The sequence below is a fragment of the Chanodichthys erythropterus genome, chromosome 5, assembly GCF_024489055.1.
Source record: "Chanodichthys erythropterus isolate Z2021 chromosome 5, ASM2448905v1, whole genome shotgun sequence".
Classification (NCBI taxonomy): Eukaryota; Metazoa; Chordata; class Actinopteri; order Cypriniformes; family Xenocyprididae; genus Chanodichthys; species Chanodichthys erythropterus.
The window spans coordinates 18,401,448-18,545,626 of NC_090225.1; the positions used below are offsets into that span (position 1 = coordinate 18,401,448).

At 36.5% G+C, this 144,179-nt stretch overlaps 8 protein-coding genes across 12 annotated transcripts in view; 4 read left to right on the forward strand and 4 right to left on the reverse strand.

The window, feature by feature from the left end:
• The first annotated feature begins 1,508 nt into the window (after positions 1–1,508).
• myofl (myoferlin like) lies at positions 1,509–28,359 on the forward strand. 2 transcript variants are annotated; one of them, XM_067386394.1, is made up of 53 exons: positions 1,509–1,720; positions 2,301–2,356; positions 2,468–2,559; positions 5,330–5,438; positions 5,523–5,622; positions 6,294–6,463; positions 6,548–6,676; positions 7,047–7,109; positions 7,432–7,482; positions 7,649–7,679; positions 7,828–7,943; positions 8,136–8,262; positions 8,357–8,460; positions 8,553–8,621; positions 8,823–8,866; positions 10,193–10,275; positions 10,433–10,471; positions 10,753–10,877; positions 11,150–11,263; positions 11,406–11,583; positions 11,689–11,813; positions 11,906–12,015; positions 12,287–12,479; positions 12,810–12,965; positions 14,016–14,147; positions 14,273–14,436; positions 15,345–15,459; positions 16,413–16,515; positions 17,843–17,979; positions 18,115–18,279; positions 18,514–18,601; positions 19,141–19,218; positions 19,316–19,497; positions 19,611–19,769; positions 19,897–19,998; positions 20,079–20,240; positions 20,844–21,009; positions 22,902–22,975; positions 23,201–23,299; positions 23,413–23,541; positions 24,008–24,163; positions 24,290–24,381; positions 24,458–24,628; positions 24,747–24,895; positions 25,266–25,405; positions 25,508–25,596; positions 25,674–25,769; positions 26,718–26,859; positions 26,964–27,063; positions 27,232–27,410; positions 27,516–27,625; positions 27,709–27,856; positions 27,970–28,359. In XM_067386394.1, the coding sequence occupies exons 1-53, from the start codon at positions 1,633–1,635 to the stop codon at positions 28,003–28,005; spliced, it is 6,135 nt and encodes a 2,044-aa protein (XP_067242495.1). In that variant the 5' UTR covers positions 1,509–1,632; the 3' UTR covers positions 28,006–28,359. The 2 variants fall into 2 exon arrangements, with proteins under 2 accessions (XP_067242495.1, XP_067242497.1); XM_067386396.1 differs by having other exon boundaries at positions 10,756–10,877.
• Positions 28,360–28,976: 617 nt separating this feature from the next.
• On the forward strand, positions 28,977–65,192 carry parga (poly (ADP-ribose) glycohydrolase a). The gene is made up of 18 exons (XM_067386397.1): positions 28,977–29,157; positions 30,056–30,110; positions 30,188–30,856; positions 31,905–32,037; positions 32,475–32,591; positions 33,261–33,341; positions 33,708–33,782; positions 41,318–41,410; positions 42,110–42,264; positions 48,274–48,353; positions 48,454–48,514; positions 50,081–50,156; positions 53,354–53,501; positions 61,471–61,549; positions 61,712–61,820; positions 62,055–62,160; positions 63,433–63,561; positions 64,213–65,192. Exons 2-18 carry the CDS (start codon positions 30,091–30,093, stop codon positions 64,398–64,400), a joined length of 2,319 nt encoding a protein of 772 aa, XP_067242498.1. The 5' UTR covers positions 28,977–29,157; positions 30,056–30,090; the 3' UTR covers positions 64,401–65,192.
• Positions 65,193–75,740: 10,548 nt separating this feature from the next.
• On the forward strand, positions 75,741–98,768 carry ogdhl (oxoglutarate dehydrogenase L). Of its 4 annotated transcripts, none has more exons than XM_067385295.1 (22): positions 75,741–75,944; positions 77,462–77,629; positions 79,465–79,567; positions 83,994–84,109; positions 84,358–84,512; positions 84,878–85,024; positions 85,111–85,201; positions 85,296–85,475; positions 85,627–85,755; positions 85,869–86,048; positions 87,311–87,469; positions 88,121–88,217; positions 89,270–89,398; positions 90,530–90,680; positions 92,715–92,842; positions 93,079–93,257; positions 96,487–96,558; positions 97,081–97,206; positions 97,719–97,791; positions 97,882–98,045; positions 98,132–98,283; positions 98,367–98,768. In XM_067385295.1, the coding sequence occupies exons 1-22, from the start codon at positions 75,741–75,743 to the stop codon at positions 98,488–98,490; spliced, it is 3,027 nt and encodes a 1,008-aa protein (XP_067241396.1). In that variant the 3' UTR covers positions 98,491–98,768. The 4 variants fall into 4 exon arrangements, with proteins under 4 accessions (XP_067241396.1, XP_067241394.1, XP_067241395.1 ...); XM_067385293.1 differs by having other exon boundaries at positions 87,311–87,463; positions 88,115–88,217; positions 96,487–96,574; positions 97,094–97,206; XM_067385294.1 differs by having other exon boundaries at positions 87,311–87,463; positions 88,115–88,217.
• A 521-nt stretch (positions 98,769–99,289) lies between these two features.
• c5h10orf53 (chromosome 5 C10orf53 homolog) lies at positions 99,290–100,280 on the reverse strand. The gene is made up of 3 exons (XM_067385297.1): positions 100,147–100,280; positions 99,925–100,044; positions 99,290–99,837 (listed from the first exon to the last, which is right to left on the reverse strand). Exons 1-3 carry the CDS (start codon positions 100,238–100,240, stop codon positions 99,773–99,775), a joined length of 279 nt encoding a protein of 92 aa, XP_067241398.1. The 5' UTR covers positions 100,241–100,280; the 3' UTR covers positions 99,290–99,772.
• Positions 100,281–104,949: 4,669 nt separating this feature from the next.
• Positions 104,950–111,516, reverse strand: chata (choline O-acetyltransferase a). The gene is made up of 15 exons (XM_067385298.1): positions 111,377–111,516; positions 110,991–111,105; positions 110,383–110,574; positions 110,161–110,279; positions 109,456–109,509; positions 109,196–109,376; positions 108,565–108,742; positions 108,186–108,355; positions 108,007–108,107; positions 107,593–107,721; positions 106,264–106,386; positions 106,045–106,183; positions 105,838–105,900; positions 105,566–105,703; positions 104,950–105,424 (listed from the first exon to the last, which is right to left on the reverse strand). Exons 2-15 carry the CDS (start codon positions 111,036–111,038, stop codon positions 105,152–105,154), a joined length of 1,908 nt encoding a protein of 635 aa, XP_067241399.1. The 5' UTR covers positions 111,039–111,105; positions 111,377–111,516; the 3' UTR covers positions 104,950–105,151.
• A 1,310-nt stretch (positions 111,517–112,826) lies between these two features.
• On the reverse strand, positions 112,827–114,737 carry slc18a3a (solute carrier family 18 member 3a). Its single transcript, XM_067385299.1, has one exon. It carries the CDS (start codon positions 114,366–114,368, stop codon positions 112,827–112,829), a length of 1,542 nt encoding a protein of 513 aa, XP_067241400.1. The 5' UTR covers positions 114,369–114,737.
• A 17,411-nt stretch (positions 114,738–132,148) lies between these two features.
• On the reverse strand, positions 132,149–138,582 carry rgra (retinal G protein coupled receptor a). The gene is made up of 7 exons (XM_067385301.1): positions 138,363–138,582; positions 137,934–138,090; positions 137,375–137,496; positions 135,832–135,985; positions 135,475–135,592; positions 133,750–133,863; positions 132,149–132,871 (listed from the first exon to the last, which is right to left on the reverse strand). Exons 1-7 carry the CDS (start codon positions 138,439–138,441, stop codon positions 132,728–132,730), a joined length of 888 nt encoding a protein of 295 aa, XP_067241402.1. The 5' UTR covers positions 138,442–138,582; the 3' UTR covers positions 132,149–132,727.
• A 5,318-nt stretch (positions 138,583–143,900) lies between these two features.
• The window catches only part of lrit1a (leucine-rich repeat, immunoglobulin-like and transmembrane domains 1a), a 3,161-nt gene continuing 2,882 nt past the window's right edge, over positions 143,901–144,179 (forward strand). Inside the window, exon 1 of the mRNA XM_067385302.1 lies at positions 143,901–144,022. Within this exon, the coding sequence (XP_067241403.1) occupies positions 143,901–144,022 (122 nt within the window). The remainder of the gene's footprint in view (positions 144,023–144,179) is intronic.

Consider the following 144,179-nt stretch of genomic DNA (forward strand, 5'->3'; position numbering starts at 1 on the left):
TCATAATGCCCTGGAGAGGAAGCAACAGCAATTGAGAGAGAGTGAAAGGTTTTTAGTGTCTGGATATTGCCCTCAGCAGCTGCACTGGGCTTTTTGGTTTGGGCAAGAGACCTGTTTCATCATTTGGTTAAAATGGTTGAATAGACATGTAATCATATATTGCTTTCTGCTCTCAGTATCTATTCCATCTATCCCTGGAGCAATTCACATGCTTTTGTAGCACTTAACAATACACCAAATAAATTGCCAGACATGCATTCAGTCCAGCTCGATTATGAATCTGTTCCGCACAAGAAGTTATGTCATGGACATTTAGAAGATAAATGAAAAATAAATGCTTTAAAACTCACACACTTTGAATATTTGGCTTACTGAAACAACAACAACAAAAAATCCCTTCAATACTCAGTTTTGTCATGGTTATCGTTTCTATTAATTTATTATTTAAGTTGTAATTTACCACCATCGTCTGGTAGTTAAAAGAACTACACACAAACGTTGGTTGGGTTTTCATGTTTTATGGGAACATGATTTTTATAATGTACAAACTATATTCTATCCCCTAAACCTGCCCATCACAGAAAACTTTCTGCATTGTTACATTTCCAAACAAACGAAGAAAAAAAAACATCACTTAGTATAGTTCATAAACTGTTTTTTTCATGGGGACCCAAAAAATGTTCCAAGGATTATCCTAAATATTTTCCATTGCTATCTGTGTGAAGACACACACACACACATTAGCTATAGCTTATAGGTTATTTATAATTATCTTAACAGGACAGTAAAGAGATTTCTCAAAGTAGTAGTATCTTATTTTATGTTTTACAAAAGAAAGTACTGGTTTGGAACGACATGAGGGTAAGTAAATGATATTTAATTTTAGGGTAAGTATCCATTTAAACGATTTCTGTTCGTCTGTTAAGGTAAATATTGGCGCCCTGACAAACTTTGTACTGTATCTTTTGTGGTTAGTGAAACATTTGAAAACACATATGAGACCTATATGAAAGTATTGTCTTTTTCTCCACTTTTAAATCGCTTTTTAAAAACGCGTCTTCAAGTGAATAGATGTAAATAAAAGCCACCACGTGGTGGAGCCTGAGCACAGGTAAATTATTCAAATAATTGCCTGTGTATTTGTGTATTGTGTAAATATAAATATAGAGAATGATTCGGCGCAGTAGCCTATATGAACGTTTGTTTACATTTCGCGCTTGTGTGGATTTGGATCTTCGCTGTTCGCATCTGCTAAATTATTATTTTTTTTCCTGTTGGATTTTCGCCCCTAAAGCCACATCACCACGATCTACCCTGACTTTGACTTACCATATATATTCAGTCTCGCTTCTCAGTGCAAACAAGCTTATAACATATATATATATATATATATATATAAATTCTAACGACCCAAATAAAATTATAATCAATATGCGTTTTAACGTTCAGGAAGTTATCTGAGGTTCCTACTGCACTACAGACTCATTGTCCCTCCTCTCATTCAGAGTTTCTCATCTCTCTGCCTGGCACTTCCTCCTCTAATGGTCAGCTTTTCCAAGTTTCTGCTCTTGATGAAGTTTATCTATTAGGTCGATGTCTTGTGTGCAACCGTAATTCACAACATTTGGCAACATGTTGAAGGTGGTTGTTGAATCCGCCAAAGGAATTCCTAAAAAGACTCTTGGAATTCCAGATCCTATAGCAGCAATCATCTTCAAGGGTAAGTCCTCTCTGTTTTTCCTCTCAAGAGGTTTATAATTATTTTTATTTTATTTTATTTAGGCTAATTTATTAAATGGTATGTTTAAAATATAAACTTAATCATTGTTAACTGAGTTAAACTGACAAGTTTAGCTGATGAAGTCGATGCCTTTTTAAAAGTATTTACAAGATGAGGTTTTCTAAAGCAATTTAACATTTTATCGTCGTTTTAAATTTGTGTTATGTTTGTTTACATGTAAAAGAACAGCACATTTCCTTATAAGGGATTGGAATGACCCAACGTGAGGGAAAACTCCCTCCCTACACTGTAAAAAGTGAAAACGTGCAGTTGTTATTTCAACCTAAAATATCTAATGTGCCCATTAAAAATTACTTTCAATTGTACAAATCTAATGTGTATTACTGCAGAGAGCATATTTTTCATTGAAGTCCTATTAAAGTAGCATAAATAGCAATGTGATGATGTTCTGAATAACTGTGGGACTAATATTATAACTAATGTAGTTTGGATGGTCATAAAAATAGTTTTAGAGACTTGACAGTTTTCTCATCAGCCTTTTCATTTTTTTAAATCTCAGGTGAAAAAAAGAAAACGAAAACAATTGACAAAGAATTAAATCCTGTGTGGAATGAGGTCAGTACAAGTCATAGTTTTTTCTCTTTTATTTGTTGGACACTAAAGTTGTGTCATTTAAATCAATGCATCTTAAATAAGGATAACCGAGACCTGATTTTGCCATTTCAGATCATTGAGTTTGATTTGAAAGGTTCTCCATTGGATTCCTCGTCATTCATTGATGTGGTTGTGAAAGACTACGAAACTATTGGAAAAGACAAGTATGTGTGCATCCACCAATGATTTACTGCGTGAGCCTTTTAGGATTCTAATAAGTCATAATATGGCAAGTGTGGTCAAAGAAAATATTATTTCTCTACATTGTTGTTGGTGAATGTGGTTTAGAGATGGTATTTTACATTTGCTGAGTGGGTGTGATTGGTTACTCTGCCTATCATTTTACACATGCTCATTACAGTATGAAAATATGACTGTAGTTGAAATCACTGCAGTGTAAATGATAAAGCTAAGGGAGTCTCTGTGAATAAACATTTATAGGAGCATTGGTAATGGGATTGCGAGATTAGTTAGTGCAGAGCTAGACATGAAATCCTTTAAAAGCTCACTGCCACACCCAACAACCATGTCTATACTTGCAGTTATGCAGGTGAGAGACTCATATTAGACTCATGTGTTAGATACACATAGTCAAACCTAGCTCAGTTTTAAACTAGTGAACATTTGGTTTGGTTCAGAAGGCAGTTTTTCTTCCATGTGGCAAGTTTTACTGTGCAAAGTCTGCCACGATAATGAACTTTCCATGAGTCATGCAGCTGACTTCTCCATGGCGCTTTTTTCCCTTTTTTTAGTTTGCAGACTCTCTTACACATCATACTTACTGGAGTTTGTCTTATTTGTTGCCACAGGCTAGAGAGTAACCTAGCAACAAATTTGGGAAAAAGTAAACTTGTAGTTGGCAGACTACCTGAATCACCAATGTATTTACAGGCATTTAAGAATGATGAAATCTGCTTTTTAAATTCACAGTTGCCTTTAGCCTTATTTGGGAATTTAAAATAGCTTTTGTAGGGGAATTAATTTGGAGGAAATTTAGGAAGTATCATGTATTTATCATAATTTATGACTCATAGATAAATCATGTGCATAGTTTCCCATCTCACTTTGACTTATTCTCTGGGCCTGCGTCAAGTCCGTTTTTGGAGATCGCAATGTTTAACAAAGGAAATGCCAGCAGATATTTTTGGTATGAAAAAAAAAATATAGAAAGAGTTAAGATTGCATTTGCTGAATATTTACAGAAAGTGTTTAAAATTCCAGAATTGTGTTCCAGAACAGACAATCTAATGCAAGCAGCCTTCTGAAGTATTTTTAAGGGATATTTTAAAGAATGTTGGTAACCAGACAGTTGACGATAGCCATTGACTTCTATAGAATTTTTTTTCTCTACTATGGAAGTCTATGGGTTCCATCAACTCTTGGGTTACCAACATTCTTAAAAGGGATAGTTCATCCAAAAATGAAAATTCTGTCATCATTTACACCCTCTCAAGTTGTTTAAAATCTGTATAAATGGATTTGTTCTCCTGTACACATAGGAAGATATTTAGAAGAATGTTTGCAACCAAGCCTCCCATTGACTACCATAGTAAGAAAACAAATACTGATGGCAAATAAAGATGGCGAGATCTGCTTGGTTACAAACATTCTTCCAAATATCTTCCTATGTGTTTAGCAGAACAAAGAAATTCATACAGCAACTTGAGGGGGAGTAAATGATGACAGAATTTTCATTTTTGATCAACTATCCCTTTAATGCGAAAAGCCAGTGATAAGGTACGGTCATCAAATTAACCCTAACAAGGCTGTCAGGACCCTAATGCAAAGTAGTATTGTTTATTTTGTGATTATGACAGATGACTGTACATATTCCATGTATTACACAACATGCAGGTTAATCTCCGTATGATGTTGAGTCCTGTCCACATGGTGAATGTATCAGCTGTGATGGTGCTGTGCAAACAGGTTGCGCCTATTACTAATGTGTATGCTTGTGATGTAAATTATTTATATTACACTATTATTCACTTAACATTGTGTGTGTCTTCACTGAAGTCAGGCAATACAGAAGAGTTGTGCAAGTGTTCGCATGCATCCCCCCTCTGAAGTTGCTGTTTTTATCCCCTCTGCCTGGCACATAAGTCACTGGCCTAGTCTAATTGCTTCCAGCTGTTTTTCCCTCTGCTTCCTTCTCAGTGCTTTCCAGCATTATGTATAAGCTTTTGGATATTCTGTACAGCAACCACAAGTTAAAGGGTACATGGGAAATCTGTATCATTTTCTTTGTTCTGTTGAACACAAAGGAAAATATTTTGAAGAATGTGTTGAACTGAACAGTTTTGGGGTACCATTGACTTCCATCATTAACTAATGTTAACTAATGAATCTTATTGTAAAGTGTTAACAATCTAACTATGAATCCTAGTCAAAGACAAAAAACAGCAACTGCAAGTTTTGAATTGTTCTTGAATGAATTTTAGATTCAGACATGTTTTCTAAATGTTGTGGAATAATTAGAATAGGGATGTATAAATAGGGAATAGGGATGTATATGCTGTTTCATTCTTGACACCCACATTTCCCTCATGTTGAAATTGGGTGGTTGAGCCCACCCAACCCAAGTCCTGTTGCTGTGTCACCCTGATTCACCAGCCATTGCAAAACTACAAATGGTCTCTTTCAGGTGTCTTTGTGATCTCTGAGTCAGAGGTTTTTGACTGAACTTGTCCAGGGTGAGAAAAGCTGAAGTGAAACAGAATAATGCAATCTATATTTCAAAAATCTCATCAGAGTTTCCCTCTTATTTTTGATTTTAAGTAGTGAAACAATGTCAAAGGAAGTTTCATAATGTAATTATATATACAATAGTAGCAACAAAAGCATAGAGTTGCATAAAAACCTTTTCCAATTTGCCAATTTGTGTAAAAATGAAGTTTGCTTCCCTGTTTAGTATTATTTTCTTCTGCTTTCTAGATTTATTGGTTCTGCAAAGATCTCTCTTAAAGAATTGGCTGCAGGTCAGACCAGATCACTTCCTTCCAAGAACATTCCCCTCATCAATGAGAAGAAACAGGAAATTGGGGTAATTCTTTTGTACAGTATAGAATACAAATAATGATGCGGAATAACTTAAAATAACTGTATTTCTCTGTATTTACTACTTTAGGCAACTATTAACTTAACAATTGGTTATGAGCCTCCTGCAAGTACCGTCCCAAACCCAAATGATCAGAACATCGGAGATGCCCTCACTGGAGATACTGCAGGTTATTATTACTGCTGGAGATATCTTACATCTTACTGGCCCACATAAGCTGTTCTTCTTTTGGTAACCAGTTGGGATAGACTGCCCTGCAGAGCTGCAGGAAGATTGTAAGCGACTGTAGGCGTTTGTGTTTACATACAGTATGGAAATGATTGATGCAAATGAGAGACCGAAAATGCATCACCTAAAACGAAAAGGACGCTGTACCAGAGTCTGCTACATTGTCTCTGTGTGCCTAACAATAATAATGATTCATATCATAACTAAACTGAAAAACTATGTCATTCAGAAATTGCCCACAATTACATATCAACACTTATACAGTATTCAGCAATTTGACAGGGCTTTGCTATTTGAAGTCAGCAAAAGTCATTTATATCTACAGGTCTTAAAGGTACAGTAGCAAAAACTGTATATTATATTATATTATATTATATTATATTATATTATATTATATTATATTATATTATATTATATTATATTATATTATATTATATTATATTATATTATATTATATTAATACATTTATTTATCTGTATTATTAATAATTAATATTAATATTTATTGTTTATTTATATATATATATATATATATATATATATATATATATATATATATATATATATATATATATATATATATATATATATATAATCTTGGCTTTGCTTTTAGTTGGTGAAGAGGAGAAAGGTGTTGATAGTGATGAAGATGCAGATGCGGCCGAACCAGGGGCACCTGGAGTTTCTCCCTCTGGACAGCCTGGAAAAAAAGACTCAAAAAAATTGGTTCGTACAACTCGGAAGCGGACAAAAGCTCTCGCCAACAAACCCCAAGATTTCCAGGTATGCGTTCTTATTGCTAAATGTCATATTTGTAAGGTTGGTGAGCTTTTAGGGCTTTAATCCATTAACATTATTTTCACTTAGATTCGTGTTCGAGTAATTGAGGGTCGACAGTTACCTGGCAATAACATAAAGCCAGTCACCAAAGTAAGTGTGTGCGGACAGACACACAGAACAAGGATTCGAAGAGGAAACAATCCATTCTTTGATGAGGTATTTGGGTTTTCATTGTGTCCATCTGACTTCCTATTAAAAAGAATACATATTGCCTTGTTTTTGGCCACTACATTTTTTTTCCTAGACTAGAGAGAATCCTTTCTTTCTTGACTTTGGCCTGCTTCGCTTTACACTGCACTGCACCTGTTTTGGCTAAAAACCACTTCCCACTTCCTTTTTGACCTGATATTTCTGTCCCTCTCACATTTGCTCAGTGAGTCTACAATGTATTACTTTCACATAATTGTTTGGCTGAGGCTTCTTTAACCAAAAGTGCTGTTTCAGTTCACATTTCATGGCTAATGAGATTTACTTTTTTGTCCACAGTGTTGTGAATATGATTTAATTTATATGGCTGTTTCCGCAGATTTTCTTCTATAATGTCAACATGCTGCCTTCTGAGCTTTTTGATGAGAGCATCGTGATCCGGGTAAGATGGGTCTTGAGATGGTCCTGGCACAACACAGTCTCCACAAGAAGGACATGTTCCTTGAGTAGCATTCAATCAACCAACCAACTCTATACCTAATGGTAAAATCTAAGGAATCTGATTGGTTGAAAACAATGTTGTTTCTGGATTAGCATGAGGAACATGTCTGCTTGTGCAAATCACATTAAATAAAGTATCTTAAAATCATTTTATATTTACTGTTGAGTTTGCACTTTCATCTCTAGTTCATTTTATGTGTAGACTATGGTTGCAGCTTTTTATTGTATGTCTTATAATAGATATATTTCTCTCTTAAATCTAGGTGTATAATGCCTACTCCCTGAGAGCAGATAGTCTTATGGGGGAGTTTAAGGTACACTTTCATATAATCCATACAATCCTAATGTCATCTGAATATATTTACTATGTATTTATGGCTTGGTTAGAATCCCAATATCTAATTCATATCAAGCATTTGTGAAGAGTACTTCGATGTTTGAGTATATGTCCTTACAAACTCTTTCAAACACTTTTAACAGCTGGATGTTGGCTATGTCTACGATGAGCCTGGTATGTGAAGAGTTTGGCTTGTTGGATTACAAACTGTTATATTTTGCAACACAGTGAAAATTTGTGTAATGGTTAAACAGTTTAAGCTTTTTCACACCATTACATATACGTATAATGTTTTTTTCTATCTGTGGTTTGTCCCAAACAGGTCATGCAATTATGAGGAAGTGGCTGCTGTTAAGTGACCCAGATGACTCCATTTCTGGAGCCAGAGGTTACCTGAAAGTCAGCATGTTCATAGTAGGCACCGGAGACGAACTTCCAGTGAGTTCCTAAGTACATGTCACTCTGAAAGTTTAAAAGAATTGTCAGGCAATTTCAGGAAAAGTTCACTTTTACAACTGGCAGTTACACCAGAGAGTGTAACTGTCAGAGAGTCAAGAGTCCGACATATAGCGCAGTTGCACATCAGGCGACCCGAGTTTGAGTTAACTTTTTGATAAACTTGTTGGTCAGGTGGAAAAGAGAGAAGCCAATGAGGAACTGGATGACATTGAAAGTAACTTGCTTCTGCCAGCTGGTGTTGCTTTACGGTGGGCTACGCTGAGTCTGAAAATCTACCGTGCTGAGGACATGCCACAGAGTAATCAAGACAGCAACACACCACTGAAATTCTAAATACTGCCATTTCTATTTGCATAGTCAGTAACATGCTACTATTGTCACTTCATGTTCAGTGGATGATGCATTTGCCCAGACGGTAAAGCACATATTTGGCGGAACAGGTGACAAGAAAAATTTGGTGGATCCTTTTCTAGAAGTCAGTTTTGCTGGCAAAAAGGTAAAAACAAAAAAGAATAGATGTTTATTGTTGAAGAATTGGACTGATTGGTAAAGGATTGTAATGAAATGCTTCTGTTTGTTTTTTTTAAGGTATGTACAAAGATTGTAGAGAAGAATGCCAATCCAGAGTGGAATCAGCTGATTCACCTGCAGGTTAAGGTAGGAAGGGTGATAACCTTGTACTATGTTAAAAGGTTAATAAAAATGAATACATATAAAATTCAAGCAATTAAATTGTGACAGTTTCCATGTAAAATGGCTCTAATGCTTTTTAGAACAGTGATAGTTGAAGTCTAACATACAATACACAATCAATACAATGATTGAATAGCACAATATCTCTTTGATCTTTCCTTTTAGTTCCCATCAATGTGTGAACGCATCAAGCTCACTGCTTTTGACTGGTAAGTTCTTTATACTGTATAACTTATAATTTTACAGAGCTGACACATATTTACACTAACCTTTAAAAGTTTGGGGCCTGAAAGATTTTTAATGTTTTTGAAAGAAGTCTCTTATGCTCACCACTACTGTATTTATTTGATCAAACATGCAGTGCAAACAGTAATATTGTGAAATATCATTAAAAATATTTCTTTGATGACAAATATATATGTATATGTATATATGTAATATAAGTCGAAGGTGTCCACTGAATGTGTCTGTGAAGTTTCAGCTCAAAATACCCCATAGATTTTTTTTAAATTAATTTTTGTAACTGCCTATTTTGGGGCATCATTAAATATGCGCCGATTCAGGCTTTAAATCCTTGCGCTCCCCACTTCCGAGCTTGCGACTCTATAATACCTTGCATAAACAAAGTTCACACAGCTAATATAACCCTCAAAATGGATCTTTATAAAATGTTCGTCATGCATGCTGCATGCATGCATCAGATCATGTGAGTATTGTATTTATTTGGATGTTTACATTTGATTCTGAATGAGTTTGAGGATATGCTCCGTGGCTAAAGATGACATTACACACTGTTGGAGAGATTTATAAAGAATGAAATTGTGTTTATGAATTATACAGACTGCAAGTGTTTAAAAATGAAAATAGCGACGGCTCTTGTCTCTGTGAATACAGTAAGAAATGATGATAACTTTAACCACATTTAACAGTACATTAGCAACATGCTAAAGAAACATTTAGAAAGAAAATTTACAAATATCACTAAAAATATGGATCATGTCAGTTATTATTGCTCCATCTGCCATTTTTCGCTATTGTCTGGCATATGCAACTATTGGGGGCGTACATATTAATGATCCCAACTGTTAAGTAACAGTCGTGTTATGTTGAGATTCGCCTGTTCTTCGGAGGTCTTTTAAACAAATGAGATTTACATAAGAAGGATGAAACAATGGTGTTTGAGACTCACTGTATGTCATTTCCATGTACTGAACTCTTGATATTCAAGAGGTAAATTCAATTTTCAATTCTATGGCACCTTTAATAGAATGTCTGTTGAGGGGACCATTAAAATAAAGTATTACCTGATGTAAAAGTGTTTACAGTCATAAACATTTTGAACAGTAGTGTATAATCATAAATATATGTTGGTGCTGTGACCTACCAGTCGGCTAACATGCACATTGAGCTGTGTTGCTCATGTCAAATCTGTATTGTGTCATTTCCCAATCCTTCTGCTTCTCTCCATCATTTCCTGTCCTCTCTCTTCAAAATACTATTTCCTTCATATCCTATTTGACTCTTGCCTTTGACAGGGATCGATTGTCGAGGAACGATGTTATTGGGACCACCTACCTAAATCTGACTAAAATAGCATCATCTGGGGGAGAAATTGAGGGTACAGTAAGATTCTTTGTTTGCCTCTTGTGAGGTGCAGGTATGAATTAAAATAGATTTTACTGTAGAATATTAATGAAGTGTCATTTATTTTTCCTTTACACTACAAACTTTATTTTGTACATATGTCTAAAACTAAAACTTGATTTCTTCATCAGAATCACACACAGAAAATGGAATGCCTCCTTCCTTTAATGGTATTGTGAATCTTATGGCTTTTAATGTTATTTAACTTTTAATTTATTTAATTTTTGAATTGTATTATTTTTGATGTTAAAATACTTAAAAAGTAAAATAATCCAATTTAATGTTCAACATTTGACATGTCAACTTCAGGCTCCAAAGATGTGAATTTGACATGTCAGTTTTTATTCATATTTCTAATATAATGGAATATCTATATTTGTGTAGTTTTTAAATTTCAGTTGTCTTGATTTATTAGTCATCCCCAAAGCATCTTTAACCGATTCTTTTTCAGTAGACACTACAGAAGCTGAGCTTGGATTTCTTCCAGCTTTTGGGCCTTGTTATATTAACCTTTATGGAAGTCCAAGAGAATTTACTGGCTTACCTGACCCATATGAGGATCTGAATTACGGCAAGGTGAGTGCTCTAAAGAAAAATAGTGTGCTGGGGAATTGGTGAGAGCTACGATATAGAACATAATAAATACTGGCCAAACCCAGCAACAATCTTAGAAGGAAAATATCTCTGCGACACCTTGACTTTGAAGATAATATTGTTATGCAGTGTTTGCTTTGCATAAAAAAATGAGCAAACAGTACATGCAGCCATTCTACATTCACACCGTCAATTGTCTTTTGCACAATCTGTGGTAGTTGTCAGAGCTGTTATTCTAGCTCTGTTTGTTTCAGGGTGAAGGGGTGGCCTATCGGGGAAGGGTTCTGATTGAGCTTTCCACTCAGCTGGATGACAAAACTGACAAAAAAGTGGAAGACATTTCAAACGATGACATTTTGGTGGCACAGGTAACAGCAAGCATTTCCACTCTGTTGCATCCTGGAATAAACATTTATCTAAAACTAGGGAATTTCTATTAATATGATATCACAATCATTATTTTTCAGAATAGAATTAAAAATTCTTGTTTTATGTACCCTTACTGTGCAGAAGTACCAGCGGAGAAGGAAGTATTCCTTATGTGCCGTGTTCCACAGTGCCTGTATGCTTCAAGAAACTGGAGAACCTATTCAGTTTGAGGTCAGCATTGGAAACTATGGAAATAAACTGGACTCTACATGCAAACCACTGGCCTCCACTACTCAGTATAGCTGTGCTGTTTTTGATGGTGAGTTTCTCATAATGCCAGTAGCTATAATAGACACAAATAGTCCAAACATGAGAGCCTGGGACCTGAATTATTTTGTTAGTAATTTTTGTATTTTTCCCACAGGAAATCACTACTATTACTTGCCCTGGGCTGATTCTAAGCCAGTTGTTATCATCACATCTTTCTGGGAGGACATAAGCCATCGTTTGGATGCAGTGAACATCATTGTCTTTATTTCTGACCGACTGGTACGAGTTTAATGCATCTTCATGTCATGCAGTGATTTAGCAAACAGATAAAGGATTCAGAGCAATAACATATTTTATGCCTCTTGCTTTAGCAATCCAACATCATCTCTCTGAAGACGGCCATCCTGGCTAAAGTGTCTGACTCTCGTCTAGCTGAGATTTGGCTGAAACTTATCACCCAACTCATCGATGACCTTTCCAGGTAAATTCCAGAGGGTAAACTTTCTTATCTGCCTCTTTTTATTATTACTTACAACTGCCCTTGGAGCAGTGTGAACTATTGTCATAAACTATATGCCATATCAGAGTAAAATGGACTAAAATTAATGAATATGACATAAAAAAGAACTATGACTATAAATAAAAATGAACAGTGCCTTGTGACTAACTTTATTTGCCTACCATGTTAGACATGTGATTTACTTGATGCTGAGCCTGATGACATGTGATTAACTTGAAGCTGTTACAATTAGTTACCAGGTACCAGATTTGGAGGGTAAGCCGAATCTGACAGCGCTTGATATTCAGATCAAAAATCTGCGTGATAAAACCATGTCCAGTGTCAAAGAGGCAGCCATTCGCATGAGGGAAGAGGCTGTTGAAGTTAAAGCCACAATGGCTGATATAGAGGACTGGCTGGAGCGACTACAGCAGATCACAGAGGAGGTTTGACACTTCCTCATTAGACACTAATGTTATGCTGCCTTCACGTGCTATCTGAAATTTGATAATTCCCACTTCTGAAGTCATAATTACGAGCTCATCGCATTCGAAATGGGAGGGCGTTCGTGTGCAATTTTTACCTGGGAAACTCGTATTTACGATAATTCCGAGAGCATGTGAAGGCAGCGTAATTCTACTGAATGCTTTTTAGAGTTTGTAAGTAGAAGAGAATGTTGTATATCCATGTGCAAAGCATCAAATTAATTTTATAGTCAAATGTACATAATCACAAGCCCTGGAACATTAACATGATTATTTAAATTCATAACACAGCCTCAGAACAGTATGCCTGATGTCATCATATGGATGCTGAGAGGAGAGAAACGTGTGGCCTACGCCCGTGTCCCAGCCAATCAGGTGCTCTACTCCACCCACAGCGACCAGGCCATCGGCAAGTACTGCGGCAGGACGCAAACCATCTTCATGCAGGTAGAAAGGATCATTTTGGAATTGAAATTTAGATTTGTGGCACAACATAAGTGTAGTTGACACATGCCCATGATTTCAGGTATATATATATATATATATATATATATATATATATATATATATATATATATATATATATATATATATATATATATATCATCACAAGCTTTTTTTCACATCTTCTTGCACTTGAACTGACAAATTCACACAAAATGATGTAAAAAAAAAAAAAAAAAAAAAGCGTGTCTCAGCGAGCATCCTAGTAAACATAATCGGTTATGTCTTAAATGAGAAATAAGAAACTAAAAAAAAAAAACATGTGTTCATAATGTACCAGTATATTGGATATGTGCATTCAGTCTTAAAGTGACAGCAGCCTAATATACCTGCTGCTGTCTGGATTTTTTAAGGTAAAAATCACTCACTTTCATAACTGCCTGTTTTTGCACAAACAGTTTCATCACCATTAAAAAATGTTTATGGCTGGTAAATTTGAAAAAGTCACTGACCATTGGCAGCTGTGGCAAAAAGTTAGTTTTAGGCCCTATATAGGAAGATGTATATATTAGGTGCTTTTGCTGGTAAACAGTTTTTTTGTTTTTTACTTGTTTTTCATAATTTTCAATCACAATTTTACAAAAATAATTATATTTAATCAGTAAATAATATTATATATTATAATAATTATTATTAATTATTAATTAAAATGTAAATTATTATTAAGTATAATATTAAAGTATAATTACAGAACATTTTTTATAATTTTTGATGAAAGCAAAGACCTGCCAGATCTTCTGACTTGTATAAATTTTCCTTTTTTTTTTTTTTTTTGGGGTAGACGTACTATAAGAATAAATGTGTAGCTTGATTGTGAATTATATTATATTTGTAATTATAAGCTTAGAAGCCCTCAAAAATACTGAGAAAAAAATGCAAATTTTGATTAAATCAAGAGAGTAATGTGTACGAGATAGCAGTTAACGCACATGCAGGCAATGCCAGGTTGAGTCCAACTCACATTTCCCAAACCTGTTCTTCCAATGTTTTTAGTACCCAATGGACAAAAACAAAGGTCTTAAGATTCCTGTGCAGCTGCGTGTGAACATGTGGTTGGGTCTGTCTGCACATGAGAAAAAGTTCAACACCTTCGCAGAGGGGACATTCAGTGTGTATGCAGAGATGGTTAGTAAAAGTGGACACTGAAGTGAAACCTATATACAGTAATACTGTAATGTCTGTATTGTGGTCTGTTGTGTGCAACTTCCCTTAGCAATGCTATATGGTTCCTCTCTGTTCTCCTGTGTTAGTACGAGAACCAGGCTCAGGTTTTTGGGAAGTGGGGGACCACGGGTCTAGTTGGCCGGCACAAGTTTTCAGATGTGACAGGAAAGGTGAAACTGAAGCAGGAACGTTTCATGCCGCCCCGGAGCTGGGAGTGGGAAGGAGACTGGTTCATTGACCCTGAGCGCTGGTGAGCTGATGATAACTGCAAAATATACAATGCAATATATGAATGCATATTTTGAATAGAATTATTTCTGTTGGTATGATAAGCGTGATTATTGAGTTTTACTTTTTAGCACCCATTTAGCTTAAACTACACTGCAAAAAGTATTTTATCGCTATTTTGTCTTTTTTAAATGATTTATTTTCAATTAAACAAAATTATGTAATTAATACTGTGAAATATTGTTGCAATTCAAAATAAAAGTTTTCTGATTTAATATATTTTAAAATATAATTTATTCATGTGATGGCAAAGCTGAATTTTCAGCATCATTACTCCAGTCTTCAGTCTTTATGATCCTTCAGAAATCATTCTAATATGCTGATTTGCTGCTCAAAAAACATTCTTCTTATTATCAATGTTGAAAAAAAGTTGTGCTGCTTAATAAGTCAAAAAGAGCATTTATTTGTAATATTGGGTAACATTGTAAATGTCTGTAATGTCGTGTTTAGTTTAATGCATACTTGCTGAATAAAAATATATTATTTTTTTATACTACTACTACTACTACTAATAATAATAATAATAAAAACATACTGACCTTTGAACAGTAGTCTATGTAATTAGTGACTCTGTGGCATAAGTAAAGTGGGTTAGAAACAATCAGAGGAAACTGTAGCTTGGCATACAGCTGTAGTTGGCCCTGCTGTAACATAAACATAGTCTCTCTGCCAAGCTCTCTCTGCTCTGTGTTTATGTAGTCAGCTCATTTTTCATTCTCCAGGGGCTCTTATACTGACCCCACTCCCTACCCTGTACTGTGTCATGGCCTTGGCTTAGTGTTTGTTTGTTCGACTGTTGTTTTGTGTGTGTTGAAATAAACTTGTCAGTAAAGCCCCACAGTAAAGCACAGTGTTATGTGCTTGACTAAGTCTGCTTACAGAGGCTGACGCAGGGCACTCTGAATTTACTGATGAGGTCTACCAAAACGAAACTCGCTTCCCTGGTGGAGATTGGAAACCTGCCGCCGAACCTTTCACTGATGTGGTGAGAGAATAAGCACTGCACAGTGAAGAAAAAAGAGCAACACTTATTTAAGACATGCACATTTTAGTTTTAAATCTGAATTTTGAATATAGTATTGAATTTTGAAGCAGCTTACCTTTTCCCAACTTCCTGTGGCCACATAGAAAGTTCACATCTACAGTACAGTACCTCTCTCTTAGATCACTAGGTGGTCACTATTGATGTTGCAGGTTTTTAAAGGAGTAATTCAGCCAGAAATTAAAATTCTGTCATTGACTCATTCTCATGTTTCAAACCCAATTTATGGTTTTAAAACCCAATTTAAAAAAGGAATTTTTTAGGTCACCCTATTTAATTTAAAAAAAATGAATGACTGGGACTGTAAGCTCAAAAATGACGAAAAAGCAAATAAAATGTTTTCCATACAACCATATGCCTTATGATAGCTTTATATGATGAACATCTGCTTAACTCTTCTTGGTAAGTTCATGAGATAAGAAGTGATGTATGATTCATGAATGAATCGTTCATTTTAGTCAGATCTTTTCAATAAACCAGTTGATCCAATCAGAATGATTTGGTTTTCAAGTTCAATTCGCTTATTCAATGATCTGTTTGCAGCGGTTATTGAGTTAACAGCTCAAAGAGTGGAAGATTATTTAGCAAACAACAATTTAAATTTCAGTTTGTTCATCACACAAAGCTACTGACTATTTTTGAAACTTTTATGGTCTTTGTGTACTCTTGAAATTATACAAAATATCAAAAAAGTTAGTTATTTGTTCATCACACAAATCTACTGTATGACTAGACTATTTATGAAACTTTTATGGTCTCTTGAAATTATACAAAATATCAAGAAAGTTAGTTATTCATGTTTGGAGAAACATGAGGGTTTATAAATGGAGATAGAATTATCATTTTTGGGTAAACGACCACTTTAAGTATTGAATGATGGGATTTATTCTGTGCAGAATGGAGAGAAGGCCCAGAATCCTGCAGAGATTGAGTGTCCCCCAGGATGGATTTGGGAAGATGACTGGAATTTTGACAGCAACAGGGCAGTTGATGAGAAAGGTCAGGAATTGTAACTCCTGGGATTAAACCCATTGCACAATACACATAGTGATGAGGTTTGACCAAAAAGATGCAGTTTGTGTGTAATGCAAACTACCGTTTAAAAGTTTGGGTCATTAAGGTTTTTTTGGTAACACTTTACAATAAGGTTCATTAGTTAAACATTAGTAAATGTGTTAACTAAAATGAACCAACCATGAGCAATACATTTGTTACTGTATTTACTAATCTTCGTTAACGTTAGTGAAAATTAATGAAAATACAGTTGTTATATTACTAATGTTGCATTAACTAATGTTATCAAGATTTTAATAATGTATTAGTAAATGCTGAAATTAACATTAACAAAGATTAATAAATGCTGCATAAGTGCAGTTCATTATTAGTTCATGTTAACTAATGTAGTTAACTAATGTTAACTAATGAACCTTATTGTAAAGTGCTATGGGTTTTTATTTAATAAATTTATACTGTTCATACTGCTTTGGCAAGGACTCATTAAATTGATCAAAAGTGTCAGTAAAGGTATCTATGATGTTAGAAAAGATTTCTGTCAAATTAATGCTGTTCTTTTGAACTTTCTGTTCAAAGGATCCTTAAAAAAATCTATCACTGTTTCCACAAAAATATTAAAGGGATAGTTCACCCAAAAAATGAAAATTTTGTCATCACTTGTCATCATTTGTTCCAAACCTGTATGAATTTCTTTCTTCTGCAAAACACAAAAGAAGATATTTTGAAGAATGTCAGTAACCAAATGGGCTACATTTACTTCCGTAGTATTTTTTTGTCCATACAGAAGAAAGAAATTCATACAGGTTTGGAAGAACTTGAGGGTGGGTAAATGATGACAAAATTCTTTCTATGATGACTATCCCTTTAAGCAGCAAAACTGTTTTCAACATTAATAATAAGAAGAAATGTTTCTTGAGCACCAAATCAGCATATTAAAATTATTTCTGAAGGATCGTGTGACACTGAAGAATGGAGTAATGGCTGCTGAAAATTCAGCTTTGAAAATTACATTTTCAAATATATTAAAATAGAAAATAGTTATTTTAAATTTTAACAATATTTTACAATATTACTTTTTTTACTGTAGTATCGGTCAAATAAATGCAGGATTGATGAGCATAAGAGATGTCTTTCAAAAGCATAAAAAAAAATCTAACCGACCCTAAACTTTTAAATGGTAATGTACATCAGCCAAATATCATATGCCACGCATTATCATGAGTATGCATCAGGTCATGAAGCATCCCTTTGATGTGGGAGCTGATTCCAGAACTTTAAGATCTGTTTTTCCATTGTTTTCATTGGATGTTAGGATGGGAATATGGTGTCACCATTCCTCCTGATGATAAGCCCAGGTCCTGGGTTGCTGCTGAGAAAATGTACCACATCCATCGCAGGAAAAGACTAGTCCGACCTCGCAGGAAGATATCAGACATGCCCACTGTAGAGGTGAGAACGCCTCACTACCGTTACTTTCTGATTTGCACTGTTGTCTTGTACTGCAACTGAATTCTGATTTATGATTAGTGAAAATCATTAGTCAAATATTGTCCGTAATATGTATAATCACTCTTTTGTCAACAGAAGAAAGACTTGGGTGATGGCTGGGAATACTCGTCTCTGATTGGGTGGAAGTTCCACAGGAAGGAGCGTTCCTCAGACACATTCCGCCGCAGACGCTGGAGGAGGAAAATGGCACCATCTGAACGTGTGGGCGCATCGGCTATCTTTAACCTGGAAGGGGCTTTGGTTAGTCTTGAATGACTGTCTGACTGAAAAACAAAAGTAGATGTTTCAAATACATTTTATTTTGGCTAGGGGACAACATTTATTTGTCTCTGACACAGGATTAAAAAGATTATTGTGTTTTTGACTGTTCCTGTGGTTGCAGTTTGATGTTTGCGAAATATTACAATTGACTTATTTTATTTAGAACGTAATTTTAAAGGATATTGAACTTTTTTTATTTTTCTTTGCTATTAGGGAATAGATGACGACGAGAAAGGCAGCAAAAAGGACACGGCTAAACTCTTTGGTGCCAACACACCCACTGTGTCTTGCAGATTCGACAGTGAGTAATGTTTATTCATGCCTGCTGATTAAAGGACTCCATCTAAATTCCTTACACTGATTATATCTCTGAGACTAACACACCCCTTCTCTTCCCGACAATCTGTGCAAAACAAAACAACAACAAGAAAAGATAGGGAGCCAATAGAAATCCTGAATGGTGCTGATTAATAGAATTTTTATACAAATTTCAATAGAAAAAAGGAAGCGCCAAAAACCGAGCTGTGCTGCATGGCAGGATTTCTATGGAAAATATTTCAAAGTATTTTTGAAAGGTTGTGTGTGTCAAATAGTTTTGATTAGACTTAGACTTACTTTATTGATCCCCGAGGGGAAATTAAGGAGACGTCACATTCTGATAAAGACTTAATTGGTAAACAAACATCCTTTTCCCTCTGTTAATTATATAGAATGGAATAAAAAATGTTTTATTTCACAACCTTTCATTTTTCCCCCATTATTTATCATAAATGCTGACTTTATAAACTGTTTCACCCAAATAAGCTGATTTTTCACCCAAATCTCCATGTGTCTCAACAGAGTCATTCACCTACCATCTCAGAGTCTATGTCTATCAAGCCAAGAACCTTCTTCCTATGGACAAAGACAGCTTTTCTGGTGAGGGTTTTTTCATCTAATATGAATGCAATCCATCACCTCACTGATAATGAAATGAAATGATATATGACTGATCCTTTGCATGGTGTTTTCACAGATCCCTACGTGCATGTGTCTTTCTTGCATGTAAGCAAGACAACAGAGATCATTAAGTCCAGCCTAAACCCCACATGGGACCAAACCCTCATTTTTGATGACATTGAAATCTACGGAGATCCTCAGACCATCGCTCATAACCCACCCAGTATCGTTCTGGAGGTTTATGATAGCGACCAAGTGGTATGACTCTCTTTTTAATCCAATCTCAGATGTACATGGAATCTGCAAAAAGCACTGTTGACCCTTGAATGATTTCAATGATTTTTTGATTTTGATCTGTGGATGTGTTGCAGGGGAAGGATGAGGCTATGGGCAGGTGCACGTGCCCTCCAATAGTGAAGCTAAATCCTGCCACTCCATTAATACCTAAACTCCTTTGGTTCCCCGTCACCATGAAGGGACGAAATGCAGGAGAAGTGCTGGTAGCAGCTGAGCTCTTGCTTAAAGATAAGGTTGTTTTAATTCTTATTTGTCATGTGTCATTATATTTGTTTGTATCATTGTATTGTTGGCATGTCATCTTAACCACACCACAGTTATCATTTGCTTATCCACTATGCTGTCCATTGTTGACCTCAGGCAAATGACGTTAACCTGCCCTTGGTCCCACCTCGTAGAAGTGAGAATCTGTACATGGTTCCTCAGGGGATCAGGCCTGTGGTGCAGCTCACTGCAGTTGAGGTAATGCAGTCATCCTTATGAATAATGTGTTTAAACCAAACAAAATTGCTGCCAGTGTCTCATACTGTGTGTTTTGACAGATCCTGGCCTGGGGTTTAAGAAACATGAAGACATATCAGCTGGCTGCAGTGTCCTCCCCCAGCCTTATAGTTGAATGTGGAGGGCAGATTGTTCAGACTGCCATCATCAAGAACATTAAGAAAAACCCCAACTTCCCTGGATCTGTCCTGTTCCTCAGAGTGGTACAGCACCTACTAAAATTAAAGAAAACATACAAAATTGAAACTGTACTGCTGAAATCATCTCTCATGAACAAGCTAAGGCATTGCTATTGCTCATAATAATGGTCAGAGATTTGAATAAACCCTAGTACTGAACTTTGATGCGTAATTCATCCCACGCTCTTTGTGCTGAGGACATAAAAGTAAACATAAATTATGAGGCTTGTTGAGTCCAGATCTCTACATTTCAGATTATATTTACAAATTAAATAAATGAAGTAAATTTAGAATACCACTTGAGGGACACTTTAGAGTGGGTTCATTGAACATAGGTCAGTACGCAACCACCCAGAACAACCACATAGCAACTTGCAATGAGTTTTGCATGAGCAAGCACCACCTAAATTTAATGCTACAATCTTGTTTTTAAACCATGTGCCCCAAGAGTCTAGACTCTAGATTATAGATTAAATCTGCACTGCTTCCAGATTTAAGCATGTTTTTGATCTTAATACATACAGTGAAAATTATAATACAAAAAACATCACTAAGTAGTTGTGTTTGTAAATGAAGCTTTGTTGGTTTTGGACAAGCAGAATCCTAACAATGTCTCTCTCTTTTCAGCTTCTTCCTAAAGATGAGATATACACTCCACCCATTGTGCTCAAAGTTATTGACCACAGGCCTTTTGGTCGAAAACCAGTCGTTGGACAGTGTACTATAAACTCCCTAGAGGAGTTCAGATGTGATCCTTACATAGGCACCACCGAGGTGGCTATGTCTGCCAAGGGTAACATTTTACTTGAATTCATTTTTTATTCTTTTAAATAATAAATTCATATAAGTATAAATCAACATACATCATATAATACATTTTTATAAGTACATAAAATAAAGTAAATATATGAAAAAATTATATATATGATAAAGGTGCTGGTCATATATCATGAAAAAGTTAATTTTTTTTATTGTAAATTATTTTTAAAAATGAAACTTTCATTTATACTAGATTGTAAAGTAAAACATTTCAAAAGTTTTTTTAATTATTTTTTTTTTAATTTGTTGATTAGAGTGTACAGCTAATGAAAGTCCAAAATCCAGTATCTCAAAATATTAGAATATTTACATTTGAGTTTCATTAAATGACCATCCCTACAGTATAAATTCCTGGTATCTCTTGTTCTTTGAAACCATACTAATGGGGAAGATTGCTGACTTGGCAATGGTCCAGGAGACAATCATTGACACCCTCCACAAAGAGAGTAAGTCACAGATGGTCATTACTGAATGTGTTGGCTGTTTACAGAGTGATGTATCAAAGCATATTAAATGCAAAGTTGACTAGAAGGAAGAAATTGGGTAGGCAAAGGTGCACAAGCAACAGGGATGACCACAAGCTTGAGAATACTGTCAAGTAAAGCTGATTCAAACACTTGGGAGAGCTTCACAATGAGTCAAATGAAGCCTGAGTCAGCGCATCAAGAGTCACCACACTCAGACACTCAGATCTTCAGGAAAAGGACTACCAAGCCACTTCTGAAACAGAAACAACGTCAGAAGCATCTTACCTGGGCTAAGGAGAAAAAGAACTGGACAGTGAACAGTGGTTGAAAGTCCTCTTTTCAGATAAAAGTAAATTTTGCATTTCATGTTGAAATCATGGTCCCAGAGTCTGAAGGAAGACTGGAAAGGCACAGAATCCAAGCTGCTTGAAGTCTAGTGAGAAGTTTCTGAAGTTTCTGAATGATTTGGGGGGGCCGTGACGTCTGCTGGTGTTGGTCCATTGTGTTTTATCAAGTGCAAAGTTAATGCAGCCATCTTCCAGGAGATTTTGGAGCACTTTATGCTTCCATCTGCTGACAAGCTTTATGGAGATGCTGATTTCCTTTACAGCAGGACTTTAGCACCTGCCCACAGTGCAAAAACCACTTCCAAGTGGTTTGCTGACCATGATATTACTGTGTTTTATTGGCCAGCCAACATGCCTGACCCCTGAATCTATGGGATATTTTCAAGAGAAAGATTAGAAACAGTCGATCCAACAATATACAGATGATCTGAAGGCTCAATAGTGCCTCAGCAGTGCCACAGGCTGATCACTTCCATGCCACACTTCACTGATGCTGTAATTTGTGCTAGGAGCAAGTAATTTGCTGTAATATGTGATGCCGACCAAGTATTGAGTGTACAAACATACGTTAAAGAACTTGAACTTTTCTGTTTTGAAAATCCATTTTTTGATTGATCTTAGGAAATATTCTAATATTTTGAGATACTGGATTTTGGATTTTCATGAGCTGTACGCTCTAATCAACAAAATAAAAAAAATAAAAACTTTTGAAATGTTTTACTTTACATGTAGGGAATCTAGAATATATGAAAGTTTCATTTTTATGAACTTTTTCACGATATTCTAATTATATGACCAGCACCTGTGTGTGTGTATATATATATATATATATATATATATATATATATATATATATATATAATATATAGGATGTATTTCAATTACATTTTACTGTACTCAGCAAAATGTCAATACATTTGTAATCTCTATCAATCTAATCTAATCAAGGGTAGTGTATAAATCTAATATTTGTTTTTGTTAATGTTCTTTATGTCAGTTGGTTTTCAGTCTCAGTTAGACTGTAATTATCTTGTGTATAATTTCTGTCTCAGTGGCCATGATGACAGCAGCTCCCAGAGATGTCATCATTGATATGGGAGACAGAGTGCCCAGCCCTTCAAAACAGGTACAGTGAACAGATATAAAAGACCAATTTTTTCTTCAGAATAAATTTATTTTTTACACCTCCTTTCCTATTGTTACCCATTTGTGGTTTTCCCACTGGAAAATACTGTAAGTAGCCTTCTGTCATTAAATAATGGTCTGGAAATGGTGCGAAATAGCTGCAGACAGATTGTTACAGCATCTTAAACAGGCAAACTCACATCTATTATACCCCGATCTATTGTAGGAGGAGGACACAGTGGACTGGTGGAGTAAATTCTATGCCTCCATTAACGAGCATGAAAAGTGTGGCCCTTATCTCCAGAAGGGATATGACACCTTAACTGTGAGTAAACTTTCCATCCTGTGTGGATGTTTGCATCCTGCTTATGTTTCAAAGATAAGGTATGACTATTGTTATGTGATTGAACAGCATTAACAGTAATGTGTCTGTTTCAGGTCTATGACAATGAGCTTGAGGCTGTCCCAGAATTCAGAGGCCTAACAGACTTCTGCAATACATTTAAATTGCAGAGGGGTAAAATAGAGGATGAGGAGGAAGACCCCTCTGTAGTGGGAGAGTTCAAGGCAAGTCGGCGCCAGTCAGCTATTCACAGAGCCTCTTTTACTTTTGAATTGATCAGCTTTTCATAAGGGGTGGCGGTTTCCTTGTCATTAAATATCTAGGCTGGTAACACAAAGGTTGTTGGTTCAGTCCAAGTAGGGGAGACCTTTTACGTCTATTCCAAACCTGGCCTATCACTATTGTGACATTGTGTAAGGCATTTAATCTCAAATTGTTGAGAAAGAACTGTTCCCCTACTGGTGTAAAGTATCATGTAGTAATGAAAACATTTTGAAAGCATTTGCAAGTTTCCAAATTCTGGGATTCTGGACAACTCTAAACACTGAGAAAAATGGTAAAAGAATTTGACCAAAAAACAGCAACTACAGAGTAAGAGTAGTTGTAAGTGTATAAATTATATTATGCTGCCATCTAGTGGTAGACATCTAACTTACCAAGCTACTTTTACTTGATGATCTGCATTTGCAGGGGTCCTTTCGAGTATATCCCTTGTCAGATGACCCAAATGTCTCAGACCCACCTCGGCAGTTTAGGGAGCTGCCTGAGAGCTGTCCTCAGGAGTGCCTGGTCAGAATCTACATCATACGCTGCCTTGACCTGCAGCCCAAAGACAACAATGGCATGGTGAATAATGTAGCTGATTCACAACTAAAACGAAAAGATTTTGATGGATCACAAAGCATCACATTTTACATCTCTTGATTGGTGAATTTTTGATGTGTTTCATGTACATATCCTTTCTTTTTGAAGTGTGATCCTTACATAAAGATTTCTCTGGGGAAGAAGATTGTTGATGACAGAGATCACTACAAACCAAATACTCTAAACCCGGATTTTGGAAGGTGAGAATATAAATAGTGAAGCATTTACATACATCTGATTTTTCCTTTTTATAACTATTTTAATATATGTCCACAGAGTATTTGAACTGAACTGCTACATTCCACAAGACAAGGACTTGAAGATTTCCGTCTATGATTATGACCTGCTCAGCTCTGATGAGAAGGTTGGGGAAACCATCATAGACCTTGAGAATCGACTTCTTTCTCGGTTTGGCTCACATTGTGGAATCCCAAAATCTTACTGTGTGTAAGTGGTTATTTTACTAGCGGACACTTTTTTTCATAACAGTTTTAAAGTCCCATAACCTATTATTAGACATATTCATGTACTCAGTGCTATTTGAAATACAATATGTTTGGAAAAGATCCGGGGTGAACCAGTGGAGGGACCAGCTCAAACCATCTCAGATCCTGCAGAATCTGGCCAGGATGAGAGGAATTCCTGCTCCTCATATTGCAGATGATGGCAGTTTCGTGTCTTTTGGAGGACGAGAATACAGGCTAGATGAACTGGGTATGCTCATTCAAACCATTAGACCTTTTCTGGACCTCAACATTATATACATGAACTACTGTTCAAAAGTTTAGGGTCAAGTAAGATTTGTATTTTTTTAAAGAAATTAATACTTTTATTCAGCAAGGATTCATTAAGTGTGACGTGTGAATGTGACACTATCTGAATATGAACTTAAGAAACCCTTTATGGTAGTAAATAACGGTGCAATTGTTGTTACTACAGTTTAACCTGATTCAGCACAAATGTACATGATGTATATTGCATTTTTACTTTGGTCTGGAACTTGTAGCACCATATTGCTAAATAAGCATTGCATAATGCAGTAAATAAGTGATGACAAGACAAACTGATATTACTTCGCTTATAGAGGCCAATAAAAGCATCCACCAACACCTGGGCCCACCTAAGGAGCGAATCTGCTTGCATGTTTTGAGGAGACAAGGCCTCGTCCCAGAGCATGTGGAGACCAGGACCCTGTACAGCAGCTACCAGCCCACTCTCTCTCAAGTCAGTCCCCACATCCTTAGCTTTTCTAATACATACTCAACTTTGCAGTGATTTTATCCAGAAGTACCGTCTGTGTCACTCATGTTTATTTTGTCTTTGCAGGGCAAAATCCAGATGTGGGTTGAAATATTCCCCAAAAACATTGGTATTCCAGGACCCCTTTGTGACATCACTCCTCGCAAACCTAAAAAGTACAATCTATTCCTCCTCACATCTAGTAAAACTGCTATGTTTGTTTGCTGTTCTAATGTGTCTCCTTACACTGAAGGTATTTCCTGCGTGCCATCATTTGGAATACAACTGATGTCATCCTGGATGAAACCAGTATCACAGGAGAAAACATGAGTGACATCTATGTGAAAGGGTAATAGGTTAATAATAATATTAGCATAATAATTTTGGAGTATGTATTTTGTACTGTGTAATCACCGCGACATGCATTAATTAATACACTGCCATTCAAAAGAAGTTCATACTTTTTTTCAGCTATGCACTTTCAGCCTTGTGGACTTACAATGGCTGCTGCGTGTGCATGTCCGTTAAGTCCACGAGACCTTAGGGTGTCCCATTCATCATTTTAGGTTTCAGAAGAGTGCTCGCTAGCGCCCCCTTTGCGGCCTCTGTGCGTCCTCGGTGCACACTTCAGCTGAACCCTCAAGTCTGCGAGCTATGCAGAGGACTTTACCCGACAGTCAAAGCGGCATTACGTCACAAAAGTGCGACTCGGAGGAAGATCTGTAAGCTGTGGGGGTTTAGGGTGCAATTTGGGAGTCAGCCTTACTTGGTGGAATTTGCAAGCGGAAAAACTGAACGTTTCTCTAGCAAGGAAATGGATCTGCTCGTGCGCAAGGTTAAAGCGTACGAGCAGACCATCTACGGGACAAGCCGGATTCCACCAAAGCATTTTTATCTTCATGCACACAATAATAATCTTTTACATTGTAATCCTTTTATTTTTAATATTTGGCATGTTTGTGTGCTGCTGCGCGTCCCTGTGTGTTTAATAAGCAGAGCGTACGCGCGTTGTGCACCTTCATATAGGCACATATTACTAACGCGCTCTTTAAATAACAAAACAAATATTGCGCCATTGACTTTAGACCAGCTTTCAGTTGGACAGTGGCACAGTCTATTTCAGTTGCCTCAAAATAGCAACACGCCAACAATGCACCTAAACACACCTCGTTTTCAGACCAGCATGCCCATGGGCACACAAATAGGCGCAAATGCATTTGCTATTTAAACAACGTGGCGCAGGACGTGGAAATTATTACTGCTTCATTTATTTATATTTATTATATGTATTTAATAGGTGGATGCCAGGTATGGAGGATGACAAGCAGAAAACTGACGTCCATTACAGGTCGCTAGATGGAGATGGAAATTTCAACTGGAGATTTGTCTTTGGCTTTGATTATTTGCCAGCAGAACAGTTGTGTCTTGTGTCTACAAAGGTCAGTGGTTTGGAAAAGTGTAACTAAATTTTATATTAAGTGTTTTCATTCTTTGATAGTCACAATGAACCCTAAATATTTTTATTTATTTTTTTCATTTCCAGGAACACTTCTGGAGTCTTGATAAAACCGAGTTCAGGATCCCTCCTAAACTGATCATTCAAATCTGGGACAATGACAAATTCTCCCTGGATGATTACTTAGGTGAATGCTCTAGTTCAAATCTACATATGTACCCACCAGATGTTTAATCTTTCTCTTTTGGGGGTTTATGCATTATTTTGAGTTTCTTTAGAAATGTTTGTGGTAAGTTTGATGATTTTGAGAATTGGTATAATCTGCTGGATCAGATTTCTGATATTTCTTAAACAGGCACAGTGGAGCTGGATATGCTTCACCTCATCCCTCCAGCCAAGACCCCTGAAAAGTGCTCTCTAAGCATGTTAACACAAACAGGAAAGAGCCTCGCACCTACATCTCTCTTCTCCCAGAAGTCAGTGAGAGGCTGGTGGCCTTGTGCCATGGAGGAAGATGGCAAAAAAATCCTGGCTGTGAGTGTAGCTTGCAAGCATATGGATAAAAATAGGACATGTAACATGATGCATATTGTATATGTACAGTAAAAATAGTAAAGACTGATGTCTTTGTGGCATTAGGGTAAAGTGGAGATGACTCTGGAAGTGGTGGAAGAGAATGAGGCAGACGAGAGGCCAGCTGGCAAAGGAAGAGATGAGCCCAACATGAACCCCAAACTAGATCCTCCAAAGTATGAGAATATCTATGTTTGGTCATTTTCATGTTTGATTATATGATGTGAGTAATACTGTATGTTTTAATATATGTAAACAGCCGTCCAGATACATCCTTCCTTTGGTTCACAAATCCATGCAAGACCATGAAGTTCATCATATGGCGCAGATACAAATGGCTCTTTATTGGACTCATTATTCTAATATTGGTGATCCTGTTTATTGGAGTCCTCTTGTATTCCTTCCCTGTAAGTCTTTATCAAATATTATTATTTGTAAATGAGCAAAGAAGTTTTAAAAAATTCTAAAAGTAACTAAGTATATGATTTGCATTTCGTAATTTGCCCTTTTATTCTTCCAGAACTACATTTCCATGAGAATCGTGAAGCCGTTTTAAATGGAAAATTTTTAGATACTGGCACAGCAACCTGCAGTGGGACACAGTCAATGGAGAACCAGCAGAAATGTTATTTTTATGTATTTTCCTCTATTTTTTTAATCTCTAAAAATACTTGAATGTATAACATATTCCAAGTGCTATTCTTTTATTTGTAGACAACACTGGTTTGGCAGATTACAATGCTGCTAGAAGTTGCACTATATTTGTTTGACTTCTGTACTTTATATATATATATATATATATATATATATATATATATATATATATATATATATATATATATATATATATATGCATAAAGGTTGATTATAGTAATAATGGGATGTATACAGTGCATTGTAGAAGGTGGCACTTACAGTCAGATTTTAAGCACTAAATTCAGATGTATCTGCTGCTTTGTTGTTCATTACTCATTAAACAATTATTTCTTGTATTCTTTTATCTTGTGTTCAGATACCAAACATAATATTAGAAATATTAATTGCATTGATGATATATGATTAATAATAATTAATTGGCATTAATAATTCCCCCTCACAATTAATTAGTTAAGTTGGTGCTTAGAAAATATTGATTGTCAACTTCAGGAGGATAAACTAAATATTATGAACTGATCTATTTTCCATTAAGTTTTATACATAGACTGGTTTTATACGAGTGTTGCCGTTTGAAAAGTAGCTACTTGTGACAAAAGGGGGCGCGCTACGGCCTGAAGAAACAGTGATGGACTGTTTCACCCACCAATGACCTTTAAATAAAATACAGCTTACAGTACATTAATTCACCCACTAAATGTATATATAATATATAATGAACTTAAAAATATAAATATAGCTTACAGTACATCAATTCAACAGATACAGTGAGAGACTAGGAAACAGGCTCCTGTTGAACTTGAAAAAAAGAAAACGGTTTTCAATCACGTGACAAGAATCTACCCAATCAGTAGCAAGCTTTACGACCCGGAACTGAACTGATGCCTCCTTCTCCAGTCCGTGTTTAATTCTATTTCACTGTGTCTTTCTGTCTTGGATAGTGTGGTAAAAGCAGTAAACCTTTGCATAAATAGGTGCAGTTTTCCCGTCTGGTGAAACAGAGCTCGAATATGTGTGCGCAGCGATACGAAGACAAAGCAGAAAAAGAGTGCAAGTATGATTGTTGATGCGTGATCAAAGCGAACAGTCTGACAGTAAAGCAGCCTGTATAATATACAAATATTAACATGAAGTACTGAAGCAGTATTGTTGTTTTTTTCTATCAATAGTGATGGCGGCTACCTATAATGTATTAAAAATTTGTGCTGTTGATTTGAAGGCTTCAGCTGTCTGATAGACGGGTGTGTGTTTTAGCTTTAATTACAGTTATTGGTGTTATTATGAAATCGTATAATATATGGATACAATGGATGCTTAATAAGATTTTTCAGGCTGATATATTAGCCTAGGAATCCATGCAAACATTGATCTGCCTTTTGTTATCACTTAGCTAGCTTAGCCATTTATAACAACAGAATAAACCTGATGAAAATATTAATATGATGATATATTAAAACTTAATATACCTTGTATAAAACAGCCCAGTATGTCATCTGCACTAATCTAGAAGTTAATAGTATATAATGTTAAACATAATAGCAATTGTTTATTTGAGGCTTTTTCAACTAGGGCTGATTTTATAAAAAATTCATATAATCACGTATTCACGATTATGTAACACAATTAGGAGTGGGCAATATTTGGCTGGATATGCTATATTTCTGTGAAATCAAAATGTTAGATACCAGTGAGATTATTGATGTCAACTTTCAAAACCACAGCATATACTAAAAAACTTTACATAAACAAATGGGAAGCAGACTGTCATTTAGCCTGCTTCACTTTTTACAGTAAATCTAGTAAACTGCCTTTGAAATGTCAGCTTTATTGTTTTGCAGCAATACTTTGGTTAATCTGGCTTATCAGTTGTAGATGTTTTGTGTTTTGTTTTTCAGTAAAGATGTGTTCTAAGACTTAAGTTTCAGTTCTAAGTTTCAGTTTTCTTTTTACAGCAAGTAGTCTGGCTGGAAGTGTGCTTACGGTGAATATGGATGCAGATTTGAACCGGTGAGTTGGTTTTACTTTTGTGTTTTTTAATGGGTAAAAAAACTGTCTAAAGCATTTTTGTCTGTTTCCTTTGACAGCCATGAGGATGGCGATGTGTCTGAGGGTGCAGGAAGTGATCTTCATGAGGCCATTGAAAAAGAGGAAAGTAGTCAGGCAGATGCGGGGAATAGCGAAAATTTGTGTGAATTAGCAAGAAAATGTGAGGACCAGAATGATGATCTGATGGAACACATACAGTCCTCTGCACCAAACTGTGGCATGGACTCAAAGACCATTGATTATGCCACCAGTAGTAATGATGCAAGCAGTCAGACGAAGCCAAGCAATGGAGAACAGGCATTTGAATCAAACCCACCAGATGCCAGCCTGGGCAAGGAGACTTGCACGTCTACAGAGAGGTCAGAGACAAACCTGAACTTATCCATAAATGACACAAGTGACACATCTAGCAAAGATATGGAGATGAGTCCAGCATGCAAAGTGCCTCTGCCCAGCAAATCTGAGGAAAACGCTCCTGCCTGCTCTGAATTGCAGGAGTCCCATTCAGGAGTTGGCTCAGTAGTGGAGACCAAACCCCCAATCCACAGTCCAGAAGCTGTAGAGAATGTCACAAATGAATCTGAAGTGACACCCATGGAAACGGATGATGCAGAGGGGCAAAGCTCTGGTGCTGGAGCTTTTGTTCTTGGAATTGGTGATAAGGTTGAGCCTGAAAGTAACCAGACACAGATGTCTTTTCCAGAAAGGTATTGTGATTTTGGGAATATAGCTCTGTATTTCCTTAATTGGAAAATGGTTTTGAAATTAAATATCGCTACTAGGGCACCAAGTCTGGCTGAAAATTATTATAAAATTATTTTTGTATACTGGCCAATATTGAAGTTTTATACATTTTTTTTTTTTTTTTTTTGACATGTATCATTTTCATTTTTCGTACTTTTAATAAACTAAGTGAATTTACACATCACAGTATGATTTTTTTGAGATTTGCTAAAGATTATACCATTCAAAAGTTTGTTGTTGTTAAGATTTTTTTTTATTATTATTGTTTTAATGTTTTTAACCCTCTGGCGCTATTTGCGTGTCAATCAAAAATGACAGAATTTTTTTTTATTTCAATGAAATGATTGTACTATATTTTAGTTTGATAATGTTTTTTTTAATTTAATATTTAGAATTTTTGGTTACTAAATTATATTTATGCAGTAGTTATCCATTCACGTTTTGAGCATGGACCTGAAAATGAAATTTCCAACTTAAACTGTCATAAATCTTAAATGCTTTGAAACACAGGCTTAAGTTTGGTCTCTTTTTAACGATGACTCTTGGCAGATTATTGCTAAAAATGCACAAAAATACCATTAAATCAAAGCCATAAATTTAAACAAACTGTTCCAAATTTGGGGTTGATATCTCAAAAACTGAGCTTTCAGTAAGAATTTTTTGTGAACAGTATGAAACGTTTCCATTGGATAAAATTCGTCTCCAATAAATTTCCAATGTGGTCATTTTTGAATGGTAGCATACATTTGTTAATGTTTTTAAATTATTAGTGTTTTTAAAGTGGTGACATAGGTAATCTCAATGTAGAAATAGGCAAAATTACATTGCACAATTAAATATCCAATATCTGCTAATATAAATCCAATAATCGATATGATGCAGATATCACTGAAATCATATGACAATATGAAATAAACAGGATGACAATAATAATGCAATTTTTTTTTATAATAATTATTATAATGCTGTAAATTATAACGATGCAAGTAACACCATTTGTTGGTTGTCTAGTGAGCAAGTGTCAGCAGAGCAGAAAGAGCCGGAATGGCGCGGGACCCCAGTAGAGGAGCTTAGAAGAATGCCTTGGTGTGGACAGTCCCTGCCACACCTCAGGGCAACATACAATCACAAAATACTCATCAGGGTAAGCCACGCTGCTCTTCACAGCACTCTGCAGCGACACTGTGATGGTCTTGGCCAGCGCCTAAGGGCTTCCTGTCAGTTTGAGTCTATTGCCACTGTGGATGGCCAAGCAGCTCTACGCTTTTCCCGCACAACATAGAACTGTTTTGATGTTTCATTGAAAGGATTTGAAGTGGGTGGATAGTACTTAAATTGTCCTTACAGAAGCTAGTTATTACTTTTATATTTTACGTCACAAGTATTTGAGTCTGTAGCAGACTTTTTCATTTTTTAAACTGATTCGTTTTTAGAGGCAACCAATGAAAGCAAAAAAAAAAAAAAAAAAAAGTTTTAAAGTATCATGACATACTGACCTGATTAAATAACTGTTTGTTAAAGTGATTAAAAGGTCAAATTAATTAGTAAATACCTAGTCTCTCACTCTGCTCTGCTTTATAGACAGACCTGCTCAAAGAAGGACAAGTCCCCGTTCCATATCCAGGCAAATACAGTGATGTCTGGGATGAGGTGACTGTAAAAATGCCTTGTTCAGACAACAACCTGTTTCCTAATGAGGTAATGTCTTTTTTTTTTTAATAGTGCCATTAAGAAAATTCATTGTGGTTTAAATTGAGAAGTTATATAGACTTTGTCCACTTCTATAAAAGTGGACTTGTTCAATAGCTAATACTGTTTATTAACCGTAATGTAAAGTGATTGTTTAACATAATTATCATACATCAACAGTTTGGGGTTGGTAAGATTTTTAAATGTTTTTAAAGAAGTCCCTTATAACAGTAGTATTGTGAAATATTATTGTAATTTAAGTAACTTTTTATTTTAAAATGTAAGTTATTCCTGTCATGCAAAGCTGAATTTTCAGTGTCATTACTCCAGTCTTCAGTGTCACATGATCTTTCAGAAATCCTTTTAATGTGGGGATTCGGTGCAGAAGTAACATTTATTATCAGTGTCAAAAACAGTTGTGCTGCTTTCTCTTTGTGAAAACTGTATTACATTTTCGTTCAGGATTTGATTAATAGAAAGTTCAAAAGAACAGCTTTTATTTGAAATAGAAATCTCTTGTGAAATTAAATGTCTTCACTGTCACTTTTGATCCATTTAATGACTCATTGCTGAATAAAATTAATTTCTTTCAAAAACAAAACAAAAAAACTTACTGACCACAAACTTTTGAGCAATAGTGTATACATTGTATATGTGATGTGTATGTCTTGTTTTCAGGATGGAAGTGCAGTGCAAAGTCGATGGGATTTGATTCGCAGTGCTTTGAGAGGAGAATTTAAACGTTCACATGACATTAGGGTAGGTTTTAGTTTATGTCTTGCAAACTTTATGACCATGAACTGTCAAATGTCAACATGTGTAGGTATAATGCCTAAATATAAGAGTTGTGTTAAATGAGTAAGTTATGAATCCCACCAGAGGGTGGCAGGATTGCTCCAAATGTGAAGCATCCTTTTTTTTTTTTTTTGCTGGTCTCTAGTTGTCTTGTAAATGTTATAGTTTGACCAAAATTGTATTATTAACTTATTTTAATGTGATTCAGTGGCTTCCCTTTTCTTAGAAATGTAAACAAATATAAATTTGAGGTTTGCATTTTTTTTTTAATGGTTAATATTTAAAAAAAATAAATAAAATGAAATGTTTTTAACTGTTTTAATCTTACAGGATGCAATATTGAGTTACAACACAGTGCATGCTAAAAGATGGGACTTCACAGCTTTGAACCTACTCTGCGATAAGGTAAGGAATGCATTTTGTATGTGTGTGTGTACATGTAAAATAGAGATGACCAAAATATTGTTGTTAGTGTCCATTTGTCCATTGGATTTATGCCAATATTTCATCATGTGTTAATGTACGAAGCATTTGACTTACCCCATCTGGATGTAGTTCAAAGCATCCCAAATAATGTGCATGCAGATGGTTGATTTGCATTTGATAGTGTCATTAGTGGAAATGAAATCAGAAAATAATAAATTAAATCTACAACTTGCACAAACCACTAATGAGTTTAAACAATATGTACATGCACAAATAATGAGTAATTTAGTTTTACATTATGCTTGTACAGTAAAACAGAATTCAGCGATAAAGTCAGATTAATTGGGTTCTCTGCCAGTGCTAGAAAAAAAAAACATTATACATTAGTTTATGTCAAGTGGCCCCAGTTGGTTACATTTCATTTCATGATGCTTTTTTGATTATCTGTAACTGCACCTGCCATAAAATAAAAGTTCTAATGTTGTGGCGTTAATGAAGTAAGCATCCTAAAGTCTGATTTCTTATGGTGTGTCACATTTGGGACCAGAAGGCCCCATGATACTAAAAATGTTCCATCATTGTTTAGTCTGACTGGTTTGAATTTACTGGCACACTAAAGGCATTACGCTCTTCAGTCAAAGAGAAGAAGCAGGTTAGCCTCCAAGTGGATACGCACCAAGCAGTCCGCGTCTGCCCCTTCTGCTACCTCGTCCCTGGGGATCTCTTTGCATCCAGCAGTAGTCAATTAAGACAGAGGTGGGCACTCAGCATAACGAGCAGCAGCTGGCAGAGGAAGGCCAGGGAGATGAGGGTCCTGTTTACTGCAAATAAACACACTCAACAGATGGACCACAGTCTTCCACATAGCCAGAAGGTCTTGATGGTGGCTCTAATAGGGAGGTGACTTAAGAACGCTTGAGGTTGACTTCTCTTGTTCCACAAAGAGCTTGACTTGAAACTTTTGGTTGTTTTCTGCCACAGTGTTCTTTGCAGTCTTGGCTAACTTGGTACGTCAGTTTGCATGTTTTTTAAATTGTGTAGCTACAGAAGAAAAATTCAACATCAGTTTTTGTTTTTGCTTGAGTTGTAACTAGTGGAAAAAATTGGCACCGGTTTTCTGAAAGCCCTGCTGCCCACACAGCTTAAAAAAAACTATTAAACTATTAAAACTATTAAAATATTATCTGAAATATTACTATTACTATTTTTCACAGTAAATAAAATTTGTCATGATTTCTGACTTTAGGCAGCGTGAAGAAAGCAGGATGAAAATAATATTATAATATTACTCTATACTTTATGTAAAAATCATTGCATTGCACATTTTTAAATATAATTACTATCTTAAAGGGTTAGTTCACCTAAAAATGAAAATTCTGTCATTTATTACTCACCCTCATGTCGTTTCACACCCGTAAGACCTTCGTTAATCTTCAGAACACAAATTAAGATATTTTATTTGAAATCCGATGGCTCCGTGAGGCCTCCATAGGGAGCAATGTCACTTCCTCTGTCAAGATCCATAAAGGTACTAAAAACATATTTAAATCGGTTCATGTGAGTACAGTGGCTCAGTATTAATATTATAAAGTGTCGAGAATATTTATATAAAAACAAAATAACGACTTATTTAGTGATGGCCGATTTCAAAACAATGCTTCAGGAAGCATCGGAGCATTGTGAATCTGTGTGTCAAATCTGCAGTTCGGAGCGCCAAAGTCACGTGATTTCAGCAGTTTGGCTGTTTGACCCGCGATCCGATTCAGCAGTGTTTTGAAATCGGCCATCACTAAATAAGTCGTTATTTTGTTTTTTTGGCGCTCCAAAAATATTCTCGACACTTTATAATATTATTATTGAACCACTGTACTCACATGAACTGATTTAAATATGTTTTTAGTACCTTTATGGATCATGACAGAGGAAATGTCATTGCTCCCTATGGAGGCCTCACGGAGCCATCGGATTTCAACTAAAATATCTTAATTTGTGTTCCAAAGATTAACGAAGGTCTTACGGGTGTGAAATGACATGAGGGTAAGTAATAAATGACAGAAATTTCATTTTTGGGTGAACTAACCCTTTAAAAAGAAGTTAAGCATGGATCAGATTTTCAGAACATCAGTTTGAACTGACAGTACGCAAGATTAAAGGTGTGTTTACATTTGCCGTTGTTCAGTGGATTCACCGAGTTGACCAACAGAAAGCTGCTTGCAGTATTAAGTTCATAAACTTAATACAAAAATTCAAACATCTTTGAATCTTGATCAATTTTCTTGATGCAAATGTAAATTGAAGTCTTAAAAAATGGAAAAGTCTTGTTTTTTGTGAAATGGATGAAAATGAAGCAAGTTTATGCTTGAAACAAGAACAAATATCTGTCATTGAGTTATGAGAACTTCTCTTTGTATTAAGGTGAATTTTTTTTCTCAGCCTATTGGCAGATGTTTGTTCTTTTTTTTAATCATAAACTCACTTCATTTTAATCCATTTCACAGAAAACAAGACTTTATATTTCATATACTGGATATCTGTTTGAAGTTGCATTTTCAAACTCTGAAGTGTTGCTAAAACAACTTATTGGCCCTGTCCCAAATAGCACCCTAAACAGTCCGCACTTTCGTGACATAATTCCACTTTGGCTGTAGGGAATAAGTCTGCTGCAAAGCTCGCTTCATTGCGGGCTCTGCAAAGGTGCGCATTGAGCCCGAATATCGACTGCAAAGGGGGCCCTCGTGAGCACCTTTCTGAAACCTAAAATGACAAATGGGACACCTGGACGCAGTAGCCATTATATGTCCACAAGACCGTAAGTGCATATGGAGTGTCTCTCTAGACATTTACATTTAGAGAACATATTGACATTTTTTCCCCTCAGTTTATTCCTTAAATTTTCTATTGTCTTAAAGTCTTAAATTTACCCTCATAAAACCTACAGAAACCCTGTGCTTGGTTTGTGAGTGACTTCTATGTGAGCTGTGCTTCATATATTTTTACACTATTGACCATTGGCGAACCTTTTTTTTGACCGTGAAATTTTGCTTATGTGATCGCACCTTAATTTCTTGTACTGGTGATTACCGGCCTGATTCGATCACTGGGTGTAACTTTAGTAGGTGGAGCAAAATTTTCAGACAGTGGCCTGACAATACTTGTTGCCCACCAGGCACCAGTTTGATTATACTATATTATTGTTACATGACTGAGGATGTTTTTGAAGCATAGGATTATATGGATCTTTTAGCAGACACTTTCTTATCCACAATGACAACACATTTCGTACTTGTACAGTTGCTAGTTTGGTAATGGTAATAATTTTTGCTTTCCGTAGTTTTAACTCACATTCACTGCGGTTACAAGCACATCTTTAACCACCTTAGTGCTGTGTATGCAGTCTTTAATGGTGCTATAAATAGTAGACTTTGTTTTATAGTCAAAAGCCATTTCTTAATTACAGTAGTATTCTTATAGTTATGGCTTCAGCCAAGAAGTCAGAGTGTCCCCTCCATGCTTAAGATGATTTGATAGAATAATCTCAGACCTGTGTAAATCAATAGCTGTCTGTGACTTTTATGGCTGAATCAAATTTAATTAACCAGAGCCATTAAATCTATAAGGGAGCCAATCAAAGCCATTAGCAAAGTGCACAACGTTCTAATGAAGCATGCTTGAGTGGACCAGCTCCTTAAACTGCCCACTTAAGAGCTTGAGCTGTGCCTTTGCTCTTTGGCTCAAGCACCATGCATCTTCATGTTCCTTAGTGTTTTTCCATCTCTCTGTTTTTGTCATAATAATTTTATTACTGTACTCTTTTGGTGAGCAAGCATCAACCCTTTAGGGCCGTCCCCAGTAATGAGATGCATAAATGTGAGAACAATCGCTCTTGTTATCTATACATTTGGATGTGAATAAAGTCGTTCTCACCACTTGCAGCTGTAGTTAAGTATGCTGGTGCCCATACATGCATACTTTCCCCTGTGTAATGGTTATTTGTGCTTTTGTACTAGTGCGGTTCTCTAAATTGTCTGGGGTATTATTGAATATTATGCATTTATATACAGTATATCATTGCATTTTAATTAAATGCATATTTATTTAGATGCTTTCTAACAGTTCTGCTTGAGCCTGCTCTCTTATTTCCCTGTATCATCAACAGAGGGCACTGGTATGTCAGCCTGGAGAGCTGGCAATTGATTTTCAATTTAAGAGATTAAATGAAACATCACTGAACAGCAGTCAGTTAATAACTGTAAGAGAGTTCTGAATTGTGCATGTCAAATGTGTGCTTGTGCTAGACTGTCAATTAAAACATTTTTACAGCACAATATAAAGCAACAAGACCACATCAGAGTGTAAAGGTGTCCTCCAGCATTACAGTGGTATTTATCAGCTTTTCAGTGATGACACAGTCTAGCAATTTGTGGTGAAACAAAGATGTTAAAGTAATAATATTTTGCACGTAAGCATCAAATATTACTCCCATTATTTCACAATTTCAATTAAAGCTCAAGAGCAACAGAATAATTTACAGTATAGTACTATACATCACATCGTCCTTACAAGATGTGCAAATAGAAAGGCTTTCTGATGTCTTAAAATTGTGTCTGTTACCGCAGGACTCAAATAATTGTCTCAGAGTTGAGCAGCTGCTGGGATTTTGATTGACAACAGAGGTGTAATGGCTATGGAAAGCAGCAAAATACAAATTAGGAACTGTCTTGTCATAAATTGTAGTTGAGCCTCAGCCCTACCCTGAAATGAAAGTGTCAGAGCAGTGGGCTCTGATAAATTCACTCTGCTGGCTCAGTGCACAGAACTCCACTTCAAGCCTCTAGCCCTCCGCAAATGCCTTCGCCTACACAACCATCTTATTTCAGTGTCTCAGAACTGTGGGATTCCCTGCAGCATTCACACAGTGTGTTTGTGTAAGCATACTGACATGCAAAAACAACGCTTATGTAAATCTTGCTATGAATGAAACTTCAAACTGAGAAATTCAGGTTGGTTTGCAAAGGATATTAATCACCCTATTATTTTGTTTTACAGTTCAGTTTTTTTTTTTTTTTTTTTTTTTTTTTTTTTTGGAGATGGTTCACCCAAAATAGAAAAAGCCCCCTTTGATTGAAAATCTAATCAAAGAGGGCATTTGTTGTGTACCTCACCGACTCTCATTGTATGGACCAAAACATTTTCAATAATCTTGAAAATGTATGTTCTAGAAAGAAAGAGAAAGGCTAAACAAAGAATCATACAAGTCTAGAGCAACATGAGGGGTGAGCCAATTTTAATTTTTGTGTTAACTATCCCTTTAATGCCCAAACAACTCTGTAAAATACCAAGCATAATGTCATGTACGCATAATGTAACATCACCAAAAAAAAAATCTGCTATTCATTCTCCTTTTATACGCTCACAAATCAAAAAATAAATAAATAATAATCCCTCCCTCAGAATTCTTATTGGTTGTATTTTGATGGAGACTGTAGTATGTTATCTAACAGGTTCTGGTTGGGCAGAATAAGGGGGAATGAAGGAGGTCATTTGATTTAGTGAGGTCTAACTCCTGCAACCTCAGCTCAGGCCTATCCGGGCTGTCAGCTCTCCTCACTTATTAGACCCAGAGGAGCACTTTACGATGTCAAGCAGGTCATTACTTATGACAGCATTTAGTCAGGCCTCCTTTGCGGGCGTATAAATGCTCCTTGGTTAAATTGTCAGACGAGGCTTCCCGTCCAGAAGAGCCCTGCGCCGCCTCTCCTTCCTCAACCCATTTGCATCTGTTCCAGGAATCCCATTTAATCAGCTGAGCACGGCCAGTAACCTTGATGAAATGGGCCCATGACTGAGCACGCTGCCAATCGCAGCCAATATATTTATAAATAAGTGTGTTGTAAATCTGTGTGATGATAAAACAGTAGCGTATTTATTTTTGCTGAAATCATACAAGGTTGCTGAGCCAGCGTGCGCTGTTCAGACTGAATATCACGAAGCGATGCTGTTTGTCTGACCGGAGATCTATGGTGGCATTGGTTAGCTGTATTTTAACCAAGATGAAAAGTGCAGTGAGGGCTTTATTTCCACCTCAGTGATGTCATTGACCAATGGGAGCTCTGCAAAATCACGTTTTTGTAACCTTTGTGCTATAGATCAAGCTTTGTTACTACCTCTTCGGATATGAGTGAGATTTTTTTTTTTTTCTTGCACTGACTACACTGACAAACCAAGGGATTTTATTTATTAAACTCCCTGAATTCAGCTGTTTGGATGCTCCAGGCAGTAGAGAGATAAAATGATTGGTGGGATTGCCCATAGGAACTCCACTAATAAGGTTATTATTACGTTTATTGTGTTTTATATAAGGCACTCTCAGGTTCTATGTGTTTTCTTTGCTACAATTGAAAGCAAGTTTTTTTTTGTTTTTGTTTTTGTTTTTTTTTTGCCGAATGCCAGCAGCCCAGGATGCAAATAATTTTTGTTCACCTATTGATGCCATTCTGACACCATGGCGTCCTATCGTATTCTTTCCTGACAACTGAATAATACTGTCTATGACAAGTCGACAGCTGGGTTCAAGTGTCTTATTCAACAATATGGCTCTTTTTTTCTGACAGTTGTTTTCCATTAAATGGTGTTTTAGGAAAAATGCCCCAGGAGCAGAGAAACCCATGCAGAAAAGGCTTCATTATTTATTCTGTTTTGTACCAGACAGTTGACATTTGATTTTTTTTTTTTTTTTCTTTCTTATTACTTTGAGGACATAACATGGTAATGTTGTCAATCTTTAATTGGTAATAGTTAATGGTATAATTCGTTCTCTAAGCAAGAGGTATCACTGCAATGAAGGCATTCATAAGATTGTGTTTAGTCACAATTTAATAGACAAATATACACTACCATTCCGTACACTACACTATAGAAATTAATACTTTTATTCACCAAGGTTGCATTAAAGTTATCAAAAATGACAGTAAAGACTTTTACATTGTTACAAATATTTCTATTTTATATATTTTTAACTTTCTGACACTATTAATGAATCCTGGAAAAAAAAAATGTCACTATTTCCACTAACAATATTAAGCAGCACAACTGTTTTCAACATTAATATATAATAAGAGATGATTCTTGAGCACCTAATCAACATATTTGAATGATTTCTGAAGGATCATGTGACTGGAGTAAAGACTGCTGAAAATTTAGGTTTGCCATCCATCACAGGAATAAATTACATTTCAAAATCTATTGAAATTAAAAAGTTATTTAAATTGTAATATTTCACAATATTAGTGTTTTTACTTTCTTTGATTAAATAAATGCTGCCTTGGTGAGTATACGAGACTTATTTAAAAAAAAAAAAATCTTTCAGACCCTAAATTTTTAAACGGTGGTGTACATTTAAAGTATGAACAAACCTGTTTCTTTATTTGTTTTTGTTTTGTTTTCTTCAAGTTAAATGAATGACCTCTATCAGTTGTATGAAAACACATGAAACACATTTAAGTTTTCTCTTGCAGGGTTTGGATAGTTATGAAGTAAAGCGTCTATTTAACGTCATATTGCCAAAGATGGTGAAACTGGTTTTGGATACACCCAAGATTTGCACCCAGGTAAGGCTACACATTATAATCATGTCTGGCTGTTAAAGGTCGATGGGCCTATCGTTCTGCGGTGTAAAACCAGTGGCTAGTGAAGGACACTTCCACATGAGCAAAACGGCCTTATTAGGAGCTAAACGAATAGAAGCCACTATTAGACATTCCATCAGCATAATTTCTGACATTAGAACAACACTATTTTCTTAAATATGTCCTGATGTATTTATTCTCGATTTGTAAGATTTCAAAGTACAATTTAGAAAAAAATGTTTGATAGAGTTACAGGTTGCTTATTAAGCTTGAATAGATTAAAGTATTTTTAACCTAAAAAAATACACTAATAAATTTAGGCAAGTCAAGTCTGTTTACCCTTGAACAAGCTAGTTCTTACTCAACCAATGAAACAGTGTTTATGTAAGATCCTGCACAGGCCTTTTCCCCTTAAAAAGGAATCTCTCCTTGCTCAGCTGCACTCTTTTATTTATATACATTTTTATTAACGTTTGCATTGATTATTCATCTATACTGCCCTTAAGAGTCTTTAAGTCCAATCAGTAGAGATAGATGACACTCTCTGTAAATGCTGCTGGCTGATGGTGGGTTACAGCAGGGCGCCTTAATTACTCCTGGCCATTTGCTTAATGTAATTCTGTCTCCCTGTTTGGTCAGTTGCTAAACTAATTATCTTTTCCTCTCTCTCCTCTTCCTCAGCCAATACCGCTGCTTAAGACAAGGATGAATCAGTCCTTGACCATGTCACAGGAACAAATTGCCTGCCTTCTTGCCAATGCCTTCTTCTGTACATTTCCCAGACGCAACTCACGCAAGTCCGAGTATGGCAACTACCCTGAGATCAATTTTTACAGGTACTGCCTCCTCTTCAGTGGGGTCACTCTGGAGACCTGTATTTTGCAGGTCCAGTTATTGATTGTCTGAGGTTTTAGATTTCCATCCAAATTAGGGTTTATGTGTAGGCTGTGAGGTTACTCACGACATGATTTAATTTCGCTTCCCATTATCTAGTAGTCTGTTTCTATTACATTTACAATGGATTTTTTTGCCCTGTTAATGTGGTATGTATAGGCCTCAAAATTCAAATTCAGTGAAGGCTCCACTTTATCAAAATTACACTCCTAAACATTCACAAATCCACACTGTGTTTTTCATTTACAATGAACATTTGCACTGTTCTCACTTTTCCATCATTAAATGTGACCCGTGCTGGTAAAATGAGTCGGAATGCGCACAGGCTAATTTCGAGCTACAGGCAAAACGAGTGAAAAAAGTCAATTTTGGTCGAAATTGAGGTTTTCACAAAAATGAGTTCATTAAGCCCTCGTCTAGCAATCCCAATGGTCCAAATAGCAATTAAACATCTAAAAGTATCTTTATTTGTACATTTTCTGAGAGGAGTACCTTTCCTTTGACCATGAAAAATGCTTTTCTCTGCTCGCTTCTTGGTATCGTTGTAAAGTGCAGTATTCCAACTTTATGCATTTTCATAGTGAATTCTCGATGGCATTAGTCTGTCTGTAACAATGAAATGTGATTATCAAACTCATTCTAATGTAAACAAAACAATCTTCCTTGCGCTGACTGACAGATCCAAAGCATGCGCACAAAGACTCCTCTCTCCTGATATAAACATATACACAGAATTACAGAAAAAAGATTTTTCAAAAAAATCTGTCTTGGCGAGTATTCACACAAACATTATCTGTTATGTCTTAAGTGAAACTTAAACTTGTTGGGGAAAAACATCTCATGTGTAACATATTAGATACGTGTGGTACAGTAGGTCTTAATATGTAGGCTGTCTGTTTCTCTAATGTTAATCAAACAATTGTGGAATCATGGAAAAAAAAGTTGAAAGTGTATGTGTGTGTGTGTGTGTGTGTGTGTGTGTGTGTGTGTGTGTGTGTGTGTGTGTGTGTGTGTGTGTGTGTGTGTGTGTGTGTGTGTGTGTGTGTGTGTGTGCGTGTGTGCGTGTGTGTAATATATTGCCAAAAGCATTGAATTCAGGTGTTCCAATCATTTCCATGGCCAAATCAAGCACCTAGGCTTGCAGACTGCTTCTACAAACATTTGTGAAAGAATGGTAGGCCACATAAAACATCACAGAGCGGGGTCAGCACATGCTGAGGCTCACAGTGTGCAAAAGTCGGCAACTTTGTGCAGAGTCAATAGCTACAGACCTTCAAACTTTGTGTGGCCTTCAGATTAGCTCAAGAACAATGTGTAGAGAGCTTCATGGAATGGGTTTCCATGGCCGAGCAGCTGCATCCAAGCCTTACATCACCAAGTGTAAAGCACACCACCACTGGACTCTAGAGCAGTGGAGACGTGTTCTCTAGAGTGACGAATCACGCTTCTCTGTCTGGCAATCCGATGGACGAGTCTGGGTTTGGCGGTTGCCAGAAGAATGGTACTTGCCTGACTGCATTGTGCCAAGTGTAAAGTTTGGTGGAGCGGAGATTATGGTGTGGGGATGTTTTTCAGGGCTTGGGCTTGGACCCTTAGTTCCAGTGAAAGGAACTCTTAATGCTTCAGCATACCAAGACATTTTAGACAATTTCATGCTCCCAACTTTGTGGGAACAGTTTGGGGATGGCCCCTTCCTGTTCCAACATGACTGCACACCAGTGCACAAAGCAAGGTCCATAAAGACATGGATGAGCGAGTTTGGTGTGGAGGAACTGGACTGGCCTGCACAGAGTCCTGACCTCGACCCTGATAGAACACCTTTGGGATGAATTAGAGCGGAGACTGCGAACCAGGCCTTCTTGCCAACATCACTGCCTGACCTCACAAATGCACTTCTAGAAGAATGGTCAAAAATACCCATAAACACACTCCTAAACCTTGTGGAAAGCCTTCCCAGAAGAGTTGAGGCTGTTATAGCTGCAAAGGTCAGGCCAACTCCATATTAAACCCTACAGATTAAGAATGGGATGTCATTAAAGTTCATGTGCATATAAAGGCAGGCGTACCAAAACCTTTGGCAATATAGTGTATATATTGCTATAGATATGGGTTTTGACTTGGGTTTGTGCCAAATTTGGTGGTATTACCATGGATTTTAAGGTATGGTTGTGAGGTGATTTTGTTTTAGAACCTTCAGAAAACTTTAACTTGATTTTTCTCAAAATTGACTCTATCAAACAGGTATAGCTCAGTTATTTTTTGTTGGATTCCAACAAATAAAAAATCATTCTGAAGGAATAATTTTCATGAATTGAAAATTTGCTCATTGCAACTCATTTTGCCAGCACAGGTCACAGATGTTTTAATATTGAATCATCCATAAGGGAGTGATGATCCTTCAGACCGCAGTTATACTTGTAAGTGTGTTGTAAACAGTCTTTGTCATATTAACTATTTTAGAGTTTCAAGACTTCAGCTATATGGCTGTTGTTAAAAATAAGACTTCTTCTTATGGTCTTGGTTGACTTTCCAACTCCTCATTCACTGTTGTTTGGTTTGATGGATTTTGTCTTGGCTTTTTACAACGTGAAGAGAAGACAACGTGTAGGAGTTTCTCTCCCTTCTTAAATTGCAGCTCTACAACAAAGCCACTCATGTGGTACAGTACTTAAATCAAGCCTTTACGGGCTGATTAAAACAAATGAATGAGATGCTAGAGAGACTGATGTGAAATGCTTGGCCATCCATCTCTTGTCTGTCATCATGCCTACTCGGATGTCTTCCTCTGATGAGCAGGATCCCCCTGCTGCCAGTGCTCATCTCACTGCATGGAGATGTTTTTGGTATTCAACAACAGTATATCGAAGTGTACATATCTGTGACAGCGGGGGTAAGATGTGTCTTAAACTAGGTAGCTGTGCTGTCATATGGCCAGTCCTATAGTTTTTGTCATATGATCAGATATTTTGAAGAGCTCATAATATACAGCTCCCTGTCACAAAGGATTCAAATGATAAAGGTAATATTTATTTATGCTGTAGCAGGTAAAATTAGTTTTATGTTAAATATGTACAGGTTTACAAAAGATAGTGTTCTTAAAAAACTATACATGCACAACAATAAATAATTTCTACACATTTGTAGCTGTGGGTAAAAAAAAAATACTTTTACCAAATGTAATATAAATATTCTGAATATTAAACCTTGACCTGGCCAGTATTTAAAAGTGAATAATGTGCTGAAAATATGACTTCAGAATTTTTTTTTTTTTTTTTTTTTTTTTTTTCGCAGTTATGTTCATTTTTCAATGAATATGTTCAAATCTTTCACGTATTTCCCAATTATTAAACTTACTCCATGGCCTGACACAGTTTACCACTAATGTGGGTCGAGTTGTCTATGGAGCACTTTTTCTACATAGCAAAACATTTATAGAAAAAGTTGTAATACTTTGGCGCTGTGTTTGTAAAGTAATGACATGAGTTTTGCCCTGTACTATCTGTTTGTTCCACCAATGGAGTTCAGGAAACCTGTTTGAAAACAGTAATTATTTTAAGTTTGTGATGATAGTGGTGCAGAAATTAGACACTTCATCTTTAATATGGCAAAAATGTCTTCTTGTAAAAATTCCAGTCAAATATTGTTTCTGCTGTAATGAAGTTGTTTTCATGCAAGCCAGAGTAACAAAACCATCCTTTAAAAGCTCTTTGGGAAAACTGTCAGTGGTTCATCATGCCGCACACTTGCAGAAGAACGCAGCCCTCTGTTTTACTCAGTCATGCTGAGATGGCTATTGATTCCCTAGGCACTTCAAGTACTTATACAATCTCCTAGACTTACAGAGGATATAAATATAATACATTTGGCTTACATTTGCAGCCATTACCTTGTTTCTGCCTTTATTTTCCCTGCTGGACATACTTAAAGTGCTCTAGATAATGAAGGTCTGAGCGATATCAGCATTAAACCTAATTGGTCATTCAGGTGAACACAGTGATACAAACTGTGTACCAGCATTCTACACTAACAAACAAGTTAGTGTATGTTGCTATGTTTTGTTTTGTTTTTTTAAACATTGCATTATTTAGGACAGTGTGGGCCGTGGCTACAGCCATGCCACAGAAAACAAGTTTCAGCAAGACCGCAGAGCATCCAGACGTGCAGATCGTTATGGTGCGGCCCACTTTAATTGAGTGACTGTCCATCAGTTTACTCATTGGCTTGAGTACTGCCGCTATCAAGCACCAGGCAATTTAGAGATTGCTTGTTTGGCAGAGCTGTCAAAGTCTGCCCTCTGGGAAATGACATATAGGCTGGCTGAAGATATATTTACTTTAGTTTCAAAATGTGCACATCAAAGCAAGCTTTCCTGCGCTGCGGTACACCTGCAAAACTATGAATACAGATCCACCATTGAGTTCTGAACAACTGACTTGGTTTCTTGAAAGATTCAGATTAATTATAGTCTGGTTGGGAGCTAACAAATTGACTTCTACTTGCCATGTGTGTCGGTTATGTCAGACTTGCATTGTGTTGTTGTACATCGATTGCATTCATAGAATAATATTTAGGAGTGAATAGGATGAATTGTGTCAGTTTTACTTAACTCTGCTTTTGTAAAGAAGTAATGGTTGTTATATTGGATGTCTGTTATCATCAACTCAAATTTGACTGCTTCAATATCTTTGACTTACAATAGATAACTTTCTGGGAGTAAATCATTGATCATATTTTTTCCACAAATTAGGCAGCACAAATGTTTTCAACATTGATAATAATAAGAAATGTTACTTGTGTACAAAATCAGCATATCAGCATTAAAATATTCATCAAAAAACCTACTCTTTAGCCAAATAATTATGGATTTTATACATTGGCAATTCAACAACATGTTTGTAGATTTTTAAACCTGGTCACAAAACTCATTTCGCCTGCCATGCTCTTTTCCCTTGTGCATTTCATATTCGCAGTAATCAACACTGTGTACCCACCGACACATCTTACCCTACTCTCCTCTACTTTTTTCCTCTTTTTTTTTTTTTTTGTTTTTTGTTTTTTGTTTTTTCATTTTGGCACAAGAAATTACCAGCTTGTCATGTTATTGAAATCAGGTTTATAAAATACTTTAATAGGTACTTGTCCTATTGAATCAATCATATTTTCTCATATTAAAGGTCAACAATCAGTTTAACTAAAAAGCAGCTATTTTCAGTCAACAACAGGTTGCCTTCCGGGCTACATTACATAAAATCAGCTCCACCATCAAGAAGAATATATATAGGAAGTTTCAATAACTCCGTCTTCCTTCCCAAAGGGCTTTTAGTGCATCAGCTTTTCCTCTGTCATTTTATTTGTTCCACCCTTTTTTTCCTGCTTATTACATTGGCATCAAGTAAAGAGGATGGATGAATGCAAGTGGAAGATGGTTAGCTTGAAGACTGCAGTATTCTAAATGGAGAAAGCCATTTGTTGGGGTAGGGGAGGCATCACTGCTGATCACTTTAAGGGCTTTTGCTATTTGGGACTTTTAAAAGCAAGCCTGCAGTTCCTTAATGTCTTTAAAAGAATGAGAAAGTGTTCCTCTCTCCATCCTTTGTAAAATGGGACATGAGCGCAGCGCTGAGCCCGCAGGCGCGGGTCCGTATCATTGTTGTCCTGACAGAGAGCCCATCACAGGCAGGCTTGCTGAGCAAACAGGACTTGTGAGATGAAGCGGCAAAGTCCGATCACACGGAAGGCCTATTTCTCCTCACGTGTTCCCAAGAATGAGGCACTAACCTGCAGAAGTTAGCGATGAAGCTCACATACGTCACAGTGACTTTGGGAACTAAAACATCTCCCTCTAATAGTCGTTTATGCCTGTGTGATAATTGCCCTCTGAAATTAAACATGGATGGTTTTTGCTAGTGTATGTACCTAATCAACACTTGTGTATCTTTATCTTTCTATAGACTGTTTGAAGGTTCCAATTTTCGCAAGATTGAGAAGCTCAAAACTCTGCTGTGCTATTTCAGAAGAGTCACTGAATCAAGTAAGTCTGCCAAACTGTACAAAATATATGCTCTGACTTTAATGTGGTACAATTGATGTTTATTATATTCCTGTTTGTTTTTTTTTTTCTACATTTTCAGTGCCCACTGGCCTTGTCACATTCACAAGACAGTGCTTGAGCGTTACTCCAAAATGGGAAAGGTACACAAGTTTAAATACATATTTATAGTGCTTGGTGTTAGGGGTGTAACGGTACATAAACATGATGGTTCGGTATGTAACTCGGTATTGAAGTCATGGTTCGGTACAGCAGGAGGAAGAAAACTAAACATAAAATTGCTTCTTTTTTTTCTTTTTTTTAAACTGTTTAATTGAACAGATTATGTCTCTCTCTCTTTAAATAAATTCAATTATAATTAATATTTTCATAAGGATAAAAAAACCTATCTTAGCTAATACTTAACAATATACAGGGAGCCCTTTCTTGCACATTACTATAATATTAAAGGTTACAATTAACAACAGAGCCCAAACTCTTAAATTCAGTTAATATTTATTTTTAGATATAATAACAATCAAATAATAAAAAAAAAAATTGTTTTCCATTACCTTCTAAATCTAATTATAAAATTATTTTGCAATTATTTTTCTACTCCAACACATTTTTAAAATATAACCATTTGCACAGTTACTGTCATAGCTTTTCATGATAAATTTATTGAAACGTACATTAAATAATTAAGACATTACTAACATAAAGTAAATATGATGATGAATATATAAGCTAATATAGTGCATATATTTAGTGAAATGCTCCCTTCTAGAGTTAATTTCTCTGGTGAACTAACATGCTGTAGATACTAAATGACTTGCCTGAGGTAAATGTAATGCTATGAGATATTATTTTCAAGCTGTTTTATTGATGCATTTCCACAGTTGAAACACTGGTTGAGGGATTACACGTAAACATCTATGCATAGATTGTCTGTTCTTCTTCTGCTCTTTTTCCTGTTGTGGCGATTAGCAAACAGCATTGCATTACCGCGCATGCCCCCTTCTGGATTGGAGTGTCGCCTTTGACTGACTGTATTCGTCGTCTCACTGTATGCACTGAACCATGACGTCCGTACCATGATGAATACATGTACCGTTACACCCGTTATACTTGTCTGTACAACACCGTTATACTTGGTGTACAATGTTGTTGTTGGGTTTATTCATTACTACTTATACTTATGATAGATATATGTATACAATTTTATGTATAATTTTATTTTTCTCGTTTTAATTAACATGTGATTTGTCCCTTTGAGGGATCAATAAAGCTTATTTTATTTATCTTTATAGTTCACAAGGTAGAAGCATAAAAAGAGTATAGTGATTAAAAAAAAAAGTATTAGTTTCACATTTTTTTGAATGTGCTACAGCTAGAAGGCTCTCTGACATTTAAAGTAGTTCACAGAGATCACTCCTTTGTGCTTGATAAATGAACTTTGGCAATATGTAGTCACTTTGGCCAATTGCTTCCTCTGGCAGTGCAAAACCACCTCTTTGTTTTGCTTATTAGAGAAATCTCACTGCTGAGATGGTTGTATTTTAAATTGTCTTAATGTCATGATTGTAACCTTCCACTCCTACTTCACTATAGCATTTCTAACCTGCCTCTATTTATAATGCAGTTGTTTAACAGTACAAGTAAATGAATGTTTTAGGAAGTGGTTATTTTGCCTGTAGTGTTTTGATGGAATTTTATTTTTGACCTTTTAGCTCAAAGACACAGCTCACCCGTCTTCATATCACCTGTAAGGGCACTATAGAGAAGGAGGGCAATGGGATGCTTCAGGTGAGAATATCATGCATGGGTTGTTTAGTTTTAACTGTGATATCTGTCAAGCGTGAGATTACTTTGACTGACACAGAATACCTTTTCTATCATCTTTCCTCTCTCCTCAAGACATGCCTGCATAGTTGTTAATTATACTTTTTTTTTCCATGTTAAATGTGCTCTTTCTGTTCCATCTGTAAGTGATTCAGGTGGTTTATCCTGAACAAAAACACACTCAAATGCGTGCACACAAAATAGTATTTCCCCAAACTATCATTGGGACATTCTATGTAATTGGGACCTCCTACAGTTTGTCTTACATTTTTCATTATTTCAGTTTTTTAAAGGTGCCCTCGAATTAAAAATTTAATTTATCTTGGCATAGTTAAATAACAAGAGTTCTGTACATAGAAATGACATACAGTCAGTGAGTCTCAAACTCCATTGTTTCCTCCTTCTTATACAAATCTCATTTTTTTAAAAGACCTCCGAAGAACAGGTGAATCTCAACATAACACCGACTGTTACGTAACAGTCGGGATCATTAATATGTACGCCCCCAATATTTGCATATGCCAGCCCATGATCAAGGCAGTACACAAGGGCAGGCAGTATTAACGTCTGGAGCAACGCAGCCGAATCATCAGACTAGGTAAACAAGCAAGAACAATAGTGAAAAAATGGCAGATGGAGCAATAATAACTGACATGATTCATGATAACATGATCCATATTTTTAGTGATATTTGTAAACTGTCTTTCTAAATGTTTTGTTAGCATGTTGCTAATGTACTGTTAAATGTGGTTGAAGTTACCATCGTTTCTTACTGTATTCACGGAGACAAGAGCTGTCGCTATTTTCATTTTTAAACACTTGCAGTCTGTATAGTGCATAAACACAACTTCATTCTTTATAAATCTCTCCAACAGTGTAGCATTAGCCGTTAGCCACGGATAGCACAGCCTCAAATTCATTCAGAATCAAATGTAAACAATATAAAAGTATACAATACTCACATAATCCGACGCATGGATGCAGTATGCATGACGAACACTTTATAAAGATCCATTTGAGGGTTATATTAGCTGTGTGAACTTTGTTTATGCACTGTTTAAGGCAAGCGCAAACTCCGTGGGCATAGAGCACGAGAATTAAAGGGGCAGCAGCATAAATCGCCTCATATTTAATGATGCCCCAAAATAGGCAGTTAAAAAAAATAATTAAAAAAAATCTATGGGGTATTTTGAGCTGAAACTTCACAGACACATTCAGGGGACACCTTAGACTTATATTACATCTTGTAAAAAAAAAACGTTCGATGGCACCTTTTAAGACAAATACATTTTTGTTGGTATATCTTTATATATCCATTTTGTTTTTAGTGGGTTTTTTTAAGGAGCACAAATTGCACTTTCTTGTCGAATATCATATTCATATTGGGTATGAGTGCCATGCAGTGAAAGCAAAAAAAAAAAAAAAACATCTCAGTTTTGACCCAGCTGACTGAGGTTCTGGAGATCCGTCGGACTCGATCACGTCCCTCCCTTCACCTCTCGAGTTCATCGCAGAGTCTGTATGCTGGGGTCCTCTGCCCTGCTCTCCTTTTCCCATCTCTCCCAAGTTGGGGCAGGGCACACCCTGACAGCTGATGGGCACACATGAACAGCCCTGGGAGGTCCCAGGAGCCCGGGGTCCTGCCGGCCAGATTGACGGATGTTTCCGGAAGGGTGGGACGGTCTGACAGGTTGTCAGTAGTGCTGAGGAGAGGCGGGGCAGTCGGAGCTGGAGTTGAGTGACCTGATCAGCGAGATCATCTGGCAGCCTGCCAACCTCCCTCCCCTTTTCTCCTCCATCTCACTGAGGAGGCTGTGGCCCAGTGAGTCCGTCCTGACAGCCTGCAAAACACAGCCTCAAAGGGGTCCTGCACTTCCCTTGTTTACCTTTTCAAAGCTGTCCTAGGCCAATATTAGCACTGCTACCCACACTCCCAGTCTTTGAAATATAAAAATGCATAACAATAGGAGACAGCTCTGAAGGAATGTCCTTCACAACAGAATTTAGCTGTGCCACAAAAACAAGCACTCATGCATTATCTTCCTTACTTACTTCTCCTGCTCTTTATGTTCATGGCCTTTTTTTTTTTTTTATATAATGCAATATGATGTGCAGAAGTATGACAAATACAATATTATTACATGCGACAGTAGCTTTAAACCGTCTGCCTGGAAGCTGTGAACACATGTGTTTGCGTTAAATGACCTAGCTAATGGCCAATGGTTAATAGATCCATTATTCAGAATAGAGGGAGTCTTGGCAACAACCTGCAGGGTCACAATGGATAGATATATATATTATTATTATTTATTTTTTTTTTTTTCATTTAATCATGTGTTCTTTTTTATTTATTTCTGTTTTACATCAGTCAGAATGAAATGATTTAATCAGACCTTTGTAATAATGTTTATTTTTATTATTTTTAAAATTATTATAATAAAATTATTTTTATTACTCCTTTTGTTTGACATTATTAGAAAAATAAGTTATGTTAATTTTATTTATTTATTTTTTTGTGTTTTACATGTGTGAAAATGTTTTCATCAGATATTTATTATAATGTTTAATTATTTTTATTTTCTTATATATATATATAATTTTTTTTTTTTTTTTTTTTTTTTTTTTTTTTACCTCAGTGAAAATGTTTTAATGAGACTTTTATCAAAAGATGATTTTTTTTTTTTCTCTCCAATTATAATTACAATTTCATGGCTTCCAAGAAATCTTATATCCAGTACATTTTCACAATTTTTTCACCACCAGCAGGACTAGCAAAAAGTTAATTTTGTATTTGTACATGCACCAAAAATTGTGCACAAATTTAAGGTCTCCTGAACTGTGCAGAAAATTCTCTCCTTTTACTTTACCCATCTTTTGTAGTTTTACGCACAGCCGGGTACAGCACTCTATTTTCCACCCCTGTGCGTTTTAGCACCCTGTCTCTTACCAAAATGTATAATCTCTGGTGACATCCTGGACAAACAGCCTGGCTTGCAGTCTCACCATTTGAATGTTCAGACAAATATCATAGATCTCTGTACCATAACACAATTTCACACCATGTTCAAGGATGAAATTGTTTTTTTTTTTTTTTTTTTTACTCTCCAGGCCAGCTGAACAATTTTGCAGCTGATGAATATGTGTTTTTATTTGTGCTGCAGGTGGACTTTGCGAACAGGATGGTGGGTGGAGGGGTGACAGGTATGGGGTTGGTCCAGGAGGAGATACGCTTCCTCATCAACCCTGAGCTCATCGTATCACGCCTCTTCACTGAAGCCCTGGACCACGACGAGTGCCTCATCATCACAGGTCAGCTCACACACACACATGCACAGGAGTGGAAACCGTTCACTCCTCCCTCCCGTCTGTCCTGCACACCCTCACACATCCCTGTCTGATTGATGTCAGCCATCCTTGAAGTATCTTGTTCCTCCCTTCTGGCTGTTCAAACACCTGTTTTCTAAAAAGTGTAAAAATATTTTTGAACTTGGATGAACCTGTGGCTCATTATATAATAGGTTGGCATGGGAATCATGAGGAATTTAACGATTCTACTTCAATGGCACATGGGTTTTTAACTTTTTCGTTCCAAGGACCCCCCAAAATTATGATGATGTTTTTGCGAGGGACCTCTTTCAGAAAATATTGGCAGCTGCATTTATACTGTGTGATTTAAAAATATTATCATGATGATATTACACTTACATATAATCATTTAGCAGATGCTTTTGTCCAAAGCAACTTACAAATGAGAACAATGGAAGCAATTAAACCAACAACTAACCAACCAGGGCAACTATATGCAATTGCTATAAAGATAGCTTGAAGTTTACAGTGTATCTTGTAAAAACATGAAAATAAACATATTAAATTAAATTCAAATTGAGTTATATAGTACTTTTCACAAAATAATATAATTTTTTAGAAAGCATAATAACAATGATTGCAACAAAATTTCGGCCTTCAATACCAATACAATAATCCATTTAAATCACTGGTTGGAGATGACCACAAGTAATTCAATGGTGCATTGAGTGAGTCAAATTCATTCATTGAAAAGATTCATTCACAATGATGACGCCACTGTCTCAGTATTTTAAATACTTTGTTTGAAGGAAGATTGTAGACATTCAAAAATTAGGTATTTATATTTGATGCAGGCTTCGATTAAGGTGAGATCAGGTTTGTTTCCACTAATGAAGTCAGTTGTTGTAATCAGAGATCTCTAAAACTACATTTAGTGAGCTGAGTAGCACATTGCATGTTTTTGCCGCAAGTAATTTGCCATTGCCCACAGAAGCTTGTGTATACATTCAGCTCCATTCTTCCCTCCCCCCTGTCTTCCCTCCTCATCCAATTTGAACGTAAATCCATTACATTGATTCACGCTGGACTCAGGGCAGCCCTGTTATTCCTCATTTCTCTCTAGCTGAATTGCCCTATTCTTCACCCTCCAACTCACTGTGCTTGAGTCAACACGTTAAGTGACAACCCCCCTTTCCCTCTCACTTCATATCTCTCCCTCTTCTTCTGTGTCTCTCTCTGTCCCTACGCTGTTCTTCCATCACTCTGTTCCTCCTTTATGAACTGTGCTCTTTGACTGAGTTGCAGCATTGGAGAGGAGCCCAGGTCATGAGTAAGTGTCCTGTATCCGATACATTACAAAGAGTTTGTTTTTTCACTTCCTCACTGGTTGTTTGTAACATCTGAACCCTGCTTTTCCCTTCCTACATCTGGCCCTGTTTAAACCTGGTATTCAAATTCATTTTGGTCAATCGGAACAGAAGTAGATGAGGAAGACCCATACCTGTTTACATCTGGTATTTTAATTTTAATTTCTTTTTTCCACTTTCAACCACTTCTGTCCTGATTTCTTCTAGGGGAGGGACTATGGGTGGGTAAATGTACTATGTATTGTGTTTTTTTTTTGTTTTTTGTTTTTTCAGATCTTTAGATCTAATGGACAAAATAAGCTTGCGCAATTTACATTTGAACTCGACCAGAGACAACGGAAAAACATACGGAGAGCAGTAGGAGAGCTTTTGTTTTTGCTCTGATAGCCACAAGAGCATGGCGAATGCTGTGAGTGCGTGTTAGAAATCAGGGATGGTGAGAGAACATTGTGCTTGGTACATTTTTTTTTTGTCTTCAAACCAAACTTAGGTTTCCAGCCAACAAAATTTAACTCCCATCTGGGTAGCTCGCTTCCCATAATGTTTACTCATTAGGTCAGTAGACAGAGAGTAGGTGGTCTTTTGTTGCTGTTCAAAGGCATTTGACCACATGAGCATTTTCACTACAAAAGCAATCCAAATGCATTTTCGATTACCTCTGCAAGTGGTCGAAAGTGGACAAGTTCAAAACTTTTTAGACCCCGTTTACGACTGTATTTACTGTCGTCCAATTGTTATCCATTCAACCAAAACGCATCTTGATACCAGGTGTAAACAGGGCCTCTGTTTTTGCAGAACCATACGCACACATAAGGGAAATCAAAAGTACCTGTTCTAGTGCCAACAGTGGTGATCATTAATATGTATGACCCCAATATTTGCATATGCCAGCTCATGTTCAAGGCATTACACAAGGGCAGCCAGTATTAACGTATAGAGCTGTGCACAGCTGAATCATCAGACTAGGTAAGCAAGCAAGAACAATAGCGAAAAATGGCAGATGGAGCAATAATAACTGACATGATCCATGATAATATATTTTTAGTGATATTTGTAAAATTTATAAATGTTTTGTTAGCATGTTGCTAATGTACTGTTAAATATGGTTAAAGTTACCATCGTTTCTTACTGTATTCACGGAGACAAGAGAGCCGTCGCTATTTTCATTTTTAAACACTTGCGGTCTGTATAAAGGATTTAAAGGGGCCGCAGCCTGAATCGGTGCATAGTTAATGATTCCCCAAAATAGGCCGTTAGAAAAAATAAATTTAAAAAAAATCTATGGGGTATTTTGAGCTGAAACTTCAGACACATTGAGGGGACACCTTAGACTTATATTACATCTTGTAAAAACTGGTTCTAGGGCACCTTTTAAAGGGTTAGTTCACCCATAAATGAAAATTATCAAATGAATTACCCTCGAACCATCCTAGGTTTATATGACTTCTTATTTCAGTCAAACACAGAATTATATTAAAAAATGGCTCTTGCTCTTCCAAGCTTTATAATGGGATTGAATAGTAACCAAAAAAAGCACATCCAACTATTATAAAAGTAACCACATGACTCCATGGGGTTAATAAAGGCCTTCTGAAGCAAAGCAATGTGTTTTTGTAAGAAAAATATCCATATTTATAGCTTTATAGACTATAATCACTGGCTTCCGATAACGTCCGTCCACATGTTCACGAGAGAGTCGAGTTCCTCCGACACATGGCGTAGGATGTAGGAGTACCGTAAGCTTAGGTGAGAGTAGACGCCTCTCACGGATCAAACAAATAGGCCTGGGCAACAAACTCAAGCTCCTCCTCCACAAGTCCCTGTAAAGTCATTTTAAAGTATGTGTTTTGAGCTTGTCACACCACAGAAAAATGTGTTATTAACCACCCAGCCAAATTTGAATTATTAAAAAAATCTGCAAGTAAATGAAATAAGTTATCAAAATCTCGAAAAAATAGGCAGCGCTCTCTGCTCTCAAATGCTGGGGGCGTGTCCGCTGTCGGCGTTGAAACCACGCCCACTCGCGAGAGCTGCCGTCTCAACTGACTTTTCTAATGAGTCAAACTGATGCATACAAACAAAAGAACCACGTTAGAGGGTTGCACATTTTAGTAGAGTTACTGTGGAGTACCTATTATAACATAAGCACACACGACAACTTACACTCATTGGGCACGTACTGCCGGACTGTTGTCGAGTCGACAAATGACGGTGCCGCGAGACGGGAGGATGAAGGCCTGGACGGGAGAGACTCTGTCCGGCCACATATATCATTGGTTATCATCGGGACGGTAAGAAGGCCGAGGCGGGAGGGGTGGACGAGGTCTGTTCAGTCACATTCACCAAAAACAGCAGATTATCTGTGAATCCCAGCTGTCTGATGAAAGTTTGTAAAATATCCGGTTTACAACGATCACTTTAGAATCCTTCATATCGTTTTAGGAAATTTAAATAAGGAGACCGATATTGTATATTTTAACAACCATGTAATATGCATTTGCGTGACGAAGGCATTACTAAATGTACAAAGGGCTGTATAACTGTAATGACACTCGAGACACAGCGAGTGAACCGCTGTACAGTTAGAGGCGGCGCCACGCTCGGTGCGTCATCGACAGTTATATAGTGTCAGGGGCGGGGCTATGCTCGGGGGACGATGTGCGTCATTAGACCCCCGTTTTAGCTCCGCCCAAAAAATCCTTAGCAGAGACTTGGTAAAAAAATGTTTAATGCTCTAACTTCACAATTAAGCATTAATCAATTCACAGACTTTGTAATGTGTTTCAGCAATACATTTGTAACATTTATAAAGTGTTTAGAAAGAATTCTCAGAATTGACTTTACAGGGACTTTAAAAATTCTCATTTTAGACTTCTAACTCGTGACCGATGTTTTGTTTTGCTCTATGCTCTGCGCTTCTGCGTTTGTCAATATGTCATGCATCAGATCAAAGTTCACTCTTCCACAGGAATCAACTCATACGGAATCCAGGATCAACGTTCCCCACCCCTGATATAGATATATAAAAATAGTAAAAAATTATAGTATATATCTTTCACCTGTTCCAGAGAATCATTCACATAGTTGAACACTTTTCTCGTTTTTGAGTTCCAGGTGCAGTCACAGCCATGTAGAAATGTTGCCCTGTGATTGGCTGTTGCCTACTCTCACACCTGCTGTCATGCTCATTTCTCATCCACCCATCCCCTCTGACGTCTTCCAAACAAAGCACAGGACACAAACCATTGCGCAGATGCACAAACCATTGATCGATCAAAATCTTGTGCCTTTCAAACCTATGTGTCATTTTCTGGAACACTAGGAAACAGATTTGATAGTTATGGAGCAGAAGTGGCTATACACCATTGAGAAGTCATTTTCAGAGCTGTTCTAGTGAGTTAAAATTCTAGGAAATCAGCCTCAAAGTCACTGTGAACTTGGGAGCTTTCCACCCTGTCACAAAATACCCTCACTTGGAATCAAGCTCAGATATTAGTCATCTCTCTCTCTTTCACTTACGTCTTCTCTCTCTTACCCCTGCTGCCCTCTCCTTCCACTTAATGGTATTACCTCTGGCCACAATGAATGACTGCGGGAACAGCCTTCACTAATGGATTCAGCCATTCCATCACGGTTATTACAACAAACGAAATATTCATCGTCATCTCTGTTTCTATTGCACTGCAACTCGCCTTTGCAGCAAATCATATCCTGCCAGTAATGCATCATGACACAGGCTCCTTAATGCACACTTTCTGCATCAGTACAGTTGGCAGAAATGCTGAAGCGTCGATACAGAGACTGGATTTTAATCTTGTGATTGCTCTTTGTCAGAGTGCCACTGAAACTGGCCACAAACACACTAATTAGATCAAGGTGAGGGTGGAGGATTCTGGAGGTCTTCGTGATAGTAGGGATGTACAGTGTCTGGAATTTACAACATTTATTTATAGAGAACATTTAAATGCAATATAAATTGATCCAAAATGCTGTACAGTGTACAAAGTATGTCTACAAAAGCAAAAGAATAAAAATATAATTTAAGAGTAGATTTAAACATGTCCAGTGAAGGAGCAGACCTCACATGATAGGGGAGATCATTCCAAAGCTTGGGCCCATCCAAAAAAAAATGCCTGATCAACCTTTGATTTGTAGCGACACCGTGGCACAATTACGAGCAAGTAGCAGGATAGTATGGCCCTAGCATGACAGAATGGCACAAGATGATCACTAACATACATGGTGAACGGCCAGACAACGCCTTATATAAAAAGGATTTTAAAATCAACTCTGAATTTAACGGGAAGGCAGCGAAGAGATGCTAAAATAGGGGAGCTATGTTCCCTCTTTTTAAACCTAGTCAAAAGCCTTGCAGCTGCATTTTGAACCATTTGCAATCGTGATAATGAAGATTAAGGGAGACCAGAATAAAGAGTTACAATAATCTAATTCTGATGTTATAAGTGCATGGATCACTACCTCTAAATCTTTACTTAAAGATGCTTCAAATTTGCAATAGATCTCAAATAAAAAAGGCTTCCTCTAATAATAGCACTGATTTATCAAAAAATAGTGAAGAGTCAAAGATCACTCCAAGGTTTTTGATTTGTTTGCGTACATTGATTGAGAGAGGACCTAACTGGGCTTCCAGAGCAGGTGGGAATTTACAGAATTAAAACCTGTTTTATCCTTATTTAGCTGCAGAAATTTGTATGTATTTGTCATCCACCTCTTGATATCATTTACATATTTCAATAACACATCGAATGAAACAGTTGTGTCAAGCATTACTGGAAGGTAAAATGGAAAATTGTCCACAAAACAGTGAAATGAAATGTTGTATTTCTGCAAAATGTGAGCCAAGAGAAGCATACAGTATAAAGGGAAAACGATAAAGGTCCCAAAATGGATCCCTGGGGCACACCACACAAGACAGGCGCAGATGATGAGGAAAAATTTCCTTAATTTACAGAAAAAGTCCTATTCTCGAGGTAAGAAGCAAACAAATGTAATACAGTGCCTTGGATACCATACATTCTAGTCATTCAAGAAGAATGTTATGGTCAATGGTATCAAATGCCGTGGTCAGGTCCAACAAAACCAGAACTACACAAGAGCCTAAATCCAGAGCAAGATATCATTATTTTTTAATTTTTTTATATGGTTATGGTCTCTTAAGAAAGTGGTTTGATTTGAGTCTCCTGAAAAAAATCAAGAAGGAAAACTGTGCAGTATTTAGTCAGAAGCTTTCTAGCTAGTTATAATAAGTACAATACAACTCCAGAAACGTGTACATCAAGTGTCAAACCCCAGGGACACGAATGAACACATCCTCCTGGACGTTTGCAGATATAAAAGGCTTAGTAATTTCCTACCGGAGTTTGTGAAACAATGGCACGAACAAAACAGTCCCGAAAAGACGAGAAGATGTTGGCTGCTTCCTCAGGCGCTCCCTTTATACGTCATGGTTCGCGCCATTCGACGTCATAGGGTGTCGCCGGCCAATAGGATTGGAGTTGTGTGATTCTTGGCATTTCGAACACCTGTCACGAGTGACGGTTCCCCATAGCGCAGTCTAGCGCAGAGTTCCCTTTCAAAAAGGGAACTGTGCAGTATTTAGTCAGAGGCTTTCTAGCTAGTTATAATAAGTACAATATATTTAGTTTTTTCTCATAGAACTGGAAAACTATAGTTTTCTAGAATGAAATAAGCTATTATATAAGTGAATATATGTATACATACTCCTACTACTACTACTACTACTACTACTACTAGTAGTAGTAGTAGTAGTAGTAGTAATTATTGTTATTGTAATAACTGAAGATTTTAAAGAGGCCATATTATGCCCTTTTATAGTCTTGATTTGTTTTGGGGGTTTAAATATGTTGTTTGAACATTCATGAAAATCTATAAGTTTTCATATTTGAATGTAAAAAAAAAAAAAAAACTGTTGCTGCACATCTCTTCCTAGTCTGTCGGTAGCGCTCAGGGCTGCATTTCCCAAAAGCATCATGAGACCATGTTGATCCTAGAGACCATTGCCACCAGGGTTCTCTACGATTAGCTTAGCTCACAATGCTTTTGGGAAACTTAGCCCTGTTTAGTTCCTTTCTCTATGAAGCCCCTCCTTCCAAAAAAGACAATATGCTCTAATTGGTCGGCTGGACCAGTGTGTGTGATTGGTCAACTGCTTTGAGTGTGTTTCAGAAATGTCATGCCACTTGCCATAACCATGGCTTTCAATAGACTACTAACGCAGCTCATCCAGGCTTCTTTTTTTTTCTCCATATGCCTTGGGTGGGAGTTATTTAAATGAGGGACTGCATTTATTCCTGGAAGAAAAACTGAAGAATACAATTGACGCATTTCAGAGAGTTCAGACCTTCTTCATTCTTCATTACACACTAAAGAAAGTTGAAAATGTAAAAAAGCATAATAGCTCCTCTTTAAATCTCACCTATATGCTAATCACAATTTTTTATTTTGCGATTAACTGAAATTATTTCTGTCTATAATATGGTGGGGACAAGAAAATGTTATGCATACTGTTGTTGGAATTGACCCACTCCTTAGGTATACATTTTATTTATTTGCTCTTCTTTCAGGCACAGAGCAATACAGTGAGTACTCTGGCTATGCAGAGAGCTTCAAATGGAAAGCCAATCACAAAGATGAGATACCCAGGTAACATTATGGATTACTGATGATAATAGCTTTAGGAAATGCCTCTTAAATTGGTTCCTACACTTTTATAATGTAGTTAGCTATCCTAAATATAACCAAGCAACCAAGATAGTAAAAATGAGGAAAGCCCTGAATAAAATAAACATCTTTTCCCATGCTCAGAGACGGGTGGCAGCGGAGGTGCACAGAGATTGTGGCCATGGATGCACTGAAATACAGGAATTTCATGGAACAGTTTCAGCCTGAGAAAATGACCCGGGAGCTAAACAAGGTCAGCAAAGGCTTCAAGCAAATGTTGTGCCATGTTTTACACTGATGACATGAAATGGCAAATCCTTGACCTCTGTCAAGCTCTAATGGCCTTTGATTTTCTTAACCTTGCCAATCTGTGTTGCTTAGAGAGTTTAATGAGGCATGACATGAGTCGTCTTGTCAGTCTCTTGTATTCTGCAGTGATTAGCTTGTATATGTTTCACTATGATAAAAGGATGTCTTCTTTTTCCAGGCATACTGCGGTTTCATGCGGCCTGGTGCGAACCCTCAGAACCTCTCTGCTATTGCCACAGGGAACTGGGGATGCGGTGCGTTTGGAGGCGACACTAATCTCAAAGGTACATGCAGGTCCTCACAAAGTGAAGCTACAATTTTCAAGATTGGACAATTCATTCTGAAATTTCATGCACCAATGTTCATGCACCAAAAGCTCACCGTTACTGATATTCCAGCTGTTAATTATTGTCATGTTAAGGGTGATAACTCATAAATGGCTGATATTAAAAATCCATATAGTTTTGTCTAAATAAATAAAACCCATAATCAGAGCTTTATAAATGCTATTTTATGTAGGCATCACAACATTATAATGTAGAGTTTGTAATGTTGTATGTAATCATCATCCAATGTAATCATGCAATCATACAATCATACATCATTTCTGGTTTTGTTGTGTTTTGGCATTCAGACAAAACAGAGAAGCTCTCTCACTTTGTTTTTTGATCCAAGACATGTTTTTTCCACTTTCCTGTTATTGATCAGCTGACACACATTTATGTTTTCTATTACAAGTGCAACTGATTTTCCAGCCTCATCCATAAATTCATAGCAAGCTTGTGACTTTGCCCGCTGCTCATTTTCTGTTGTAAAGATGGAAGCCCATTTCATGAGATGATTCCATCTTTGATAGTTCATCATTGTTGAAACCATGTGGAGCTAGTTAGTTTCTCCCATTGACTTAACACGCAGTAAATTAATCTTGATGCTGGGTTATTTTGGGCCAGTCTGTTTAGTTTAGCGCTGGTTTGACTACAGATTACCCATTGTAATTGGTTGCTCTCATTTGAACAGCATTCATTCATCAGTGGGCTACATTCAACCTCTTTAAATATTTAAAATCGTTAGACTGAATTTGAAGCTGGGTGACTAAGATTGAGTCTCTTAATAGGGGTTGTTAGACATGGATTATTTACCTTTTAAAAACAAATTGGATGTGTCAGTCATTTTCTCTACAGCTAGGAACATGGAGCAAAACTAAAGAATCCCCACTATACCATCAATGATGTATTACACCATATTTTATTTATTTGGGTTGGGCAGCTATCAGTATTTACTGGGAACCCTCAGATAATATTAACAATATATCATAGAGCATACAGCGGTTGATTGACCCTTCATTGTGCTAATGCGGGGTGGGTGGGGTGCCCCCCCCCCCCCCCCCCCCTTCATATTCCATATTCCCATGCATGCGTAAATGTATGCATGTCATTTCTGTTTAGGGATGCGTGCAGTAAAGAGAAATGAATACAAAATATGAAAGGCTTCCTAAATGGTTTTTATGGCTTTAGAAACTTTTTCTCCCTGTCGACTGAATCTGTTTGTCCTTCCAGCTCTGTTGCAGTTGATGGCAGCTTCTGAGGCCGGGAGAGATGTGGCCTACTTCACATTTGGAGATGAAAGACTCATGAGGGACGTCCATGACTTGTACATCTTTCTTAAAGACAATTGCGTCACAGTTGGTAAGAGGCCTGCTACACGTATTATAAAAATGGATGTTTCTCCTGTTCTTATTGGAGGTGGATGTAATTTTAGATATTTTATTATGTATGAATAAATAATAGACAGACTGACGGATGTTTAAAAGTTTTGGGTTGGTAAGATCTCTTATGCTCACCAAGGCTACATTTACAATAGAAACAGTAACATTGTGAAATATTATTCAATATTTAAAGCTGAATATTATATATATATATAAAAAAAAATAAAATAAATTATATATATATATATAATTTATTTTATTTTTTTTAATATATATATATAATTGGCTAATTAAATATGACAATACATTTAACAATTCCTGCAATATTGAGCCATTTGTTTTACATAATTAAATGATACCATTAGTGCTCTTCAGTATTGTGAAGTTCTGCCTCAACTGACCCCGCTGTTTCTGTCCCATTTTTCCTTTCTGACGTTTATTGAAACCTTTTTGAGAAAACGCTGTCAGCCATCTATTGTACTAAAGTGGAGACGGCAGTAAACTCGTGCGCTCTGTGATTTATGAATGGCTCTGGACTTGGCTGACGCCATGATGCTCACCATCCCTCAAATCTTTTTTTTTTTTTTTTCCTCTTCCTCTTTCTCTTTCTCTCTCTCTCTCTGTCTCATAGGCGATCTGTACTTCCACTTAAAGCAGTACTCTAATGTGGTGTCTAAGCATGGCCAGTGGCCTAACATCAGTCTCTATGGGTACATCATGGATAAGGTCAGTACAAATACGGAAGCGGAGTCCAACCCTGGCCCCAGCGACAGCAACTTGACCACTGCGCCTTCCCCCTCTCCTGCAGACTGCCATTAATGCTGGTCAACGTCTAACTGAACCTGTCTAAATGCCTCAGTGCTTTCTTCTCCTTTAGATAGACTTTTTGGGTGATTGTCTAAGATATAGGAAAGTACATTATGCCTTTCTTTTCTACCAGTAAGTATAGGTTTCAAGTCACTATGAATAAGGCGACGGGAAGTATAGCAATAGTCACTCTGACTGTAAATGCTTATTTCTGGTGAACATCATCTAGGTTTGATCTCGGGGGAGTTCTTCCTAGAATGCCACACAGACTTACCTGGGATCAAATTTACTGCATGATCTTGTGGAATTAAATTATCCATTTAAGTTGGGTGACCAAGGTGTAGTCTTGTTTTTTTGTTTATATCCAGAAACTAACAGTGATTCAGAATAAAGTGTTTTGAGATGATTAACAAAATATGCATGAGAAACTCCACAAAATCCACAATAAGGTACCCCGTGACACTTGATTGCAAAATGTATTGCACAAGATTTTTTGCTGTAGAGGGAAAAGTATTGCTGAAATATGAAAAGGTTTGCTAATGAAAGATGTGAAAAAGTAATATTAACTGTCGAACAACAACTTGTATAATCACACTAATGGAACTGCTGCAAATTCAAAATGTGTGAAAACATATAGTCTCTGCATGACATTTTTAGCAATTTATTACACACAAGGTTTTTACTGTTTCATTTATTGTTTTGATTAAAGGCACCTTTAAGAAATAGGGTTGATATTTAAAGGTAGTGAATATTTTCATATGTTTTGCTCTTTATTTTATTATGATTTGATAATTAAAATTGTTGTTTCAGACACTTGTCGGCCATTTTTTTTCAAGGTGGAAGAAAACCTCAGCTTCAAACAGCTTCTTTCTTTCTTTCTTTCTTTCTTTCTTTCTTTCTTTCTTTCTTTCTTTCTTTCTTTCTTTCTTTCTTTCTTTCTTTCAAATATAATGAGGCAATAAGTTTTTCCACTTCTCGTTTCTTGATGCTGGCTATATACATGTTCAGGACTTCTTTGACATGCTAATCAAAACATGCTAATGCTTTTACCCAAGCTGACACATGGATCAGTGCAGAGCTGGTACACTACTTCTGCTTTAAGAAGCGTTCAATTATTTATGCTCAATTACAAAGGCAACTATACAAGTCATAACAATGAAAAAATATCTTAAAGGTGCCCTCTAATGAAAAATTGAATTTATCTTGGCATAGTTAAATAACAAGAGTTCAGTACATGGAAATGACATACAGTGAGTCTCAAACCCCATTGTTTCCTCCTCCTTATATAAATCTCATTTGTTTAAAAGACCTCCGGAAAACAGGCTAATCTCAACATAACACTGACTGTTACATAACAGTCGGGGTGTACGCCCCCAATATTTGCATATGCCAGCCCATGTTCCCAACATTATGAAAGGCATTAGACAGCCAGTATTAACGTCTGGAGCAGCATAGCCGAATCATCAGACTAGGTAAGCAAGAACAATAGCGAAAAATGGCAGATGGAGCGATAATAACTAACATGATCCATGATATCATGATATTTTTAGTGATATTTGTAAACTGTCTTTCTAAATGTTTTGTTAGCATGTTGCTAATGTACTGTTAAATGTGGTTAAAGTTACCATCGTTTCTCACTGTATTCACGGAGACAAGAGCCGTCACTATTTTCATTTTTAAACACTTGCAGTCTGTATAATTCATAAACACAATTTCATTCTTTATAAATCTCTCCAACAGTGTAGCATTAGCCGTTAGCCACAGAGCACAGAATCAAATGTAAACATCCAAATAAATACAATACTCGCATAATCCGACGCATGCATGCTGCATGCACGACGAACACTTTGTAAAGATCCATTTGAGGGTTATATTAGCTGTGTAAACTTTGTTTATGCACTGTTTAAGGCAAGTGCGAGCTCCGTGGGCGGAGAGCACGAGAATTAAAGGGGCATCAGCATAAATCGGCTCATATTTAAAGGGATAGTTCACCCAAAAATGAAAATTTTATGTTTATCTGCTTACCCCCAGCGTAGGTGAAATTTTTTCTTCAGTAGAACACAAGTTGTGATTTTTAACTGCAACCGCTGCCGTCTGTCAGTCAAATAAAAGGGGTGAATGGGAACTTCTACTAAAAGAGTAAATAAAACTTGCTTAGACAAATCCAAATTAAACCCTGCGGCTCGTGACGACACATTGATGTCCTAAGACACGAAACGATTGGTTTGTGCGAGAAACCGAACAGTATATCATTTTTTACCTCTAAAACACCACTATGTCCAATTGTGTCCAACATTCGCTTGGTGATGTCTGATCGCGCTCTGACAACGGCAGTGATGTCTCGCACTCATTGAAGTACATGCACGAGACATCACTGTTGTAATCATCCTTTAGATGCTTATGAACATTTTCATCAGTTCAACCTGGAGCACAAGTATTACTTGGTGACCAAAAGATGGTAATATTCACTATTGTTTCAAAATGGATACAGTATCCCTTGATTTCTCAGATACTGAGGTCATTAAAGGGTCAGACTTTAATAGAAATTTAAATGTCAATGAAAAGAGTTAAGAAGCATTACGTTCCTGTCAACATTTGTTTCATAAAGAATGCAATTGTGTGCATGGATGTATCAAATCATGTTTCTTTTTTTTATATTCTAAATGACGGCTGCCTTTAATAAGATCCCTGGTAAAGGAGGCTCTTGGCTTCGTCTGTTTCAAGAGCTAAAGTCAGAGAGCACCAAAATGACATTTTCACTTATAATTGCATGACCTTACTTGTGCTTCGTTACATGACACTTTTTGTTTGTTTCGATTATAGCACTGATCAAGAGCAGAGAGGGACAAATGTAGATGTATTATTATAATGACGTGTATAACAGCACCATAATATCTGACTCATATGGCACCTTGTACTGTTACGCAGCACTTTTTGTGGTCACAGCTTAAATAAGTGCTGCTCCATATAGTACAATTGTGCACTCTATCGCTAACTGTTTGCATGTAATTTAAAAATCTCTATTTAAGAGTCTGAATTGTTGTATATTTCTTCCACATATAAAAAGGTCACGCATGACTCCTAAAAATCATGCATTTGGCATTTTCTTAATGCTGAATTTTAATCATGTCTGCTTTACTTCTGAAACAACCATGATAGCAGCCCAGTGATGATTGATGACAATGCTTTCTTTTTTTCTGGTTGTTGGCCACTAAGAGTGATGAAAATAGTTTTGAGGTACTGAGGGGGAGGGAAGGCAATTAGCTCAGACTGTAAAATCCGCCAACATAAAGACCATCAATCTAGATGACTGAAACCACGTTCAAGTGAATTCTGCACAATCTCTACGAAAATTAGGAAAGCGTAATTGTCCAATGTGATTAAGGATCAGAGGTTACTGAAAATATCAATGTTCTCATTACACCCTGGCACAACTTAATTTGAAGTCATTTTTATAAATATTTAATTGAATTTTAAACAGTGGTTGCGAGTTATATATACGTGTGTGTTAATTACTGTTTAAGCTTTATTAAAAGGAAAGTGCATTGTAAGAAGTGGAAGAGCCAAGTCTCAGCATTTCCCTGTATCATAGAAGCATCAGGTACAGGCAGAGGTCGAATTGTAAAAGGGAAAAAAAAAAAAACTCAAGGGGGATGGTGTGGGCATCAGCGAGGGGGGATTGGGTTGGGGCTAATGTACCTCAAACATTTTTATTTATTGGTTTAAAGAGTAGTAAAATAGGCATTATTCATTAAATTATTGATATCATTGTAGTATTGGACTAACCACCAGACTCTCTCTCACATACACACAGAGCAGAGGTTGATTAAAAAAAATAGCTTTTCCAGCTTCACTTATTTATTTATAATTGAAAAAAAAAAAAGTCACCATTTTGGTGAACAGTGTTTCCTTTAGCTGTGCTCTTGATCTTTGAATTTTCAAATTAACTTCGGACTAAAAGTTAAAAGTTTACACATCGTTGTCATGTAAACGTGTTAGTTTTTCTCTTGCTGCTGAAATTGTGTTAGCTGTGGCAAAAATAGCAAGGGATGTGGTCAGGTAATGTTGACAACTTGTTGATGAAGAGGTTGTTGTCATCATCTAGTGGTCTAATATTACACAGAATGTTTTTTGTTGTTGTTGTTTGTTTGCTTTTTTATCATGTAGATGTAATTTTCAACTTAATAATGGTCTGTTATAGAATGTATTGCGGCATGAAGCATGTCACCAATGTTGGAATGATGCTTGTGAAGCCCAGCAGCGGTCAACCTGAAGCTTTCACTTGCATGCACTGAAGCTAAGCAGGGTTGAGCCCAGGCTATATCTGGATGGGAGATCTCCTGGGAGGCTGGGTAGCTGTGGGAAGAGGTGTTAGAGAGGCCAGTGGGTTCTAACGCCCCAGAATAGTCGTAATAAACTGTACTGTATAAAGGGTGTAACCCTGGTGTAAAATAGTCCATACAGCACATCACATATCGCCCAACACCCCAGTACAGTCATCATAAACTCTGCTGAATAAAGGGTTAAGATAAACTCCAGATAGGGTGTAACCCTGGGGCAAAAATAATCCCTACATTGCATCACATACCATGCAGATAGGTAGTTTCTTTGATGCAAAGCTGAATTTTAATCAGCCATTACTCCAGTCTTCAGTGTCACATGATACTTCAGAAATCACAGTATGCTGATTTATTATCAGTGTTGGAAACAGTTATGCTGCTTTATATTTTTTGGAACCTGTGATACTTTTTTCAGGATTCATTGATGTATAAAAAGGTTAAAAAGAACAGAAATTTATTCAAAATAGAAATCTTTTCTAACAATATAAGCCTTTATTATCACTTGTTATCAGTTTAACATATACTTACTGAATAAAATTATTAATTTTGCTTTCAAAAAGAAATAAAAAAAATGACTGACCCCAAACAGTAGTTAAACAGTAGTGTATATTGTTACAAAATATTTCTATTTTGGAAAGATTATATATTGTTACAAAATATTTCTAACCACAGAAAGATTTCAATACACACCATGTTTAAAATGTATGTATGTAACCTGTGCAGTCTGAACCACTCTATGTGGGACTTTTAAAATATATAAATAGATAAATAATAAAATATTAATCCATGCATAACCAGAAGTGTATATGTATATTTATTTAATTGTCAAAATATTTGGTATCTGAGCAAAATTTTATGGAAATACATATTCACATTTCATTTTCACAACAAAAATATGTTCGGAGATTAACATTTGCTCTGTTCTAAACCTTCTGGGTTGTACTAGCACCCAAATGACTGGGAGTTGAACCCAAGATTGAAATTTTGCAATGAAACAAAACCGACCATCTTTGAAATCTCGCAAAAGAACAAAACCGACCATCTCGTAAAAAAACTAAAATAACCATTGTTGAAATTTCATAATGGAGCAAAGCTGATTGTTATTGAAATCTTGTAGCGGAAAAAAATGAACTGTCATTGAAATCTTTTAACCAAATAAAACTGAAAACCAACTGTCATTAAAATTTTGTAATGAAACAAAACCATGGTCGGTTTTGTTTCATTACAAAATTTGAAATGTCGTAATGGAAAGAAACAGACAATCATTGAAATCTTGTAAAGGAATATAACCAACTGTCATTAAAATCTCTTAAAGGAGCAAAACTGACTGCCATTAAGATCTCGTAATGATACAAAACTATCTTTGAAATCTCATAACAGAACAAAACCAACTGTCATTGAGATCTTGTAACCGAACAAAACCGACCATAGAAATCTCGTAATGGAATAAAACCCACTGTCATTAAAATCTCATTAGGGAGCAAAACCAAGTAACATTGAAATCTAGTAATGTAAAAAATGGTTGTTATTGAAATCTCGTAGATGAAAAAAAAAAAAAAAAAAAACGACCGTCATTGAAATCTCATAACCCAGCAAAACCAACCGTCATTGAAATCTAATGACCGAATACAACTGACCGTCATTGAAATCTAATGACCGAATACAACTGACCGTCATTGAAATCTTGTAATAGAACAAAACCAACTGTCATTAAAATCTTGTAAAAGAACAATACCATATTGAGATCTCGTAACTAAACAAAACTGGCTGACAGTAATGAAAACCATCTGTCATTGAAATCTCGTAAAGGAACAAAACTGACCATCATTGAAATCTCATAACCGAACAAAACTGACCATCATTCAAATTTCTTAACGGAACAAAACCGACTGTCATTAAAATCTCATAAAAGAACAAAACATACCATATTGAGATCTCGTAACTGGAAAAAACTGGCTGACAGTAATGAAAACCATCTGCCATTGTTGAGATTCATACACTGATTGCTCATATCTGTGTTTGTCATTGCAGTTTACTGTTTTCTGCTTATAGTTTTTTTTTTTTTTTTTAATCTTCATTTCTGCAATACAATGTGATCTCATGTTGCAGTAAAACAGGGTATGTAATTCAAATGTATTAATGCATAACACAATCATTACATTCAAATGACATCAGAAATTCATACTATTTTGCAATGATTATAAAATCATCATCTGATCTCAGTTCAGCTTTATTTGCTGCAAACATGTTTAACAAACACACTGTCACAGCAGCCAGAGAAGACAAACATATTATAAGAGTTAAGAGCCCAACTAATGTAAATACCAGTCACCATTACAGTGACTTCAAATGAATCAAACATGAGCATTAAACTTCTGTTAATTCTCACTAAGAACTTCTGAAGATGAATGACAGAAATAAAGTCAATCTGGTTAGTAATATGTGGAGCTGGTTTATTTCTTTGACTTCGCTGACATTGTCAGATCTGGCAAACAGGAGCCGTTCGCCCAAGTGACATCATTCCACACCACGTGGCCCAGATCATCATACCACGTGTGGCAGATGTAGGCCGGATCTGGGCCGGCACAAAGGCTGCATTTACACTTAATGCACAGATCCAATCTCCAAAGGTCTAGCATTGGATAATTTGGATAAAAAAGAATAGAATTATTTCTGAATTAAATACAACTCATGATTTCTTGAGTTATTATAGCGAACACTTAGTCTTTGTTAGCTGTGTCTTGAATAGATGGTTCATGCAGTTTTAAAAAGCGGAGTATGAACAGAGCCCATAGTTTTTCATTAAATAAAATAAATAAACACATGTACATGTAGCTAACATAGCCTATACGCATGTGTGCAATATCACCTCAGTAATGACTTTGTCATAATTCCCTTTTACAACGATCCCTTGTGGCATCAATAGGCTTTAGCTACACTGTAAAAAAAAAATCCCAGTAAATTTACGGTAAAAAAACGGGAATTGTAGGAATGTCAATTTACGTTTTTTCACTGTAAATTTTACCATAATTTACCATGTATTTTACCGTAAAATTACATTAAATGCACCGCTAGATCTATTACAGTTATTCACCGTATATCGTACGGAAACTTTCTGTAAACCAATTGACAGTTTTTCACCGCAGCATTTTTACAGTCTTTTACTGTTAAAATCACGGTCATTGTTTACAGTGTATGTTCGTCATTCGTTCTAACTGCAGAACAGATCCAACTCCTCCCACTTTACATATCCCTTAATCTACCTGTCTCCGCCTCCTGGATCTCATGTGTTCTGCAGTGAGGGGCTACTGGAGCAATTGCACAACTGTACGTAAAATATTGCAATCCACACAACATAATGGGAGACAGAGGCAAGGGACAAAATCGGACAAAAGATGACGAATTGTTGGTGTGCATCTCACTGGCTCTGAGACCAGGACAACAAGTCTTTGTGGTGTATCGAGAGCCACGATATCCAGAGCAATGTCGGCATACAACCACCTAGAAAGAATCACATACGACTGGAGTAAGTGTCAAGAGGAAGCTGTCTGAAAGGGATGTTCAGGTACTAACCAGAATTGTATCAAAAAAACAAAAACCACAGCTGTCCAACTCAAAGCTGATTAAATGTGTAGACCTTACCTCAACTCTCCTGTTTCCACTAAAACTGTTTTTCGGGAGCTCAATATTCATGGTCGGGCTGCCATAGCCAATCATTTGGTCATTTGTGCCAATGCCAAATTTGGGTTTCATTGGTGCAAATCGTGCAAATCGTGCAAATCTGTGCTGTGGTCTGTGGACAATGTGAAACATGTATTGTTCTCTGATGAGTCCACCTTCGCTGTCTTTCCCACATCTGTAAAAGTTGCAGTGTGGAAAAGCCCCAAAAAGGCTTAATACCCAGACTGTTGCCTGCCCAGAGTAAAGCACAGGGGTTCATCAGTGTTGCTTTGGGCTGCAATATGGCATTCCCTACTGTGCTTGATGGGCACATCACTGCCAAGGACTATCAAGCCATTTTGGAGGACCATGTGCATCTAATGGTTCAAGCATTGTACCCTGAAGGGGGTGCAGTGTACAGTATTAGCATGATAATGCCCCATTACACAGCAAGACTTGTGACAGAATGGTTTGATGAACCTGAAAGTGAAGTTGAACATCTCCCGTGGCCTGCACAGTCACCAGATCTAAATATTTTTGAACCACTTTGGGGTATTTTGGAGGAGCAAGTCAAAAAACATTTCCTTCCCAAGCATCACATAGTGACCTGGCCACTGTTCTGGATGAGGAATGGCTCAAAATCCCTCTGGCCACTGTGAGGGACTTGTATCTGTCATTCCCAAGACAAATTGATGCTGTATTGGCTGCAAAAGGAGGCCCTACACCATAAATTATTGTGGTCTAAAACCAGGTTTCAGTTTCATTGTCAAACATGTGTCTTCAGCATGAATTTGATTTGAGCTGAGTGAATGAGTCACCCAGCCCTATAGCCTAATTGTGACAGTTTTTAATTTGTCAACTATAAAAATACATTGTATAAAATATAATTGTGTAATATACATAATTTCAAACATCAATCATCTAATGTGTCTGAAAATATCCCATGTGTTTATTGGAATATAATCTGCCATTCATATTCAGCAATTTCAAAGGCATTCTCAATTAAATTTTGATTTGTGCCAGGGGCGATTCTAGGATTTTGATTTTAGGGGGGCTCTGCCCCCAATAAGGGTATGATTAAAAAAATATTATTTGACTGACTGTTGCTCATTTGCAGACCTACTCCCGCATGACAAGAAAAAATGTCGTATATCCATCTACAATGAAATATAAATTATTTTAGTTTTTTTAGCTTTTTAGCTTTTATAATCAACAATACGGTTGGATATTCATAAAGTCACCCCATGAAAATTTATGTCATTTTAAGTATTTTAACTAACCAGCTAATATTCATTAAGAATATAGACAAACCATGTATTAATGTAATTGTCTATTGGCAATATGATTAATCTGTTCTATATTTATTTCTATTTATTAAAAATAACAACATGAATTATCAATTTGCCACTTCTATAAATCAAGTACAAATCTAGTATAAATGGTATAAATCAAGAAAATTAAAAATCCCTTTACTCCATGCTTACTCTTATTTATCATGACACTCCTCCTGATTCATTATTACTTAATACAAAACTATATTTAATAATACAAAACAAAATAACTCCACATTCTCTCTCTGGGCCATCTAGTGCTTTCAGACAATGATGCGTGTCATCTCTGTGTATGGCTGCATAATGTAATGTCAAAATACATTATAATATGTCTGTAATTGTAAAAAGTAAATTAAAATAAATCATGATCGTTTTCTGAATCTAAAGTATGTTTTCATGGGTGTTAATCACAATTACATTATGTAAACTGCAATGCATTTATGACAAAGAACTGCACCGATGCAGATATAATATCATAGCATTAGCAATCTATCAATAAATGCACGCACACACGACACACACCTTGTGCTCTCTGATGTTCGCTCTGCTCGGCGCCCCTGCAGATTGAAAAATGCGCTAAATCCAAGCAGACTCAGATAAGGGGAGGAGCCCAAACTTGACGCAGCTTGCCGCCGTTTCAAATGAGTTTTTTTAAAGGGGACTGAAGCGATCAAACATTTAGTATCAAATATTTTTTTAGGGGGGCTGGGCAGAAGTTTAGGGGGGCTGAAGCCCCACTAAAAAGGGCCTAGTGACGCCCCTGATTTGTGCCCAACTGACATGCAGGTAGGTTATATCTGATCCCTACCAGAGTCTTTTCATAGGCAGCGCAGCACAGCACACGTGCTTTATCATGCATTATTTACTGTGTCCATTAATGCAATTGTAGCGAGATGGATATTTGCCCATAGGTGTGAAGTAGTAGCCTTGTTTCCTGGCAACGTAATATACAGTATGATATCAAAACTGTACAAAGATAAAACCTAAAATAAATTATACATAAAGGTACTCTAAACCTGCTGTCATTTTAGATGTTGCAGTTTAGAGCTCAAAGTGACCAACTGCAGCGCCGCATTCAGCACGTGCATGCGGATTATGAGACGGATTTGACGTTGGAGAGATTATAGGACAGAAAAGAAACTCCAGCCTGAATCACGACAGACAGACTGCTTCTGAACTCAACCGGACCATCTTCATCTACACGCAGCTCAAGGTGAAATTTATTTGGTATGACGTAGAGATGAAGCTACGTGGACGCCGTCGCGTGTGTCGAGCAAATGGAAACATATAACCTAGATGGGTAACAGCTGTAACCAATCGCCCAATCGATGCGCCTTTACGACTGTTTGCTCATATATTTGCATCGCATAAACGTATTGGAAGTGATTTTGGCAGCGGGATTTTACGTCGTTCAAATCAATTTGTCATTGAATAGATGGAGATGAAGGACGTGCTCTATTTAAAAGCCCATTGAAGCTCTGATGTTTTATAACAGATATAATAGAGCGTTTTAACTGCGCAGTGTGGTTATGACAATCCACAAGAACACTTGCTGCATCAACGATAATATTTTTAAAGGTGCCCTTTTTAATAAATGAAGTTTTACTTGTAAAGTAGCTAATACACTGGACTTTTGGAAAATAGCCTATCATAAAAATACACTCAAATGAGATTTTTATTAGTCTACATTAAGCGAGTCACCCCACAACAACCACACAACTGGCACAACCAGAAAGATCACATTGTTTGACCATCTTTAATTGAGGGACCATACTTATCGACTGGCTTAACTAGCCAAAACACGTTGGTGAACATCATAACAGAGCGGTTAGATCAGCACCAACTAGATTGTTGGTAAAAGTAGGTGTTTTCAGTGTTAAATCACTCAAACATTAATTTTTCTAATTTAAAAAAAATGTTTAAAACATTCTCAGGAACTTCCAAGAACAGATAATCGTTGATTAATTCTGCCATAATATCTCTAATACCTTGCTGTTTCCTATTTATGAAGGTTTGCAGACATGAGTCAGCTAAGGTCCCTGGCTGGTGCTCTAAGAAGCAGTAGCCAATGGATGAGGGGGCACGTGGGGACAGGAAGGCGAGTTTTTGACCCACGTCGTAACTGTTCAAGCGGGGCTCCTGAGCCTTCATTGGCGGCCTGCAGCTCTAGCTATGTCGTGGAGATGTACTACGCTTGGCTGGAGGATCACAAAAATGTTCATGAGGTGCAGTGAACATCTACTAAAGACACTCGAACTCTGTCCCAGTTCAGAAACCCAGTGTGCTTTCTATTAATATAAGAGCACAGAGCACTGCAATATACTTGGTTACATTCCAAATCTGTACATTTTATACTTTCACATTTACATCAGTGTTATTATCACATTATGAGTTTAATATTTTGTAAATATTTTGTTGTTTTTGTCATATTTTGCAATATTTTGTCTATAATAACATTTTATTTTAATTTTAAAGTAATTTTGTTGTGTGTTTTTGTCTTTATTATTATTATTTTTTTTTTTGCATTCAAGGTATACGTTTGATCAGTCCATGCATTTTTTGAGAATCAAACCCATAATCTTGGTGATCATTTAAAGGATTAGTTCACTTTCAAATAAAATTTCCTGATAATTTACTCACCCCCATGTCATCCAAGATGTTCATGTCTTTCTTTCTTCAGTCGAAAAGAAATTAAGGTTTTTGATGAAAACATTCCAGGACTTCAATGGAGCCCAAACAGTTAAAGGTCAAAATTACAGTTTCATTGCAGCTTCAAAACGTTCTACACGATCCCAGATGAGTAATAAGGGTCTTATCTAGAGAAACCATCACTCATTTTCTAAAAAAATAAATAAAATTATATACGTTTTTATATCACCATAAATGCTGATCTTGAACTAGCTCTCTTCTTCTCTATTAGAATTCCGGCAGTGTAGACACTGCTAAGTGTTTTACTGCCCTCCACAGGTTAAAGTTTGAACTAATTGTTATATACTTTCACTAGCATATTGTATATGACAATTTAGTTAATTTTGACCTGTGGAGGGCAGTAATACACTTAGCAGTGTCTACACTGCTGGAATTCTAATAGAGAAGAAGAAGAGAGCTAGTTCAAGATGAGCATTTGTGGTTAAAACACATAATTTTTAAAAAAGATTTTTAGAAAATGAGCGATGGTTTCCTTAGATAAGACCCTTATTTCTCGTCTGGGATCGCTGTAAACTGTATATTTTGACCTTCAACCGTTTGGGCTCCATTGAAGTCCACTATATGGAGAAAAATCCTGGAATGTTTTCATCAAAAACCTTAATTTCTTTTTGACTGAGGAAAGAAAGACATGAACATCTTGGATGACATGGGGGTGAGTAAATTATCAGGAAATTTTAATTTGAAAGTGAACTAATCCTTTAATCACCCTCATGTAATTTTTCTTGCATGGAACACAAGTGCCTGGTTTCACAGACAAGTATTAAGCCTAGTCACTGACTAAAAAGCATGTTTGAGCTGTTTTAACTGAAAGCAACTTGCACTGACATCTCTTAAAATATGTCAGTGCCATTGTTTTGTCTCAAGGTGCACACCAGTAATGTTTTTTTTTTTCTTTCTAAGGCATGTTTATTAAAGATAAGGCCTACTTCTGGCTTATAGTCTAAGTTCTGTCTGTGAAAACCAGACCTACTAAATAAGAACTAATAAATAAGAATATTTGACCTTTTGAAATATGTTGTTATTTTTGCAACAGTCTTGGGATGCATACTTCCGTAATGCCCAAGCCAGCAGTTCAGAGGAGTCTGGAGAGAAGCGTCTGTCTACACTGCTCCAGGGAAGAGGCCAGTCTCAGACACCTGCTATGTCAGAGAAGGTGGTGGAGGATCATTTGGCAGTCCACACTCTTATCAGAGCCTATCAGGTAAGTAAGTAGCTCTGGTTTAAGGCCAGCTCACATCAAGAAAGAGAACTATAATGATAATTATAAATGTAATGTTTGAAAAAAAAGAGCTTGAACGTTTGTGTGGATGCTAATATAGTTATCATTATCTTCGTAGTTACCATTCTTGGTGTGAACGGGCCTTTAAAAGGTGCTAAAGAGGATGTTTTGTTTTATACATTTTTGCAATATTACTTGAAACTGTCTTTACTAACTTATAAAAGACTATTTATTAGGTGCACTGAAAGGAATAATATTAATATACATCATCTGTGCATGAGGTAGGGCCTTAAAAACGTCAGCCAATCGTTTACGCGATCATTGCGTAAACGATTGGCCCTCTGGCTTGTCAATCACTGCCGTGACGTTCCTTGTGAGAAACGAGCGCGGCTGCGCGCTCCAGTAACTTTCCACACTCCACAGGCGCTGCATGCGATGTTTTTGTCCGGACACAGGAATAACAACTACAGATTATGAGTTACCTGCGGTGAGTCCGACATAATGAATCCGCAAATGCCAGTGGTAAACACTAGTGTTCCAATACTCGTGCACGAGTTTTGGGAGGCGTTCCCTTGAAAGGAGGGGGGTTGTTCTTACGCATGCGCTCATTTCAAAAACTCAGTAACAGTCTTTGGTTTTCTCAGTCGACAAAAAGATCCTCTTTAGCACCTTTAACGACTAGCTGAAACATTCTAAGACTGAGCTCAACACACAAAGACTTTCCTTCGACCGAAGCAGATTTAAATACTAAAACGGAATTCAAACACCAACTGTAAACACCGACTGAACGCAGCTGGCTCTGACTCGGCACATTTGGGCACGATCAGTCGTAAGTATCAAATTACATTCATAATAGGTCTTACAATCGTTAAGTGTGTCCCTGGCTTTCACCGATAGCCAATTAAAGACCGTTGCAATCAAATTTTACCTCAGATGAAATTCTGGCAGTGTCAGAAGATTTGGCACACAGTCCTGCAGTGCGACTTCTACAAAGAATGTCAAATTGTCTTCGTTTTTCAAGACAAGCCTTTATCAAAATTAACGGTAGAGATGTCTTTGTTAGCCACCATTTCAGTCCATTCACAGTCACCGAATGTGTATGGGTTGATAATGTAAAACTCCGGACAAGTTTTCATGCGTGCGTCCGTTTTTAACACGTCTTACGCCGTACAGCCTGACATATATGACAGCTGAGATCCCACAGTGTGACATAAGGATCATGAACGTACAGTCTGACAAGCAACAATCGTAAAGGACTATTATAAATGCAGAATTTTAGGGGATATCAGTTGAGAGAATCCAATACACAATTAATTATTTTTATAAATTAATCCAATGATATTCACTGGCACTGGACTGCAACAAATCAAAGACGCGCCTGTACATCCATACATTTTAGAGTGTCCCTGTGTAGTTATGCAAATCACATGATTAATTCAAACCTAATTAGACTAGCTTTTTTTCCCTTTTGAAAATGAAAATATCAAAGAGATTGCTTGAATCAAAACAGGTGGTAACATTTTCCCTGTTTCCTCTAATTAATTAGATGAAGTATCATAGGGATTTATTAAATTCTGTCTTTTGGCAAATCCAGCATTTTCTTTCCATCTCCTGTTGCCAGCCTGTTGGGATTGTATGTTTAACTTATTGTGAATCCTTATGAGATTTGTTAGTCATGTGACACGCTGGTTCATATTTGTGTGGGTCACATATCCCCTAGTTACTTGCTGGCTCAGTCTTGCTTCTGGTTCTATCATGCTTTTTCTTTTGGTATGGAGAGAGCAAATCACATTCAATCATTGCGTTTTACTTTTTAGGTACGTGGTCACCATGTGGCCAGGCTGGACCCTCTTGGCATCCTTACTGCCGACCTGGATTCCTTTGTTCCCTCAGATTTGATCACGTCAATTGACAAGCTTGGTAAGATTATATACATTTAGCATATTTCCCACTAAAAATTTAACTTTATGATTCTTATAAACACTCACTTCCTTTCCCTGTCCTACTTAAAGAAGGATCTTTGTTCTGAAGACATTTGATAAATGCTGACTTAGTTCCTTGCTTGGGGCTCATCCTTATGAGTGTTTTTTTTGTTATTATTCTCTGTATCCTTAGCCTCCCCCTCACCATCATTTAATACTGCAGCTGCTGAGTAATACACTTCTCTTTGAATAGAAACTCATAATTACTGTTAAATACATTGTATTTTAGAGACTTAATGACATGACTGTCATTTTTTTGTCCAGTCATTAAAAATGCAATTTATATATATAGTGACTTGAATAGGCATTGTCATTGACATTTTATGTCTGTATAAAATGTAATTTATTTGTATTTATATTGTAAACTGTAGGCCTATTTTATTTTTGATGGGCATAAAGACCTGTCCTGATACTGTACTGATGAAGAAAAAGCCTCAAGAAAAATAAAAGTTGAAAAAATCAAGAATTTTGGAATAATCATTCATTATTATTTTTTAGAATTTTTTTCAAGCACATTTTACCAATTCCAAACCACATTCCCAGACTGTTGTATTATGCATAATTATTAAGCAGGTTTTCTTTTACATGTAAAATAGGCCAAAAAAGAGATTTAACTTGCACTGAAGAGTCAGAAATTATTGAATGCCCATGAGAAGAATGGACAAGAAACCCTCATTGCATGGTCACAAAAAACAGGTTGAGAAGACAAGATGCATGTTAACTGCAAAAGAAGTTTCTGGTGGTTTCACACTTAATTCCTCACCTTAATTCTCAGTCTCCAGTGCCACCATTTTCCAGAACTGCAAACTACCTGGGGTCTCTAGAAGTACAAGGTGTGGGGTTCTCAGAGACTTTGCTAAGGCAAGGAATCCTGAAACATTTTGAAAGTTTTATGGACAGATAGATTGAGAGTGACTCTTGAGGCACCAGCACCAGACAACAGTGGCGAGGAAGTCATGGTGTGAGCTGCTACTAACAATGACCAAGACAGACCTTTCAGGGTAGGAGATGGACTTAAAATGAACTCCCAAAATGTACTGCCAGATTCTGGAAGATAAATTCTTCTAACAGTGGTACAAAAGGAATTGGTGCTGGTCCCTCAAGAGTCACTCTCAACCAATCTGTCTATAAAGCCTTTTAAAGCCATCATGTATTTCACAACACTTGAGCTTGAGATTCTTATAAAGTGGGGGTCGTGTTTCAGGATTCTTAACCTTAGCAAAGTCTCTGAGAACCTGACACCTTTTACTTCTGAAGACTCTGGAAAATGGTGTTGCTGCGGACAAAGGGGTTCCTGGTTTTGCACCTAATTCTTCACCTTAATTTTTAAAGTCTTTTGCAGTTAATATCTTATCTTCTCAAACTTAATCTTAATGCTTAATAATTATGCACATCTGAAAATAAGTTTTTCACTTCCAGCCCTTGTTAACAATTATATATCACTTATAAATGATTATATACTAAATATAGAGGCAGACCCTCATTACTGCGTTTCAAGATCAATAAATTGATTTTAACAGTAAAAGACTGTAAAAATGCTGCGGTGAAAAACTGTCAATTGGTTTACAGAAAGTTTCCGTACTATACACGGTGAATAACTGTAATAGATCTAATGGTACATTTAATGTAATTTTACAGTAAAATACCATTAAATTCACAGTTTTTGGAAGTAAAAAATAACAATTCATTGTAAAATTTACAGTGAAAAAACGTAAATTGACATTCCCACATTTCCCTGCGTGACACTTCTCATTTGATATATTTTCGTTGAAATAACTCTGTTCTTAGTTTTTCTCATTTTTTTCTAATCAGTTATGTACATTAGGGTTTTATGTTACATCTAATGTTGTTAAATTAATGTTTATTGCATTTTTAAAATTTCATGCATGTTACCATGATGGCGTTTAGTGTGTGTGTGAATGACACTGTGTGCACCTTCTTTATATTAGTATTGTCCTTCTCAGCTTGTGGAAATCTGCTTGTGATGAACTTTGATTCATCATGTGACTCTTATCACCACTGTGTTTGGTGACTGTCAGTGTATTATAAAGGTACAAAACAGATATTAGTACTTCATTAGGTTGGTAAATTAACATTATATCAGTTAATTAAATACATTATTTTACCGTAAATTTAACAGAGATTTTTTTTTTTACGTTGCTACTGTGTTTTTTACGGTAAAGTTCTGGCAACCACAGCTGCCGTTTTTTTACCGTAAATTTTACTGGGATTTTTTTTACAGTGTAGTATTTGTTATAAAATATTTTAAATGACATTTGTAAATTACTTTAATTTATTGATACTTTAATAATTGAAAGTTCTCTTGAAAGTCTTTTCTTTTTTTTAATCATATAAAACCAACATAAATATACAAAGAGTTTATTTCTAAGAACTTGAACGTGTTTTAAACTAGATATTTTTTTTTTATCATGGACACTCTTACAGTATATGTCATTGACCCACAGACTTCAGGCTTTTGAAAAAGTATCTTTAAAATATCTTTTCACCTTTTATTTTATATAAACGTACTTTGAATCTTTATTGTTTATTTTGTCTAACGTCAGCGCTACAGTTCTTGCTTGCTTTACAAGCCAGCTCAAGCTACTGGAGCCGTGTAATGTAATTGGTGGCTGACCTTGCCAACCCCAGCCACTGTGTTTATACGTCACTGTAGCAACAAAGCTGCACCCATCCGCTGCATACATCTCCTTTTTAATTATGAAAGGAAAATTAGATTGTTGGAGCTGACTGAAAAAACTCTTTCATTGCAAAGTGAGGACTTCCAGTTATTAGACCATTCATCAAATGACAAATTGTGAGTCCCATATAATTAAAATGCAAAATATCAACCATTAAATATGTGCATTCTCAGCCAATAAAACCCATTGCCGTGCTGTTTCTGAGATGTTCCTGCATGTGTACAATCTTTTAGATCAGTCTTTTCATTTTAGCTCAGGGCTTCCGAAGACCATTGGAAGTTGCTTCCCCAACCTCATAATCAGAGCTGATAGCGCTTCATGTTATATAAGGATCAAGATTATTGTAATGAAGTTTAGTAACACTGCCAGTACCAGTGCTTGCGTTTTGGTTATTTGGTGACTCATAGTACCTGATTAATGGAAAGGGGGAGAGAGAGCGGGGATGTGTCTGCTTTTAGGCGCTGTAGTCGTGTAAGTGGTCAGCAAACAATTCCTCATTTGGCCATTACAGATTCCCCAGTCTCAGACAGCGACAGGGGCTGGAAGGCAGAGCTATGCCCCAGACTCAATCGCAAGCACAGGTTAATGTTATCTGAGATAAAGGCCCATAAATCTTCCCCTTTGCTCCTGTCGGGTCCTATTGCCTTTAGTGTCGCCAGAGTAGAAGGATGTAGCACATGTTCTCACAACAGATCGAAAAAGAGAGAGTAATAGCCAGTGAGAAGACCTCTCAAAACATGCCTCTTTTACCTCACTACTCTTTCAATGCGTCGGTCAGGTCAGGTTTTGTCATAGCTTTTTCTAAAGCCTTCGTGCAGCTAATGAGGGCGTGTATTGGACCAGAAGGCTCTTAATTTCGGTATGATGCATCTTTCCTCTTTATCTGTACTGTGGCTTTAATTACATTTGCACCTGTCTCCTCTTGTGTGTGTTCCTCTCTTGAGGAGACACAGTCTTACTGATAGACCCCAGTGTTATCTACAGGATGCATTTGCAAACTACTATGATTGCCTGCATTGCATGGTTTTCTTCCACCGTTTACGGGTGTAGCTAACCATGAAATTGGTAATGATGTTAGTTAGGTTTGACATATCAGGGCTCCAGGGCTGTGACTAAAATGGTTGAAAATGTGTCAAAAATAAAGATGTGCTTCAATAATTTAAAATCTAGAAAGCTTTTTGTCTGTCTTTATATGGTTGATCACGAAGGAGCTGTTTTTCTCTGCTTATTCAGTGTTAACATGAATACATGCACACAAAACAAATGATCACCAATGATGACTCTTTTGAGCCGGTTCTTTTTAATGAGTCATGAATGAAAAGATTCACGAAACAGTCCTGTTGTTTAAATCAGATTCACTCATTAGTTCACAACTGACTGCTGCACTCAACTGCAAGTCATTCTTATTCTTATAGTTATGTCAGATTCGAAACAAACCATTACTGTGATGTATACTTTAAGTTTGTTTTGTGTGTGTGTAATGAATAATGGTATTCTAAAATAAATGTTTTAAGTAAAGTAGTGAAGTATAGACACATCTTTACTTCACTATAAATCATAGTATTTGTTTTAAAAAGGAACATTGTGGGGGTCTTATTACATTTCATTACAGTATATTTATGTTGCCATTTTTGCTTTAATAAGCTTTTCCTCTTTAATCTTTAGGGTCGTACGGCTTGGAAGAATCTGATCTCGATAAATCATTTCAGTTGCCACTAACCACATTTATTGGGGGAAATGAAAGCACACTCCCACTGAGAGAAATCATACACAGACTTGAGGTGGGTAGATGCTGGATTACTGTGATATCACCCAGTATTTGAGAAGAAACACTCCTTCCTCATTTCTCATTAGCTGGTTTTGTGACTGGATTGATTCAGATATGACATTCACTAGCTATTCTGAAAGGATGTAATTTGGGTAAATATGACAAGCTCATCATTTATATTATGATGATGTTTAATTATACTTCAAAAATGAATGCGTTAATAAATGAAAGGGTAAACTAAATTTGCTTGGAATTTTCCAGACATCATACTGTGGACATACTGGAGTGGAATTCATGTTTATCAACAATATGGAGCAGTGCCAATGGATCCGGCAGAAGTTTGAAACTCCTGGAATCATGACATTTTCTGACAGACAGAAGAGGACCTTGCTGGCCAGGCTGGTTCGCTCAACACGGTGCATATCCTTAAAATAATGTACTGGGTGTTGTTTTCTTTGTTCTTTATTAGAGACTTATTTTTCCTTGCATAAACCACATTTTGGGAAGTCATGGTTGTCTGTGTGTGATATATATATATATATATATATAATTGCATTTTTATAATTGCAATGATATATATAATTATATATATACATATATACATATATATATATATATATATATATATATATATATATATATATATATATATATATATATATATATAATTTATACATATATATTATATATTACATATATAATTGCATTTTATTTCTTTTTAATTTAGCAAAATAAAGCTTACAGTGAAAGAATGTTCTATGGTAACGATTCAATGTTCCAGGTTTGAAGACTTTCTTGCTCGCAAATGGTCTTCAGAGAAACGCTTTGGTTTGGAAGGCTGTGAGGTCCTTATCCCTGCCCTGAAGATGATTATTGACAAGTCCAGCGAAGCTGGTATAGAGAGTGTAATTATGGGAATGCCTCACAGGTACCTTGAAAACTTGCTCCATTCAATCTCACACTGCTTTTATGAATCCACCCCAGCAATAACAACACAACCTTTCACTCACACAGGGGCCGACTGAACGTCCTGGCCAATGTAGTTCGCAAAGATTTGGATCAGATATTCTGTCAGTTTGATCCCAAACTTGAGGCTGCGGATGAGGTAATATGATTTCATATGATGAAAGATGCTTTTGTCATATTGGATCTTGTCTATTGTGCTTCTGATATACATTTCACACTTTAATCCACTCCAGGGTTCAGGAGACGTGAAGTATCACTTGGGGATGTACCATGAACGGATCAACAGAGAAACGGATAAGAATATCACATTGTCTCTGATGGCTAACCCCTCTCACTTAGAGGCGGTAGATCCTGTCGTCCAGGGCAAGACTAAGGCAGAGCAGTTCTACAGAGGAGACACTGAAGGAAGGAGGGTTGTACTTCTATCTTCAGATTATCTTTAAAGATGGACCAATGCAAGACATAACCATATATTCCGCTTTCTCCTGCTGTATAATGGCTCATCATTTGGCATGTTGGATGAATGTAAACCAATAACAGCATTTTTAATTCCTTTGTTTGCAGGTGATGTCCATTCTCATACATGGTGATGCTGCATTTGCGGGTCAGGGAGTCGTATATGAAACCTTCCATCTCAGTGAACTGCCTTCATATACTACTTATGGCACCATCCATGTTGTGGTCAATAATCAGGTTAACATCAGATTTTCCTATTACAATCGACTTGAGGTGTAGCCTCCTGCAAAACCTTAACCCCTGACCTTTCAGTATGTTGTAGATTTATGAGTGTTATCTGATGTTGCCAGATTGGATTTACCACAGATCCCCGAATGGCACGGTCCTCTCCCTACCCAACGGACGTGGCCCGTGTGGTCAATGCACCCATCTTCCATGTCAACGCTGATGACCCAGAGGCTGTGATGTATGTGTGCAAGGTTGCGGCAGAATGGAGAAGCACTTTCAACAAGGATGTGGTGATTGACCTGGTAAATACTGTGAAGACACGTCATAAATATCATTAAAATATCATTGAACTTTAAGATAAATCACTTGTTAGGACTGCTATAATGCTTGAATACACAAGATCCATTTTTCTTGTTTCAGAATCACAATCTTTTCTATTACACTTAGGGGTTTCAACCAGGGGACTGTGAAGGTATTGCAGGGGGGCTATGGACATATATTTAAAAAATGTATAATTAAAAAACACATCAGATTATGTCAATGTTTAAAAAGAAATCTGAATTTTTGGCAGGGGAAAAGGTTTTTGTGGTCACTTAAACTTTCATTAGAAAATATTGCCAGTTACTTTGTTTTGTAACTAATTTTGTTAGCAGAACAAAAATAGACTAAGCTAAAGCATGATCAACCGTTGCACATCCCGAGCAATACAGTAGTGTTGTTTCTTTTGTGAATGAATCAGTGTTTTTGAACAAATCGGTTGAGTGAACAAAACAATGACTCGCTCTTAATGAAACATTATTGAATGAATTGGAGTTTTTGAACAAAACGGTTGAATTAATGATTCAACCGTTACATTGTCTCTTATTGTAACAATGTAACCTGCTGAAAATCTTACTGAAATGTCCTCAGTACTAAAGACCAGTTCACACTACAAATAAACTATAACGATAACTTTAATGTTAACTACACTTTATGAGTATTCTAAGTAATTTTAAAATAGGAAGGATTTTTATTTTCTTTCAGTGTCTTTATCATTTGTCTGCTGGGAAAAAATTGCTCTGAAAGTGATTCCAATTTCCAATGATATCGTTGTGGTGTGGACTTAAAACTTAATGGTTGAAGTAATATTTCTTTGTGTTAATAGCTCTTAATAATCAGATTGACAGCCTGTCTGAAAAGTGTCAACACTGAGAAACTGCAATTTTTGTGCCGTTGAATGGCACTTCGGAAAGGGAAAGCTATGTGGCCATTAGCTAAGAATACATGAGATCCCGAGTGGCATAGCCTCACGACTTATTTTGAACACTGAGGAAATTTATTTGAATACTTACCTGAGAATTAAACCAATTGAAACTATATCTGAAATATATTAAATAACCTTTATATTTCTAACTGATAAAGATGTAGAAAAGAATGGCAAGATTTGAAAATGGGATAGACATCAGATCTGAAGTAGACACTGGTAATAGTGTGTTTTTTATACAACAGTAGAAGTTGTTTGGATTAATGAGACTGAACTTGTGTCTTTTCACATGTAAATTGACATTGGTGATGTGTTTTATAGGTGTGTTACCGGCGGTTTGGACATAATGAGATGGATGAGCCCATGTTCACTCAACCCCTCATGTACAAACAGATCCGCAAACAAGAACATGTGCTGAAGAAGTATGCCGACAAGCTCATCTCTGAGGGAGTTGTAACACTGCAAGAGTTTGAGGTTTGTGTCTCCCTCTATGGAAATCTCATTATTGTGTCATTATGTAATGTGGAAATATCCACCTGCTGTTGTTCCTCCCACAGGTCACCCTAATTGACCTCTTTAACTCATCTAAAGCATCTTTTCCACAGCTGTTGTTTTCCTGGCCTATTAGGGAGTGATAGGTTTCCTGTGCCGTTTGTATATTGTTTCCTGACAATTGATGGAGGCTGTGTTCAGATTCTCAGCCAATGTCTTTTCGCTCTGGCTATGACACGTTTCATACTTCACCCGATGACCCAGGCTCTCATTCCCTGGGCTCAAAACTAGGCACCCCTCCCCTCCCAACCACCCTCAGATTTGTGTCGCCGTAGAAACCACAATCGTCGGACCAAACCATCCCTCCAGTGCGGATAGCTGACACCTTGTCTCGCCCGGCGACAGCTCGTTTTATTTACAACTGCATCCCTGTCACTCTTCACTCGCTGACATAGCTCTGGGGATTTCACTTAGAGAATAAATTGTGACTGGAATCTTGCTGTTTTCTCTACGCCGTAGCACATAGGTGCCATGAATCATTAATTAATAATTTGTCACAAATGTGTCATGTGTCTGGGTTTTTGATGAATATAGTGGATGGCGGGCTAGCGCTGTACTGTGAATTGTTTTCAGGAGGAGGTTGCTAAATATGACAAGATCTGTGAGGAGGCGTATACCAGCTCTAAAGATGAGAAGATCCTACACATCCGCCACTGGCTTGACTCTCCGTGGCCAGGTACATTTTGAGGACTTTATATATGCTAGATGTTTCAGTGAAAATATAAGATTGATTTAGACGAGTGTTTCTCAACCTCTAAGGCCCTCCAGTGTGCACAACAATATTCAAAAGTCCTTAGTCCAACTTTAAAACTTGTTTTAATCTATGAGCACTCCTAGTTTTTGTAAATTACAATAGTAACTAAAAAATTTAAATTAAATCTAAAATAGTTACATTTCAGAAGATTTAGAAGTTGAATGTTCTTCAGAGTTCCCACTCTTTTTAACCAATGAATTTTCCAGTCATTTGTGATGTATTGGATAAGCATTAAAAGGTTAGTTCACCCAAAAATGAATATAATGTCATTCATTACTCACCCTCAGACCTTCGTTCATCTTTCGGAACACAAATTAAGATATTTTTGATAAAAAAAAACTATTTATTTAAAACAGTTCATGTGACTATAGTAGTTAATCTTAATATTATAAAGTGACAAGAATACGTTTTGTGCGCCAAAAAACTAAATAACGACTTTTCAAAAATACCTAGTGATGGGCGATTTCAAAACACTACTTCATGAAGCTTCGAAGCTTTTGTTTGGTTCAGATTGCGTAAATGAAGCCTCGTTTACTGAAATCATGTGACAAAATTTTCATTTTTGGGTGAACTAACCCTTTAAGTATAAGAATTTTTTTTAAATTCAGTATTTCTACTCAACAAAATATTTTAGAGCTTGGAATAACTAATAAAATGTTTGTTCTTTATATAAATTACCATGGCATTTTAAGATAACTTGTGACTTTTCCAGGTCTAGAAATCACATCATATTATCCAGGTTTTCCAAGACTGTGGAAATCCTGTAAAACAAATGGTTCTTGAGGGGGTGAATTAAAATAAGAAATATATGAGGTGTTTTAGCTGATTTTAAGGCTTGTTTTGTCTTATTTTAAATTATTTTAAGTCATCTTTAGGCCCCCTTGAAAATTGGCTCCTAATGAGCCCCAGTCCCCTGATTGAGAGCCATGGATTCAGACCCTATTGGTGGTTATATGTGCTCTGTTTTGTTTAAGACTTCTTCAAACCAGATGGAGAGCCAAAGAGCATGAGCTGCCCTCCCACTGGACTAAGCGAAGAGATGCTCGGGCACATTGGTGCTATAGCCAGTTCAGTCCCTCTAAAGGACTTTGCCATTCATAGTGGTGAGTTTCAGGTATTTTGATTGGTAAGCATTTCATTCAGTCTTTTTGTGGCAGTGTTGAATGCCACAAAAGAAAATCACTGTAAATCTTTTGCTTGACAGTTTGTAATCACTATTGACTTTTGTATTCCACAGAATACAAGAAAGTAAGTAATTCAGGTTTCAAAAAGACAAGAGAGTTGACAAAATTATGACTTGCTTGAACTATCACTTTAATTATTGCTGTGGAGTCCCAGAGGCTGTTTACTAGCAGTCAGTTCATCAACTAGATTATATCCAACTGTATATACTGTTAAGCTTTATCACTAGGGACAAAACACTGGAAACTGACATCAAAGCATTGCAGGATCATGGTGGTAATGGTGTGGAACATCAGCAAAGTTCTGACAGATGATCCTTACACTTCTGATATAGGAATGTCTCATTGCTCCTCACGGGTCATAATTTTCTTTCTCTGAGCAGTGGACGCATGGGAGCTGTAGTGGATTGATGGAGTTGCACTATGGGACCATTGCACTTAAAGAGCCGACTCCAATCTGGCAGCCTTAAATTCTGCTAAATCACCCTAACTACAATAGCCCTCCAGCTAAACTCTGCTTATTGCCTGCCTCTAAGCACAACTACCTCAGAGTATCAAACCATCTCACCAGCAAGCGTATTTCTGACACAGAATGCTTTATTCCAATGGGATATTGTGTATGAAAAACCAGGCTACTCTGATGGGTTTGCTATTTTATGAACTGTTTTACTGTTGAATATGAATTAACATGAAAAAAGTTCTAGATTTTCTGTGTGTGAATAAAAATGCAGCAGACTTAATGTTGGTTTGACAAAGCTAAAACTTTAGTTTTTTTAATGTAACCTGTATATGTAACCCTAACACTTTTTAAAGTTACATTCACCAAACTCGACAGATGTTCAGTCTGTTCTAAACTTTTCTCTTGGGCAGAGAAAAATCCTATTGACTTCCGATGAAAACTTTTACTGTCTAGCTCTATCTATCAAACAGGGCTAACATTAAAGTCGGTCTTGACAAACTTTCCTTTTCTAGGAAATTGTGTTTACAACAAGTCACACAACAAAAGGTACAAGTTTATGACTTTCTACAAGTTCTATATCTGTGTTAATTCAGGCTTGTCACGTATCCTTCGAGGCCGAGCGGATATGGTTGCAAAACGCACGGTGGACTGGGCCCTGGCAGAGTACATGGCCTTTGGCTCTTTGCTGAAGGATGGTATTCACGTGAGACTCAGTGGACAAGATGTGGAAAGAGGAACATTTAGGTAAGACATTCAGTCCATTTCCATTGGAAACTACTGTGGCAGCTCCATTTTGTTCTGTTTTATGATTTATGGAGGACACAAAAATTGGAAGTTCAGCACATGCAGTTGTGGGGGGCCATAAGTTGTTGTCATATATTTTCTAATCAGGCCACTTTTTCATAGCCGCTTTGTAGTCTTTAACTGACAAGATTTCTGTCACTAAAAATAGCCGAGTATATATTTTCTGCCTTATGGCTCCATTAAAACTAAAATGTCAACACATTGACAAATGACGTCAGATTGTCGCACACAGATAGAGTCCTCTGGGAGTGGCAGAGAGACACCCACATGGTGCCGTCACGGTACTGCTTCTGAAGGAAACCCGTTTTATGTCACCCTACAGCAGGACAAACACATACTCCCACGTTTGTTCGTTGTGCAAGAAATTTTGGCTGCCAGGTTTGTTTGAAATAGTCTACACATCAATGAAACTCCAAGACCTCGTCGCAACTTAATTTATCAAACCACAAATGGCATTATTTACTGGTTCACTTTACAGTTTTTGATTCTACATTTTCTCTCAATGGGCTTCAATGGACAGTTTTATGCTTTGCTTAGAACATAATGACTGGAAGATTCGACTGGAAAGACGTCAACAAAGTAGCTTCTGTGTGTTATGAACCTTTTTATCAAAGTAGATTGTCTGCTGGTGCATATATTCTTTTTTTCCTCATGCAAAGGCTCTGGGAGTGAACATATTGGTGTGCTCCAGTCTGCTGGTTCTGCTTGTTACTCAGGGAGTTAATGGCTATGAGTAATTGATTCAGTCTTCTGTGTTTGGGAATGCACTGAGTACTGTGCTCTGGTCCCTTGATTGATGAAACCAACACACAGCTGATGCACTGTTTACTCCCCAGATTCTCTGTTTTTCCAGAGCTAACCCACAGGGACAGAACACTTTAGTTTAAAGAGCCACTTTTGATTTACATTTGTGATTAAATGAGCAGAGCATACAGACCCCAATTACCCTGAACACATTCCTTGTGGTTACATTCTCCATTTTACAACATTATCTAAGAAAAGAGCCCATGTTTGTCAAATGTGATTTGTTAGGGAAATACATGGTTAATAATAAATGTTATGTAATGTCTATATACTCATTGTAAGTCGGAACGGCCTGTACAGGACATCATTACTGTGATATTTAAAGGACTTTAAAGATTGTCTAATCGCACTGGGTCTGATGGCTGGTTTGAACATCGCATCAGAGTAAGCCAGCAAAACATATCACATCTCCTGTCTCAAATCCACTGCTGTCCATGATCTCTCACACTGATAGGATATAAAGAGTTAGAGTGCCTCTTTTCTAAGGTTTGACATTACAGCTTATGAAAATGTTCCTTAAAATGGCATTTCTTAAGCTTACAGAATCTAGGTGTCAGTTGGTTTTATTCTATTTTACATAAATTCAAAAGATTTTTGTAATCTTATGCTAACCCAAGGCTGAATTTGATCAAAAATATAGTAAAAACAGTAATAATGTTTTTACCAATAATTATTTTATATTATTTTAAAATGCATTTATTCCTGTGATTACAGAGCTGAATTTTCAGCATTATTACTCCAGTCTTCAGTGTCACATGATCCTTCAGAAATCATTCTAATATGCTGATTTGGTGCTCAAGAAACATATTTTACTGTTATCAGTGTTGAAAACAGTTGTGCTGCTTAATATTTTTTAAATCATGGTCTGTTTTTTCATGATTCTTTGATGAATAGAAAGTTCAAAAGAACAGTTTGAAATAGAAATCTTTTGTAACAATGTAAAAGTCTTTACCTTCACGTTTGATGAATTTAATGCATCCTTGCTGAATAAAAGGATTAATGTCTTAAACAATAAATTAATAAAAATCTTATTGACCTTGAAACTGAGATTACATTAAACTTTTACATTGAATTTTATAAATATATATAAGAAATCAAGCATTAGTTATCTTTTTGTTGTTGTTGTTGCCCTGTTTAGTGGTTCTTGAATTTGTGAGCTCATCTTTTCAGTCACCGTCACCACGTCTTGCATGATCAGGAGGTTGATAAGCGCTTCTGCGTTCCGATGAACCACCTGTGGCAGAACCAGGCTCTCTATACAGTGTGCAACAGCTCCCTGTCTGAATATGGGGTTTTGGGTAAGAGAACCACCTGTGCTCAATTTGCATCTGGTTATCAATCAGAGTGTACAGAAATTTAAACCATCAAAGGTTTTCCCTGTTTCTGATAAAATTACCTCCAGAAATGAGCAGCCTGTAGCCTACAGAACAAGCTGTTTTCTCCCAACACATCCCCTTGCAAAAACCATACTCAGAATCCTTTATACAGTATTTTTTATGTCCAAAGTATTCTGACACATGTTGATTTTGATTAGGTTTTGAGCTTGGTTTTGCAATGGCTAGTCCTAATGCCTTGGTGTGCTGGGAGGCTCAGTTTGGCGACTTCCACAACACAGCCCAGTGCATCATAGACCAGTTCATCTCTGCTGGCCAGGCCAAGTGGGTCCGTCACAATGGCATCGTTTTACTGTTGCCCCATGGGATGGAGGGAATGGTGAGTTTGCTGATGGCATGCCTTATTCTATATTACATAATATAAGTGGCATAATATTACATGGAAAAACTTGCATGGGTAACACTTTATTCTGATAGTCCACTTTAGACATTCTACTAACTATAAGTAACTTTACAACTACATATCAACTACCAGTCATTAGAGTATTAGTGGACTGTCTAATAGTATCTGTTACCACTTTATTTTGATGGTCTCCCAACAGACATTCTACTGACTACAAGCAAAGACTATAGATATAGAAAGACGGAATATGGCGGAATACTGTACGTCTCGCCTTCTAAGTAAATGAGCCAGTCGTTGATTGGTATAGTCATTACGTCACTGCAGCTGCCGTTAGAAGCTCTGGTTCCCATAAAAACCTGAGACTCATGCTTATGACTGCACTTGCACATTGGCTCATCTAGCCTGAAAAGCTTTTTAAACACTTTTGAGCTCAAGAAACAACATTTATCGGACGGTTCATGTCAGATTTTGTTGCTGATTTGAAATGTTATTTAATTGTAAGTTCGCCAAGCAGTTTTGGTTTTCAGGATTCCCCCGTTCAAATAGATAGGACTTGGTCTTGGATGCCCGAGCTGCCTGGAGGCATTGCAAATATGGCCGCCGAGTGAACAACTTTCCTTTAAAGGGACTTTGCTACAAGTAACTTTTTGCTACAAGTAACTTTGCAACTACATGTAATCTTATTCTACTACCTAACGATCTCTACTAACTCTCTAATGAGAGTTAGTTGACATGTAGTTTGCAAATTAAGGAGATTTGGTTGCAAAGTTACTTAAAGGGTAACACTTTAGTTTAGGGTCCAATTCCCACTATTAACTAGTTGCTCATTAGCATGCATATTACTAGGATATTGTCTGTTTATTAGTACTTGTATAGCACATATTAAAGTGCCCCTATTATGGATTTCATCTAGTGTGTAACATAGCTCTAAGTGAATAAAAATATCCTGCAAAGTTTTAAATCTGAAAGTGCACCATATATAAAGTTATTGTCTCTCAAATGTAAGAGTCGACTCCGAGTCAATTAATGAGTCATTTGTAAAACGAATCCCAAGCCGTTTCATTGTGACGTCACAACGAAATATTAGCATATTGCCCACCCACTTATTAATGTTTATATTTTCTAGTGATTGTAAAAAAAAAATTTGTAGTTTTGTATGATATGTTGTGTAACACACACACTAGTATGTATGTCTCCGGCTGACTCGCATTTCCGTAGTTCTGCTATTCAGATGTGGGTCCAATATTGTCTAAAAATGTGTCGATTATTGCAGCTTATCTGTCTTATGCCTTGGAGTAATGATCAAGGATGGAGCATGACTTTTGTTTACAAAGTGTAATGCATTATCAGCTATTTACGTTTGTGCTTGGCTAACATGGCAGTTTACAACATAGCTGCGGGCCAGGTTCGCTTACATAACTGCTTACATAATCACAAAAAATTGGGCCATCTGACCAATCAGAGCAGTGTAGGCTCACGGAAAGGAGGGGTTTAGAGAAACTGATCCTTTGAACTGCTTCTAACAAATCGTTTACGAATGATTGAGAACTGAGGTGAAATTAAATGTATATTAGGAGAAAACTAAAGTGTTTTTTTTTTTTTTGACCTTGCATGCATGTAAACCTTGTTGTAGGAGACTCCCAAAACAATATTAGGAACCTTAAAAAAGGTATAATAGGGACACATTAATGCTTTTTTTCTGCATGATCATATTCTACATCCCTTAATCCCACCCAATACCTAAACTTAACTATCTTATAAGCAGTAATTAGGAGTTTGAGGCAAAAGTCGTAGTTAGTTAATAGTGAGAATTGGACCCTAATCTAAAGTGTGACTGCTTATAGTTAGTAGACTGTGTGAAGTGGACTATGGAAATAAAGTGTAACTCTTGTATGTTGGTAAACATAAAAGATGCAAAGCAAGTATCTGTTCCACTTGCATATGTAATTTAAAACACACAAGACAGCAGCATAAATATCATATTATTTAAAGGTGCCCTAGAACTTTTTTTAAAAGAGTCTAAGGTGTCCCCTGAATGTGTCTGTGAAGTTTCAGCTCAAAATACCCCATAGATTTTTTTAAATTCATTTTTTTAACTGCCTATTTTGGGGCATAATTAGAAACGAGCCAATTTCAGATTGCGGCCCCTTTAAATCGCGCGCTCCCCGCCCCCTCCCGAGCTCTCGACTCTATCACAGCATAAACAAAGTTTACACAGCTAATATAACCCTCAAAATGGATCTTTACAAAGTGTTAAGATTGTGTGAGTATTGTATTTATTTGGGTGTTTACATTTGATATTGAATGAGTTTGAGGCTATGCTCCATGGCTAACTGGCTAACACTACACTGTTGGAGAGATCTATAAAGAATGAAGTTGTGTTTATGAATTATACAGACTGCAAGTGTTTAAAAATGAAAATAATGACGGCTCTTGTCTCCGTGAATACAGTAAGAAACAATGGTAACTTTAACCACATTTAAAACCACATTAAACAGTACATTAGCAACATGCTAACGAATCATTTAGAAAGACAGTTTACAAATATCACTAAAAATATCATGTTATCATGAAGCATGTCAGTTATTATTGCTCCATCTGCCATTTTTCGCTGTTTTCCTTGCTTGCTTACCTAGTCTGATTATTCAGCAGTGCACATCCAGACGTTCTGCCCTTGTGTAATGCCTCAATCGTGGGCTGGCATATGCAAATATTGGGGGCGTACACCCCGACTGTTACGTAACAGTTGGTGTTATGTTGAGATTCGCCTGTTCTTCGGAGGTCTTTTAAACAAATTAGATTTATATAAGAAGGAGGAAACAATGGAGTTTGAAACTCACTGTATGTCTTTTCCATGTACTGAACTCTTGTTATTTAACTATGCCAAAATAAATTCAATTTTTAATTCTAGGGCACCTTTAACTTCTGCTTTTGCCCCATTAGACAATATAAGCAAAGCAAGTGTTATTTTTAGAGTCAGTTATGTAGATCATAGCAGTCTTATTGATCACTGAATCTAATTTCCTGCAAGGATAAAACACAGGTTAAAATCTTCTTTACTCAAAAGCAGAAAAGCTGAACTAGAATCAATAATGATGACTCAAGTTTGGTCTGAGCCATTTAATGAGGTTATAATTCTTTAGCTTAGTGTGGCATTTGATAGACCTACTCTCATTAGCACTGGTGTGTTTGCACTAATGAGCAGGGCCCGGAGCACTCGTCAGCACGGCCTGAACGCTTCCTGCAGATGAGCAAGGATGACCCTGATCGCTATCCGGTAAGTGGCCTTTCCGGTCATGCCTCATGCTGATGGCCACAGGTAGTTTATAAATGGATTCACTGCACTGATTGCCAATTTGTTTAATGCTTAATATAGTTCTTGTTAATACTGCTTTCTTTGTTAGTCTAGCAGTATGTCGGTCCCAGTGGCAGGGCATAATAGGTAAAAACATTCAGGAGACATGAATGGTACTAATCACAACCATGATCTGTATTTACAATACATGATCAACAGGGCTATTGACTGAACCATCCAAAAGTAAAATCAATTCATAATTGCCCTGTTCCTGCAGAAGTCGTCATTTGCCAATTCATAAGTAAAATTCATGGGTGACACTAACTTTGTGCTATCTTGTATTCTTATATAATATGAATTATGTTTAGTATTTTAAATGAAAGGACATCTACTGAAATATCACAGAATTATTATGTTTTTGCTGTGACACATATTAGTTTTTTGTTTTTTACATGATATTAATTGGTCATTTTAATGAGCTGTGTTTTATTTACTTCATCTAAGGAATACACTGGAGACTTTGAGGTCCAGCAGCTCTATGACTGTAATTGGATCGTGGTCAATTGTTCAACACCTGCCAGCTACTTCCATGTTCTTAGAAGGCAAATCTTGTTACCATTCAGGAAGCCAGTAAGACCAACCTTTTTTCCTTTCTATGTGTCAGACTCGGTACAATATCATTTTTCAATGTATTTTGTGGATTCATTGTTCTGTCAATATATATAGGCTATATATCAATGACTTATTAGAATGCACATTTGGTGTTATATACTTAGATAGACTTGAGCTATATCACAGCTGCTGTGATGGTAGATAGACTTAACTTTAATGTGAAAGTTTGATGTACACCCCAACCCTCTTTTTCTTCTGTGCCACTGTTTAAAGTGATTCCCTGTTGCAGAGAAATGTAGAGGTTTGTGGAGCATGAGAAAATCTCTTCCTGAGTAAATTAAACTGTGAGCGTCTGGGGATGATATTGTTTGTTTTGTATGAAAGTGCTCTTAATTTACTGTTTTGCTTGATTTCACAGCTGTGTTCTACTATTTTTGCATTCCCTGGCCTAGATTGAAGTTTCAGAAGTTTCTAAATGCAAATACAGTTTGTCTTTATTTGACTGACCGCATTTTCATATTTTTATTCAGCTTATCATTTTCACACCAAAATCTTTATTGAGGCTGCCAGAGGCCCGTTCCAGTTTTGATGAGATGATCACAGGTACAAATTTCTGGCACAGAATCATTGTATCGAGCTCTGTCCAGCTTTTAGCAATAACATGTGGCTGTACCTACTTTATCTATTTTGCAGGAACAAAATTCTTGAGGATAATTCCAGATGAAAGTCCTGCATCGAAAAACCCCAAAAAAGTCAAAAGGGTCATCTTCTGCACTGGAAAAGTGTACTATGAGCTGGCAAAAGAGAGAAAACAGCTTCAGCTGGAGGAGGATGTTGCAATTGTCAGATTGGAGCAGGTTGCCATTATTGTTTCTTGATTATAAGTATAATGGCACTGCAAAAAATTGCTTTATTCACAATCAAATACATTCTTTCCTCTTAGATATCACCATTCCCTTTTGACCTCATCAAGGCTGAGGTTGAGAAGTACAGCAACGCTGAACTCATATGGTGTCAAGAAGAGCACAAGAACATGGGCTACTATGACTACATAAGGCCACGTTTCCTCACAGTGCACCATAAGAATCCAATATGGTGAGTCTCTTTTTAAGCTAAATGTTCGTTGTAACCTAAACAAACTTAAACGCACCAAATTCAAAATATTCAATCAATTTTAGGTATGTTGGCCGTGACCCTGCTGCAGCCCCTGCCACAGGAAACAAATTCACTCATCTGACTGAGCTGAAGAGGTTCTTGGACACTGCGTTTAACCTCGAGGCATTCAAGGGCAGGAATTTTTGATGCTGTTGTGTCAGTTGTGGAAATTAGCCTTTAAAATTAAATATAACTGGTATCAACGCACAATTTATTAGATAAGGTGATTTTCATGTTGCCAAAGTGTGTAAAATTGTTCAATTATATTGATAAATAGAGCACAAGACAGCAAATAGAAAGTTGTGTACTCATCCTATAGCAGATTTAGCCATGGATTTGCACCAGAAATCATTTATCTGTTTTAAGTAATATGTATTTTTATTTATTTATTTGTCTTCCATAACTGTCACACTTGGCTTCATCCTGAGACATCAAACAGATGGCATTTAGACAAGTAACAATATTCTCTGTGGCAGTGGTGATATTCTCTGTAGCTTCCATGAAATATGCTTCCTTTTTAAGACTTTAGGGTTCTTGTGTTTAAGACTTGTGGGAATGAGGACGTTTATGTCTGTGACATGTCTGTGACAACTTTGAAATGCTATACACACTGGGAAACAAATATAAGGAGGTAAAAAAACAATTACTTGTACCACCAATCTGATAAGCACAAGCATATGATGCATTATATTTCTGTGTAATCTTGCTGTCAGCAAACTGCTTTTGTAGTGGAATTCAGCAATACTAAAACTTGTAAGTTACATGGTAATACAGTAATCATCATTCTATGGCTGCTTAAACAGCGAAACATTTGTCATTCAAGCTGTAACAGCTGTAAACTAGATTTTACTTGAATCTGTAGACACTTGCAAAAGTGAATTTAGTGCAAATGTTTAAAGGGTAAAAAATGTGGTTTTAGTATATTATAGACACCAGACATTGCTCATCGGGGAAAAAAGATCATAAATTTAATTCACTGTGGTAGATTGTGATGAATGATAGACGTTTCTCAGCAATAATGCAATAAACTGTGAGTCAATGACAAACGATGGATGTTTGCTTGGTTTTTATCATTTATCATATACCATATACCTGTGCACATATATAAGAGGTCTCTCCACAGGGTGAGTGCTGCCTTCCTTTACAGCAGGACACCATCAGTGGACTCATGCCAAAAAATGCTAAAGTTGAATTACTTAGCTCACTAGATTTAAATACATTGGCTATGTCTGGGATATTTAAAAAAATAGTAGGCTAGGTCTACACAGTGTTCAATTCTACCATTTACTAACATAATATGAAGTACACAGTTTATAATGCGCAAGTAGTGAGCTTTTTCATTCATAGCCACTTTTTTAAGTATACTGCGCAGTATTCAGTAAGTAGTATGCTAGTGTTCCATTTCGACCACAGCTACATGACATGGCGTTCAATACGCGTTCCTCACTGCGTCAATGGCCTCCAGGCACCGCGGATCAAGTCGTCCATCACCCCCTGTGAGCAAAGAGGGGTTTTAAAAAACACGTCCTGATGAGCATCATATCTCTTATCTTCTACATTCCAAATGCTGACGCAAATTACCAAACTCAAGGTCAGTAATGTTGCACATGTACACGCACTCTCCATTGACAATGAGCTCTACTATATTCCAGTCATCTGTTTTCTCGAGGACACACTGGTGGCCATCTTCTTTTAGGACCGCTAGAAGTGGGGGAAAGCAAACGGGTAACTCATTCCCGTTTTTAAAATGTTACAAAACAAATGAAACTTGTCCAAAGCTTTTGACACATCTTTAAGGGTTACCTTGTAAACCGTCCAGGCGAAATGTTCTGTGCTCGACAATGCCACACGACTCATATGGACCATACCGAACTGTTACTACTGAATTTGTAGGCATAATCTATCCGTTAGCCACCACAAGGCAATGGCTGTTGTCAGAACTTCGTTTGTGTATACTACTCTCCATAGTAACAAGCAAACATCACTGGAAGCGGCAAACTTAAAATGGCTTTTCACAAATATTTAACTGGGTCATTATAAATGAATGATTGGATCATATAATTATGATTGGATGAACGCAGCGCGCGACCTGTTTATAGGATCTCACATCCTAAAATATTGCCGACAATCACGTTTTTCCTGAATTAACTTTTCGGACTATAAAAGTAAGAATAGGTCTTTTAACTCAAACTGACGCATCTTCCGTTACCATTTCAAACGCTAAATATTCCCCTCAAATGTTAAAACTACACCTGTCAGTGAATATGTGGCACGTGATTGGCTGTCGGTTGCTAAGCGTCTAGCCAGCCGTTACATTCTATCGCCTCAGTTTTACACTGTACAAGTTTTGCACTGCAAAAGCGTTAACCCTGCCCCAGAACAGGGTTTCATAACCCCGGGTAAAAAGCGGTGGTGCTGACGTAACCCCGCTTCAAAATTACAAGTGTGAAACGTTCCATTAGCCGGGGTTAAAAGCAGATTTAGAACGACGATAACCCTTTGTGAAACGCGCTTAGTGTATAGCCGGTTAAATAGAAATATTTAATTTAATTTAGCAATATTTTAAATGCTATTCCTTCTTGTTTGAGGTGTTACATTATATATAAACCCAATATAGTTTCCATTGGTAATCTCAAAATTGTTTGCAGTGTTCTAATTCAAAAATAAAATGTTTCCTCCTCAGAATTAGATTAGAAGTTATTTTAGGTTTGTCTTTGGAGTTGAATGTTTTGTCTCAACACAACAGTTGTAGGTTGATAGGAATAAAATCACTTGCTATGACGAATATTAATGTACTTGGCCCAAATCATTGCAATTTGCATGAATTAATGTAATGTGAAATATATAATACTTCAATGGTGTGGTAACAAAAAATAAATAAAAAAATCCTGTACCATAATAAACTATATATTTAATTCATAGATGGTGGTATGAAATACTCAGTGCACACATGGTTGGTTTTGATTAGTATTTTTTATGGCATCATTTGAACATACAGTGATATTGATAAATAGAGCCTTTATCTTTTGAAAATTCTAACTTAGAAAAATAAATATATATATACATGTAAAAGAACATCACAGTTTAAGCACTCCACCACCAGTTTAACAAAATACATTCTGTTACAACTTCACTTTCACATGTTTGCTGTTTTCCTCATATTTCCTCATGTATTCATGCTCAACATGAGGTCAAGATGTTCAACTACTGACATATTCTATTACCAATACTAAGGCTATAATTTCTCTATATATGCAGTATATGTATTCTCTCTGTAATCTAGTATAACATGATTGTGTGGTTTATTAGTCAATTTCAGCTAAGCTATTTTACTACAGTACATATTTGATCTGGTTTATTAGTCAATTTCAGCTAAGCTATTTTACTACAGTACATATTTGATCTAGTTATAAAGTGCTAAAATACATTTCTCAAGGCATCCCCGTTTTAGATTTTTTAGACCTATACTTTACAATTAGCCTCCTATCATGACTGGTTCAACACATAGGATATACAAATTACACACATTTGAAAAACACAACGTTCAGTGGAATTTCACAATATAAAAACATATTTTCACTCAGTCTTTATCTGTGTACATTAGACAAACATCAAATATTGTTCTTTTTTATTTAGATATACTGTATAGACCTACTGTGCAACACGTCAGTGTCATTTTCAGACTTAATATAAGCACATTGTCACATATACAATGATGATTGTACTAAAAAAAAGCTTTTTGCCACTGTAATAAACCATTCATTTCTGCTATTGCATTGGAAATCAAAAATCCCTGTTACTATTATTGCATTGGAAATTAAGACAACCCCACAGAATAGAACGACGTAACAATGTTCATGCAACATGCTGGTTCGCAATGGATGATATTCTTTAAACATTTATGCACACTGGCTTGTTTTTAGGAGCTCAGACTGTGCATTTCAGAATATGGCCCACTGAGAATTCAATTTATTCAACACTTAAACCACAACACACTTTAAAGCTATAATACCATACAGTATAAATTATAATGCCTGGTCCTGACATTTTTTTGTATACTGCAGACCCAAAATAGAATTTGCTATATATATATATATATATATATATATAAATTTTTTTTTAAACAGATAGATCTTTGATTTAAAATACATAAAACAAACTTTGAAATGTGAATGTGAGACTCACAAAGATAAAGTTAAATAGCAGCTTCTGGTCCTGTTCCACAGAGTCGTCATTCAGAGTACTGTATCTTGACAGCATTACTAACAGTAAGGTATGGTGACTCTGACGTGACCATTAAAAAGACTGGTATAGATTGTAAACAGCTATATGCTATCATATCACAATTTTCATATGCATACTAAACTACAGAATTTCAAAGGCAGCATCATTGAGAATGTCATATTTTTTTTTTCATAAAGACAAACAACTACTTTAAAAAATTCCAGTCTGATTTCTGACGGCAAGCACCAAGTCAGTGTTATTTTAGACATAAACAACATTCAAAATATCTCCTTTTGTGTTCCACAAAAGAAAGAAAGTCATACAGATTTGTAAGGACATGAGGATGGAGAAATGATTACAGAATATTCATTTTTGGGTGGACTATCCTTTTAATGCTGCCTTTGACATTGTCAACTATAATATACTCTTAGGGCAAACTCACACTACATGACTTTCGTCTGGATTCTGCTGTCACAGACACATTTTCAAGGTCTGTGACAAAACTCCTGGATCGTGGCCAAATCGGTGCTCATTGCGGTCTCTGGTGCTCGTTAAGTATGAGCAGGTCAGTAACGTGATCTGAGCCTGTCTCGAGCAGTGTTGAAAGTTACTTTTAAAAGTAATCTATTACAATATTACAAAAAAGTAACTAAATGTGTTACTTTTTATGGAAAGTAATGTTATGTTACTTTTGCGTTACTTTTTCTCATCTGGGCTGGACTGTTTGTTTGTTTTTATAACAATAAAAAGTTCTATTTTTGGAAAATGTAAAGGCCCTTTCACACCAAAAGTGAAATGAATAAAGCTCAGGCTGAAGAAAATGCAAATTCACGCCTGTACAATAGAGGGCGCAGCTTAAATAAATAGAATAGGACGCAGGAGAAGTAAATGAGTAAAAGTATGCTCACATTTAGTCTAAGGCCCGTTCACACAAAGAACGATAACTATAACGATAACTATTTGCGTTCACACCAACGAACGATAACGGAACGATAACACGCTGAAGTTTTAAAATGTGTACAAAATGTTCTTGTTAAATTTACACAGCTTTAACCAGCAGATGTCCTCAGCATGCTTTCGAATGAATAGCTAGTACAATCGATCTAATCTAACAGTGAATTTACCTGAGAAAGTCAGTAGTGGAATTAAAAACAACAACTCGTGTTTTTCACTGCAACTTCAAAGGAATCAAGACAATGTTGTTGAAACCAGTGCTGGATACCTGAGGTAATTTTATATTACACTGTTTGCTAACCTGGCATTATGATCTCATTTTTTATCTTGTCAAACAGCGGTGGCTTTTTCTGGACCTCGGCTATTAACTTCTCCATAATGTCGTTTTCCATTTAAATGCGCGAGCCCTTGAATTAGAATGGTTTCTGATTGGCTGTCAGTGTTTTATCGTTCAAACACTGACAACACTGACAGCTGGGAATAAAATCATTCTGAAAGTGATCCCAAGGATATCGTTTCTCTATATCGTTATCATTATAGTTGTGGTGTGGACTGCTATTTTTATATTTAGAACGATTTTTAGAACTATATCTTTATCGTTCTTGAACGGGCCTTAAACTAGTTGAGAATAGCCAACATGTTTGCACAGCGCACACAACACCTCTGCACTTATAATTTCAACATGGGGACAAAAGAGCTGTCAGTCAATAAATGGAAAAGCAAAGTAACTTGCGTTACTTATTTGAAAAATTAACTCAGTAATGAGTAATGTGTTACTTTACTAGTTACTTGACAAAAGTAATCTGATTACATAACTCGCGTTACTTGTAATGCGTTACCCCCAACACTGGTCTCGAGCAATCACAGACGCTGCAATATTTTCAAACCTGTTTCATATATCGCCACGTTATCTTGTAGCGTGTGCAATGCAACGACAAAGTGTAACTAATCCAGCTAATCACAGTGCAGATTGTATAAACGGAAAAATCTCATAATCGCTCGCGTGAATTTCTCATGTGAATGTTTGTGAGAGAACTTTTTTCGCTGTTGACCGGGACTGCCTCTTGACCAAATGTCTTGTAGTTTGTGCACCTCTTCATCGTTGTGTTGGATAGTATGTGCGCTGATATGACAAGATGATGACAGATGACAAAAACCTTGTTGTGTAGTGTGAGCACCACAGCAATTCAGGTAGTCATACAGTCATGTAGTGTGAGCTTGTCCTTAGACAGACTAAAAAACTGGGTAGGATTCTTGGAGACAGACCAAGGCAGGGGCTACTGTGAATCTGAACTTCATTTGCTCATTTTTAATCTGTATGCTCTCATAGGCCAAATAATGCACAACACCTAAATAGATCTACTTAGCACTATTGTCAAGCGACTACAGCTCCATAGAATCACTATGCCACTTCTGTTGGTCATAATATGTGGCAATTTTTTTCCTCAAAAAGAGGAAATACCCAATGCCTACTTCAATACTTTTAGATATCAAATGTATTCACTAAATCAGTCCATGATCCTTGCTATATTTATGAGACTATGATTTTCTCCTGAAATGTTTACTCTTTGTACAGTCACATTGGTTTCTTCCTGCATCTTCCATGCGATTTAAACATTTTAGCTTTTTGCTATGACTTGCTTCCATTCTTCATTACCTTGGGAGTTCCCTCCATCCTTTCTGTGGAATCAGCTGGTTCAGTGTTGCATTTTTGGCATAGATCTTGCATTTCCTTCAGGCATCCCTCAAGATTCTTCACAAACAAATCTGAGCTGGTCTCAGCACTGTCACGGAAGCTTGACACACAGAAGATGATGTGGTCCGTCTGAGGATTGTAACAGGCTCCGTAGCCGTTAGGGACAACAGGACCATAGCAGCAGAACATCTCCTCAGTGGTAGGAACCTATGCAAAGACAAGCGTGTTTTGTTTTGTTTTTTTTCAGAAGAGATTGGTGATCTAGTGCTAATGTTTTTCTAAAACTATTAAAATGAAGATGCATCAAAAATCCATTTTAGGTCTATCTCTCATTATTTCAAAGTGAACCTGGCTTGTAGAGAGAATGAACTTGATGCTGGTGGTATAGGTTGTATCAGAAAACAGCTCTGGCTTTTCGAGTTTTAGCTCCTTGGCAATCTCTCGCAGCCCCAACAAGTGATTGTCTATTGCCATCCCAGTGATTGCCTGTTTCCAAATAGTGGAAAAGCAATGTTTTATTGTAGAGCAGACAGTATGACAATCACAGTTTGATAATCACAGTTAAACATGACTAACTGACAGATTGTGTAATTCAAATTCAGCCCATCTGTTTCACTTACTAGAATTGTATAATTGGTTTGGGCTTTAATGGCAGTCCAAAGCATCTCCATTTTCTCAGCATCCTAAATAAGTAAAGGAAGACAGGGGTTATTATTCCTTAAGCTATTCCTGTTTTGACAATCCACACAGCATTGACTACAAATGAGTTGACATTTGCATAAAATGCAGGGCAGTCTAAATGAAGTGCAGTGTACTAAATTACATACAGTGATTTTAGAGCTATTGGCCATAGCTTTCACAAATGCAAAGGCCTCAGGTGTGGAAGAGCGAATGTTGTCAACTCGTCCCTCTTGAAAGCGGCGTATGGATGCACTTTCATAGGTGGGCACTAGACGTCCATGACATCTGAATGCGAAGGGAAAAGACATAAATCTTCAGACACAAATCTTTACTTTAATATATCTTAAATTATAGAGAAGACTGACCTGTAAAATGCAAACTGGAGGGCAACTTGAACATAAGCATCAGGGCTCATTTTCTGTCTCTTGATGAACTCTTTGCCATAACCAGTGAATTTGTTGACATTCATGTCCAGATTTTTCACAAGTCTATGGGAATTAACAGTTTGAAATTCACTTATGCTCACCAAGGCTGCATTTATGTGAGGACAGAACAGTAATATTGTAAAATATTATTACAATTTAAAATGTTTTCTATATTTTAATATTTTAAAATGCAATTTATTACTGTGAGGGTTTCAGCAGCTTATGCAGCCTTCAGTGTCACATGATCCTTCAGAAATCATTCTGATATGCTGATTTGGTGCTCAAGAAACATTTCTTATTATTATCAATGTAGAAAACAGTTGTGCTGCTTAATATTGTCATGGAAACCATGCTACTTTTTTAAAAGGTTCTTTGATAGACAGTACAGAACAGCAACAACAACAAAAAGAAGAATAAAAAAAGAAAAGCATTTACTATATTTGAAATGGAAATCTTTGTAACATTATAAATGTCTACTGTCAATTTTGATCAATTTAATGCATCCTAAATAAATGCGTTAATTTCTTTCAGACTAAAAATCTTACTGGCCCCCATACTTTTAAACGATAGAGTATGTACCCTAATGGAAAATAAATATACTAAAATGTTTTTGAAACACATTTATTTCATGCTAAGTATACATTTACGTATCAGTACTTAATAAAAAATACCTTTTGGTAGCAGTAGTACTTTTGATATACTAAACTGGTATGCTTAAAGTCTGCTAAATTGGAACAACTAATTTTGTACTTAATGCGCTTTAATTGTGAGGAAGTAGTGCTGAGGTCCAACTAAAGATATACTGAAGTATATTTGTGCTAAAGTGGATCTATTGCAAGTATACTTTAGTTACTTTAATATCTTTAGTTACTTTATATCTTGCATTTAAAGACAGATTTTATTCAAAGACCATACAGTCCTTATCAATAGTGACATTAAAACACATTTTAGGCTTAATATTAATGTGCATTGTGCAATAAAGAAATGCTCCAAATAAAGTTTAATTATAATTTTTATCAATAAGTCTCAAGCGATATGTCAGTAGATTTAAACTATATTTAGTATGAAATAAATGTATATTACTTTTTTACTAGGGTAAGAAACAAAAGATGCTAAAACATTTATTTATATTATAAGTGAAAAAAAAATCACTTGTGATACTCTGGAATAATAGGGTAAAGATTAGTGTAATTAATAAATGGCAAGCTATCAGAATGATATCTGTTAGATTGTATAGAACACACTACCATGGTGTATCACCTGACTTACCTCTGTAATTTATCTGCTGAGGACGTGAGCAGCGTTTGGATATCTGGCGAGCATTTCCAGCGCAGTCGTCTGGGGGCAGGAAGCTCACTCATGCTGGCTGCTCTCACCAGTTTAGAAGGGCTTCCTCTCCTGTGAGAGAAACAATCTTACAGTCCATCACATCGCGTCTTCACTAGCTTAGTTGCTATTCTCAGGCTGTGTGGGTATATATCTCAAGTCGTGTCATTAGAGCTTTGAGTCTTTGGCAAATTCATAAATGCAACTACTGTGCTAGTGAGAATAAGCATAAAGATATTACAGATTCTTTCAGAAGTGAATGTACTCATTGAATTTGCCAGACCAACAGTGCATTCTGGGTAATCAAAGAGATACTTTGAAATTAATTTCTATCAATAAAACAATAATTTGGCTTACATGTATCTTAGTAGATACTCTGAACATTGCACCAGCACTATTCCCTCAAAAGGGGAGTGTTCACATACAACGCCGCAGCATCCGTCTGCACCTATCACAAACTGAAATCATTACAGCGGTTTAATTTTAGAATTCATCTTCTTAGTCAATTTAGATCCAGCTGTGTTTTTTTTTTCTACCTGCATGGGCTTGTCGTACCAGCGGTTGCCCCCGTTTTTTTCCATGCCCCCTCCATGGAGCATCAGCGAAGCTCGGTTAGTATCAGTCAGTTCAATGCCAGACGGCTCGTCCAAACACACCAGACACAGACAGCGTTCAATCATGTCTAGAGAGTCCCTGTTGGTAGAATCTGCACCAGATTGAGAAGTATTACATTTTATATTTTGTCAATTCCATTAACCTGGACAGAATTTTTTGTTTTATCAGGGGAATTTTTAGTTGAGTTTATCTGGAAAAGCAGCTGTCTCACAAGTTGTTTTGTTTCTTCATGTTTGGATGTCAAATTGCAGGTCTAGTAACAGATACAGCTTGTATAGTTGAGGATAAATGATGTCTGACCTTTGATCAGTACGCTGCGAGCCTCGGCCCACTGAGTTCTGCCATCTGATGTGAGCAGACCGATAGGAGGCAGACACTCTTCTTCATTGTCTGCCATCTTTCTGATTCGCTCCAGCTGAGTGTAAAGGTCTTTTTCGTTCAGTCGACGAAAGTTTATCACCACGTCGAGAACAAAAAACTGCAAACATATAGCATGCATGACAGAAAACATCATCAAATCTTTGTCTTTACAAATGATTTTTTGAGACAAACTTTAACATGTCTAGAAAGAAAAGCATAACCATATATATATATATATATATATATATACAGTCTATATATATATATCAGTATATATATGGAGACTTCAGATGCAATAGCCTTTAAGTGCCATCTGAAATTTTCTTCTAAAATGAGCTTTTTTATCAAGCTCGTATGTTTATGTTCAGTTATTTCACTTTAATGGCAATGGAAATGACCTATTAATTGCCATTAAAGTGAAATTACTGAACCTAAACGTACGAGCTTGATAAAAATGCTCATTTTAGAAGAAAATTTAAGATGGCACTTAAAGGCTTTAGCATCTAAAGTGTTCATATATATATATATAACTATCAGATTTAGATTCAGTACCAGGTGAAGTAATACCTACCTGATTCTTACAAGCCACTATTATATGTTCAGGCTCAGGCATAACCGTGCTCTTCTGAGCCACTAAAGTGTCAGTTTTTGGCCCTGGCAGACGGTAGGAGGTGAAGACTTTGTTGTACTGATCCATACACAGGGGTGTCCCGGCCAGCTGCCCTCGAGCGTAGTCTACAGGGAGGGCACGTCTGCAACAAGCAGCATATGTCCATGTTCACAATACTAGAAGTTAATGTGATTACATGTGAAACAAGGAGTAAAACTTACCCATCAATAAGAGATTTATACTCTAATATGCCAGAAATGAGATGGGCAGCAAATCTGTTGAGAAAAAAAATCTGCAAGAGTTTATAAATACACTACCGTTTAAAAGATATGTTTTTTTTTTTTTGTTTTTTGTTTTTTGTAAAGAAGTAATGTGAAACTTTCACTTTTGATTAATGCATATAACTGAATACAAGCATTAATTTCTTAAAAGAAAAAGTAGTTTATTGACAAAATCATTGGTTTAATTATATATTCTCTAAGACTAATTCTAGACTGTTGCTTACCGTTATGAAACTACTTATATTTTAAGACAAAATGTAGAAACAATAAATAGGAAACATAATAGAAATGTCCATTATTGTTTCCTTCACACTTCCACTTTAGGGCTGAAATAAACAGGTACACTTTTACACGCTTACTAATCTGCAGATTAAACTATGCTGAATGAGAAATCAAATTTTAGTTAATGAGCCCCTCAATTACAGCCATATGGAGCTACGCAGTTGATGAATGAGATCATGCAGTTTACAGACCTGACAGCTTTGCACAATTCTAATGCGTATACACTATCCTTAACTTATGTAGACATTGCTTTTCCATTTAAATAAACTGATATCAATGAAGACATGCAGTGGGTTCATTTCCATCTCAGTTCATAGGAATAAAAATTGCCCCTGCTATATATCCTGCTATATAGTCTTGTACCTGAGGACGTCACTTTGACACCTGAAGTTCTGCTTAGGAAAGACCATTACAGGACTGGAGTTGACAGGTAGTGCAAATCTGTTGCTCAGATACATGTCTTCGAGCCAGTAGTCATACACCTTAGACGATGATCAAGAGATAAATAACTTTAAAACAGTATTTACAGAATGTGCCTAGCATTGCTTACAGCAAAGTCACATTTTTTCTTAGTGCAGTCCTTACCCAGTTGGCCTTAAGATTGCTTCTCTCCAGCAACTTTTTCTGAAGAATTTCTCCCGTTCCACCAGGTGCTCCAAATTTCTCTACAATAGCCTTTGTTTTTCTGAACTGCTCCTCTGGTATGAGGTGACTCATGCACTTCAGGTACATGTCCAGTGTTTGCTGCAAAGGGGGCACTGGGAGCTTCGGAAGGCCCTAAATTGAGATCATGATCAGAGCTTTAATGCAATTCATTCATTTACGTTTGAACGTCAGGGACAGCTTCTGCTTAAGTAGCATTTGTTTTCTTGATCTTATGGTATTTGTTCTTAAGCTAATGAGTCTCTTGTCTAATTAGCCTTGATATAGAGTCCTAGTAAATCTTACATGCGCCAAGTGATCCCTGTCAAGTATTATATTTAAATAATTTTGCCCTGTGTACAACAAGATCACTTCTGCTATAATTGCATGTATAAAACAATATGATCATTTATGTTTTGAATATTATCAACATTGTAGATTTCCATGTCTGTTTGTAATAATAGTTAAAAGATCATGTGTGGAAGACATTTAGCCATTAAGCCACATAATACAAACATTTTTACATAGTGATGTATTAGTATTTTGCTTACACTTGGATCTCCCGTGTCTCTTGCTTGTTCCCTTTTCAAAACAGGCATCCTCAAAGTTATAGAATTCAGTGAAGAAAGATGAAAATCCGCTCACTGACACTTTTCCCAGTTCCCTCTGGAACCGATATACAGGTATGAGTGAAAGATTGCATTACAAATAGTTTTCAATATCCATAAAATACCAAAAACTGCTCATCAGCCACATTAGACAAGGCTATAGCAAGCTTAAAATATCCCAAATTAAATATGAATTTTAATATTAAATACGTTCCTCATGGATCTAAATGAAGTAGAAAGTCTTTTTATACAGCTTTTTAGCGGCATATATATATATAAAAAAAACGTTCTTCTACATTCTTAAAAGTGTCAATTTAAACAATACTCACCAAAATGTCTTACTCTTTGTCGAGCCCTCCGGGTGTCTCAAAGGGTTTATCCAGATTCATAGTCCCGGCGTATTTTATTAAGAGGAAAGTGCCGTTAATGGTGTCTGTTAACTTGTTTCAGGCGGCATACTTTGCGTCCCATTCATTGCAAGTCAGGAGCTTCTTAGGATGCTCTTTGGGAAGGATGCTGAAGGAGCGTTACCTTTCTCAGGCTCCTCCCACTAAACTCCATTCGCTCGATGCCGCATCTGCCAGCCCACCTCATACTTACTTTAAGTTAAGTCCTTGAAAGAAATTTATGACCACCTTTCAGAATCTCGGAGAAGGAAAAATAATGTCCGTACGCGAACGCGCTCGATAATTTAATTAAAACGAAAAGTGGAAAGTCTTATTATAGACCATCTTGCACCATAAGCAATCGTTTTTTCTTCTTCTTTTAGATAAATAGCTACGATTTACTTCTGTTTTGAGAAAAAATAAAAACCTCGTGTACATGTTCTTTCCCTGTTTTGGTTAATCGCGTTATAGCCTATTTATAAATCAATTTTGGGGGTGGAAAGAATTGAAAGATTTTTTTTAAACACAGCCTTTTCATTATATATAGTGTAGTAGCTATTTATATATAATGATGTCCTGTTCATACGTGTTATGTCAGCATATGTTTTCGTTTCTTTTTCGTGTTTTTTGCTCTTTCACTGTACTAAAAAAATAAACGCAAAAGTATAGACTATTTTTTTTTTCTGTTTTCTAACTGTCACTAATAAATCATTGTCTTTTGTAAAAACAAAACAAAAAAAGAAATCAATTTAAATTTCGATGTGGATATGTATCTCTTCAAAGCTTGAGCGTGTAGCTGCGTGCTGTATGAAAGGAGTCACAGAGGCGCGCACACAAGGCGTGTCACAGATTTTCCTTTAATTATGTACATTTTGATATGCACATATGTACACCATTATATTCCATAATATACAGTAACGCATTCCAGAAATACACCCTAAACATTTAATACTTGAAACAGACACCGAAAAGGCAGGATTCACACCAGTTCCATCATTTTTTCTATGAAGGTGTCAGGTGAAATTTTGCATATTATTTGTAACAGCACAAATTCGGCGGAATAACTTCAACGAAAAGGCCCATTTAATACGTACACACGCGTCTTCATATTTAATATGTTTGCACCATATTTATATCCCTGAATACAACTTAATACAGCGGAATACTATACAGTGAAATTATATATATTTTTCTTTTTTTTTTTTTTTTCTTGTATTGGAGAAAATATCATTTCAGTAAATTGAATAAATCATTTTTAAGATTGTATGCCGTTCACCAATAGTTTTCCTCCGGACAATGAGTAACATGTAAATGAGTGAATGAAAAACATTTATATTCAGCAGAGGTTTTAAACAGGATTGTAACAGATGAACTACAGGACAGACGACTCAGACTATATGTATTCTGGCTCAGACGTCTCTTCTTCAGAGAATGACTTTGATTGTCCAGCAAATTTCCCGTTCTCGTCGACGGGCACACAGTTACCGGATGAACTGTAGCCGTGCTTCTTTCTTTGGCGTTCCTCCATTCTGATAGTGTCGTACAGACCTGTGGCTCCCTCATCCAGTAACATGTTTCTCTCAGAGTGAGATGGTTTCATTAAGCACACGTTGCGCAGGAAGAGCAGGGCTGGTGCGTAAAGCACGTTCGCCAGACCCATGCCCAGATTAAGTTGCACAAAACCTAAATCGTGCACTATTTTACCGGCCACGATGGGGCCCAGCGCGTAGGCAACACAGTAGGAGATGTCTGCAATAGCGTATACGCTACCATACACAGACACGTGACGGATGTCTACGAGAAAAGCGAGTGTGGGTAATAAAGCTGTGTCTACCAGTGCAATACCGAAACAAATGCCACACAGGGGGATTATCAGCTGCTCAAAGTTTTTGCAAGCCGGCACAACACAAGAGCTGGCGCCAATGATAACCATGCCCAGTGCCCCGTAAAACCACTGCAAGTGTGGATACTGTGCTGCCAGCTTGACAGTGAGATAAACACCTAATATGTGAGGGAAAAAGGCAGGTAGCCAGGTGAGCCCAATCTCCCACTGAGATGAATCCATGGTCTCCTCCATCCAGTTAGCGATGGTGGGCTCCAGAAAAGCAAGGGGGATGTTACATGTGGTCAAAGCTCCTGCCACGACTGCTATGTAGGGATCAATCATTAGTTTGTAAATTGGGGTGCCAACCGGCATATTCTCTCTAGTCCTGCTGGAAAAGGGCTTGAGGACAGTCAGACACAGTATACCATCTGCCAAACATATACAGGCGAGCACAATGAACGGGACGCGCTTGCCCGCGAACTCGTACAGAACCCCTCCGAACGGGGGCGCCGCCAGGCTTCCGAACGAGATGAACGCGAGGGCAATGCCCAGCGCGCGACTTCTCTCTGCCTCCTCCGTGTACTTGTCTGCGATCATGGCAATTCCTGAAGTGTCTGCGAACGCCGAGCCGAGCCCTTGCAGGCTGCGCGCGACGAACAGAGTCGCGTAGTTCTCTGCGAAGGCAAAAATGCACGTTGAGACAAACATGATACTGAGTCCAATTAAAAGTGGGATGTCGTAGCCGACTCGGTCTATGAAAGTTCCGGTCAAAGGATTGACAATGAGCTGCAGAATGGCTTTCGAGGCGAAAAGCACGCCGATCTGCAAGTCAAAGTTCTCGTTTTGCGTGCTGTTGAATGAAGAATTACTCGTTACGTGCGCCTGCTCTGATTCGCTTTCTAAGCGCGCTAAATAATCTGGCACAATTGGCACGATGACCATGTAAAGCATATTGTCTAGCAGAAGTGCCACACATACAATGACTAGAATAATCCTTCTTTGTCGCTCGGGGTCCTGCATCGCAGTTCCTAACTGTTTAGTTCTTTCCCCCATCTCTGATAGTTTAACGGCGGCGGTTTGCGCCAAGCCACCCGATTCCTCCGTAGCCATGATCCACACTTTGGTCGGTTTAAGAAAAGGGCTCTAAATCTCTTCTACACTGTGCTTTTCTTCCACAGAAAGTCCTCGCACGTTGGGCTGTCCAGCACTCCTTGAATAGTGAAGCCTTGGCGCGCGGACCAACTTTTTCCTGCTTTACCTTGCAGTCCTTCGTTGCGCGTGCATTTCCTCTCTCGCGACTGCTGTCAGGCAGTGTTGTTTCATCGTATTCGGGTGAGGACGCTGAAGTCAAAAACTCACAGTCAGGTCAAAAATGCGCCTTCTTGTTTTTTTCACTTATTTACACTGGCATTGTAGTTGAACGCGCGGAGCCCGAATAATCATGAATAGATGAATTCACCTGTAGCGCAATGTCATCATTTCTCCTCAGCTGTCTTCTTATTGATGCCACCCAATGCAGATGCGCTTACATGTTGATTCCTTTGGAATCGCTCTTCTTTTTTTCCCAAGGATGTGACGCACTGTTTGCTACCCCCTCGAGTGGTTCCCCAACCAGCTGGGTCTTTTATGCTCATTTAACACGTCAAGCCCCTACCCAGTAACGCCAAGTTGTGCTTTGCTTTATAACTTCCAAATATTGAGCGAGCTTCTGTAACTGCTTAGGACCACAAACCTTAAGTCACCGAGCTCGGCAGATATGCTGACTGCGAAGAAGCCTGCAAGTATTAAAGTTGCTCAGTAAGAATTCACTCACTCGCCCGCAGAGAAGTTATTGATCGCCGCCATACGTTTTCATTTGTTTTCATAAACAGACGTTGGAAAGTTAGATGCTAATAAAGAGTGCTCCGTGCTAGTTCATTTTTTTTAAGACAAATTATTCTTCGACCGTGATTGCTCTCATTTCAAATGTTTTTTTTTTTTTTTAGGATTTCTGTTCGACAGAAAGGGAGAAAGAAAAATTGAAATTCACATAATGTGTAATCTACCCCCTCATCTAAGTGGAATAATTGTCGTGGAATTAAATCATGCAAGGTTTAATTTGTTTGATCACATGCTTTTTATGATTAGGAACCTCATTGTGTATAAACAAATAACGAACATTTCCTATATTTTTAACATCATTATAGGGGAAATTGTGTTTTGTTTACACCGTAGTTTTTTTTTAATCGTTTAATATATATTTTTATATATATTGTATAAAAATCAGTGTGTAACTGCAGCGCATTGAATTTCAGCACCACATCTGGTTGGACAGCTCCTCATCCTTTAAAGCAAAGATTGATCAACTGTGAACTGTGACGATTTGTCCAAGCTTTCAAGGTAGCAATGACAGGAATAAGTATTGTCATTTTTAAATATTGGTTTTTCCTTGCAGTTGACTGACAGGGGTGTTATGTTTGTTCTTGTTAACGTAGGACATGAACAGTGATTTTAGTGATGTAACGCCATCTGCTGTGCAAACCCGATATCGACCTCAGTTTAGCGTTTTCTGCCTGGTGAAGAATAATAATTGTGTGTTCATGACATCTGGTGGTTTGTTTGATGTATTGCAACGGGTCAAACTTGGATTAATTTGCTAAATAGTGATTTGACGTGCTGTCTATTTGTTCATCACAGACACATTATTGATGGTTGATGGCTTGTGACACAAATTTTATTTTTTAATTAGGTTAAAAACTGAAAATCATAGACAGAATAGCAAAACAAACAAAAAACTGTAAGACTTGGAGATAGGCCTACTATTGTTCTTGTTAGACAATATTATAGCCTAATATACAGTAAGAATGATACCTAAATATGACTTAACAGGCCTACCGTTTGTATGTGACAAGAAGTGATATTAGCTAAACTTTGTAATATCAGATATGTCCCATAAAAATACAAAATTGGTACAGAACATATTTATAGATAGTGCTGGGACAATAAATCGATTCTGAGATTTTCCGAATGCATTTTAACTGCACAAAAGAGCGCTTGTGCATTCGGCACCTCAGAATGCTTTTAAGACACAAGATTAATGTAAACAGCCCTCTGCAAACACCCTTGTAATTCGCTTTAACTTTTTCAAATTTTATGAATGATTATTTTATAGAAGATTCAAGTAGTGTGTGTAAGGAATTGGAAGCAAGCAGAGTAAGTGTGTGCCATCTGCTGTTAAAAAAATGATCAGAATCGATTCGAGAGAGAATCTCGATGCATTCAGAAAATCTCAGAATTGATCCAGAATCATTTCTATCGATTTATTGTCCCTCTATTTATAGACCTTATGTAGCCACGCCCCTTTTAAGCTCTGCGCTTTTTGTGTTGTGTCTTCCGGTTTGTATTTCCACAGCATGAAGGTAAGATCTTACAGATTTACGATGAACCGCTCGGATTCTTCACGGTCTACTGACATTTGTTATAACATCCGTTCAAATATTACAACTCTCTTGACACTTTCATTTAACTCTACAGTAAGTGAATTCAGTTCACCAGCTAATTACTCTTCAACAGCGATGCCATAGAAATATACGGAGCTACCACAAAAACGGAAGTTCAAAGACAAAATTCTAAAGATGGCTGCATGCTTGTTTTTCTGGCGCATAAGGTATGTACCATATACATGTTTGCGTTGAAACAAATAAAGGGGAATAAGTAGCACACAAACCAACAGTAAAGTAATTAAATAATGCTATAACTTTTACCACAAGATGGCCATAGTAGCGCATGCAATCGCAACAGTGTTTAATGTACAAAAGGGGAGACCGGGGATGAAAGTAACACCTTTTGTTTGAGCATCGGTAACTCAGTGGTTGTTTTTGCTAGATCTCTCAAAATTTGATACATGGTAGCAGTGTTGCCAGATTGGAAATGTCCAATTATCGTACCAGAAGCTCAAAATTATCGTATTTGGAAGAAAATTATCGTACACGACTTTTTTGTATAGGTAAATGAACTAAATTAATAACTAATTATTTTTACAACAGAAAGAATCAATACTGAACTAACTTAAGCTGGACAATCACACTATTTTTGCTGCTGTACAGCCAAAATTATGTTCTCTCTATCTCTGTAAAGCTATACTTTGACACAATCTGCATTGTAAAAAGAGCTGTATAAATAAAGGTGACATGAGAGTCAAATGTACATAATACAGCTATTTATCTATAGACCAACAACTTTTTGACATGAACTGTAAATTACCACAATACATAAATAATTATTAGGCGTGCCTTAGTGGGAAACAACTGACCTAAGCGCCGCTGCAGAAACGTTAACTTGGCCTGCGTCTCAATGTGCATACTATCCATCCTAAATAGTATATAGCATTTTCAATACTATTTCGGGCGGATAGGGTGGACAGTATGCACATTGAGATGCAGGGCTGAGCTCGTGAGAGAGATTCATTCTCCACAATGATTGGCCGAGAACACGTAACAAGAGATGAGATGGAAGACGTGCCTAACAAAGTTCAAGTTAGGATCCACACAGCTAGATCAATGAGCCGATTATAACGACCATCATTTTAAGTGTCACAAAATACTGAAATTATCGTACATTATGGGATTTTTTCATTATTGATCGTACATCGTACAGAGGTCAAAATTATCGTACAAATACGATAATTATCGTACGTCTGGCAACACTGCATGGTAGCCACATTTGTCTACTACAAATATAACTTACTTGGACGTTTACTACACAATCACAGATTATGTGAGTTCATGTCAAACACAAAGAGTTTCACCACTACTAGGATGAGTTGTACCACTAGTTGGGGATAGATAGATCTTATTTGCTGAAATAAGATCCACACAATCTAAATTTATGCGAGGCTGTTCTTTAAGAACAAAGAATAATCAGTTTTGAAATAAGTGAACAATATAAAGTGACAAAAAAACATTGTATCATATTTCTTTTATTACTTAAAATTTAGCACAAAACCATTGTTTGTGTGTCTGTACTGTATTCCTGTCACATAATGGTTCATTCACTGGCTATGTTTCCATCCACCTATTTTTATGTTAATTTTGGGTTGTCACATAAAAAACGCAATATTTTTATTCGGTAAGAAGACATGCGCAAAAACTATGATGGAAACCCATTAATGTAAACACCACAAAAATCCCTCAAAAACAAACAAACAAACAAAAATCATGTGACCTTGCCTTAGTAGTGGATGTGATTGATATCTGGATTTATTGGAATCTTCATGAGGGTTGGTTGTAATATTTTTAATGAACTTTTACAACAATCCCCACCCCAAAGACCCATAACATCAAATTAGACTAGAGCAGTGGTTCCCAAACTGGGGTACGTGTACCCCTGGGGGTACGTGAGGTGACAAAAGGGGGTAGGGTATGGAGTCAAATTAATGCCTTAAAGTTTTGCACAAAAATAAAGTTTTGCAAAACGCAAAAAAGAATTGAGCAATAAAAAAATGTTTTGCAAACAAAAATAAAGAATTGCAAAGGAAAAATAAAGTATTGAGCGGAAAAAATAAGATTTGCAAAAAAAAATAATAAATTGCAAAATAAAATAAACTAGTGCAAAAATAAAAATATAATAAATTACAAAAATCAATTACAGCTGTAATCCTATTTTATCTTTGCCACATATTTTTTTATGCTCAAACCTACTAAATCATTTGCAACGCTCATTTTATTATGCGTTTCAGTCAAGCGTGCGCTCACGACACCCGTTTTCTTTACTGCGGTCAAGCCAGCCGCCACCCAGAAATGAGCGGTCAATCTAGCCGCCCCTATATTTCGCGGTCCGCGCATACACTTGGTATTACGGTAAGACTGTCTGTGAACCGATCTGAACGTGATTTCACATTCATTCATTTATTCAGTCAGTCAGTCAGTCAGTCAATAAAAATAACAAAAAAAAAAATTGTTTTGCTCATATTTTCAGAAATTCATAAAAAATAAAATCCTAGTCTCCACAGACTAATTTCACCTCAGCTGGAGAGGACACATTCTCACAGTGTCAACTGCACCGTTTCAAGACATTCTGATGTTGCATTCCAAAATAAGAGCCCCTCAAAACTCATGTTTCTGCTGTTTTGCTCATATTTTCAGAAATTCATAAAAAATAAAATCCTAGTTTCCACAGACTAATTTCACCTCAGCTGGAGAGGACACCTTCTCTCAGTGTCCACTGCACCGTTTCAAGACATTCTGATGTTGCATTCCAAAATAAGAGCCCCCCAAAACTCATGTTTCTGCAGTTTTGCTCATATTTTCAGAAATTCATAAAAAATAAAATCCTAGTTTCCACAGACCAATTTCAACTCAGCTGAAGAGGACACCTTCTCTCAGTGTCCACTGCACCGTTTCAAGACATTCTGATGTTGCATTCCAAAATAAGAGACCCCAAAACTCATGTTTCTGCTGTTTTGCTCATATTTTCAGAAATTCATAAAAAATAAAATCCTAGTCTCCACAGACTAATTTCACCTCAGCTGGAGAGGACACATTCTCACAGTGTCAACTGCACCGTTTCAAGACATTCAGATGTTGCATTCCAAAATAAGAGCCCCCAAAACTCATGTTTCTTCTGTTTTGCTCATATTTTCAGAAATTCATAAAAAATAAAATCCTAGTTTCCACAGACTAATTTCACCTCAGATGGACAGTTCACCTTGTCACAGTGTCAACTGCACCGTTTCAAGACATTCAGATGTTGCATTCCAAAATAAGAGACCCCAAAACTCATGTTTCTGCTGTTTTGCTCATATTTTCAGAAATTCATAAAAAATAAAATCCTAGTTTCCACAGACTTATTTCACCTCAGCTGGAGAGGACACATTCTCACAGTGTCAACTGCACCGTTTCAAGACATTCTGATGTTGCATTCCAAAATAAGAGCCCCTCAAAACTCATGTTTCTGCAGTTTTTCTCATATTTTCAGAAATTCATAAAAAATAAAATCCTAGTTTCCACAGACTAATTTCACCTCAGATGGACAGTTCACCTTGTCACAGTGTCAAATGCACAGTTTCAAAACATTCTGATGTTGCATTCCAAAATAAGAGCCCCTCAAAACTCATGTTTCTGCTGTTTTGCTCATATTTTCAGAAATTCATAAAAAATTAAATCCTAGTTTCCACAGACCAATTTCAACTCAGCTGGAGAGGACACCTTCTCACAGTGTCAACTGCGCCGTTTCAAGACATTCTGATGTTGCATTCCAAAATAAGAGCCCCCCAAAACTCATGTTTCTGCTGTTTTGCTCATATTTTCAGAAATTCATAAAAAATAAAATCCTAGTTTCCACAGACTAATTTCACCTCAGCTGGAGAGGACACATTCTCATAGTGTCAACTGCACCGTTTCAAGACATTCTGATGTTGCATTCCAAAATAAGAGCCCCTCAAAACTCATGTTTCTGCAGTTTTGCTCATATTTTCAGAAATTCATAAAAAATAAAATCCTAGTTTCCACAGACTAATTTCACCTCAGATGGACAGTTCACCTTGTCACAGTGTCAACTGCACCGTTTCAAAACATTCTGATGTTGCATTCCAAAATAAGAGCCCCTCAAAACTCATGTTTCTGCTGTTTTGCTCATATTTTCATATTTTCAGAAATTCATAAAAAATTAAATCCTAGTTTCCACAGACCAATTTCAACTCAGCTGGAGAGGACAGCTTCTCACAGTGTCAACTGCGCCGTTTCAAGACATTCTGATGTTGCATTCCAAAATAAGAGCCCCCCAAAACTCATGTTTCTGCTGTTTTGCTCATATTTTCAGAAATTCATAAAAAATAAAATCCTAGTTTCCACAGACTAATTTCACCTCAGGTGGAGAGGACACATTCTCACAGTGTCAACTGCACCTTTTCAGGACATTCTGATGTTGTATTCCAAAATAAGAGCCCCCCAAAACTCATGTTTCGGCTGTTTTGTCTATACATTCAGAAAATCATAAAAATAAAAGTTCTAGTTTCCACAAATCAATTGCACCTCAGCTGGAGAGAACACCTTCTCACAGTTTCAGCTACACTGTTTCAGGACATTATGATGTTGTATTCCAAAATAGGAGCCCCCCAAAATCTCATATATACACTTTGTCTATAGGATTTTATTTTTTATGAATTTCTGAAAATATGAGCAAAACAGCAGAAACATGAGTTTTGGGGGGCTCTTATTTTGGAATGCAACATCAGAATGTCTTGAAACGGTGCAGTTGACACTGTGAGAAGGTGTCCTCTCCAGCTGAGGTGAAACTGGTCTGTGGAAACTAGGATTTTATTTTTTATGAATTTCTGAAAATATGAGCAAAACTGCAGAAACATGAGATTTGGGGGGCTCTTATTTTGGAATGCCACATCAGAATGTCCTGAAACTGTGTAGTTGACACCGTGACAAGGTGTACTGTCCACCTGAGGTGAATTTGGTTTGTGGAAACTAGGACTTTTATTTTTATGATTTTCTGAATGTATAGACAAAACAGCGCATAGATATGAAGTTTGGGGGGCTTTTATTTTGGGACACAACATCAGAATGTCCTGAAACGATGTAGGTGACACTATGAGAAGGTGTATTCTCCATCTTAGGTAAATTTGTTTTGTGGAAACTAGGACTTTTATTTTTATGATTTTCTGAACGTATAGTCAAAACACCGCATAGATATGAAGTTTGGGGGGGCTCTTATTTTGGAATGCAACATCAGAATGTCTTGAAACGGTGCAGTTGACACTGTGACAAGGTGAACTGTCCATCTGAGGTGAAATTAGTCTGTGGAAACTAGGATTTTATTTTTTATGAATTTCTGAAAATATGAGCAAAACAGCAGAAACATGAGTTTTGGAGGGCTCTTATTTTGGAATGCAACATCAGAATGTCTTGAAACGGTGCAGTTGACACTGTGAGAAGGTGTCCTCTCCAGCTGAGGTGAAATTATTCTGTGGAAACTAGGATTTTATTTTTTATGAATTTCTGAAAATATGAGCAAAACAGCAGAAACATGAGTTTTGGGGGGCTCTTATTTTGGAATGCAACATCAGAATGTCTTGAAACGGTGCAGTTGACACTGTGAGAAGGTGTCCTCTCCACCTGAGGTGAAATTATTCTGTGGAAACTAGGATTTTATTTTTTATGAATTTCTGAAAATATGAGCAAAACAGCAGAAACATGAGTTTTGGGGGGCTCTTATTTTGGAATGCAACATCAGAATGTCTTGAAACGGTGCAGTTGACACTGTGAGAAGGTGTCCTCTCCACCTGAGGTGAAATTATTCTGTGGAAACTAGGATTTTATTTTTTATGAATTTCTGAAAATATGAAAATATGAGCAAAACAGCACAAACATGAGTTTTGGGGGGGCTCTTATTTTGGAATCCAACATCAGAATATCCTGCTGAAACGGTGCCGTTAACACTGTGATAAGGTGTCCTCTCCACACGAGGTAAAATAGTTCTGTGAAATGTATTCAGTTTCACAATGTATGGACAAAACAGCGTATGAGTGTTGGAGGGCTTTAATTTTGGAATTCAGCAGCATACAATGTCAGGCTTTGAGGTTTACTATCATTTTCAGGTGAAATTGAGCTGTGAAATATTTTTTTTTAGTTATATTTATTGACTGACTGACTGACTGACTGAATAAATGAATGAATGTGAAATCACGTTCAGATCGGTTCACAGACAGTCTTACCGTAATACCAAGTGTATGCGCGGACCGCGAAATATAGGGGCGGCTAGATTGACCGCTCATTTCTGGGTGGCGGCTGGCTTGACCGCAGTTTTTCTTTTGCGCTGCAGTTTTCTGTGCGGATCTCTTTATGGCACTGGTTTGACGTGGGGGTGGAGTCAAGAAACGGGGGCACGCCCCCGCGAAATGCATTGGAGGGGAACGTAATCGGCGACAGGTGAAATAATTCTTTGACATGGTGAAAAATAATGAATGGTTTGTTTTTGTTGGTTTGTTTAGCATATGTTGTCGCCGATTACGACCCCCTCCAATGCATTTCTTATAGTAATATGACCCGTTTCGCTCTGTCTCACTGCCTGTATCCACTTTTGTGTCCTTAAACATTCGTTTTTTGGGGTCGACAGCTTATAAAAACTTATTTCTGGGTTTTTTAGCTTGTTAGCTGTACACCTTGTCACACAACACCTTTTAGGCATTGTTCTGTTTTTTGTAATGTGTCAGAAAAGACAAGAAGGCAGCCTGGAGACGGTTGGATTGTTTTTCCCCCGGTGGGCGTGGTTTTCAGATTATAATAAATGCGCTCTGTCTCTATGCTTGCCTGCGTCTCAATGTGCATACTATCCATCCTAAATAGTATGTGACACTAGTACTATTCAATACTATTTAGGGCGGATAGGGTGGATAGTATGCACATTGGGATGCAGGACTTGATCTGTTCTGTTCCGATCTGCGTTTCCTGCCGATGACGTGTTTCGCGGAGGCGTGCCCCCGTTTCTTGACTCCACCCCCACGTCAAACCAGTGCCATAAAGAGAACCGCACAGAAAAGTGCAGCGCAAAAGAAAACCAGTATCGTGAGCGCACGCTTGACTGAAACGCAGAATAAAATGAGCGTTGCAAATGATTTAGTAGGTTTGAGCATGAAAAATTAGCCTGACTAAGTCAGACTTCCTACTTCCGCTCAATTTCATTTCGCTTCTGTACTCAGTCTGAGACAGCGTCAGAGCTTTCTGTTTACCACCGGTCTGGAAACAGCCGGGCCAATCAACGAACAGAGGGCGGGCTGAGAGCCGTGACGTAGATGCTAAGCGCCGAGTTTTACATTGTAGGTTAGAGAAATTGAAAACCGAAACGACCGCGGAAATGGGAAACGAGACACGGGATGCAATTCGCTCTGTTATGGAGAACATTCAACTCTTTTTCAAACTGAAGCCAGAACAAGAAGAGTGTTTGATAAACATTTGTTTTATCATGTGTTTACAACAGGTTTACAGTGGAAGTTCAATCATAGATTTGAGTTCGATGCATGATGTCTGTGCTTCGATGCGGCTGTACAGGCACATAACATACCTCATAACTAAACGTATCTGATTGGCTTACGGGTAACCAATGATTTTAAACTTCAGACAAGCGCCCCCTGGCGAGAGAGAAAACACTTCTCTATTATGCCATTCCAGACTCTGTCTACGAAGCAAAGTGAAGTAGCAGAGTCTGGTATTACCAGGCTAATGAAAAATATGTGGCAAAGATAAAATAGGATTACAGCTGTCATTGATTTTTGTAATTGATTATATTTTTATTTTTGCACTACATTATTTTATTTTGCAATTCTTTATTTTTGTTTGCAAAACATTTTTTTATTGCTCAATTCTTTTTTTTTTGTTTTGCAAAACTTTATTTTTGTGCAAAACTTTAAGGCATTAATTTGACTCCATAGGTAGGCTATGCACGCGAACAAAATGCTGAGTAGTTCATTTAATTCTACATTAAAATAATATAAAAAATAGAGTATGTATTTCTAACTGCCAAAATGTCGTAAATTAAGTACATTTAATCAAATGACCTCATCATTTGCAGTCAAAAATGAATGTATCCACACAAGCAGCATGCATAGATTGCGTGCCGAATCTGCTGCCTTAAATCGCGCTAAATTACTGTCGTTCTCGACAATGCACCTTTGTAAAAGTGGGGATTTAGCACTTACTTGCATGAAGAACAAATATAGACACAGATAATGAATTAATTTCGATTTAAGACTCAAACTTTCTCCGGTACAAAAACATACCTTGTGTGAGTTCTTGTATTTAATGATGATAACGAGCAAGAACGCAATTGTTCCCAAATATCCACATTACTGCAAAGGTGACATTATTATACAACAGGTCAAAAAACAAAACGTACATTTCAAACACAGTACTGCCAGTATTTACTGTATTTTGCAATGAAATAATAACGAAAACCACAGCAGAACTACAACACACGTCTGTGTTTCGCGAACAATTCTGCCGCTTTGAATGAATTGTGAGAGTCGATTCAATGATTCATTCACAGACACTTGCTTCGTTAGTGAATGAATGACTCGATGACTCACTTACAAAAACAGTGACTTGCTGCCACTTACTGGCGGTTTTAGTGTTTTACTTAGTTTTACCATCATTGCATATTTCTCTATTGAACATTTTTATTTAAAACATTATTTATTTTATAAAGTTATTCATAAAGGTAAAATGCACTGGAAAATCAATTTAGGGGGCAAATATTGTCCCTTAATGGTAAAGGTGTACACGGAAGGATGGTAATGCCTTCAAGGGGTACTCCATGCTAAAAAGTTTGGGAACCACTGGACTAGAGAAACAGCTACTTTAGATCATGCACATTAAATAACTGTATCTATAAAACAATGATTGATAAAACTATGATTGATACAATCTTGATAAAATGTTCACTTTCCTGAAAATCAGTTTTGTTTTTGGTCATAAAATCTACAGTGTTGCTCACAGTCACATGCCACTTCTCCTGTGAGCTAAAAAAAAAAAAAAAAAAAGAGTATGATATTGACACCACAATAGCTCTTTACTGACATAAAAATAAGAAAAAATAATGTTCCTAACTCTCATTCTAATTATTTTTTTTTAAAAGTAAATTTTTTCTCAAATGCCAGGAAATATATCATATAGAAAAACATAAAGAATAATAATAAACCTTTGCGTCACATGATGTGGTGCATTTATTCATGGCGTGTAGTGCGCTACATAATATGCATTTAAATAGTCTGTTTCTCCCTGAGAGCTTTTGTTTTCATGTGTTCTTTCTGTCTTCCTATCACTCTCTTTTTCACTGCTAATCCTTCACTCAACAGCCTGTCTTTGCAGTCTATTCATTCACTGGAAATAATATGGTTTTAATTCCTGGCATTGGCTTGGCGTGAAGCACATATACGTCATATCCCCAATCCCTCCTTGTCCTTCTCACTGGATTCGTTCCCTGAGGATCAAAGATTTTCTTGCTGTTCCAGCCTGGACTCCATTCCGATCTGATCTGAAATCGCGAGAAACAAGTTCACCATGTAATCCGCTGTGGTATAAAGTATTAATTCATGATGTCTGTGTTTAAGTTGAAGCAATCATGGGTAAACTCCCATTTTATAGGCTTGAAAGCTTAGTTATAAGTTGAAGGCTATCTTTAATTTTAGTTTTTGGACAGTATTTGCTCTGATTCTTTTATTCTGTTGACAGCCACTGATGAGATTAATTTTTTTTTCCTTATACATTAAACGTCCAATCTTTCTTTTTTAGAAAGATTCACTCTCACTCTCAAGACATTTTTACAAGCTTGTAATGTCATATTCTTAAGTCTTGTTCAACAATTCTGCTTATCTGGTGCGCACGTTCTGAGCAAATTTCATTTGTGGTTGATATTTTTCTTCATCTGTAACTATACTGAAACGATATGGTAGAAATAAGTGTAATTCTTTGATCTTGGCTACATTGATTTGTTCATATTCTGATTAAGTTGTTTTGACATCACATTGTGTCATCTTGTCATGCCAAGCACCAACATGCTACACGTGTGAACATGTGAAATTGAAATATGCAAGGAAAAAATGATTAAAAAATGTTAATCCATGTGCCTGAGTGAATCATAAACAAAAGGATTAAGCTAACCTTGTTGAGAAAATACAATTTCATTAATGGAGGCCGGTTCAGACAGCAGCCAAGCTAGTCACTTGTAAAATTAACCCAAGCTAAGAAATTGTTACACATCATCAGCTCTCGGTTTCTTTCTAAATTAACATACAAAAACATGGACAGGCAGTTTCACTTAAAAGTCTTGTTACCAGTTTGGGCACCTATTGCACAGTATGTGACATAAAAAAAATGGAGAGTAATTGAGACTTTTTTTTTTTTTTACAATAAGTGAAAATAGCAATATATTCTATTTACACTAAGTGACAATAGTACTAAAATGACTAAAATTAATAAAATTAAAGCTAATAAATGAAAGTACTTAATAAAATGACTAAAACATACATGAAAACTGAAAAAATAAAAGCCAATTCAAAATATTATAAAAAAACTTATAATAATAATAATACTAAAATAACACTGTTATTTAAATGCTAAGTCATTCTTGATATCCAGTTTTTGACAGTCATAGTTACAGCTTAAGTTACTACAAAAGTTATGTAGGCCGTATGTATTTTTCACTTTTAATTCCACACTATAGTTAAAAATGACTTTAGTGCTTTAAATGACTGAGAACACCCAACTCTCTAAAGAGCAATGACGCACACATCAGTAATCCAGATTACACTGTCCATAATCCTTTAAAATACAATTTCTTTAAAAAAAACACCAAAAAATGTTTTTATTATTATTTTTTACCTTTTTTATGTTTACTGTTAATTGTTCACACATTTTATTTAATGTTTATTTAATGAACACACAGTGCCACAAATCCCCAATATCCCAATTTGTTTAGTGCTAAATGGACCTCGCTTTCCTCATTTTGTAAGTGACATTATATTGAGTATCATTGTTTGTGAAAACACTTCCAGCGTGAACTGACAATTCAGCTGATATGACAGACTGCTTCCCATGCGCATTTGCGTAATGATTGCATAATCTGCTTCAAATGTTTTTTAATCAATTAAAAAATGCATGGCTTCTGGCAGCCAGTCTGACCCTTCACCCTGCTCTCGAAACTTTGGATATCTGATCGTAATCTTGTGACTGATTACTCTGGATTGCAGTGCAGCGGCTCAGACGCTCTCGATGTCAGTGTGTGTTACATGTCATAAATTGAATAGAAATCAGAATGGGAGAAAACTGTTTGTATCTCAAAGTGACGTCGCATATGTGATTTTATCATTTCACGCATCTTGTTCTCAAAGCATCTCCACTTGGATTTCACAAAGCTGTGGACCGTATATGAGAGATTGATGTTTTCTAAGGTTTTCCTTTCTGTTTAGTACAAATATTCCAAGTATGAAAATAGATTTCAAGCACTTCTCTATTCCTTCCAAATGTAATCTGTCTTGACAGTGAAATGCCATATTTATGCCAGAGTTATGCATTGGTTTACGTCTATGGAACCACTGTAAATACCAGGGGTATTTCAAAATTCCTAATCTATGAGGTTTGTGACTTGGCTGCCCTCCACAAATTGATTGCTTTTCTCTCTCTCTCTCTCTCTCTCTCTCTCTCTCTCTCTCTCTCTCTCTCTCTCTCTCTCTCTCTCTCTCTCTCTCTCTCTCTCTCTCTCTCTCTCTCTCTCTCTCTCTCTCTTCTTTTTTTAAACAAAACAAAAATATAGAAGTCACCACATTTTCAGATGGCATCTGGAATGATGATTTAAGGTTTTTTTTTTTTTTTAAAAATGACATTTTATTTTTAAAAGCATTATTTACACTGAAATCATATAAAAAAAAAAAAAAAGATTTTTGTATAGTGATATGCAGACAAGTGGCCAAAATTAATAGTTAGTAAAGTATGTGTTTAGCTTGTTTGTTCTTAGTTTGAGTTATTGTTGTCTGGATTTCTGAATGCAAGATTTTTTAAATATTAGAACAGTGTTATGTGTGATCTAGACATCAAAGAAAAAAAAAAAATGGAAATGGAATCAATACAACTTGGAAAAAAAGCGGCATACGCTGATTCATGTCAAGATGTACAACATCTGGGGGAAATTGAGTAATTTTCTTTTAAATAAAAATGTGAAAATAAAACAAATGTAGAAAAGATGCTGACCAGTACACAATTTAATTGCTTTTTGAATCCTGGGAATGAACATTGTCAGTTTGCAGAATGGACCCTTTTCACAGACTGTGATGACACGTCTACAGTTATCAACGTCACAATTCAGTCAGCACCACTTTCGTCAAATGTATATTTATTATAATGATAATGCAAACAGTTAGTGTTGGCGGTATGGTTCTGTTCTGAGCAAACTCGCGCACCCGTCCATGTAGCCATGCCTGGACAGAGCATGGAGAGCAGCAAGTCAAACCCCCCTTGGGGTAACAGAGCATATCCAGTAATCATACATACATATGTTAAATTTGTGAATTGTAATTAAGTTGTTGTAAACAAGCCAAAATACATGAGGAAGGAAGATTACAATAAAATGTTCTGTATATTGAAGACAAGTCGCAAAACATATATCAGATTAGATTACAGATTTCCAGCTAGGTGGAGTTGAGGATGGAGAAAGGAGTTATATGTAGCATGCAGCCATCCAATAGAAGAAAGGCTGAATGAATGGGGATTTAAATGGAGTGTCAATACTGAACTGGTACACGTCATAAACGGCTGACTGTCAGCTGATGCAAGCTTGGCTGACGTGGCCTGTCTGAACTAACTGGATGCTTCCCTTTTGGAAAGTCTCAGAAACGCTATCATGGATTTATTTTTTTCCCATTTGATATTGGAGCAACTGGGAATACAAAAATTGTATTTGATCACCACTATATAAGTTTACCCAACTATGACGACTTCCGCTTCTGAGAACCCTGGAAATGTGAACAAGGTTCACAGGGTTGTTTTTAATCTCCAGTTTACTAAAGCCTGGTCTGGAGAACTCAACTGACCGTTCGCAAAGATTTAGTTACTGTTGCTATGTCCGACAAGCCATGCCGATCTCTCGCCATACATCATATTCTCACGCAGTGAAAAATACATCGCAGAGCAAAGGGGACACTGGCAACGCTTCGACAGACAAGAAAGAGCAGGTTACTTTTGATATGAAACAAAGTCTCAATTTTCAAATTTTGTCATTTTTAAAGAAATTTAAACAAATATGGTTTTGTGGCTCTTTAATGTGTGATGACAGATCGTTGTAGCGCCTCAGTTCAAGAGGCTCGTGAACCGATTATCTCTTCTTAACTAGTCCATGTATAGCATCAAATAAACATGAATGAACATTAGAAAGAATGTTGTTTCAACCACGGAAAGACATCAGTACACACTAATTTTCAAGTACAAGTCCACCAACGTTAATCTACTAACTCCCCTGACTGCTTTGTCGGACATAACAGCGGATTCTGCGTTATGATAGGTTAGATCGTCTGTCAATCGAACTCACGGAGAAGGGTCAATTACAACACAATAATGTAGCCAGCAATGTTTATTTCACTGTTGTGCATCTTGACTGAGATATACAAATCAGGTGTTGATGACAACACATCCATTGAACATGACAACTTTGCACATCATTCACAGGTTATTCAAAGTACACTTGAGGGAGTTAAGTTTAAAGTGGACACAAGCGCTTTTAAAGACTAGTCTGATTCTAGCATGACATGACACATGAACCACTGCAGAGACATGGTGTCAGGGTACACAGTTATCTATCATTTGTTATTTAGCATGTTACTAACACAATCATTGTGTTACAGAAAAGTATTTCTGTCATGACAACTCTCGGAGTGATTGGCATGGTAATGTTGATATGTTTTGTCTTGGCAGAATAGATCTGCTACGCTCATGTTGCAGCTGCTTTTATTGCTACTGTGGCTGTTATTGCTGCTGCTGTAGAGCAAGTACGGGACTTGCTACTGCCAATACAATATATACACGACACGCTGCTGTGAGCAAGTAAGACATGCTGCTGCTGTACACTATAACATATGAATTACCTGTAGCAGATCTATACAGGTGGAGCTGGGGAAGGTGGAGGGTTTCTGAAAGCGTGCTGCACTGCTAAGGTAAATGCCAGCCAAGTATTTAAAGGTTGAGCACGCTAGATCATTGGCTACTGATACAGCAGGAACCAATCAGCTGTGCCCTATAGATAACGATGTGATTACGAGCAGGTTGAGTTAGATTGCGCCATCTAGAGTTTCATGACAGAACTTTGTATATCTATCATATGTATCCTTATGTTTTAATAGTTGTTGATACTGTATTGTTCAGGCATTTCTGAAATAGAATTTATACATATTCGTTTTACTTATCTAACACACAGTTGGTAACTTGTATAGAATTTCTTTTCATTCTGTCAGCATATTATACTTTTTCATGTGTATTTATGGAGATGTTAAGTAGTATTTGTTCTAGTACAAATGTGTAAAATTTGTTGAATTTTATCTTTCTGAAAATTACCCATATTTGTATTTATGTACGTTGTAGTCTACAATTCTTCAAATTCGGGCTTCTAAAGTTCTAAAGTAAACTCTGTTGAGCTCAGAATATGCACATTATGCAGTTTCACCCTTTTGGGTTGCAAAGTTACTTGTCATTATTATGCTATTGTCTTTTTGATATTTAGTCTACATAATGATGTTACTGTTATGCACACTTTAAACTATAAATATTTTAATACATTTTAATGATTTAAAACTGGTTAATTTAGATTATCCACTACATGAAACACATTTTTATGTTGCCTGACAAAATGTTTTTTTCTTACAGTGTACAAAATACTTCCATAAAAAAATAATTTGGCAGGAATTAATTATTTTTTAGACACCAGAATGATTCATGTTGAAATGGAGAATATGCAGAAAGGAAACCAGACAGGGATCACCAGACAGAACATTTCCAATTGCAGTAAGTCTCATGCATAATCTTTTTCTTTTGACTAATCTTGTGCACTGGGGAATGTGTTTTCATGAAAAGCACCGTTGTTTCTGGGATTAGAAAATGTTGCTCGCCTAATTCTGTCTCATAAGCTGGATGTAGACCTTATCTCATAGCAAATGATTTCCCTATGTGGAAAATAAAGTACACTCTAAAAAATGCTGGGTTGTTTCAACCCAAGTTTGGGTCAAAAATGGACAAACCCAACCATTGGGTTAATTTTTTAAATGCATTTTTTTAACCCAACCATTGGGTTTGTCCATATTTGACCCAATTTTGGGTTGAAACAACCCAGCATTTTTTAGAGTGTACACTTTATTTTCTGTGTGTGCCAAACTGTGCTTTTTGGACTAACATAGACTAAATTAACATACTGTAGAAATGGTAAAAGTACACTTAAAGGTAGCATTAATTCATTTTTTTTTTTTAAGTAGCCGCCACATGTTTTTTTTTTTTTTTTTCTAATCACGATATTTCAACAGCTGTTTAATGTACAGTGTAACAATGCTTATACTGTATACAATCAAAAAAAAAAAAAATCAGAACAGTTCACTGGCAACCTCAAAAATATGATTCCTGATTGTGTTTCCATTCAGAACCATATATATGGAAGCAGCTTAACCCTTATTGATTGACGGCCACAAATTCTCTTCTTACATGTGCTTTGTAACGATACGGATAAAATTGGACCCCGTTCTGTAACATTTCCATTAGGAGCAGCTTATGTGCTTTATCAGTTTAGAAATTGTATTACATGTTGAAATCTCCTATATTAAACTTAACAGACCAAACTATACAACAAACACAGATTCCACACTCATGTCCACAGATAACTTAAGCACACAAAGCCATACCACATGTTTCATACCTGTTAGAAACTACCAGGACATTAACTGTTATTATCATATGCTCAGTTTATTTGGACTTATTCTCAATAGCAGGAGTCTCAATCTTTTGACCAGTGAGCAACTGCCAGATTCCTCCCCTGTAGTTCTCGTTTCCGAGGGCATAAACAAAGACGTTGAAAGTAGGTGATGTCTTGGCCAAAATGGGTGCAATCTGTAAGAACACAACCAAATCAGATTAATTTTATGCACATACTGTAAATAGTATAACAGAAAAGTTATCAGTTCATGTGTTTACGCTACTGCCTCTTATGCTTACCAAGGCAGATTTTATTTGATAAAAAACAGCAATATTATCAAATATTACATAACTGTTTTCTAATGTAATATATTTTGAAATGTAATTTATTGTTGTGATGTCAAAGCCGAATTTGTAGTAAGAAACAAGTTTTTATAGTTTGTGTAAACTGCAATAAATTTTTTCAGGATTCTTTGATGTATAGAAATAAAAAAATCTTTTGTAATATTATAAATGTCTTTACTGTAACTTTTGATCAATTTAATCCATCCTTGCTGAATAAAGATATTCATTTAGGTATTCATTTAAAAAAAAAAAAAAAAGGTATTCATATAAAGGTATTAATTTTTCAAAAAAAAAAAAAAAAAAAAAAAAAAGAAGTCTATGTGTTTATGTGAGATTTACTGGTTATATATATTTAATATAGGAGATTTCAACATGTAATACAATTTCTAAACTGATAAAGCACATAAGCTGCTCCTAATGGAAATGTGAGATTTACTGGTTATCCTGGTTATCATTATAGTCATTCCAGACCTGTATGACTTTCTGAGGAACACAAAAGAACATATTTTGATGAATGTACTGTATCATTTTTATATAATTTAATATGATGAAAGTCAGTGGGGTCCAGTGTTGTTTTGGAACTCATTCACTTTCATTGTATAGACAAAAGCAGTTGAAACAGTCTTTAAAATATTAACTTTTGTGCTCCCCAGAAGACATAGATTATTCATTTTGGGGTGAACTCTTATTTGGGTGTCTGATACACTTTAAAACAATGACTCCCTCACCATTCTCAGTTTAGGAGAGACAAGGGTTGCATTCTCCACAGCAGCATAGAAAGCCAGGATACCATAGGGGCCCCAGCAAAACAGCATGGTCTTCAGAGGAGTGCCACAGTTGAACTGCACATAGAGAGCAAGAGGGAGGTTTAGTCTTCAGTTGGATTTCTCCAAGTCACATGCTGCTGATTTAACTTGGATGCCCCTTATACACCATTAAACATTCCAACGTTCATATGAGCAAACATGGTACGGCAAACCATAGCAAAAGAAAAGAAAAATGGCAAAAGACTGTAAAAATGCTACAGTAAAAACCTGTTAATTGGTTACCAGTAAAAGTTTACCATTAAAATCCTTACTATATATGGTGAATAACTGTAATACAGTGAATAACTGTAACTGCAATCTTACTTTTAATGTAATTTTACTGTAAACTACTGTTAAATGTACAGTCTTTAGAAGTAAAAAGAACAAGTCATTGTATAATTTAGATTGAAAAACCATAAATTGACATTAGTTTTTGTACATTAAGGTTTTATGTTGCATTTAATGTTTGTTAAATGAATGTTTATTGGATTACTTTAGTGTCATGTGTGTTACCATGATGGTGTTTAGAGTTTGTGTGAATGCTACTGCGCATCTTCTGTATATTACTATTCACCTTCTCAGCTTGTTGAAAAGCTTGTGATGAGTTTTGATTCATCATGTGACTTTCTCATCACTACTTGTTTTTGGTGGTTGTCTGTCAGTGGTCCAAAACAGATATTAGTACTTTATTAATATTAATCAGTTAATGAAATCCATTTTTTTACTGTAAATTTAAGTTAAATATGTAAAGCCTGAAATGTTGCTACCATATTTTTTTACGGTAAATTTCTGGCAACCACACATACTGTTTTTTCTAAGTTTGGCATGAAGGCTTAACAAAGACATGATGAAATGACCAATAATACTATATTTACAAACTAGAATGTGATTCAGTAGTACAGTAGTAAAATACAGTATTAGGTCTACATTAAAGTGATACTGCGCCAATGTTATTTTAGTATTTATATACTGTTAGTTTTTATTATTTTTTTAATTAGCCTTTATTTTAGTTTCATTTTTAGTAATTTTGGTAGGTGCTTTTCATTTTTATTAGTGTTTTTTTAAATATATATTTACATATTGATATATATTTTATATATTTATTATATATATATATATATATATATATATATATATATATATATATATAATATATATATATATATATATATATTTTTTTTTTTTTTATATATAATTACTATTGAGATTTAATTTATTTTTTAGTTCAGTTTTAGTTTGCATTTATTTCCAGTTAGTTATTTTAGTGTTTCAGTTAGTTGTCATGGCAACATTCTTTTTTTTAATCTAATAATTCAAATTTATTCATTTTAGCTTTATTCCAGTTAAAAATAGTTAACGTTAATAGCCCTGTTCTGTGCTGGTCTTAACTGTCTGTAAGGAAATCCCCTTCTTCTGCTATCACTTTGGTATTGGTGTGCATGCAATTTTTTAGCATTACATAATAGTTCTGTCCTCAAGAAGAGTTCAGTAGCTGTTGCAGAAATGCCTTTGTGCTCCCAGGCAAAAAGTTTCTTTGACCCACTCAGTCACCGTGAATAACGGTCTTATGCAATGTATATTCTGTTCTTTTCAAGCGCCCTTTGGTCTCACATGTCAAAATCTAATATCGTGCAGAGGATTCTTTACCTTAGCCTGGCCAGTCTTCTTGAATTTCCTATCAATGGACTGATAGGAGGACAGCACCACAAACACCTGAATGCCCATGTTGAAGATGGCCATGGGGATCAAGTAAGACACGTAGTTCCTGAGGACAGATGAAATTGCATTTATAGGCCTTCAAGGGTCTCATTTCACAGTGAAAAGATTTACAAAGAAATGAGACATCCCCATGATCCCAATATTGCTTTTATATATTTGTAAATATGGGTCAGAACGCATATTTGAATATATGGGTCAGAATGAGGGTCAATAGTGGTGGTGAGCAATGTTGTATGTTATAATATCACGTGAATTATGAATGTACTAATTAACTTTGCATCTTACCTATCACCCTTGCTGTAGTCCAGTGTGCAGCAGGTCCTTAGAGGCTCGTAGTCATACTCTCCCCAGCCAATCAGAGGCATGGCGGACCAGAAAGCAGTGAAGAGCCAGACGAAGATAACCAGGGTGATGGCACTGCTCCACTGCAACTTTGTCCCTAATGATACAAGGTGATCAAACATTGTGCTGTGTACTAAATTGTTTTATTTAATAACCATAAACATTTTTTTTTTAAATGTAAATATTAATAGTTGTAATGCAATGTTCAAAAGTTTGGGGTCAGTACTTTTTTTTTTGTCTCTTATGCTCACCAAGGCTGCATTTATTTGATCAAAGTATAGAAACTGTAAATGTGTAATATTGTGACACATTATTAAAAAAAAGTACTGTTTAAAATAAAACAGTTTTTTTTTATTACACCTTTTTTATTATTATTTTAAAAATATAATTTATTCATGTGCAGGCAAACCTGAATTTTCTCCTCAAACCTGAATAATCTTTCATAAATTATTCTAATATGCTAATTTGCTGCTCAAGAAACATTATTTATTATTATCAATGTTGAAAACAGTGTTGCTTAATATTTTTGTGGAAACTGTAATAAATATTTTTTTCAGGATTCTTTGATTAATAAAAAGTTTAAAAGAACTGCATTTATTTTAAAAAAAAATTGTAACAATCTAAGGGCCCAGTTTACACCTGGTATTAAGATGCATTTTGATCAAACGCAATTTACATATGAACGCAAAAAGAAAATGATGGAAAAACATGGAGAGCAGTTTTGTGCTATAGCTAGATACGCAGTGCCAGGAGATTGGGTTGAGAAAACGTGTTAGAAATCAGGGATGGTGAGAGAACATTGTGCTTGGTACATTTATCATCTTCAAACCAAACTTGGGTCTCTAGCCGACATCTGGTTAGAGCGCTTCCCATAATGTTTACACATTAGGTTAGTAGGTGAACAGAAGGTGGTCTTTTGTAGCTCTTTGAACACATTTGACCACATGGAAGTGGTCGAAAGTGGACAAGCTCAAAATGTTTTAGACCCCATTTACACCAGTATTTAGTGTCGTCCACTTGTGATCAGATTTACGAAAACGCTTCGTAATACCAGCTGACAGGGCCTAGTCACTTTCGATCAATTAAATGCATCCTTACAGAATAAAAGTATTAATTTCTTTAAAAAAAAATCTGATTGACCCTAAACTTTTGAATGGTCATTTATGTTGCTTTTTTGTTTGTTTTTTTTGTTACAGAACTTTTACGTTTTTATATTAATACAACACGCCAAATAATGTTAGACCTGATTTGCTCAGTGTTGACATACTTCACTAAACTAAAATGGCCATTCACTGGGATTCTGAAAAGAATGGCCTTTGGTGAAGCTTATGTGCACTATAAGTACCTTCAGCTGGAGGTCTTTGCAACATGGGTGGTCTAAACTAGAACAAAGACTTTCAGATATCCTATTGAAGTGCAGGTCCTATATGGTGAGAAGCATCTCATTGTTTTTTTTTTACTAAGGTTCTCTGTTCCTGTTACTCACTTGTGCAGTACTGGTGGTATCTGTCCCAAGCAATGGCTGCAATAAAGTGGATGCTGGCAAGAGCGGTCATAAAGCCCTGGAAGCCATGAGTCTGGCATCCATCTGATCCATAAGGCCAGTATCTGGAGTTTCAAGAAGATCACATATTGAAAAAAGACCAAGGTTTGCTGGTTGAAATTAAAATGAATTTAGTAATGTGTAATGTATATTTCTCTGACAGATTCTTAAACCTTATTTAAGAATATTTGATCACATCCTTGCTTGTATCACTAAATTTTGAAATCCAACATATTTGTATATGGTTTCTGGTCCAAACTGGTCCAGACCAGACCTCTTAGGCTGAATTATGCTATTATTAATTATAGCATGGATGTGATTAAAAGACATTTCATCCCACAGAGAATTAACAGCTGCACTTTAGTCATTTTTATACGAGAAAAAAAACGACCCCTCTTTAACATCACAGCTGTATTTACACACTGGCATCCGTGACGCACCATTGCCTCTAGGGATTCCGTCAACAACAACATCATCAACACACAAACGTGCGCGTGCTTACCTCAGAAAGCTTGAGAACGCAGCGACAGTGGCGTTCATAGAAATACCCATATCTGCCATGGCCAGACTGAACACAAGAAAATTACTTGGAGTCCGTAATTCTCTTATTTTAAGAAAAGCAACAACGGTGACAGCATTCAGGAAGAACCCGAGGAGACCTTCAGAGGACACAGAAAACGTGTGAACAATCAGAGCCTTCTCGAGACCCCATAACAGCGCAGTTACGAAACATTATATGATAGCCTTCACATAGATAGTGTTAAATCAACATTATGTGTTACTGATTTTGCAACCTTTTGCTATCTTTCCCGGATGAAGCGCATCCTATTAAGCCTATACACATCCATAAAGTATGATTTGCACGCGATCCTTTTTTTTCTTTTTTTTTTTTTTTTTTTTTTTTTTTTATTAACCTGAACATGATTCTTACCCTCCACGAGAAGACAAGATCCCAGGGAGAACACATCGAAGTCGGAGAATCCCTCCGGTAGAGGATACGACGTTACCATTTTGAACGCAATTTTGACCCCAAAGTGTGCAGAATTACAGTCCTCACTCGCGCGCGATGTGCCTCAGTGTGTTCAAACGAAGCCTTCTTTTAAAGGAGCATTTCACGTGAAAAAGCATGAACGTAATTATGTAAAGCTCTCCCTCTGCCTCAATCCGCACAAGAATGTATTAATGAACATAACAACTCCTACCATTGACCCCTAATACGTATTTACACAGGGCACCAGTAAAGCGCTCATTCAGTTACACAACAAGCCTTTGTGTGTCGGACGCTTGAGCGCACTGATGATAAGACCGAGTGGATGTGAACCAGTCCAGCCTGTGCCAATTCAGTGTCGTGTTCTGTTCGCTGGCTGAACAACAGGTGTCGAAGAGCTTTTACTCCAGACACTGATTGACATTGCGTATTTGACGGTTTGCATATGGTTGATGGTGATTGTCACATTCGCGGTTGGATCAGTGGATACTGACTAGATCTTCAGACTCGAGAGACAGAGAGAGAGAGGAAAAAAATGTCAGTATCTATACAAATAGAAAAGCAGTGGTTCTGAGAAATCATTTTAGGGTCATTTAAACCTGTGCTGGCCATAATCATAAGCTGTGTTCAGCGCTGAAACGGAAACATTGGTAACACTTTGCAATAAGGTTTCATTAGTTAACATGAATTAATAATGAATTGTACTTCTACAGCATTTATTGATCTTCGTTAATGTTAAAGGGTTAGTTCACCCAAAAATGAAAATTCTGTCATTTATTCCTACTTACCCTCATGCCGTTCCACACCCATAAGACCTTCGTTAATCTTCTTCAGAACACAAATTAAGATATTTTATTTGAAATCTGATGGAGCAATGACATTTCCTCTCTCAAGATCCATAAAGGTACTAAAAACATATTTAAATCAGTTCATGTGAGTACAGTGGCTCAGTATTAATATTATAAAGCGACGAGAATATTTTTGGAGCGCCAAAAAAACAAAATAACGACTTATTTAGTGATGGCCGATTTCAAAACACTGCTTCAGGAAGATTCGGAGCACAAATGAATCAGTTTATCGAATTGCTGTTCGGAGCGCCAAAGTCACGTGATTTAAGCCGTTGGCAGTTTGACACGTGATCTGAATCATGATTCGATACACGGAATCACGGATTCATTTGTGCTCCGAATCTTCCTGAAGCAGTGTTTTGAAATCGGCCATCACTAAATAAGTCGTTATTTTGTTTTTTTTGGCGCACCAAAAATATTCTCGTCGCTCTATAATATTAATATTGAACCACTGTACTTACATGAACCGATTTAAATATGTTTTTAGTACCTTTATGGATCTTGAGAGAGGAAATGTCATTGCTCCCTATGGAGGCCTCACGGAGCCGTTGGATTTCAATTAAAATATCTTAATTTGTGTTCCGAAGATGAACAAAGTTTTTACGGCTGTGGAACGGCATGAGGGTGAGTAATAAATGACAGAATATTCAATTTTGGGTGAACTAACCCTTTAATTTCAACATTTACTAATACTAAAGTTGTATTTGTTAACATTAGTTAATGCACTGTGAACTAACATGAACAATGAACCAGTGTATTTTTATTAACGAACATTAACAAAGATCAATAAATACTGTAACAAATGTATTGCTCGTAGTTCATGTTAGTTAATATATTAACTAATGTTAACAAATGAAACCTTATTGTAAAGTGTTACTGGAACATTTTAAATGTTTTGTATAGACAATAGCCACTCTGAATTCAGCTCCATTAAAAGCTGCTTTGTTTCCAGATTGCATTATTCGTACTTGAGTGGAAGCCAAATAATAAACAAGTTACAAAGAGTAACACTGATACACTAACCTACTTCTTTGTTTTGCAATCTATTCATTGGTGTTTTATCAGATGATTCTTTATTGTTATGTTTGTTCACAGTGCAACATAAACAACTTTTGATTTTAATAATGTATAAGTAAATGTAGAAATTAAAATGTATAGAAATTATAAGCATTTTTAATCATGTTAATATTAACAAATGAAACCTTATTGCAAAGTGGTTTTCTAACATACTGTTATATGTGGAGTGCAAACTTGAGTGGAACAAACCTTTTAAAAAAATGTTTGAATTTGTACTGTCATATGACTTAACATTCCTTTTTAACATGTAAATGATATTTTGATAGGTTTCACAACCTCTTAGTCTTGGATGAGGCAATGAATGAACAATATGGGTCTTGTTTGTGAACTGTATCATGTGATATTTAGATTCAATTAGGATTTTGCCATTTCATATATGTTCTTCTCAAAAATTATAATATAGATCAACAATGTTTTGTATGCATTTATAGATCAAAAGATTCTGTTAGACTTAAAGGCTTACAAAATAGTTTGAAAGATCGTGACTGTTACCACTAGACCTCTAAGCTGTTACCACTAGACCTCTTTCACACATTAAGATCCATACATCATATGTTTTTCACATACAGGTCTCTATTCAATAACTTAATATGGATTTGGCTTTTGTAAATGGGATTAGTGGCCCTACATGAACTTTAAAGGGTTAGTTCACCCAAAAATGAAAATTCTGTCATTTACTCATGTTGTACCAAACCCATTAGACTTTTGTTCATCTTCAAAACACAAATAAAGATCTTTTTAATTAAATCTGCAAGCTTTCTCCATAGTCAGCAACATATCTACCACTTTGATGCTTCAAAAACTTCATAAAGAGATAGTAAAACTAATCCATATGAATTGTGCGGGTATTTTCTGAAGAGACACAATTGCTTTATATGATGAACAGATTTAATTGAAACCTTTACTCACATATAAACACTGATCAGCGAACATACATAGAAGCTCAACCAAACCTGAATGAGGTGAGAGATCAAACCTCTTCCGGAAGATCAAACGTTGTGCATAACCAGTGTGTATGGAATGACAATTAATACGGAATGTAATTAATGACAGTTTTTTCATTTCTGTGTGAACTAAAAAAAGTACATAGTACTGAACTACAGTAGTCAACACACTGTAAAACCCAATAAGTTACTCAAAATACTCAAAACATTTGAGGAAACTTATTACCTCAAAACATTTAAGTAAACAAAGTCATTTTTTTAAAAGTTGGTAGAACTTAAAATGTTTGTGACAAGTGGGGCGGGGCTGAGAGCCATGGAAGCGGATCAAGGCCAGTGTGGTTCACTAACAATCCCGTCACCAGCATGCCGTTCCAAATTCATAATAATGTTAATTACATACAGTTAATTTACATAAAAATCACATTCAGATCTTGGTTAAATGTAAATAACACGTGCTATTATAACTATCAGAGAGTCATTACATACTTGAATGTAATCAAACAACATATATGGTCTTAAATGTAGGATGAGGATGCAGCTCATCCTCAACCTAACCACAGGCTCTACTCTTCACCACAGTGGTACAAAACTAACATAACAGAACGGGGGTTGAACTGAATCCCATCATAACACAACATTAAACATTAACTTATATATCCATATGTTAATCTTGTGCAAAAACACACAAAATAACACTTAATTTCAACAGTTATTTATATGGTCTGATGCAAAGCATGCTGGGAATTAGAAATCTGCTGCAGCTTAACTCAATCATATTTTGAGTTCGTGCAACTTTTTTCTATTAAGTACAATGAACTTTCATTATTATTTGAGTGTAACAAACTCATTTAATTAATTTCACTGTTCAGTTTTACAGTGCATTTGAAGTGGATCAAAAATGTTCATCAAAGTTTCCAAAGAACTACGTTGTTCTAAGAAGAAGGTTTTAGGATAACTTTGAAAGGTTTTGATCCACTTCAAATGTTGACTACTGTATAATGCTCAGGAGGTTTACACTGTTCTCACTGCAGCTTTTACTGAATTATTTGAAACTATATACTGTAATTGTGAATCTCACCAAAAAGATCTTTAAGGGAATAATGTGACCATAGTAGGTGTGTGAGAGAGCTGTAGGAAGTTGTAGATTAAAGGAAATTTTAACACTCTTTATACTAGTTCCACATTTAGCAACTGATTTTTTTCTTTCATAAGCTCATGGCAGTTGAGAAATTCGGTTTTATATTTACAACTTGGCACTAGAACAGATGATCTGGTTTCAAGGTTCAACCCATGTTGTATTTACAAACCTACAGTAGCATAAACAAATAGGCTTCTGGCAAAAATAACTCTTGTGAGCCAAGAATTACAGAAAACCAGACACGCCATACCAGTTTTATACCAAGGAAAGATTTATGTAAACCTTTCAAAAACAAAATATGTGGAAAGTTTTAACTGCTTTGCATTTAGTCCTTATTCCAGAAACTCTTATTATTATTTATTTCCTGCATTTTTCTTGTTTAGTGTTTTTGAGCTTATGCTGTTAAATTATTTTCTGTTTTATTTTAATTTTTTTATATATATTGGATTGTTTGTCTATTAAGCAGTTATACCTGTATTTACAAACCCCACAACAGGCTCTTAGGAAGAACAAGCTGCCTGTGATCCAAGGCCTAACAGGATTACATGAAGGAAAATATTTTAAAAATCCTGTTGGATACGCCACTGAACAATAGCTGTGCACAAAGTTGGATGTCTTTAGTCTGAGAGACAACTTCCATGCTGGTGACGTAATCGTCAGTATTTTCATTCAGTAGTCCTAGCAACCCACTGATCCAAATGACTTTTGTGCACAAGTAGATATATGGGAATATTATATACAAGATTTAGGTAAATACTACTTATATGGGAACATTATATACAAGATTGAGGTATTATATACAGTACAAGGTCTTCTATATTATATACAAGATTAAGGTAAATACTACTCAAGCAGTATTTACCTCAATCTTGTATATAATATCCCCATATATCTACCATACTTGTGTATACAAGTGCTTTTGAAAGAGTCATTTGGATCACTGGGTTGCTGTATTTACTGAATGAAAATACAGTGATGTTTACTTTTTTTTTTGGTACAGATTTTGAAACTAAATCGTTCAATACTCCCTGGTCTCCTGTTTTGTTTGTTTGAAAAGTTCAATTCAAAAATGATTGGTTGAGCCAGAACAGACCAGCTTCCAAAGTATCATCAGCTCTCTAGAAGTGAATCAGTAAAATACAACAAATTCCAAAGTTTAACTGTCAGGTAGGGGGTGGTTTAAACGAGAGCTACAGCAGATGGAGTGTGGGTATTAAACATTCTCTAATTAACATCATGTATCTCTATGCAGCCTATCAGATTCCAAGATGCATCTAAATGAAAATAACGCGCACGCTTTCTCTAATCCTCGTCTGTCCTGTCCTTTTTATCTGCTGGACTCGTAGCAGTCACATCATTATGGGAGATCGGAGCAGAGGGACGATGACATGCTGGTTATTTTGTCCATAATTGCAAGTGGATGTGAATTCATTAAAACTACGTTCCGCGGTGTTTTGTTAACACTAGTGGCAAAATGTCTCTTACTGTCTTTTTGGGTCTCTTACTGGCATCTGGTGGCTTTCCACTTGTTCGGAGCACTTGTCCTTCCCAGTGCAGCTGCTTTTATCATAACCTGAGTGATGGTTCCAGAGCCAGGTTCGTATGTATTTAATTATCTCAACTTTATTGAATGAATGCAATGCATTTTTTTTTTCACTTGAAATGTGGTGCATTTTGGTTTTGCGCTTTCCACATCATGAATGTATTTATACATAACCAACATTGTGTGTAATATCGTTTAGGATGTATTTTG

What these genes read in the sequence shown, in the direction of transcription:
- parga (XM_067386397.1), top strand. Translation starts at nt 30,091, where the DNA reads ATGGATGCAGATTTGAACCG. An exon ending in CACCCAAGATTTGCACCCAG is followed by an intron (nt 41,411 to 42,109) that starts GTAAGGCTACAC and finishes CCTCTTCCTCAG; the next exon opens with CCAATACCGCTGCTTAAGAC. An exon ending in TGACCCGGGAGCTAAACAAG is followed by an intron (nt 61,821 to 62,054) that starts GTCAGCAAAGGC and finishes TTCTTTTTCCAG; the next exon opens with GCATACTGCGGTTTCATGCG.
- ogdhl (XM_067385293.1), top strand. Translation starts at nt 75,741, where the DNA reads ATGAGTCAGCTAAGGTCCCTGGCTGGTGCTCTAAGAAGCAGTAGCCAA. An exon ending in AGGATGTGGTGATTGACCTG is followed by an intron (nt 86,049 to 87,310) that starts GTAAATACTGTG and finishes TGTGTTTTATAG; the next exon opens with GTGTGTTACCGGCGGTTTGG. An exon ending in TCCGGTAAGTGGCCTTTCCG is followed by an intron (nt 96,575 to 97,093) that starts GTCATGCCTCAT and finishes AATACACTGGAG; the next exon opens with ACTTTGAGGTCCAGCAGCTC.
- myofl (XM_067386394.1), top strand. Translation starts at nt 1,633, where the DNA reads ATGTTGAAGGTGGTTGTTGAATCCGCCAAAGGAATTCCTAAAAAGACT. An exon ending in AGAAGAAACAGGAAATTGGG is followed by an intron (nt 5,439 to 5,522) that starts GTAATTCTTTTG and finishes TTACTACTTTAG; the next exon opens with GCAACTATTAACTTAACAAT. An exon ending in ATGGCAAAAAAATCCTGGCT is followed by an intron (nt 27,411 to 27,515) that starts GTGAGTGTAGCT and finishes TTGTGGCATTAG; the next exon opens with GGTAAAGTGGAGATGACTCT.
- slc18a3a (XM_067385299.1), bottom strand. Translation starts at nt 114,368, where the DNA reads ATGGCTACGGAGGAATCGGGTGGCTTGGCGCAAACCGCCGCCGTTAAA.
- chata (XM_067385298.1), bottom strand. Translation starts at nt 111,038, where the DNA reads ATGCCTGTTTTGAAAAGGGAACAAGCAAGAGACACGGGAGATCCAAGT. An exon ending in TCGCAGCGTACTGATCAAAG is followed by an intron (nt 108,356 to 108,564) that starts GTCAGACATCAT and finishes AATCTGGTGCAG; the next exon opens with ATTCTACCAACAGGGACTCT. An exon ending in GAGTATCTACTAAGATACAT is followed by an intron (nt 107,722 to 108,006) that starts GTAAGCCAAATT and finishes TTTCTCTCACAG; the next exon opens with GAGAGGAAGCCCTTCTAAAC.
- c5h10orf53 (XM_067385297.1), bottom strand. Translation starts at nt 100,240, where the DNA reads ATGCCTACAAATTCAGTAGTAACAGTTCGGTATGGTCCATATGAGTCG. An exon ending in TCGCCTGGACGGTTTACAAG is followed by an intron (nt 100,045 to 100,146) that starts GTAACCCTTAAA and finishes CCCCACTTCTAG; the next exon opens with CGGTCCTAAAAGAAGATGGC. An exon ending in CATTACTGACCTTGAGTTTG is followed by an intron (nt 99,838 to 99,924) that starts GTAATTTGCGTC and finishes CTTTGCTCACAG; the next exon opens with GGGGTGATGGACGACTTGAT.
- rgra (XM_067385301.1), bottom strand. Translation starts at nt 138,441, where the DNA reads ATGGTAACGTCGTATCCTCTACCGGAGGGATTCTCCGACTTCGATGTG. An exon ending in GCGTTCTCAAGCTTTCTGAG is followed by an intron (nt 137,497 to 137,933) that starts GTAAGCACGCGC and finishes TTGAAACTCCAG; the next exon opens with ATACTGGCCTTATGGATCAG. An exon ending in GACTACAGCAAGGGTGATAG is followed by an intron (nt 135,593 to 135,831) that starts GTAAGATGCAAA and finishes ATCTGTCCTCAG; the next exon opens with GAACTACGTGTCTTACTTGA.